The following is a 144,179-nucleotide window of genomic DNA, read 5'->3' on the forward strand; positions in this document are numbered from 1 at the left end:
ATTGCTACTCGCCCAACCATAGGCCAGATGCAGGTAGCTACAATTGTTTGCCTCTACTGCTGCCATGGAGAGGCTCCTCTGGCCAGACTGATTCCCCTCCGGCAACTTGAGTCCCAGCCAAACACCTCCACATTAGGTGACAAATCTGAGAAACCATCGAAGATTGAGGTATCATTAGAGGAGGTTTTGGAAGTAATTCATAAACTAAACTGTAATAAGTCACCAGGACCAGATGGGATTCACCCAAGAGTTCTGAAGGAACTCAAATGTGAAATTGCAAAGCTACTAACAGTCATCGTTTACATATCATTTAAATCAGCTTCTGTACCAAATGATTGATGGATAACTAATGTGATGACATATTTTAAAAAGAGGACTTTAGAGGTGATCCCAGCAATTACAGGTCAGTAAGCCTTATTTCAGTACCAGGCAAACTGGTTGAAGATCTGAAGAAATGCCAGCAATCTCACCTTCTACCATCTAGTGTCTGACCTCCCATTCCTAGGCCAGCTAATGGAGGAATACTGCCCCAGCACCAGGCCCTGGCCTGAGCCATGACTGAGAGAGAGCCAGGATGTGCAGCTTTCAGGCAGCACTGGAGAAAGTTTTTTTTAATGAGCTTCTCAATTAAAGCTGTTTTAGGTCAGGGCTACACTAGAAACTTTTGCTGGGGTAGCAACGTTGGCCAGGGGGTGATTTTTTGCAACAATTCTAGCCAGGTAAAAGCCCTAGTGTAGACACAGTTATACCGGCATAAACGCGCTTTTGCTGGTGTTGCTTATTTCACTTGCTGCTCGTATGAGCTGCGTCTACACGAGGAGCCTTTGCCAGTAGGGCTACACTGCCTCTGATGGAGTCCTGAAACTTGGGTCAGGCGTGGGACCTAAACCCTAGTTTTGTAACTTGACCAGACACTGAGTTGGCAGCAGGGTCCTTTACCATCCAACAGGGGCTACATGCTCCCCACATTCCCCCAGTCCCAGGGCGGGGCGGGGGGGAGGCCTGACCCCTGCACTCTAGAGCCAGCCCCAGCTCAGAGACCCCAGAGATTCCCCTGCCTCGCCCCACTCGCTGGGGACTTCCTGAGCCCAGCCTCTGACGTGGCCAGGCAGCCTCACACGGTGACGTCCCCAGGCATGGGGCCAGCCCACGCCCACAGGCAGAGATGGCCAGACCCAGTGGGAGTGAGTGGCCTTGTGACCTGGCCTATGGGGTCACAATGCCACTCAAATTCGCAGCAACGATCAAAAGTTGTGGTTTCTGCAACCAAACGGCAGCCAGATCTATGAACGACTCCAGGAACGTACAGCACTGGAACAGGCTCCTAGAGTTCATGAGCCTTGGCAAGCCCTGCATGGCTTTTAATTTGTTTTATAATAATGAGCTTTCCCTGTTTTCTTGGGCACCGCATGCTCAGGGAGGGGAAAAGCAGGGGATTGTTTGTCAGTCTCACGCTCCCTGATGAGCTGCAGCTGCTCAGGTGAGGCAGAATCCTGCTGGGATCCCACAGTGATGGCTATAAACCTCCCTGCCCAGCGCTCCTCCGGCACTTCTCAGAGACTCTCTGGACACCTCCCGCTGCCCAGGGCAGCCCCTCTCTGCTGCACAGGAGACGGGTGAGTGCAGGGCTTTGGAGCCCAGAAATGGCCCTCGTTAGCAGCACATTGCCCCTCATAATAGCCCAGAGGAAACTCAGAGCTGAGACGGGGTGAGGTGTGATCCTGCAGGTTGTGCCAGGCCAGTGAAGCTTACAGAGGGGCAGGCTGAGGGTCTGGGGAGAGAGCTCTGAGAGTCACTTGTCTGGAAGATTGCTCTGCAGGAAAGACACTTAGCCCGGGTGACCCTTTTAACTTCATCCCCCTTTCCCTGCCCAGAAGGGGCAGGGTTGTTCAGTGGGGCTTGCCTGGGAAACATGAATTCAGTGTGAATTTCCCTCTCCCACATGGAGATGTTGCCCTGGATTTAAGGGATGTATATACCCCTGAATGTGATCAAACGAATTGCAACCCGATTGTGTTCACTCATCCATGATGAATTATTTAAATATAATACCATATAGCAGGGGTTCCCAACCTTGGGCCGAGGCTTGTTCAGGATAAACCCATGGCAGGCCATGAGCCATTTTGTTTACCTGAGCATCTGCAGGTCCGGTCGCTCACAGCTACCCCTTGCCACGGTTCACCGTTCCTGGCCAACGGGAGCTACAGGAAGCAAGGTCACAAGTACTGGCAGTTTTTCCTAGTCAGTTTTTTAAAAAAAGTAAATAACTAAAAATTAAAAAAGTAAATAAGCATCCTTAAGTCTGGATGCCCCTAATAATAAAAGCAATAACTACGACCTGCATGTTTATAAAAGTTAGTTATGAAAAGTTTAAATAATAAAGCGTACTTGGGAGCAGTCCTTGGGACCTCTCCTGGGAGAGATGTTTTCCTGACATCTTTACTCCCCAGCAGGGAGGCATTTGGCCAACGTTGACCTGTCATTCATTACTCAATACCATCTCAAAATAGACCTAAATATTTGGGATGTTCTAAACCTATTGCTTATGTCTGTGTGCGCTTACATCTAATAAACTGCAGTGTGAGCCAAGAGCATGCTGACAGGCATTACCCCTGGATCAGGCAGAATCCCTGAGTTCCTGCTGATTTTATTCTTTACTCTGCCTGAAATGAAATAGTTAAGTTGCTCCTGTTGGAGTTTGTGACAAGCCCGGGTAACAGAGCGCCAGTTGTTTTCCCAGCTCTCCTCTTTGTGGGAGAGACCCCGGTATATTCTGGGCAGGGTTGGTGGTTTGATATGTGACCATGCTGTTCCGTGTGAGGGTTTGATTCTGCTCTCACCAAGCTTCTCCCGCCTAGGTCCGACTGGAACCAACACAGCCGCTTGGACCTGGCTGAAGGTAGAATTTAGCTGGGAGGCTAGTGTCAGTGTATCATTCAATCCCTCTGCATGGGATTGAAATTGTGGTGACGATGTCTTCAGGCAGCTTCTGCCCTCAGACACGGCGGACCCTTGAAACGTGGGATTAGTTCAATGCATGGGCAAGGGCTTCTGTGCTTCACTTTCTAGCTGCTGGGAATTTGCTCTCCCACAAGGTGTGTGAATGGTCCACATCCCCTGTGTGTGAGACAGTGGGGCTGTCTCTGGGTTTCATCTGCTGTTACTTATTTATAGTACAGCAGTAATCAGAAGCTGCAATTAGAAGCTCTCTGCCCAGTTCTCTCTCTGTCCTTCCATCAAAGGACAATGGAGGTCTCATCACAAATAGTTTCTAGCCAGACTTTGAAATGCACAGATCTAAATGTACCACGTACAAATCACACCTCACTTGGGATGGAGTGAGCCCTCTGGTTCAGCCAGCCTAGGCATTGGCAAAGAGCTGTTTGTCTGCCTAAGTGTTGAGATACCTGTCAGTTAAATGAGAGATCCCAAGAGAAATACCCACTGCAGGGAGTGTCCTACAGGTTTCAGAGTAGCAGCTGTGTTAGTCTGTATTCGCAAAAAGAAAAGGAGTACTTGTGGCACCTTAGAGACTAACCAATTTATTTGAGCATAAGCTTTCGTGGGCTACAGCTGACTTCATCGGATGCAACATCTGATGAAGTGAGCTGTAGCCCACGAAAGCTTATGCTCAAATAAATTGGTTAGTCTCTAAGGTGCCACAAGTACTCCTTTTCTTCCTACAGGTTTGTAACATTCCTCTGACAGCAGATTGGTCTCATTCAATTCCAGGTTAGGGGGCAGTGATTTACGAATAAGCATGTCCATAGTGCTCATTGGAACCTAGCTCAGGCACTTGTGATCCCGCCTTGCCACCCTCCGTGAGGTAGACAGTATCATGATCCCCGTTTTACTCGCAGGGGAACTGATGGTGCAAGAGGGAATCTGAAGAGCACCTGGTTTTCCTGAGACCTAAGCCACACGCCCTGGTCCAGGTGTGTGCTTTGGGTAGCAGACATGCCATGGAGCTGGTTGTTTGCATTGTTGCCCTGGGAGTGTCCCTGCCCCCATGCCCTGTGGGTGAGAATCCCAATGGAATAGAAATGGGTTCTTCCAAAACGTGACAGGAGGCTGCCATTCCAGGACTAGTACTCTGCCTCTCACTCCAGTGACAGGCAGGCTCCGGGTTGGGGAATCACTGCTGCTTCATTGAGGCCTTGTCTACATGAGACAGTTGAACTAGTTTTTAAACCAATTTAGGTAAACTGGTGCAAACTCCTCTGACGATGCTCTTATTTCACTTTCAGAAGGGCTTACTGCAGTTTAACTAAGACTGATTCCCGATCAGCTTTACCTAAATCAAAATAAAGGAAGTCACACCCAGGTTTGCACCAGTTGAATAACCTAACCCCCCTGGTAGACAGCCCTATGTCTTCCCTTGACATAGCTATCGCCTCTTGCAGTGGTGGACTAACTACACAGGCAGGAGAAGCACTGTACAGGAGGACAAGCCCACAGACCTGCACTATTTTAACTAAAATGGTTTAGTTGAACAGATGCAAATCCTTGTGTGGACACTTTTATTATGTCTTAAATCTCTCCCCACTCTTCTTAAACTACATAGCAATAAGCCACACTTAGTCTGAAATCAAAATGTCCACAAAGTCTTTTGCACCAATTTAACTGAATAAGTTTAAAATTGCACCCTACGTTAAACCAGTGCAACCCCGTGTTTACATGAACCCCAAGCTCTACTTTGCACCCAGTGACCTCAGGAAACCCAGGCCAGGAGCTGCTGGAAGTTCTCCTAGCTTGTGCAAAGCCACTAATACGTTGCACTTGGATAATGGGCAGAACTCTGCTCATGGCTTACTCATTATAGGCTGAGCTGTGAATGTTGGTGCCGTTAGTCTTGATGGTGTGGAGTAAAGTTACCAAAAGGTTCTTTAGAGCAGGACGGGCTACACCTCGAGGTGCAATTCCCAACTTGGGCAGACGTGCCCACACTAGATCTGACCCAACTCGCTCACTACATATAGAAGCGTAGCTGCTGCAGTGCAAAACGTGGGACAAGCCAGCCTCCCAAAAGCACAGCTAGGGGTTCTGATGGGCTTAAACTTGGCCTCCACACCACCAAGGCTACCCTGCTGAGTTTAGCATGCTGGATCTATTAGAAATGGGAGTGACGTCAACAGCTGTAGTGTTGACAAACCCACAGACATTAGATGGAGGAGCGAGAACGTCATTGGAGGGGAAGCAGGCAAGCTTCAGGGATGAGTCATCCAAACCCATTACCCACGTGAATGGTAATGCTCACAGCACTTTCCCTCCCCTCCTCTAGAATCATAGAATATCAGGGTTGGAAGGGACCCCAGAAGGTCATCTAGTCCAACCCCCTGCTCGAAGCAGGACCAATTCCCAGTTAAATCATCCCACGCAGGGCTTTGTCAAGCCTGACCTTAAAAACCTCTAAGGAAGGAGATTCTGCCACCTCCCTAGGTAACGCATTCCAGTGTTTCACCACCCTCATAGTGAAAAAGTTTTTCCTAATATCCAATCTAAACCTCCCCCACTGCAACTTGAGACCATTACTCCTCGTTCTGCCCCAATACCTGCAGCCCCTGGAGGCAGTGTACAATCAGTGAAAATGGCTTGAACCAGGTTTCTCTTTCAGCGGCCTGCAATGGGCCAGATCTCCAGGTGGTGTAAATGGTTATAACTGTAATGGCTATCTGCCCATTTCTGACAGCTCAGTACTGAGCTTGATGAGTCTATTTTCAGGCAGAATTTTCATGGACAGTTCATAGTGCATCTAATGAGAGGAATGTAGAGAAAAAGAAACTGTGGTTTGAACTGCTACAGAGCCCTCACTTACCGCTTATTGTCTCTGTAATGAGGGTGGAATGGCTGCAGTGCAGGAGCCAAGAATAGGCTATTTGTCCTTCACTCTTTTTGTGCCATTAGCACAGGACACGTGAAGAACTAATGCTGAGAAAACACCACCTTGTCATGGTCCCATCAGATGGTTAATGATGATCTGAATGGTTAGTTATAGGGGCAGAAAGCAGCTGTGCCGTGGATCTGAATGCACCCAACCAGCCCCACCACGGAAGCTTCCAACTGGACCACACCCCACCCCTCCACCTTCATCCTCCTCGGCATCCCGGGGCTGGAGGCAGCGCACGTCTGGATCTCCAACCCCTTCTGCTCCGTCTACCTTCTGTCCCTCCTGGGGAATGGCCTCCTCCTGGCTGTTATCAAGACTGAGCCGAGTCTCCACGAGCCCATGTACCTTTTCCTTTCCATGCTGGCACTTGCCGACCTAGTCATCTCCACCACCACGCTGCCCAAAGCCCTCTGCATCTTCTGGTTCAGCGAGTGGGCCATTCACACCAGCTCGTGCCTGGCCCAGATTTTTTTGATTCACTCACTTGCTACCATGGAGTCCGGGTTTATGTTGGCCATGGCCTTTGATCGCTACATCGCTATCTGTGATCCACTGCGACACTCGGCCATCCTGACCAATCAGACCATAGCCAAGATAGGGGTAGGCGTTGTGATGAGGGGGGCCGTGTTACTGGGCCCACACCCATTCCTGCTGAAATGGCTCCCATACTGCAGGACCCACGTGATTTCTCACACCTATTGTGAGTTCATGGCACTCGTGAAACTGGCCTGTGCAGACACGACGGTCATGAGAGCCTATGGTCTGCTTGTGGCGTTTCTAACAGGGGGGTTAGATTTTATCCTCGTTGTCCTGTCCTACATCTTGATCCTCCAGGCCGTCTTCAACCTCCCCTCCAAGGATGCACGGCACAAATCCTTGAGCACCTGCGGCTCCCACATCTGCATCATGCTGGTGTTTTACATCCCTGCCTTCTTCTCCTTCCTCTCCCAGCGCTTTGGCCACATGGCTCCCCATGTTCACATCCTAATCGCAAACATGTACATCCTCTTCCCTCCCATGATGAACCCCATCATCTACGGGGTGAGAACCCCACGCATCCGGCAGAGGGTGCTCCACGTCTTGGGCATCAAGCCATCCTGAAACCCACGGCATGGGTCAGCAGCTGGGGAGCAAGGTCTGTGCAGGTGACGTGAGGGCCAGCAAGGCCAGGGATCCAGACAAGTCACTCACCCCTTACTGTGAAAACCCACCACAGCCTTGCTGACCAGCAGGGCTAATAAACATACTTGTCTGGGTCTGTAGCACAACACGGCTTCAACTTTTCATTGCACAGCAGTGGCTACATTATGGCCTGACACCATTACTGCTTGCCTACATGCTATGCCAAGCTGGTGCTCCCGTCCACCTACCCACCCCAGCCTGGGAGGCAAGGCAGTTTCCCTTCCCCTGGGTCAGAGCTGGGCTGTCCTGGGTGCTTGGTGTCAGGACGACCTCATCTCCCTGACCATCCATTGCTCGCTACAGTCGAGGAGATTCCTAAGCACCAACCTCCCGCAGATACAAGGAGCAGGCCCCAGAGAGCACTGAGCCCTTAGCCACCGTTCTGGTGTGGTGGCATGGCTCCGGAGTGACCAGGGGACACAACCTGGGCACCCTGGCTGCCTGTTATGGGGAATGGGTGGGGTTAGTGGGTTGTCATGCCAACAGGAGAGCCCCCTGCACCTGAGAGCCTTTACTAAGCTCCACCCAAGGCTGCCTCCCCATTACAGATAATGTGTATAGGAGCTGTCATAAATATAAAGGGAAGGGTAAACCCCTTTAAGATCCCCCCTGGCCAGAGGAAAAATCCTCTCACCTGTAAAGGGTTAAGAAGCCAAAGGTAACCTCGCTGGCACCTGACCAAAATGGCCAATGAGGAGACAAGATACTTTCAAAAGCTGGGAGGAGGGAGAGAAACAAAGGGTCTGGGGCTCTCTGTATGCTGCTTTTGCCAGGGACAGAACAGGAATAGAGTCTTAGAACTTTTAGTAAGTAATCTAGCTAGGTATGTGTTAGATTATGATTTCTTTAAATGGCTGAGAAAAGAACTGTGCTGAATAGAATGACTATCCCTGTCTGTGTGTCTTTTTTATAACTTAAGGTTTTGCCTAGAGGGATTCTCTATGTTTTGAATCTAATTACCCTGTAAGGTATCTACCATCCTGATTTTACAGAGGTGATTCCTTTACTTCTATTAAAAGTCCTCTTGTAAGAAAACTGAATGCTTTTTCATTGTTCTCAGATCCAAGGGTTTGGGTCTGTGGTCACCTATACAAATTGGTGAGGATTTTTACCAAACCTTTCCCAGGAAGTGGGGTGCAACGGTTGGGAGGATTATGGGGGCAAAGACATGTCCAAACTACGTTTCCCAGTAAACCCAGTTAAAGTTTGGTGGTTGCAGTGGAAATTCCAAAGGCAAAGGGTAAAATAATGTGTACCTTGGGGAATTTTTAACCTAAGCTGGTAAAAGTAAGTAAAACATAAAGTAAAACTTCAGTCCCCAGAACAATCATGAAGGAGGTCCTCAAGGAATCAATCCTGAAGCACTTACATGAGAGGAAAGTGATCAGGAACAGTCAGCATGGATTCACCAAGGGAAGGTCATGCCTGACTAATCTAATCGCCTTCTATGATGAGATTACTGGTTCTGTGGATGAAGGGAAAGCAGTGAATATATTGTTTCTTGACTTCAGCAAAGCTTTTGACATGGTCTCCCACAGTATTCTTGTCAGCAAGTTAAAGAAGTATGGGCTGGATGAATGCACTTTAAGGTAGGTAGAAAGTTGGCTAGATTGTCGGGCTTAATGGGTAGTGATCAATGGCTACATTCTGGATGGCAGCCGGTATCAAGTGGAGTGCCCCAAGGGTCGGTCCTGGGGCCGGTTTTGTTCAATATCTTCATAAATGATCTGGAGGATGGTGTGGTTTGCACTCTCAGCAAATTTGCGGATGATACTAAACTGGGAGGAGTGGTAGATATGGTGGCAGGTAGGGATAGGATACAGAGGGACCTAGACAAATTGGAGGATTGGGCCAAAAGAAATCTGATGAGGTTCAACAAGGATAAGTGCAGGGTCCTGCACTTAGGACGGAAGAACCCAATGCACCGCTACAGACTAGGGACCGAATGGCTAGGCAGCAGTTCTGCGGAAAAGGACCTAGAGGTGACAGTGGACGAGAAGCTGGATATGAGTCAGCAGTGTGCCCTTGTTGTCAAGAAGGCCAATGGCATTTTGGGATGTATAAGTAGGGGCATAGCCAGCAGATCGAGGGACGTGATCGTTCCCCTCTGTTCGTCATTGGTGAGGCCTCATCTGGAGTACTGTGTCCAGTTTTGGGCCCCACACTACAAGAAGGATGTGGAAAAATTGGAGTGAGTCCAGCGAAGGGCAACAAAAATGATTAGGGGACTGGAACACATGACTTATGAGGAGAGGCTGAGGGAACTGGGATTGTTTAGTCTGCAGAAGAGAAGAATGAGGGGGGATTTGATAGCTGCTTTCAACTACCTGAAAGGGGGTTCCAAAGAGGATGGCTCTAGACTGTTCTCAATGGTAGCAGATGACAGAACGAGGAGTAATGGTCTCAAGTTACAGTGGGGGAGGTTTAGATTGGATATTAGGAAAAACTTTTTCACTAAGAGGGTGGTGAAACACTGGAATGCGTTGCCTAGGGAGGTGGTGGAATCTCCTACCTTGGAAGTTTTTAAGGTCAGGCTTGACAAAGCCCTGGCTAGGATGATTTGACTGGGAATTGGTCCTGCTTCGAGCAGGGGGTTGGACTAGATGACCTTCAGGGGTCCCTTCCAACCCTGATATTCTATGATTCTATGATACCTGAGAGGTGGTTCCAAAGAGGATGGTTCTAGACTATTCTCAGTGGTAGAAGATGACAGAACAAGGAGTAATGGTTTCAAGTTGCAGTGGGGGAGGTTTAGGTTGGATATTAGGAAAAACTTTTTCACTAGGAGAGTGGTGAAACACTTGAATGCGTTACCTAGGGAGGTGGTAGAATCTCTTTCCTTAGAAGTTTTTAAGGTCAGGCTTGAGAAAGCCCTGGCTGGGATGATTTAATTGGGGATGGGTCCTGCTTTGAGAAGGGGGTTGGACTAGATGACCTCCTGAGGTCCCTTCCAACCCTGATATTCTATGTAAGCTTAGGAGGTTTTCATGCAGGTCCCCACATCTGTACCCTAGAGTTCAGAGTGGGGGAGGAAACTTGACAGGGGGTATTGCTGATTCAGACCTTAGCCAAGGCCAGATGAAGCCACTCAGGGAAGGACTCTGTCCCCTGCCCCATGCAAGAATAGGTTAAAGCATAGGCCTCCTTCTGCAAGAGCCGTTACACACGCTGGGGTCCAAACTCAGTTTAAAGCCATAGCTCACTCAGGTCCAGGCTCCTATAGTCTGGCTCCCACCTGCCAGGGCAGCATCACACAGCTGGCAGGTACAGGGGAGGGGAAGGAAGAAGCCAAGTCTCTCATGATGGGCTTAATCTCGAGGGTTTAGTGCCGGCTGCCTTCTTTTGGGACGGCCTTGGGAGCAAAGGGAACAAAACCCCACTCACCACTGCCCAGCAGCCCCAGGAGTGCAGAACAGGGCAGGGGGAAGGGGGAAAGGTGGGGGCGGGGCTGGCATGGAGGCCCGGGGAAGAGGGGGAGCAGTGTTGCAGCCTCCCCTGACGAGCAGACCCAGACAGGGGTGCTGCCTGTGCCTCCCACACCCCGTCACATTCACAGTCAGGTCTCCTGTCCCCACAGCCTGCCCTAGGGGCATCCTGGGGCTGGTGATAGCCTCCCTCTCTCTGCCGGAGCTCTGGTGGGCTGGGGTCGCCGCCTCGGAGCTCACGCTGGGCTGAACCGTGCTCCTGCCACACACCCGCACACCAGAAGCTCAGCTGCAGATGGTTTGACTCCTATTAGTACTCGTCAGAGCCCCTTGGGCATGATTGGCAGTTGCTGCTCACCATTGGAAATCCCCTTCCCCACCAGGGCCCCGGCAGTCACCCCAGGCCTCTTCGTAGGGCTTGTTAGTGCCCCCAACCCTCCCCAGTGCCCTGTGTGTGCTGGGCAGAACCTGCAGCCTCCACATGCCCAGCAATGCAACCACAAAGGGCCCTTGAGCTGGGACAATCTCTAGGAAAGATGCAGACTCTGGTTCAAATAGCTATTGAGCAGAGCGGGCCTTGTTCCCTGCCCCACTGGGCTCAGGAGAGGGGGAAGGTTACTGTGAAAAGCCACTAGCTTTTCCAGGCGCGTCTGCATTTGTGTCTTCCCCACAGGAACCCGCAGATTCTCCAACGTCTTCTGTCACTTCACATTATGCAGCATCTTCCATGCAAACTGCCCCTTGTCTCTCTGATATCCTGGGACCAGCACAACTACACCTGCACTGCAAACAACCCTGAACTAGCTGACAGTTAACACAAGGCAGCAGGAGTGAGGCGTGGCTGGGAACAGACAGTGGGGGGGGGGGACTGCCCAGACACTGGACCTAGCCTGGAGGGGTAGAATCAGATCCTAAAGGCTCAGGAGGCAAGGAATGCGAGCCCTGCAGGCAAAGGCTGAAAGAACTGGGTATGTTTAGTTTGGAAAAGAGAAGATTAAGAGGGGACATAATAGTGGTCTTTGAATACTTGAAAGGCTTCCATAAAAACGATGGAGAAAGATTGTTCTTTCTTGCCACAGAAGACAAACTACAGCATAGCAGATTTAGATGAAATCTCAGGAAAAACTCCCTAATTGTCAGACCAGTAAGACAATAGAACAGCTGTCTCAGGAGGTTTGTGGAAGCTCCTTTGTGGAGGTTTTCCAGCGAAGGCTGGACAGTATTCTGTGTGGGATGGTTTAGACATAACACATTCTCCATCTTGGCAGGGGTTAAACTAGCTGACCCTTGCTGTCCCTTCTTCCCCTGTGGGTCTATGATTTCTATGTGCTCCTCAGCACCATCAGCTTTCCCCCAGCCCTTAGTTTAAAAAATCCTCTATATGCCAGCAGGTTATGGCTGCCTCTGCTGCTTAGCCAAAGGTCTTAGCCTAAGAACAGGGCCTCAGACTGTCACAGTAAGAGAAGGCCCTTACACCAGCAGACAGTGATTTTGATTCTTTCTTTTATACCTCTATAATTATCCAAGTGATAAGAATACACCTAAATTCCTAGAGTATAGGCCTTTACAGACAGGCCTGAATATCTATATCCTAACAAGTAGTATCCCTTTGAATCATTTCAGAGCCCTGTAGCAGAGCTCAATGTGGTCTATGTTTCAGAAGCCACCAGAAACCAGCCAGTTTCTACCTGAGCCCAGTTTCTACCTGAGCCTTGAACTTTGGGGTATATTTAGAAGATACACCTGTTTGGGACCTAGCAAACCATTGCTAAAAGCTGATATAAATCATTGAGAGTGATGGGTGATAGAGATCCACAGAGCCATCCAGCACCCATCCAGCACCCAGGCTGAGGGTATCATGGCAGCTGAGGGAAGAGGTTTCCATTTCACATTTGTCCTTAGAGCTCCACTGAGGTGATCTGACCAGATGCTTTCCTTGGGCAGGAAGTGGAGGTGGAGTCCATGGTGACATCTCTATGATCACATACTAGTGTGAGTGATGGCAGGTCATGAATGGGTCAGAGGCCATGGTGATGAATGTTTTATATTCCTAGATTAAATTAGACAGGCACACACTGCTCACATTCCTTTCTGCTGGAAGATACGGAGAACCCTCTCCTGGATCTGTTTAGTTTGCACCCCATACACAATGGGGTTTAACATGGGGGGCACCAGCAAGTAGAGATTGGACACCAGGATGTGGACATGGTGGGGGACATTGTGGCCAAAGCGGTGGGTGAGGAACATGAAGAGGGCAGGGATGTAAAATGACAGGATAACACACAAGTGAGATGCACAGGTTCTGAAGGCCTTGAGATGGGCATCCGTGGATTGGAGTCTGAGTACAGCCTGGAGGATCATAGCATAGGACATGGAGATGATAAGCACATCAACCCCCACCACCATAAAAGCCACGAACAGGCTGTAAATGACACTGACTGTAGCATCCCCACACGCCAGTTTCACCACATCCATGTGCTCTCAGTATGAGTGGGAGATGAGGCAGCGCTGGCAGAAGGGCAGCCTGTGGACAAGGAGGGAGAAGGGGCTCACCAGAAGGATCCCACGTGTGAGCACCAGGCTTCCCGCTGTCACTACGGCTGGGACGGACAAGATACTGGAGTGCCAGAGGAGGCAGCAGATGGCCACATAGTGATCCAAGGCCTTGGCCATGAGCACGTCCGGCTCCACCGATGAGAAGGTGTGGACAAAGAACATCTGGGTGAGGCAATCTCCCTGGAACCCAGCCAGAAGATGCTCAGCATTCTGGGTAGGGTGGATGTGGACAGGACCAGGTCGGTGACGGCCAGCATGTCCAAGAAGAGGTACATGGGCTCATGCAGGCTTGGCTCAGTCTTTATAATGCAGAGAACAATGACATTTCCCAGCACAGCAATGACATAGATGATGCAGAAAGGGAAGGCGATCCTGACTTCAGTATGGGGCAAACTGGTTGAAACTACAGTAAAGAACAAAATTGTCAGACACAGAGATGAACATAATTTGCTGGGAAAGAGTCAATATGATTTTGCTAAAAGGAAATCATGCCTCACCAATCTATAGGAATTCTTTGCAGGGTCAACAAGCATGTGGACAAAGGGGATACAGTATAGTGTATTTAGATTTTCATAAAACCTTTGACAAGGTCCCTCAGCAAAGGCTCTTAAGCAAAGTAAGCTACCGCTTGATAAAATGGAAGGTCCTCTCATGGACTGGTAACTGGTTAAAAGATAGGAAACAAAGGGTGGGAATAAAGTGTCAGTTTTCAGAATGGAGAGAGGTATATAGTGGTGTTCCCCAGGGGTCTGTACTGAGCCTAGTCCTATTCCATATATTCATAAATGAGCTGGAGAAAGGGTAAACAGTGAGTTGGCAAAATTTGCAGATGAAATGAACTTGTTCAAAATAGTTAAGTCCCAGGAAGACTGCAAAGAGCTACAAAGGTACCTCTGAAAACTGGGTGACTGGGCAACCAAATGGCAGGTGGAATTCAGTGCTGTTGAATACAAATGGGTTCTAAATTGGCTGTTACCATTAAGAAAGAGATCTTGGACTCACTGTGGATAGTTCTCTGAAAACTTCCACTCAATGGCAGTCAAAAAAGGGAACAGAATATTGGGAATAACTAAGAAAAGGGTTGATAATAGGACAGAAAACATTTGAAGAAAGATATATTGAAATTGGACAAGGTTCAGAAAAGGGCAACAAAAACAATTAGGGATATGGAACAGCTTTCATATGAGGAGAGATTAATAAGACTGGGACTTTTCAGCCTGGAAAAGAGACAAATAAGGGGGGACATGATAGAGGTGTATAAAAGCATGACTGATGTGGAGAAAATGAATAAGGATGTGTTATTTATTCCTTCTCATAACACAAGAACCTATGGATTATCAAATGCAATGAATAGGCAGCAGGTTAAAACAAACAAAAGGAAGTACTTCTTCACACAATGCACAAACAGAGGAACTCTTTGCCAGAAGATGTTGTGAAAGCCAAGACTATAATAGGGTTAAAAAAAAAACCTAAATGGAGGATAGGTCCATCAATGGCTGGGCAGGGATGGTGTCCCTAGCCTCTGTTTGCCAGAAACTGGGAATGGGTGACAGGGAATGGATCAGTTGATTCCCTGTTCTGCTCATTCCCTCTGGGGCACCTGGAATTGGCCACTGTCAGAAGGCAGGATACTGGGCTAGATGGACCTTTGGTCTAACCCTGTATTGTTGTTCTTATGTTCTTATGATCTTTTGTGGCAATAAGCTATGTGAAAATATGTTTCCTGGATTCATAGACCCCCAAATCAGAAAATACCATTGTAATTATCTAGTCTGACACAGGCCAGAGAATTTTCCAAAAAAAATTTTGGCTCAGATCTTTTAGAAAAACATCCAGTCTTGAATTAAAAATGGTCAGAAATGGACAATCCACCACAACCGTTAGTAAATTGTTCCAGTGGTTAATGATCCTCACTCTTAAATATGTATACTTTATTTCCAGCCTGAATTTGTCTATCTTAAACTTCCAGCCATCACCTTTTTCTGCTAGACCGAAGAGCCCATTATTAAATATTTGCTCCCCCTTCAGGTACTTACAGACTGTGATCTAGTCCCCCTTAGCCATCTCTTTGTTAACCTTAATAGATTGAGCTCCTTGAGTCTATCACTATAAGTCAGGTTTTCTAATCATTTTATCATTCTTGCGACTTTTCTCTGAATCCTCTCAAATTTATCAACCTCCTTCCTGAATTGTGGACTCCAGGACTGGACACAGGATTCCAGCAGTGGTCACAGCAGTGCCAAATACAGAGGTAAAATAACCTCTCTATGCCCGGCCAAGATCAACAAATCTTTTTCAAAGTCACTTTTTCCCAGGATAGAATCCCCCATCCTATAAGCATGGCCTGTATTCTTTGTCCCTAAATAGATGCATTTACATTTAGCTACATTTAAAACACATATTGTTTGCTTGCACCCAGTTTATAAAGCAATGAGATCCCTCTGTACAGTGACCTGTCCTCTTCATTATTTGTGTTATCTGAAACCATTACTAATAATGATTTTATGTTTTCTTCCAGGTTATTCATAAAAATATTATATAGCATAGGGCCAAGAACTGATTCATCTGGGACCCCACTGGAAATACACCCCTTGATGATGATTCCCCCTTTAAATTTATATTTTGAGACCTGTTAGTTAGGTTTTTAATCCATTTAATGTGTACCATGCTAATTTTTTTGTTCTATTTTTAAGCAAAATATGAGGCAGTACCAAGTCAAATGCCTTATAGAAGTTTAAAAATATTACATCAACACCATTATCTTTATCCACCAAATTTGAAATCTCATCCTTATAATTACCTCGGTTATTCCTGTGACAGGTTGCCACCTGATGTACTGGGTTTCCATTGAGCTCACCCATTCTACCAGCCTGGGCTCCCCCACCCTGTCCTGCTGTACCAGACCCTCAATCCTCCTGTAGTACACACACACACAGGTAGGGACACACCCAGCTGAAAAGGAACACAAACACTGAGATCAGCTCTGTGTGGGAAGACTCAGCTCAGGGATTGCCCAGCACTCGTTTGCATGCCTCCTCTGGAGTGTAAATCCAAAATTGTATTGTCTTGTGCTGCACAGAAGACTATATAGCATAAAATAATGAAATTAGCTCCCTCCCTCAATGTGGAGGAAGATATGCACAGCTTTTTGCCCACCCCCAGTTATGAATTACACAAACTGGTTGAAGAATAAGCAAACAAAAAAAACCCCAAGTTTATTAGCTACAAAAACGTACATTTTAAGTGATTATAAGTAATATCAAACAGATATTAATTAAAGCAGATTACTGAGCAAATAAAGCAAACACTCAAACTAGACTTAATACAGTAAACACATTGGCTACAAATAGTAATTTCTCTCCCTAAATGTTGTTTTAGGCAGGATGCAGAATTTCTTGAGGACAAACTGCTCTTGTTTGCAGCTGAAAATTCCAGGTATATCCTTCATCGGACAGACACCATTCCCAGCCCGAGTTCAGTACTTTCCTTCCTTTCCCTTTCTTTCTTACATGTTTTCAGTTGCTGTTCTGGGTGGGGATTCAGTGAAGAATGAGCCAAGATTAACTCACTCCCCAGCCTTAAATAGGTTTTGCATATGGTGGGAATTCTTTTTTTTTCCCATTTTGACCCCAGCCCCTTCTTAGTACAGAAACACTAAACGTCCAAGATGGTGTCCAGAACCAGGTGACATGATCATCTCACCCTGCTGTGTCAAAACAGCATCCCAGGAAACTTCTCAGGCAGGAGGGAGTTTAGCATCTTGAAAGACGTATTGTCCTTCCTAATGGTTGATTGACTGACCAACCATACTGATTGCATTTTGTCTGGTGGGTGTTCTCCAGGTTCAAAGACTTTTGTAACTAATAAGAACATTAGAATATAAGAACAACCATAGTGGGTCAGACAAAAGGTCCATCTAGCCCCAAATCCTATCTTTTGACTGTGACCAATGCCAGGTGCCCCAGAGGGAATTAACAGGATAATGAATAAAACACAATGACTCCAAGATCTCTTTCTTGAGAGGTAACAGCCAGTTTAGACCCCATCATTTTATATGTATAGTTGGGATTAGGTTTTCCATTGGGCATTATTTTGCATTTATCAACGTTGAATTTCATCGTCCATGTTTTTGCCTGGGATTTAACCATCTTGATCAATTGTCTATCCTCTGAAATTTTGCTACTTCACTGTTTTCCCTTTTTTCCAGATTATTTTTGAATATATTGAATAGGACTGGGCTCAGTACAGACCCTTGGGGGACATCACTATTTACCTTTCTCCATTCTGAAAACTAACTCTTTATTCCTTCCCTTTGTTTCCTATCTTTTAGCCAGTTAGCAATCCATGAGAGGACCTTCCCTCGTATCCCATGACAGCTAACTCTGATTAAGAGCCTTTGTTGAGGGATCTTGTTGAAGGCTTTCTGAAAATCTAAGTACACTATATCCACTGTATCCCCCTTTTCCACATGCTTCTTGACCCTGCAAAGAATTCTAGTTGATTGGTGAGACATAATTTCACTTTACAAAAAACACGTTGACTCCTCCCCAACAAATTATGTTCATCAATGAGTCTGAAAATTTTGTTCTTTACTAATAGTGTGCCCAGTACTGAAGTCAGGCTTACTGGCCTGTAATTGTCGGGATCACCTCTGGATCCCTTAAAAAAATTGGCATCCCAGTAGCTCTCCTCCAGTTGTTTGGAACTGAAGCTGATCTAAATGACCGGTTATAGACTAGAGTCTGTAGTTCTGCAATTTCACATTTGAGTTCCTTCAGAACTGCAGGGTGAATCCCATCTAGTCCTGGTGACTTGTTACTGTTTAGTTTAGTTAACACACATAGTCCATATTCCTTCCTTCAGATACAGAGATGATACATGCATACAAATAGGATAATCATATTCAGTGAATCATAATGATTCCAATGATATCTCACATGATCCATGTTGCATAAAATACATCTTAGTTATGCCATATTTATATCATATGTATAATTCTATGAATAATGTGGGGCTAGGATCACAATCTAATTGACCATTTTTAAATATTGGCCCATCAACAGCTTTCTTTCAGTGTCCCGGAACTTCCCCCATGTTCCAGGAAAATCCACTCCAAAGTGGCCAGACATAAAGAGAGTCACCAAATCAGATAAAAAGGCAAAAATTGAGATTCTAAACACTTTTACCACAGATGTCACTCAAAAACTGCTGAGTCTAGAACCTGTCGACTGTGTTTGTGTGAAACTGGATGGAGAAAAAGGATGGACAACTCCAGCTGTGGTAAAGAAAAATATTTCAGAGCCCAAATCATCTCTGATAGAGACTGACAATGAAGAGTCCAACACAAACCGTCAACATCTACTGTTTGTTCCTCAGAAGGAGCAATGGATGGAGCAAAGATGGCAGATGGAGAACAAGAAGAAGAAGATGCAAATGACCAGAGACAGTTGGTGCAACAGCCAGAAAACCAAGCTGTTACACATTGAAGTTATGTAATTAGAAAAACAGAAGGATCCAGGGGCACTTAACAGGCTGATACATACTGAACTTTAATCATAGTGGAGAAACAATTCCATAGTTGGTACCCACTTTCTAGATGATGTCACGATATCCTGTTGCACTCCATGGGGCTGTGACCCCAGTTATTAGGAAGAGACAGGCAATAGTAGTAGGGATTCCCATTATTAGAAATATGGATAGTTGGGTTTATGATAACCAGAAGAACCACCTGGTGAATTGCCTGCTGGGTTCGAAGGTAGAGGATCTCACAAAACATCTACATAGCCTTATAGGTAGTTCTGGGGAGGAGCCAGTGGTTGTGGTACAGGTAGGTACCAATGACATAAGGAAAGGTAAGCGAGAGGTCCTTGAGTCCTGGAGACCGAATTTAGGCTGCTAGGTAAGAGATAAAATTTCAGAAACTCCATTGTAGCATTCTCTGAAATGCTTCCTATTCCACGTTGAGGACCAATAAAACAGGCAGAGCTGCAAGGTCTCAATCTGTGGATGAGACAATGTGTAAGTAGGAGGGGTTTAGGTTTATTAGAACTGGGGAAACTTCTGGGGAAGGAGTGGCCCATACAGGAGGGATGAGCTCACAAGCAAATACAATTAAAAAGGCTCTGGAGGATTTTTTAAACTAAAGGCTGGGGAAAAGCCAACAGGTGTGGAGGAGCCATACATTGTGAAGTCCTCAAGGTCATGCAGGAGCCATGCTGCGGAGAGGGCCTATCAAAAGTTGTGGTTTCTGCAACCAACTCACAGCCAGCAATGTTCTTGCAGCTGGATCTATGAATGACTCCAGAAACATACAGCACTTGAACAGGCTTCTAGACTTCATGACCCTCGGCAAACCCTGCATGCCTTTTAATTTGTTTTAAAATAATGAGTTTCCCAATTGTCTCCACTTGTCCCTGGTGCATGGGCTTGCCCAGCCCCCTTGGGGCACCGTATGACCAGGGAGGGGGAAAACCGGGACTCTTTGTCAATCTCATGCTCTTTGTGAAGCTGCGGCTCCTCAGGTGAGGCAGAAACTCGGCTGGGATTCCACAGTGATGGCTATAAACCTCCCTGCCCAGCGTTCCTCCAGCATGGCACAGAGACTCTCCGGACACCTCCCGCTGCCCGGGGCAGCCCCTCTCTGCTGCGCAGGAGCTGGGTGAGTGCAGGGCTTTGGAGCTCAGAAATGTCCCACATTTGCAGCACCTGTCCCACATAATAGCCCCGAGGAATCACAGAACTAAGATTGGTAATGGGGGATCCCACAGGTTGTACCTGGCCAGGGAAGCTCAGATAGGGGCAGGCTGAGGGACTGGGGAGAGAGCTGTGAGAGCCACTTCTCTGGAAGATTACTCTGCAGGAAAGGCGCTTAGCCTGGGTGACCCTCTTAGCTTTATCCCCCTTTAACTGCCCAGAAGAGGCAGGGTTATTCAGTGGGGCTTGGCTGGGAAATGTGAATTCAGTGTGAATTTCCCTCTCCCATACAGTGGTGTCACCCAGTATTTAAGGCGTGTATATATCCCAGAATGTGATCGAGCTAATTGCAACCCTATTATGTGCATTCCAACAAAATAAATTAATAAAATAGAACACAATTTAGTTAAGGGTTAATTTGGAGACAGCCTTTCAGAATCAAGGTCATAAATACTAGCAGTTTTGCTAATAAATATAAGAAAGTAAATAACTAAAAAAAAAAGTAAATAAACAGCCTTAAGTCTAGACCAGGTGTTCTCAAAATTCATTGCACTGTGATCCCCTCCTGACAAACAAAAATTGCTTCGCAACCCCCAGAGGAGGGACTGAAGCCTGAGCCCACCGAAACCCCACTGTCCTGGTTACAGGGGAGCAAAGCCTGAACCCCACCACTCCGGGCAGTGAGGCCAAAGCTGAGAGCTTAATGGCTTCAGCCCCAGGCAGGGGGCCTGCGGCCTGAGCCCTCCCACACAGGGCTGACGTCCTTGGGCTTTGGATTCAGCCCTTGGCAGTGGGGCCCAGGCTTCAGCCCCAGGAACCAGCAAGTCTAAGTCAGCCCTGGCGACCCCATTGAGAACCACTGATCTAGACTCCTCTAATAATAAAAGTTTATTAAAAGTTTATAAACTAACAATGAAATAGGGGTCATTAAGACCATTTAGCCATGCTTTTTTAATTTTTTTTTTGTAAACTTTCTGAAAACCCGGGGCTTTTTAAGTGCAAGACAAAATAATTGTCCATTTTGTTTTTTCGTGTCACTATTTTCAATTTTGCTGTTTTGATGGGGTTTTTTAGCATTTGGAAACAAGGGGGAATATTTCAGCCTACAGTGGATTGTCTTTTCCCCCGGGTTGTTCGCATTGGGATGTCATTCCACAAGTGAGTGCACTTGGGCTTGCTACAATTAATTAGCAGCCTGTCAGATCCTACCCAGTGACAACCACTGCATGAGCAGTCTTTATTTTTTGTATTAACAAATATGCTTTTCCAACAAGTTCATGTGAATACATAAGAATGATGATGATGTTGGCTTTAAAGTGGTCGGGATTCTGTAATCGCCAGTGTACATCTATTGCAGTCCAAACTATCATGCCTGGCCAGTTCTTGTTCAGGAATGAACGCACAGCAACCTGCCTACGAGTACTAGTGGCAGCTTTTAACAGCTGCTGCATCCATTGGTTGGTAAGGACTCGAGGTTGCCAGTTATCATATGGTGTCCCATCTACCCACCGTTGTTCTGGAAGGCACAAGTCTTTTCCAGTCATTGCCTTGAATGGGATAACTCCATGGGGGACCACAGAACCTCTTATGGCCATAAGAATAAATGGCAGTTGCTGATCGTAGTCATTACCCTGCTGGTTCTCTACCCTTTCTTAGAGCAGTTTTAAGAGTGAGGTTAAATTTTTCTATTTGGCCTGAACTTTGAGAGTGCCCTGCTATGTGCAGTCCCTGCTTAATTTCTAATGCTTGACAAATTCCTTTGGTGATGTCCCTGATAAACTGCGGACTGCAATCTGAATTAATTTGGGGGCGGGGAGAGGGGATTCCCCACCTAGTTATAACCTGCTAAATCAGCACCCAGCCTGTTATTTGGACTCTATTATTTCGGGTGGGAATTCTTTTAATCCACTTTGTAAATGGATCAACAATTACTAAACAATACTGATTACCCCTGGCCGTTCTTGGCAAAGGGCCAATGTAATCAATCTGTAAATGGGCCCAAGGTCCTTCAATCCTCTGGTGTCTTAGAGGTCCTTTGACAACTGGAATCAAGATTATTGGCTGCACAGGGAAGACAGTTATTTACAAACTGTTCCACATACCTGCTCATATTTGGCCACCTGCCAGCAGTTTGCAATCTAGCCATGGGTTTTTTTTATTATTATTTTATTTTCAAATGCCTTCCGTTGCCCCTTGTTTTGCTTCCTGATCAGCCTGGTTATTTTATTGGTCTGCCTCAGTTTTTATTGTATGAGCATTCCCCCTTTTAAGATGTAAACAGAAAAGGAGTACTTTTAAGACATGTTATTGTATTCTGTGCCTTTGCTAAAGACCACATGTACACTAACTTGTCAGCATGCTCTGTGGGTTTCCCATCATCTGCAGATTTCATGCTTTTTTTTTAACTTGGGAACCCAGTGCAGTGGGGCACGGGGGACCCAATCCGAATCAGTAAAATGGCCACCCTCTGAACGGTGGGGATATGTTGAAGGCCTACGGCAGTGGCCACAATCACAGCTGCCTGGGCAGAGTGCGGCAGGTATTTAAATAGTCCTTTAAATTCCTCATTAGGAGGACATTTTACAGCACCATATCCTGTGTTTGGTTTCACTTTTGGGGGGAAAACAGGAGCCATCTACAAACCATATGACATTCACCTTGTCCTGTATTTCATTTAACGCAGCTCCTGCCTCTGAGGGTGAGGAGTCTAGGGGTACCGACCCTAGTAAGGGACACTCATGCTCCTCTCCCTCTGTCACGAGACCGTAGGGTATTGGGGATATCACTGGAGGTGGATTTTTTATATTTACATTTTTATTCAACAAGACTAGGGTCCACTTTGCTAGTCTGGGGTGGACACATGACCCTTGTTAATAGTTTTAGTGAGCACATACTTTACTGGGGAGTGAGCAGTTTTTAATATCACTGGGGACAATCCTACCAGATATTCTTAATGCTGCAAAGCCCAAACTAATGGCTAAAACTGTTGTTTTTACATGGAGTAACCCCCCTTTCTGTTTTATTTAAAATTTTGGCTGCATAAGCCACAAGATGGAGCCCTGTTCCATGGTTCTATCTCAGCGCAGCTCCCAGTCCCTTTTCTGTAGTTGCCAGCTGTGACACAAACAGTTGTCCCACCTGAGGATATGCCAGAGCTGGGGACTGAACGAAGGCCTGCTTTCACTGGATCGTGGCTTCCTGATGTGGGGGGCACCAGTTCCATACCACCCCCTTGTTTAACAAACTATGCAGTGCCTTTTTTTGAAAATCCCTTAATAAAATCTTGAGACAAATTAACCATTCCTAGAAAGGATTTCAGAGCTGTCACATATGCAGCAGCTGGTATTTTAAGAATCAGTTCCACTCTCCGCTGATCAGGGGAATGTCTCTCCTGTCCCAAAGTCACTCCAAGAGAATTCATTTGTTGGGAATACAACAGGCCTTTCAGTTTCACCTTTATTTTTTGTAACACCCTGTCTAGAACTTCCATATGTTGCCAAGAAGGCCAATGGCATTTTGGGATGTATAAGTAGGGGCATAGCCAGCAGATCGAGGGACGTGATCGTTCCCCTCTATTCGACATTGGTGAGGCCTCATCTGGAGTACTGTGTCCACTTTTGGGACCCACACTACAAGAAGGATGTGGATAAATTGGAGAGAGTCCAGCGAAGGGCAACAAAAATGATTAGGGGTCTGGAACACATGACTTATGAGGAGAGGCTGAGGGAGCTGGGATTGTTTAGTCTGCAGAAGAGAAGAATGAGGGGGGATTTGATAGCTGCTTTCAACTACCTAAAGGGGGTTCCAAAGAGGATGGCTCTAGACTGTTCTCAATGGTAGCAGATGACAGAATGAGGAGTAATGGTCTCAAGTTGCAGTGGGGGAGGTTTAGATTGGATATTAGGAAAAACTTTTTCACTAAGAGGGTGGTGAAGCACTGGATTGCGTTACCTAGGGAAGTGGTAGAATCTCCTTCCTTAGAGGTTTTTAAGGTCAGGCTTGACAAAGCCCTGGCTGGGATGATTTAACTGGGAATTGGTCCTGCTTCGAGCAGGGGGTTGGACTAGATGACCTTCTGGGGTCCCTTCCAACCCTGATATTCTATGATTCTATGATTCATATTTTTTTTGGTCTGGTTGAAAATCAGGATGTCACCCACATAAGAAATCACACTTTCCCTTTTAGGCATTCCATTCTACACCTTAACGGCACAGGCATGGGAAATAGTAGGTCTGTTCGTCCATCCTATGGGAATACTGGGAAAATATAGCTTTTTTTTTAAAAAAGGTGACAGCAAATCTGTAATAGCTGTTCCAATGTAAAGGGATAGCAAAGAAAGAACTGGCCAAATCCAAAACTGAAAACCACTGGGTCCTCCTCCCTGTTAATTGTAACCCAATTAAGAGGATGCAAATCAACTACCAGCTTCCAAATCTTGCCATTACTTTTTAGGAATGGCCAGAGATCAGCACTCTTGGGACTTGACTGTTTCACTAAAACCCCTTGGCTTAAAAGCCCATTAATTGTTTCCTTTCAGGTGGGCTTCTGCCTTTCCTGGATACCTGTACTGCTTTTGAGGTGGGGGATCAGGGCCTGTAACTAGGATTTTTGCTTTAATTTTACCACATTTTATTTTATTTTTGTTCCACATCTCCCAGAGTTTCTCTGCAATTGACAGAATGTCTGGAGCCCATTGCGGCCACTCCAACTCTTTAAATGTTTTAAGGACTGCTAACTGGTAGCTTTGTGAAATCTTTACTGGTTCCCAGAATGTTCCAAGCAGTGTTTCCCACAGAACCCTGTTAGCAAAATCAACTAACACTTTTAATTCTTTTAAAATGTTAATGGTTTTTTTTTTCCCAATAGATTCATTAAATCAAATTGCTCTTTGTTTTTTTTTAATTTGATACAAAATATTTTTGTAAAAGGAAACAACACTTTGAACCTTATTAAATTCCTGTAATGTCTTAATTTCAGCTAGAGGTCCAAACAGTTATTTATTCTGAGTATTAATCAGGGATATAACAGAAAAATGGCTCCTTCAGTGACTCCATAAAGTAAAAATATTGGAACCACCCGTACATTATTTAATTGGAGCATAAACCAATGCTTGGCTTACATTGGTTAAAACCAATGTAAAAAAGCAATTGGTCATTAATAGAGCCCACACCCTAAAAAAAGTAAATGTCAATCACACATTAGCAAATATTTGAGCAATGAAACCCCATGGTAAAAAGTTTGTTCAACCATGGTATAGGAGCTGAAATATTTAATAAATCTTCATAATGTTCCCAGACTCCATATGAATAAAAAGGGACAGTTTAGGAGCAAGTTCCTAATAGAATAAATAAAATGCTCATTGCAAACAGTGGGGCAACACCTAAAGGAGTGAGCAGTGCCCCTGAAGGCATCCTTAGGTCAGCTAAATTCCATACAGAATGGGGTGGCACAGGTTTTAAAAAAATAAAAAGCAATCCCAAAAAATTGATCACCTCTGCCTCGAGCAGGCAGTTTGTTTCCTCCAGAGCAATGGTTCCTTGGCCTGGCATGCATGCAAATGCAAACACAAATTATCAATATGGTACAAGTATAATTTTGAATGGCATAAATGAAATACTACCATTAAAAATTAAAAGTATTGTATTAAAAAATTCCACCCAAATTAAAAAAATTGCAATCCTGGTAAAAAATATAATAAATTTTACTTATAATCATAAGTTTAAGAAAAACCACTACATTTGTTTTATTAATGTCTAAAGCAAATATAAATAGGTTTCTCCTATTATAGCTCTAGGCTTTAATATGCATCAAACAGTAATAGAACCCAGAAATCATATATTATGGTCCATAAAATAGGCCCCAAAATAAAAAAAAACAGTAAAATTGAAAGCCTGCTTTAAAAAAAAAATCTGTAATTAAATATAAATTTACCAAAAACTTTTTGCAACCACAAAATATATGTTTAAAAGTAGTTTAAAATGTCATTTTGCTATTAATCCATTTGCAAATAAATCTGTAGCTGCTTATGTGGGTAATAATTATTTATGCCTTAAAAGTTAGTGTCCTGTGCTCATCATTAATTATGTGTTTAATATAACCAACAATCTCACCAAAATAAGTGCTTTTGTACAATTGAAGCCATTAAAAATGTAATTTTTAATATCAAGTGCCTAATAAAAATTCAGCCAATTAAAAGTAAAATACACCTTATACTCCAATGTAATGCCTGTACCTATTCAAATACATTTAATTGCTATTAAAATGTTATTTGAGCATTCCCATTTAAAACATTATTTGCAAGTTGCTAGGCAGGAGAAGTGTAAAGTCATGGTTACCGTCCATCACACTTCTAATAAAATTAAACAGTAATTAAAAGGGTTAGCAAAGATTTGGAACACAATGGGTGGATGACATTGTTGGAATGGCATTGGGAATGTTCAATTTGACTTTACCTACAATCGTGGTGATTCTAATGCTTCAAGTGGCACTGGTTGTGATCTTAGCCCTGAAACGCTGAATAAAAAAAATATTAATCAAACCATGGGCACTTTCCAAACGTAAGTTCATGATGTCTGGACTTTAACAAGGCAAAATCCGGGGCAAAACTGAAAAGTGCCAGCGAGAAAATTCCTGCTCAGTCTCGGTTGAGAGCCTTGAGCCTAATGATGGACATTCAAAAGAAGCTCACTGAAGTCATGTATATGAAAAGGCATTAATATTTAAAATATATGGTCTTTAAAAAGGGGAATGTTGCCTTGGATTTAAAAGGTGTATATGCCCCAGAATGTGATCAAGCTAATTGGAACCATATTATGTGCACTCAGCCACAATGAATTAATAAAATAGAACACCACATAGTTAAGGGTTAAATTGGGGACAGGCTTTCAGGAGCAAGGTCAAAAGTGCTGACAGGTTTTCTAATCAGTATGAAAAAGAGTAAATAAATAAAAATTGAAAAAAAATTAAATGAATATCATTAAGTCTAGATGCCATTAATAATAAAAGTTTAATAAAAATTTTAAAAAGTAATAACTTACTAGGGGTCATTATGGCCTATATGTTTTATAAAAGTTAGTTATAAAACGTTTAAATAATGAAGGGTACTTGGGAATAGTCCTCAGGAGCCATCCTGGGAGAGAGGTTTTCCTGACATCTTTACACCCTGGCAGGGAGGTGTTTGGCCAGCACTGGCATGTCGCTGGTTACTCAATACAGTCTCAGAATATTGGTGAATATCTGGGATGTTCTAAACCTGTTGCTTATGTCTGTGTGTGCTTACATGTAATAAACTGCAGTGTTAGCCAAGAGCATGCTGACTTGCATTACTCCTTGATCAAACAGTTCCTATTGATTTATTCTTCACGCTGTCTGAAGTGAAATAGTTAAGTTCACCCCATTGGGGGTTTTGACAACCCAGGGTAACAGAGCTCCTGTAGGTTTCCCAGCACCCACCTTTGTGGCAGAGACCCCTGTATATTCTAGGCATGGTTGGTGGTTTGATAATATGTGACCATGCTGTTCCTTGTGAGGGTCTGATTCTGCTCGCACAAAGCTTCTCCCGCCTAGGTCCCATTGGATCCAACAGCAACCACTTGCACCTGGCTGAAGGTAGAATTTGGCTGGGAGGTTATTGTCAGTGTGTCATTCAATCCCTCTGCATGGGATTGAAATCGTGATGACGATGTCTTCAGGCAGCTGCACGCTGTAGCACTGTACAGGAAGACAAGCCGACAGACTTGCACCATTGTAATTAAACTGGTTTAATTAAAGATATGTAAATCCTTGTGTGGACACTTTTATTGTAGCTTAAAACTCTCCCTAATCTTGTTAAACTAAACTGCAATTAAACCGTCCACAAAGTCTTTTGTATCCATTTAACTGAATGAGTTTAAAATTGCACCCAACATTTAACCAGTGCAACCGCATGTTTGCATGAGCTTCAAGCTCTACTTTGCACCCAGTTACCCTATAAAATCCAGGCCAGGAGCTAGTGGAAACTTTTCCTAGCATGCACAAAGCAACTAGTACATTGCACTTGGAAAATCGGTAAAAACTCTGCTCATGGCTCATTCATTATAGGCTAAACTGTGAATGCTGGCAGGGTTACTCCTGATGGTGTGGAGTAAAGTTACCAAAAGCGTTCCTTAAAAAAAAGACAGGCTATGTCTGGAGATATAAATCCCAGCTCCTGCAGATGTACCCACACTAGCTCTGACCCAGCTCGGGCAAACTGGTTGAAACTATAATAAAGAACAATATTGTCAGACATATAGATGAACATAATTTGTTGAGGAAGACTTAACATGGTTTTAGTAAAGGGAAATCATGCCTCACCAACCTACTAGAATTCTTTAAGGGGGTCAACAAGCATATGGACCAAGGGGATCCAGTGGATATAGTGCACTTAGATTTTCAGAAAGCCTTTGACGAGGTCCCTCACCAAAGTCTCTTATGCAAAGTAAGCTGCCACGGGATAAGAGGGAATGTGTTCTCCTGGATTGGTAACTGGTTAAAAGATAGGAAACAAAGGGTAGGTATAAATGGTCAGTTTTCAGAATGGAGAGAGGTAAATACTGATGTCCCCCGGAGGTCTGTTCTATTCAACATATTCATAAATGATTGGGAAAAAAGGGTAAACAATGAGGTGGCAAAATCTACAGATGATACAAAATTACTAAAGATAGCTAAGACCCAGGAAGACTGCAAAGAGCTACAAAAGGATCTCTCAAAACTGGGTGACTAGGCAACAAAATGGCAGATGAAATTTAATGTTGATAAATGCAAAGTAAAGGACACTGGAAAACATAATCCCAACTATACATATACAATTATGGGGTTTAAATTAGCTGTTACCACTCAAGAAAGAGATCTTGGAGTCATTGTAGATAGCTCTCTGAAAACATCCACTCAATGTGCACCAGCAGTCAAAAAAGCAAATAGAATGCTGGGAATAATTAAGAAAGGGTTAGATAATAGGAGAGAAAATATCATATTGCATCTATATAAATCCATGGTATGCCTTTATCTTGAATACTGTGTGAAGATATGGTTGCCTTGTCTCAAAAAAGATATATTGGAATTGGAAAAGGTTCAGAAAAGGAAAACAAAAATTATTAGGGGTATGGAACGGCTTCCTTATGAGGGGAGATGAATAACACTGGGACTTTTCAGCTTGGAAAAGATACAGCTAAGGGGAAATATGGATAAGGAAGTGTTGTTTACTCCTTCTCATAACACAAGAACTATGGTCACCAAACTAAATTAATAGGCAGCAGGTTTAAAACAAATAAAAAGAAGTATTTCTTCACACAGCACACAGTCAACTTGTGGAACTCCTTGCCAGAGGATGTTGTGAAGGCCAAGACCATAACAGGGTTCAAAAAAGAACTAGATATATTCATGGAGGATAGGTCCATCAATGGCTATTAATCAGGATGGGCAGGAATGGTGTCCCTAGCCTCTGTTTGCCAGAAGCTCAGAATGAACGACAGGGGATGGGTCACTTGATGAATCCCTGTTCTGTTCATTCCCTCTGGGGCACCTGGCATTGGCCACTGTCGGAAGAGAGGATACTGGGCTGGATGGACCTTTGGTCTGACTCAGTCTGGCCATTCTTATGTTCTTATCTTCTCATTACAAATAGAAGTGTAGCTGCCTCAGTGCAAGCAGCCTCCCAAAAACACAGCTAGGGGATCCGATGGGCTTGAACTTGGCACCCGCACCATTAAGGCTATCCTGCTGTGTTTAGCATGCTGGCTCTCTCAGAGCTGGGAGCGATGTCTCTAGATGCTGTGTTGACAAACCCGCAGACACTAGATGGAGGAGTGAGAATGTTACTGGAGGGGAAGCAGGCAAGGCGTGCCCTCCATTCTCATCATGAAATCATTTGGTCCCAATCCTTTGGGCACTTTGTGTGTAAAGCTCCCATCAATGTCCATGGGACTCCTGGGCTCAGAGGTGTTAGGATATAGATATTCAGGCCTGTCTGTAAAGGCCTATACTCTAAGAATTTAGGTGTATTCTTATCACTTAGCTAGTTATAGAGGTATAAAAGAGAATCAAAATCACTGTCTGACTGTATAAGGCCTTTTCTCACTGTGACAGTTTGAGGCCCTGTTCTTACGCTAAGGCCTTTGGCTAAACAGCAGAGGCAGCCATAACCTGGGAAGCAAATGCTAGTCACATTGAAAGAAGGTGCTATTGGGCTGTTAGGAATACAATCCTGTCCTGATAATGCCTATCGCCTCCAGAGAAAGGGAAGTGCCTAGAAAATGTCAAAGGAAACTTAGTTTGATAGCATCCTGTCTGGCAAGAACTCACTTATCAATAGCTGGGCTGTGAAATCCTCATTTCTGTTTCAGAGTAACAGCTGTGTTAGTCTGTATTCGCAAAAAGAAAAGGAGGACTTGTGGCACCTTAGAGACTAACAAATTTATTTGAGCATAAGCTTTCGTGAGCTATAGCTCACTTCATTGGATGCATTTCTGTGTTGTTCTATCATTGTAGTCCCCACTTCCACTTCCCCTACCATTGTAGTCCCCTATTGTTTGTCTGTATAATCTCTGTCTGGTTCTGTGATTGTTCCTGTCTGCTGTATAATTAATTTTGATGGGTGTAAACTAATTAAGGTGGTGGGATATAATTTGTTACGTAATCATGTTATAATATGTTAGCATTGGTTAGTTAAATTTCAGGAAAATGATTGGTTAAGGTATAGCTAAGCAGAAGTCAAGTTTTACTATATAGTCTGCAGTCAATCAGGAAGTGGGGGGGAAATGGGAACAGGGAATGGGGGTGGGGAAATTGGAATCATGTTTTGCTAAGTGGGGGAAATGGGAACAGGGACACAGGTAAGGCTCTGTGGTGTCAGAGCTGGGAAGGGGAACACTAAGGAAGGAAACTGGAATCATGCTTGCTGGAAGTTCACCCCAATAAACATCGAATTGTTTGCACCTTTGGACTTCGGGTATTGTTGCTCTCTGTTCATGCGAGAAGGACCAGGGAAGTAAGCGGGTGAAGGAATAAGCCCCCTAATAAGAGGGCTCCCAAGTCAGACCACTGGTATGAACCTCCTGCATCCTTCCTCCAAAAGGCAGGGCTGTGAGAATGTCCACATCTCTCCCAGGAAGATGCAGGGCTCAGCCCTGAGTCTTCCAGCACCCCAGCAGGGCAGCTTTGCTCTAACTGTGAATGCTGCAAAAACAGACGTTAGACACAACAGAATCAGTCGAGCTGAAGGTTTTGCTCTTCTCATGTGAATTTATTGCTCAAATGAGCAATGGATAAACTGCAGAGAATCCAGTTGAGGGAAACAAAAAATGATGAGGGGACTTCAACACATGACTTATGAGGAGTGGCTGAGCTGAGGGAACTGGGCTTATTTAGTAGTCTGCAGAAAAAAAGAGTGAGGTGGGATTTGACAGCAGCCTTCAACGACCTGAAGGGGGGTTCCAAAGAGGAGGGAGCTCGGCTGTTCTCAGTGATAGCAGATGACAGAACAAGCAGCAATGGTCTCAAGATGCAGTGGGGAAGGTCTAGGTTGGATATTAGGAAACACTATTTCACTAGTTTCAGAGTAGCAGCCATGTTAGTCTGTATCTGTAAAAAGAACAGGAGTACTTGTGGCACCTTAGATACTAACACATTTATTAAAGCATAAGATTTCATGTGCTACAGCCCACTTCATCGGATGCATAGAATGGAACATATAGTAAAAAGATAGATATATACATACAGAGAAGGTGGAAGTTGCCATACAAACTGTGAGAGGCTAATTAGTTAAGATGAGCTATAGAATCATAGAATCATAGAATATCAGGGTTTGAAGGGACCCCTGAAGGTCATCTAGTCCAACCCCCTGCTCGAAGCAGGACCAATTCCCAGTTAAATCATCCCAGCCAGGGCTTTGTCAAGCCTGACCTTAAAAACCTCTAAGGAAGGAGATTCTACCACCTCCCTAGGTAACGCATTCCAGTGTTTCACCACCCTCTTAGTGAAAAAGTTTTTCCTAATATCCAATCTAAACCTCCCCCACTGCAACTTGAAACCATTACTCCTCGTTCTGTCATCTGCTACCATTGAGAACAGTCTAGAGCCATCCTCTTTGGAACCCCCTTTCAGGTAGTTGAAAGCAGCTATCTTGTAGTGTGGGGCCCAAAACTGGACACAGTACTCCAGATGAGGCCTCACCAATGTCGAATAGAGGGGAACGATCACATCCCTCGATTTGCTCGCTATGCCCCTACTTATACATCCCAAAATGCCATTGGCCTTCTTGGCAACAAGGGCACACTGCTGACTCATCTCCAGCTTCTCGTCCACTTTCACCCCTAGGTCCTTTTCCGCAGAACTATTATCAGCAGGAGGAAAAAAACTTTTGTTGTGATAATCAAGATGGCCCATTTAGACAGTTGACAAGAAGGCATGAGGATACTTAACATGGGCAAAAAGAAAAGGAGTACTTGTGGCACCTTAGAGACTAACCAATTTATCTGAGCATGAGCTTTCGTAAGCTGCTCACGAAAGCTCATGCTCAAATAAATTGGTTAGTCTCTAAGGTGCCACAAGTACTGCTTTTCTTTTTGCGAATACAGACTAACACGCCTGTTACTCTGAAACCTGTTAACATGGGGAAATAGATTTAATATGTGTAATGACCCAGCCACTCCCAGTCTCTATTCAAACCCAGGTTAATAGTATCTAGTTTGCATATTAATTCAAGCTCAGCAGTTTCTCATTGGAGTCTGTTTTTGAGGCTTTTCTGTTGCAAAATTGCCACCCTTAAATCTCACACCTTCTTGTCAACTGTCTAAATGGGCCATCTTGATTATCACTACAAAAGTTATTTTCTCCTGCTGATAATAGCTCATCTTAATTTATTAGCCTCTTATGGCAACTTCCACCTTCTCTGTATATATATATATATAATCTTCTTACTGTATGTTCCATTCTATGCATCCGATGAAGTGAGCTGCAGCCGATGAAAGCTTGTGCTCTAATAAATGTGTTAGACTCTAAGGTGCCACAAGTCCTCCTGTACTATTTCACTAGGAGGGTGGTGAAGCACAGGAATTGGTTACCTAGGGAGGTTTTAAAATCTCCGTCCTTCGAGGTTTATAAGGTCAGGATTGACAAAGCCCTGGTTGGGATGATGTAGTGGGGGATTGGTCCTGCTTTGAGCACGGGGTTGGACTAGATGACCTCCTGAGGTCCTTTCCAACCCTGATATTCTATTATTCTAATTCATGCTGGCTTGACAGCCCTGTAGAAAGCTTCATGGGACCAATCTACAATCCCTGACACCATTCCAATAGGCCTTATCTCTAACCAATAGAAGCTGCCTCTAAGGATAGTCAGGGCTGCTTAGCATCCTCGCACACTCCACCCCATCCTCTCGCCTGAGATTCCCTCAAAGGGACTAATTAGCCACTGTTATCCGTCAAGAATCAGGGCTGAGACATCCAAATCCAATTACCCCCATGAACAGTAATCCTCACATCACTTTCCCTCCACTCCCCTGCTGCAGGTATTCAGGAGGCAGTGCACAATCAGTGACAATGGTTCAAATCAGGTCTCTCTTTCAGCTGGCTGCAATGGGACAGATCTCCAGGTGGTGTAAATGGGTATAACTGTAATGGCTCTCTGCCCATTTCTGACAGCTCAGGACTGAGCTTGATATGTCTATTTTCAGACAGAATTTTCATGGACAGTTCATAGTGCATCTAATGAGAGGAGTGTAGAGAAAAAAAACATTGATTTGAACTGCTACAGAGCCCTCACTTACCGCTTATTGTCTCTGTAATGAGAGTGGAATGGCTGCAGTGCAGGAGCCAAGAATAGGCTATTTGTCCCTCACTCTTTTTGTGCCATTAGCACAGGACTCGTGAAGAACTAATGCTGAGAAAAAACCACCTTGTCATGGTCCCATCAGACGGTTACTGATTGTTTTAATGGTTAGTTACAGGGGCAGGAAGTAGCCGTGCCGTGGAATTGAACATACCCAACCGGCCGCACCATGGCAGCTTCCAACTGGACCACGCCCCACCACTCCACCTTCATCCTCCTCGGCATCCCGGGGCTGGAGGCGGCGCATGTCTGGATCGCCATCCCTTTCTGCTCCGTCTACCTTCTGTCCCTCCTGGGGAATGGCCTCCTCCTGGCTGTTATCAAGACCGAGCCGAGCCTCCACGAGCCCATGTACCTTTTCCTTTCCATGCTGGCGCTCGCCGACCTGGTCATCTCCACCACCACCCTGCCCAAAACCCTCTGCATCTTCTGGTTCAGTGACCGGGCCATTCACATCAACGCTTGCCTGGCCCAGATTTTTTTGATTCACTCCGTAACTACCATGGAGTCCGGGTTTATGTTGGCCATGGCCTTTGATCGCTACGTCGCTATCTGTAACCCGCTGCGACACTCAGTCATCCTCACCAATCAGGTCGTAGCCAAGATAGGGCTGGTCATTGTGATGAGGGGGGCCATGTTACTGGGCCCACACCCATTCCTGCTGAAGCAGCTCCCGTACTGCAGGACCAATGTCATTTCTCACACCTATTGTGAGTTCATGACACTCGTGAAACTGGCCTGTGAGGACACGACAGTCATGAGTTCCTACAGTCTGGCAGTAGCGTTTCTCGCTGGGGGGTTAGATTTTATCCTCATTGTCCTGTCCTACATCCTGATCCTCCGGGCTGTCTTCAGACTCCCCTCCAAGGAGGCGCGACACAAGTCGTTGAGCACCTGTAGCTCCCACGTCTGCGTCATGCTGGTGTTTTACACCCCTGCGATCTTCACCTACCTCTCCCACCGCTTCGGCCACATGGTTCCCCACATTCACATCCTCATCGCCAACATTTACCTGCTCTTTCCTCCCATGATGAACCCCATCATCTATGGGGTGAGAACCCCCGGGATCCGGCAGAGGGCGCTCCTCATCTTGGGCGTCAAACCGGCCTGAAGGCTCACGGGATGGGTCAGTGTCTGGGGAGCAAGGTCCATGCAGGTGACATGAGGTCCAGTAAGGCCGGGGATCCAGATGGCCCAGTCCCCCCCCCATATGGAAACCCACCTTAGCCTTGCTGAGCAGCGGGGCTAATAAACACGCTTGTCTGGGTCTGCAGTACAACACAGTTTTCATTTTTTACTGCTCTAGAACATCTTACTCATTAGTCATTTCCACCTGACCCAGCAAGATCAGAGCCTCATTGTGCAAGGTGCTGTACGACATACAGCTAGAAACTGTCCCCACCCCCTGAGATTCAATCTTGACAGACAAGATGGACTAATTGTGGGCAAGGCGGGGTTGTGGTCACCCCACATCACGGGTGAGGGATGTGTCCCTGGCAGCCCAAGTACTTGCCCAAGATGACACCGGGAGTCTAAGACAAAGCCAGCAATTGCTTCAGTGCACCAGCCAACCTCTCTGATTGGGGGTGAGGGGTAAATGTCTCCTGGGAAAAGATTAACCCCTTTTATGAGGGTCTTGCACCTGGTCTGGTCACTGTCAGACAGAGGAGATTGTACTAGACTGGACTCCGGCCTGAGCCAGTGAACCCAGATCTGGGCCCTGGTCCAGAGCCTTGACCACAAGGCCAGGCACCTGATCTACCACATGGCAAATTCATGCTCATCTGGCTGCATCTCCCCGCACCCACCATGCACACTCTCACTGCCAGGCAGTTGCCACTCTCCCCCGCACCATGTGCCCTCTCACACCTAGCCGACTGCCACTCTCCCCCGCCACACATGCTCTCACACCCAGCTGGCTGCCCCTCTCCCCTCTCCTAATCTTTCACAGGTTCCCATTCCAGAAGGAACCTCTCTGACTACCCCTTCTGACCCTCTGCCTGGGGATAGTAGGAGAGGCCTGCGAAGGGGTAGGAGGGGTTCTCTCTACAGCAAAGAGCTTTGGGAAGGCAACTATGACTGGGACTTGGCAGAGACCTAATGACTGGAAGTTGTAAAGGAATGTGGGGAGGGGGGTGTCTCTATGGACTGGGGGCAGAGGACAATAGGGCTGGCAACAAGAGGATTTCCTGAAGGACACTGAGTGGCTCAACAGTGTAGTACAGTTTAGCATTGCATTACAGGATCTACTACTAGTGAGGGGACCATGCCCGTCTCCTCTCCTCTCCACCATCCTCTCCTAAGGAGGTTTGCTGTGTGTTCACCTCTCAGCCCCACCTCCCTGCTAGGAGCCAGGTGCCTGCTGGTGCCTCTGGCCCAGCTCCTCAGTCTGCATCTGGCACTGTTAATGTGTCTGGCATTTAATTGCTGACAAAGTATGTTATGACGCTGCGCTCCATATGTGTTATGAAAATATACTTATGAATATGAATATGACATAACTGGAATATGCTTCAAGTAATGTGTCATTAGAAAGGTTGTCATTTGCTGGATATGATTATTCTATTTGCATGCATGTATCCTTTTTGTAGAGGAAGTTAGGGATATTATCTTGTGTATTTGTATTTTATGTTCAAGACTTTGGGTCACTCCCTCTGCTTACACTTCAGGGTCTTCAATGGGGAAGCCAGACATGGCATAATTGCCCATTAGCAGACAATAAAGCTTAACCTTCCTGTGGATGTGTGGTCCAGCACATAAAGAATGGAGACTGGGGTCTTCAGGGACATGTCACCTGATACTGGAATCTATCTTAAACCTTGTACTTTTCCATGAGAAGCTGGGGAGGGGGTCAAAGTGAGACAAAGAACTTCTGCCATTTGCCAAATCTATATAAGGACAATGCAGGACAATGGAGGTGGCCAGTCATGAAGAAATTCCCTGTTTACCACCTAAGATGTCTCCTGGAATTAACAAAGACTGAACCAGGAGGAAGGATTGGGCCCAGACTAGGAAGGAGTCTAGTCTGTGAAAGAAGCTTAATGGAACATCTTTGAGGGTGAGCTATTAAATATAACCAGTTTCTTACTGTATTAAGCTTAGCCTTGCATATTGTCTTTATTTTTTCTTAATGACTTACTTTGTTCTGTCTGTTATTACTTAAATCCACTTAAATCCTCATTTTATACTTAATAAAATCATGTTTGTTTATTAATAAACCCAGTGTAATTGTTACCTGTGGGGGCAAACAATTTGTGCATGTATCTCTAGGCAGATTTTTCTGGGGTTTAGACCCCCTTGGGTCTGGGTTTCTGAGTGCTGGAGGTAGGTACCTTGCTGAGCTGTTTTCAGTTTAGGTCTGCAGCTTTGGGGGTGTGGCCCAGGCCCTGGGTCTGCATTGTAGCACGCTAGTGTGTTTGGCTCAACAAGACAGGGTTCTGGAGGCCCAGGCTGGCAGGGAAAATGGGCTCAGGGGTAATTTCAGCACATTAGGTGACAGTCCTAAGGGGGTGTCTGTGACCGAACCCGTCACACGTGTGTCTGCCTCTCTCAGCCCCAAACCCCTCACAGAGGCTGGCCATGTGTTGGTGTCTCTAAACACTCTTCCCCACACAGGGGCCAGCCATGTGTCTGCATCTCATGGCCTCATTCCCCTGACAGGATCCAGGCATGTGTCTGCATCTTTTTGCCCCATTCCCCTCACAGAGGGGCCAGGTGTGTGTCTGTTTTTTGGCTGTGTTCCCCTCCCAGGGGCCAGACATGCGTCTGTGTCTTTCAGCCCTGTTCCCCTCACAGGGAATGGACATGTGATGCATCTCTCTGCCCCATTCCTCTCTTAGCAGCTGTCTGTGTGTCTGTGTCTTTCTGTCCCTTCCATGCACAGAGGCCAGGCATGTCTACATCTCTTTGCCCCATTCCCTTCACAGGGGCTGGCATGTGTCTTGACTGTGTCTTTTGTCCCCTTTTCCCTCACACAAGTCGGGGGGGGGGGTGTCCGCCTCTCTCAGCCCCATTCCCCTGACAGGGTCTAGATGTGTCTGAGTCTGTCTAGACTGTTCCCCTCATGGGTTGAGGCATGTGTCTGCATCTGTCTAGTGCATTCCCCTCACAGCATCAAGGTGTGTGCAGTTCCCCTCACATGGGCCAGGCCTATGCCCAAGTCTCAAAGGAGCCCTGTGTGTGTCTGCATCTCTCAGCCCAATGGGCCAGTGTGTGTCTGTGTTTCTTGGGCCCATTTCTCCACCAAGTAGGGATGTGTGCCACTTACAATCCATTATTTGCAATAGTGTTGCCATCTATTTCAGGAATAGTGTGTGAATTAAACTGGGATCTGTTCAGGGTTTTGTTCTGGATGGTTTCCAGTCTACGTATGGTGCTATGCAGCTGTATAACTGATACCAAACATTAATATCTGTAGTGTGTAGGATTAGAGTAGTAGCCCTTTGAATGGTTTGTGTGTTCTGTAACAGAGCTCAAAGTGTTCTACATTTCAGAAGCCACCAGAAACCAGCCAGTTTCTACCTGAGCCTTGAACTTCAGGGTATATTTACTAGACACAGTATTTTGGGACCCACCTGTGGCCAGGTAATTTATTCACGTTATTTTTGCTGTACAACAAACCATAGCTAAAAGCTGATATAAACCATTGAGAGTGATGGGTGACAGAGATCCCCACCAATGAGCCAGCCAGCACCCAAGCAGGGGGTATCATGGGAGCTGAGAGAAGAGGTGCCTTCCTTGGTCAGGAAGGGAAAGGAAGAGGTGCCTTCCTGGGTCAGGAAGGGAAGGTGGAGCCCCCATGGAGTCCGTGGTGACACTTCTATGATCACATACCTCTATGAGTGAATGGGTCAGAGTCCAATGTGATGAATGTTTTATATTCCTAGATTAAATTAGACAGGCACACACTGCTCACATTCCTTTCTGCTGGAAGTTACGGAGCACCCTCTCCCGGATCTGTTAGTTTGCACCCCATACACAATAGGGTTTAACATGGGGGGCACCAGCAAGTAGAGATTGGACACCAGGATGTGGACATGGTGGGGGACATTGTGGCCAAAGCGGTGGGTGAGGAACGTGAAGAGGCCAGGGATGTAAAACGCAAGGATGACACAGAAGTGAGATGCACAGGTTCTGAAGCCCTTGAGACGGGCATCAGTGGATGGGAGTATGAGCACAGCTAGAAGGATCATAGCATAGGACAGGAAGATGATAAACAAGTCAATCCCCACCACCATAAAAGCCACAAATAGTCCATAAATGACACTGACTGTAGCGTCCCCACACACTAGCTTCACCACGGCCATTGTTTGCAGTATGAGTGGGAGATGAGGCAGCGCTGGCGAAAGGGCTGCCTGCGGACAAGGAGGGAGAAGGGGCTCACCAGAAGGACCCCGCGTGCCAGCACCAGGCTCCCCCTTGTCACTATGGCTCGGACAGACAGGATGCTGGAGTGCCGGAGGGGGCAGCAGATGGCCACATAGAGATCCAAGGCCATGGCCATGAATACGCCCGACTCCACTGATGAGAAGGTGTGGACGAAGAACATCTGAATGAGACAGGCATGGAACCCAATCTCCCTGGAGTCCAGCCAGAAGATGCTCAGCATTTTGGGCAGGGTGGACGTGGACAGGACCAAGTCGGTGATGGCCAGCATGGCCAAGAAGAGGTACATGGGCTTATGCAGGCTTGGCTCAGTCTTTATAATGCAGAGAACAATGACATTTCCCAGCACGGCAATGACATACATGATGCAGAAAGGGAAGGCGATCCAGAACTGGGCCTCCAGCAGTCCAGCGATGCTGACCAGGAGGAAGACGTCAGGGTGGGAGCGGGTGCTGGTGTTCAGGCACGACATGATGTGCTGTTCTTCTCCTACCTAGGCTGGGAGAGCTTTTACCCTCTAAACAGGCAGCAAAGAACCCATGAGGGCTGATTCAATTCTTGGGAAACAACGTGCAAGTGAGCTACTGAATATTGGATCAATTTCCTCTGTTCCAAATACCAGCTCCAGTCCCAGGATAGCAACTTACACAGAATCACTGGAGTCAGAGGTTGTGGCAGCACTGTCTATCTCCTCAGGAGGCTGAGGTTTTTTGGTTTATTTGTTTCTCACCTTTGACATTTGATTCCCTTTCCTCTTCTGGCTTTCTGTGAGAACAATGAAGCGTTATGGGAAGTAGTACACTCTGAATCTTTTTCCTTTGTCCTTTGTTAATCAGTGCAGCATTCTGTCTCTCCCTTTTGATCCATCCCAGAAAACTAGGGAAAGGAAAGGACAAATAGGCAAATGCATAAACCTGTGTGAAAAAAAACAACTAGGATGGGTATTGGGTTACTAACGAATGTATGAGCTAGATTAGCCAAACCTCGTTGGAGACACAGGTGCAGCCTTTTAGCAACAGGCAGCCCCAGCAGAAGAAAACAAGATTAAAACCCCGGAAGCCTCAGGAGAAGGGGACTAGTCAGAGAAGTTCAGATTCAGAGCTGGTTAGTGAGTCTCTCATCAGAGTGGGCTGTAACTTTTGTGCCACTGTTTTTGAAACAATGGTGGCTGTCTTTTCTTTACAAGCTGACTTATTTTTGTACTGCTGAAATGGCTAGAAACCCCACCTGAGACTGGGACCACATTGTGCTAGGGCACTGTCCAGTTTCTGACCTGAAAAGCTTGCTGTTTAAATAGCAAAAAGACAGATACGAGATGGGAGCAGAAAGAGGCACAGAGAGAGGACTTGCCAAAGTTCTCAGGTCAGTGAAAGAGCCAGGAATAGAGCTTTGGTTTCCAGTCCCATACACTAGCCCCTAGATCGTGCTGCATCTCAGTGCAGCTGCTTGTTCATTTTGAAAGAAATGGAAAAGGCCTTCAGGTGCTGGCTCTTAGACACTATGGCTAGATGATGGTGTTATCAGTGTGCTCTCTCTCTCTCTCTCTCTTTTGCGGTGCGTGTGCGGGGTTCCAATAGGAATTAGCTCAGGGAATTTCTATGGCCTGTCTTATACAGGAGGTCAGATAGATGTTCACAGTTGTCCTTTCTCGCCTTGTTATCTATGAAGAGGTAGCATTCCCCACCTGTCCATGTACTTTAGACAGTGCACACTTGTTTCCTCTGTTATATTTTCATAAAACTTGTATGTTTAAAGAACAGGAGAACTTGTGGCACCTTAGAGACTAACCAATGTAATAGAGCATAAGCTTTGGTGGGCTACAGCCCACTTCATCGGATGCATAGAATGGAACATACAGTAAGAAGATATATATACACACACAGAGAAGGTGGAAGTTGCCACACAAACGGTAAGAAGCTAATTAATTAAGATGAGCTATTATCAGCAGGAGAAAAAAAAAAACTTTTGTAGTGATAATCAAGATGGTCCATTTAGACAGTTGACAAGAAGGTGTGAGGATACTTAACGTGGGGAAATAGATTCAATATGTGTAATGACCCAGCCACTCCCAGTCTCTATTCAAACCCAAGTTAATGGTATCTAGTTTGCATATTAATTCAAGCTCAGCAATTTCTCTGTGGAGTCTGTTTTTGAAGCTTTTCTGTTGCAGAATTGCCACCCTTAAGTCTTTTACTGAGTGGCCAGAGAGGTTGAAGTGTTCTCCTACTGGTTTTTGAATGTTATGATTCCTGATGTCAGATTTGGGTCCATTTATTCTTTTGCGTAGAGACTGTCCAGTTTGGCCAATGTACATGGCAGAGGGGCATTGCTGGCACATGATGGCATATATCACATTAGTAGATGTGCAGGTGAACGAGCCCCTTATGGCGTGGCTAATGTGATTTGGTCCTATGATGGTGTCACTTGAATAAATATGTGGACAGAGTTGGCATCGGACTTTGTTGCAAGGATAAGTTCCTGCGTTAGTGTTTTTGTTGTGTGATGTGTGATTGCTGGAGTGTATTTGCTTCAGGTTGTGGGGCTGTCTGTAAGCAAGGACTGGCCTGTCTCCCCTGTGAGAGTGAGGGATCATTTCTGAGGATAGGTTGTAGATCTTTGATGATGCGTTGGAGAGGTTTTAGTTGGGGGCTGAAGGTGACAGCTAGTGGCATTCTGTTATTTTCTTTGTTGGGCCTGTCCTGTGGTAGGTAACTTCTGGGTACTCTTCTGGCTCTGTCAATCTGTTTTTTCACTTCAGCAGGTGGTTATTGTAGTTTTAAGAATGCTTGATAGAGATCTTGTAGGTGTTTGTCTCTGATTGAGGGATTGGAGCAAATGCAGTTGTATCTTAGAGCTTGGATGAACACAGTGGATCATGTGGTGTATCCTGGATGGAAGATGGAGGCATGTAGGTAAGCATAACAGTCAGTAGGTTTCCAGTATAGGGTGGTGTTTATGTGACCATTGCTTATTAGCACAGTAGTGTCCAGGAAATGGACTGCTTGTGTGGACTGGACCAGGCTGAGGTTGATGTTGGAATGGAAATTGTTGAAATCATGGTGGAATTCCTCAAGAGCTTCTTTTTCATGGATCCAGATGATGAAGATGTCATCAAAGTAGCGCAAGTAGAGTAGAGGCATTAGGGGACAAGAGCTGAGGAAGCGTTGTTCTAAGTCAGCCATAAAAACGTTGGCATACTGTGGGGCCATATGAGTACCCATAGCAGTGCCGCTGACTTGAAGGTATACATTGTCCCCAAACGTGAAATAGTTGTGGGTGAGGACAAAGTCACAAAGGTCAACCACCAGGTTTGCCGTGACATTATCGGGGATACTGTTCCTGACGGCTTGTAGTCCATCTTTGTGTGGAATGTTGGTGTAGGGGGCTTCTACATCCATAGTCGCCAGGATGGTGTTTTCAGGAAGATCACCGATGGATTGTTGTTTCCTTAGGAAGTCGGTGATGTCTCGAAGATAGCTGGGAGTGCTGGTAGCGTAGGGCCTGAGAAGGGAGTCTACATAGCCAGACAATCTTGCTGTCAGGGTGCAAATGCCTGAGATGATGGGGCATCCAGGATTTTCAAGTTTATGGATCTTGGGTAGAAAATAGAATAGTCCTGTTCCATTGTATGCATCCAATAAGTTTTCAATAACTCAGTTGATTGAGCTTCCACCATTTTGTTCCCCAAGAAGTCAATTTCACAGCCTACAGGTCTCACTGTCAGGAAACTCTTCCTGACATTTAGCTTAAATTTTCCTTGTCTTAATTCCATCACAGTGCTCCTAGTCCTCGTTACTTAAATACATCTCCATTCCCTGCATGGAAATGGACCAAAACCAGAAAAATAAGAATACTCTATTTTCATTGCAAGGGGATGCTGTAAAGGCCAAAGCTATAACAAGGTTCAAAAAAAGAACTAGATAAGTTCCTGGATGATAGGTCCATCAATGGCTATTAGCAAGATGTTCAGGAACTCGATCCCACACACTGGGTGTCCCCATATATCTGACTGACAGAAGCTGAGACTGGACAACACAGAATGGATCACTTGATGATTACCTGTTCTGTTCATTCCCTCTGAAGCACCTTCCATTGGCCACTATCCGCAGACAGGATACTAGACTAGACAGACCCTTGGTCTGACCCAGCCTGGCTATTCTTTTGTTCTTTTGTCCGTGTTATTTTTGACTTAATGGGACAACAACAAGCCTGTGATCTATGAAGGTATTTATATAGCTCCTATCACTGTAATGTCTTTACATCTCCTGGTCATTAATTAATATCTCAACAAAGCACCCCTGAGAGAGAGAGAAATGTTTTTTTCCCCATTTTACAGATGGAGAACTGAGGTACAGAGAGATGTAGTGATATGCCCATGGTCCACGGCCTTCAGCGAAAGACCAGGGAAGAGCTACAAGAATGATTCCAAGGCTGGAAAGCACACTTTACTGTCAGAGCCATCAGATTCTCAATCTGTGTAGATTCAACTGACTCCCCTCGATGGAAAGCAGATCCATTATGTGAGGGGGGGGTCTTTCATCTAGCAGACAAAGACATACAAGATCCAATGACTGGAAGCTGAACCAAGACAATTGGGAAATAGGGTGCATTTTTTTAACAATGAGGGTAATTGACCATTTTAACAACTTACTAAGGGATGCAGTGTATTCCCTATCACTTCAAACCCTTAAATCAAGGTTGAACTAGAGCATTTCTTTTAGAAAGAGACACCCACGCACCAGGTACCGGCTGGGAGGCAGGAATCACTGGACGGAATTCTAGGGACTGTGTTATACTGGACTAGATGATCAGACTGGTCCCTTCTGGCCTTAAAATGTGTAACCCAGAATTCTGAAAGTGATTCATTTCATGGTGATCAACTTTAGACTCCTTGGTTGGATCTAATTTTCAGAAAATGCGGAGGATCCATCTTCTGAGAGTAGAGCCCTTTGAGGTGCATCAGTAACTATAGTAACAAAGTAATAAATAATAATAATAATTCATAATGAACAACAACAACAACTACCTCGCTCTGAGATGGCACTTTTCACCAGCAGATCTCCTAGCAGTTTAGGAACGGGTCAAGATCGTCATCGACAATGAGAATGCATTACAAGTTTCAGCTAAATGTATAGGAGAGGTATCAAATTGACAGACAGTTCAGAGTTAAGGGTCCAAACCTGCAGTCCAATATGCAGACAGCCCCCTTAATATGGATCGCCAATTAATTGACTACAGCTCTAGTTCATTATGAAAAATATTCAAGAGACCACATAACCAAAGATAGCCCATTTTATTGTCTAAGAAAAAGTAGTTCAATACGAAAGGTAGACATACATACCCCTCTTTTTGGGAAGCAATTCCAATCTCGCAGCATGTCCATCTTATACAGTAGGTGTGCTTCAAAATACACCCCAAAACCATTTATATTTATAGCACAATTGGTTACATATTAGAAAGCACTTTATATGTCACCAAAGATCCAACCCACCGCTTTATTAATTTGTTGTTCTGTACCTTACCTTGTTTCTGTTTTGGATGCTATATTCCAAACAATTTGCCCTTGAAGGTAACTGTACTAAGATGTAGATAGGCTTGGAGACACTAGATTTTTATAAGTAAATGTTGATAAATATCTATTTTACCATACACACACTGTCACATACACCCATTTGCAAAGGGGGTCCCCTGTTCTTTGAAAACATTTCTCATCACCACCCTGACAAACTCACCATACCAAACATAAGTCTTACAGAATATTTATCCATACAAATAATATGTAAAGTATCTGCAGAAAGCTCATAACTTGTCAAGATTCATTATGGTCATTCGCAAAAAGAAAAGGAGTACTTGTGGCACCTTAGAGACTAACCAATTTATTTGAGCATGAGCTTTCGTGAGCTACAGCTCACTTCATCAGATGCATACCATGGAAACTGCAGCAGACTTTATATATACACAGAGAATATGAAACAATACCTCCTCCCACCCCACTGTCCTGCTGGTAATAGCTTATCTAAAGTAATCATCAGGTTAGGCCATTTCCAGCACAAATCCAGGTTTTCTCACCCTCCACCCCCCCACACAAATTCACTCTCCTGCTGGTGATAGCCCATCCAAAGTGACAACTCTTTACACAATGCGCATGATAATGAAGTTAGGCCATTTCCTGCAGTTTCCATGGTATGCATCTGATGAAGTGAGCTGTAGCTCACGAAAGCTCATGCTCAAATAAATTGATTAGTCTCTAAGGTGCCACAAGTACTCCTTTTCTTTTTGCGAATACAGACTAACACGGCTGTTACTCTGAAACCTGTCATTATGGTCATTGTGAGTGTATGTACAGCTAATATTTAAGGAATAATGTATTTATATTGACAATGTGCTTTATGGGCTTGGAGTAGAAATAAGTCAGAGGAGATGCAGTAATGTGTCTCAGTGATGGTCCATTCAGTCAAGGGAGAGCTGTCACCTCGCCCTGTCTGACTGGTGATGCAATGCAAGATTCATTTCTTTAGCTTTGTACAAACACTACAATTTTCAATCTAAAACCATCAGAGGCAATGACAATTAATCAAAATCACTTAAAGGTGAAAAAAATAATTTAGAGTCAGACTGGGGTTCACCCTGCCTGTGACTAGAAACAAAAGGCTGTTTTCAGTCTATCACAGAGAAGGAAAAGCACTCTGTATCCATCCACTGAGAAAATGCTTTGGAGAGTGGGAGTCTTTTCATGAACATTTGGATCCTGGTTCTTGTGAAACCAGCCAGTTCTGCAACAGACTGAACTTGGGAGGCAGGCGGGGGGGAGGGGGGGGAAGGGGAGAATCTGCTTTGTTAAATAGGAAAGGTAATCAATGATAAGTGTAGACCCAAGTTTTCATTTTATGATTTTCTTTTGCAATGTAACAATTTGTTTCCATCATTCTATCCTATTTCTGGTTTTAAATCTTTATTCTTTCTTAAATAAAACAATTTTTGTTTTTATTACAAAAGTTCACAAGTGCCATGTGTCAAGGTTCCTTCCTCACTCTGAACTCTAGGGTACAGATGTGGGGACCTGCATTAAAATCTCCTAAGCTTACTTTTACCAGCTTAGGTTAAAACTTCCCCAAGGTACAAACTATTTTACCCTTTGCCCTTGGACTTCCACTGCCACCACCAAACTTTATCTGGGTTCCTGAAAAGATGTAGTTTGGACACGTCTTTCCCCCCAAAATCCTCCCACCCCTTGCACCCCACTTCCTGGGGAAGGTTTGGTAAAAATCCTCAACAATTTGCATAGGTGACCACAGACCCAAACCCTTGGATCTGAGAACAATGAAAAAACATTCAGTTTCCTTACAAGAAGACTTTTAATAGAAGTAAAAAAGAATCACCTCTGTAAAATCAGGATGGCAGATACCTTACAGGGTAATTAGATTCAAAACATAGAGAATCCCTCCAGGCAAAACCTTAAGTTACAAAAGAGACACACAGACAGGAATAGTCATTCTATTCAGTACAGTTCTTTTCTCAGCCATTTAAAGAAATCATAATCTAACACATACCTAGCTAGATTACTTACTAAAAGTTCTAAGACTCCATTCCTATTCTGTTCCCGGCAAAAGCAGCCTACAGACAGACAGAGACCCTTTGTTTCTATCCCTCCTCCCAGCTTTTGAAAATATCTGGTCTCCTCATTGGTCATTTTGGTCAGGTGCCAGCGAGGTTCCCTTTAGCTTCTTAACCCTTTACAGGTGAGAGGATTTTTCCTCTGGCCAGGAAGGATTTTAAAGGCATTTACCCTTCCCTTTATATTTATGACAGTAACACAGGAGTGGTAGTTTAAGGTAAAACTGATTAACAGGGCAACACTGCTTTTCAGGGGCAGGGAATCTGGGATGTCTGTGAATAGCCAGTATCAGGGGATGTTTATCACAGAGGACTGATTCAGAGGGATTTGGTGACTCCGGTGCTCCTATTATTAACTTACGATGCAAAGTCAGGGCTGGCTCAGAGGAGAATTCTTGAGTGTCAGGGAGCTTATTATTAGCCCCCATAAGAGAGGTTCCCTCTCACTGAGGCAGGAGCTAATAAATTGACTCACCATCCTGAATGTCCTGAGAACTGTCACTCACAGGCAGAAATTGATGAAAAATATTTCCATTAATGATAATCAAAACACAAATTGTTAACATCAAAGGTCAAAATATACAAAGTAGAGTCTTAAATCAAACGCTTACATGGTCTCAAGTAGCCTGGCTGTAAATTTTAAAGTTATACTGCTTTACTTTCTTGAATCTCAGTGTCTGCTGTCATTGTTTTTTTATTGTCTGACCCACCCTCCAGTTTCCTGCAACTGTGAAAATTTAAATCAATAAGCCTTTCAAAAAATGCAAAATAGTTAAGGAAATATAAATTGATGAAAAAAAATAAAATGCTTAAAAACAGAGAGATTATACTTCAAAATGATAAAAAAAAATAAAAACTGAATTCTGCCAACCCTCCCAACCTCTCACAGTCTCCTGTTTTCGAATGCCAAAACTGACGTCAGCTGTGCAAAGTGTAGTGGGGCCCTCGACTTGGGTGGACACAATTGTGGGAAGAATGTTCAGATCTGTGAGCTGCCAGGTGAGTGATCACCTCCGCAGGGTGATCTTTTCCCATACATGCTCCTGTCAGCCGGCTGAGCCCCCCCATCTCTCCCTGGTGTAATGGCTGAAGAGACTCAGTGATCTGTCCTCTTCATTTTTTGCTGTTCCCCCAATTGTTGTGTTATCTGAAAATACAACTAATAATGATTTTATGTTTTCTTCCAGGTTACTGCAGAACTGGAATTAATTTGCAAACTGGACACCATTAAGTTAGGCTTCAATAAGGACTGGGAGTGGATGGGTCATTACACAAACTAAAAACTATTTCCCCATGGTAATCCCGCTCCCCAGTGTTACTCACACCTTCTTGTCAACTGTTTGAGATGGGCCATCCTGATTATCACTACAAAAGTTTTTTTTTCTCCTGCTGATAATAGCCCACCTTAATTGATTAGTCTTGTTAGAGTTGGTATGGCAACACCCATCTTTTCATGTTCTCTGTATATCTATATCTATCTATATATCTATCTATCTTCCTACTGTATTTTCCACTCCATGCATCTGATGAAGTGGGGTTTAGCCCACAAAAGCTCATGCCCAAATAAATTTGTTAGTCTCTAAGGTGCCACAAGTCCTCCTTGTTCTTTTTGCTGATTCAGACTAACACAGTTACCACTCTGAAACCTGTCAATATTCAAGTTGTGTAATTAGAAAAGTGCACTCTAATTGTGTAATTAGAAAAGTGCACCATCCACTTTTCACCACAGGCCTGGTCCTCTGTCCCTCCTCTTCGCCCTGAGGTCCCCCCACGCCAAGCCAGAAGCTAAAGCTGGGCCAGGTAACCTGAGTATTTTCAAGGTTAATTACAGGGGCAGGAAGCAGCTGTGCTGTGGATCTGAATGTACCCAACTGGACCACGACCCACCCCTCAACCTTTATCCTCCTCGGCATCTCAGGGCTGGAGGCAGCGCATGTCCGGATCTCCATCCCATTCTGCTCTGTCTACCTTCTGACCCTCCTGGGGAACAGCCTCCTCCTGGCTGTTATCAAGACCGAGCCCAGCCTCCATTAGCCCATGTACTTTTTCCTTTCCATGCTGGCGCTCGCTGACCTGGTCATCTCCACCACCGCCCTACCCAAAACCCTCTGCATTTTCTGGTTCTGCAACTGGGCTATTCACATCAACATTTGCCTAGCCCAGATTTTTTTGATTCACTCACTACCATAGAGTCCGGGTTCATGCTGGCCATGGCCTTTGATAGCTACATCGCTATCTGTTATCGGCTGTGACACTCGCACATCCTGACCAATTGGTCCATAGCCATCACAATACAATTTCCCCAATACCCATCACATGTGCAACACGTGACCCTGTGAAAATATCCCTCTCACTTTCCTTGTTCCGCTAACGTCACCTGCAATTTCTGTTTGTCAGACCTCAGTCTCATACACATTACTGGATCAACAGACTTTTGCCAAAGTATCTCGGGAACCATTCATCCCATAAGTCACCATCAACATCTTCATGGCAAATCTGGAAGTAATGTAGCCTCTTTGCAAACCGAGCACTGCCTGGATCAATCTCTGGGAAGGTGTTTACGGTGGTCTAGCTGTATATTCACACAGTGGCAGTCTTGCTGTGCTACAGAAGCTTTTGTAGTCCATGTGATTGCTGGCCATGTAGTGACATTTCTCGGTAGGCCCAATTCACAATTTGCTGCTCTTTCACTCTAGTAATGTGTCCGCAGGAAGAAAGTTGCCAAAACTGACCCAGCACTGATGGGGAGGGATGCTGGGTCAGCTTTCAAAATCCTCACTCCTGATCTTGTACTGCCCCTTGATACAGAGCAGCTGCTGGAGACCAGGAGCATTGAAAAGGGGAGCCCAGAACTCCTCAGCATTCCTCAGCCCTCCCATATTGCACATGATTGTTACAGCAAACACACCCCGGCCTTGCAAAAGGGGTGGCTAAAACAATTCCTCTATTTTAGACAGCACAAGAGATACCCACTGTGATGAGTTCTCCCCCCTTGGGTGCCACGTGGAACTGGGGTACAGTTTAGATCTCTGTCTCACCAATCCAGGGTCCCTCTTGCACTGTGAGGTTGTGGCAAGCTGAAAATCCCTCCAAGGTTGCACTCACACCAACATCCACAGGCAGGGACCACACCCAGCTGCGTTCATGAATCTCTGACCAACCACTCATGAACCCACCATCGGGAAGCTACAGCCAAAATACCCCCAGGTCTCCAGCCTAGGACACCAGAGCTGTACCGTTCTGTCCTGGTCAAAAGCCTGACCAGTGTGAATTTATTATCCAGTCCACCCCTCCCTTGATGTGAAAAGGGTGATGCACAAGCTTCCATTAAATGAGCTGAGGTTTTACTCATACTTCAAGCAAATCACACTGTTTTAATTAAAAAATAAAACACATATTTATTGACTACAGAAAGATAAATTTTAAGTGACTATAAGTAATAACAAACCGATCAAATATGGTTACCTAAAAAATAAAGGAAATCACAGTCTAAATCTCATATACTAAATAAGATTTGAACCAAACAGTGTCTCACCCTGTTGGATAGTACTGACAGTTGTCAGGGTTCCCTCCCCACTCTGAACTCTGGGATACAGATTAGGGGACTCGCATGAAAGACCCCCGAAGCTTATATGCTACCAGCTTATGTTAAAAACTTCCTGTCACAGAGTCCCCGGGCGGTGCTCGGGAACTGCTCCCTATGAAGCCAGTCAGGACTCTGGGGAAGTCTCCTCTCTGGGAGCAGCCTGTCTTCAGGACACACAGCTCACCTGGCTTCCACCTTCCTGGGTCTGACCTCGGAGCATTCAGCCTCCTCTGCCCCTCCGTGCGCTTCCCACAGCGAGTCCGCACAGGCGGGGTCCTGGGGAAGCCAGAGGGTCCTGCCCCCCAACTCCACAGTCAGATGTGACTCTCTGCCAGCCAGTAAAACAGAAGGTTTATTAGATGACAGGAACATGGTCTAAAACAGAGCTTGTAGGTGCAGAGAACAGGACCCCTCAGCTGGCTCCATTTTGTGGGGCAGTGAGCCAGACAACCCTGTTTGCCCTTCACTCCTTGTCCCCAGCCAGCCCCAAACTGAAACTCTCTCCAGCCCCTCCTCCTCTGGGCTTTGTCCCTTTCCCGGGCCAGGAGGTCACCTGATTCCTTTCTCCCACCCTTTAGCTCTTACCTTGCAGGGGTGAAGGGCCCAGGCCATCAGTTGCCAGGAAACAGGGTGTCGGCCATTCTCTGTGTCCAGACCCCTGCACACACCTGCCCTCTAGGGCTCTGCAATGGTCATAGACCCTTATCCCACCCCCTAGATACTTAAGAACTGCATAAGGGAAACTGAGGTACCCCCAGAATATTCAGAGGAAACATTAAGAACAGTTCCGCTTCGTCACACTTCCCCAAGGTACAAATTACTTCCCTTGTCCTTGGACAGTATTGCTGCCACCACCAAGTGATTTACACAAAGTTTCAGGAAAAGGACCACTTGGAGTTCCTATTTCCCCAAAATCCTCCTCCCCCACTCTCCTTCACCTCCTTTCCTGGGGAGGCTTGAGAATAACATACAAACCAATTGCCTTTAATAAAAGTACAGACCAGACCCTTTATGCTTAGGACACTAAAATCAATCAGGTCCCTCTATTATAAAGAAAAAAGTAAAAGAAGCACCTCTGAAAATCAGGATGGAAAGTAATTTTACAGGGTAATAAAAAAGATTTAAAACACAGAGGATTCTCCTCTAGGCTCAACTTCAAAGTTACAAGAACAGGAATAAATCTCCCTCTTAGAACAGGGAAAATTCACAAGCTAAAACAAAAGATAATCTAACTCATTTCCTTGGTATTACTTACAATTTCTGTAGTTTTAGATGTATCATTTCAGTAGGAGCTGGGTTACACGCTTGGTCTCTCTCTTTGTCCCGAGAGAGAACAAAACAAAGAGCACAAACAAAACCTCCCTCCCCCCCACCCCCCGTATCCCAGATTTGAAAGTATCTTCTTTCCCCATTGGTCCTTCTGGCCAGATGCCAACTAGGTTAATTGAACTGATTAACCGTTTACAGGTAAAGGAGGGATTTTATGTTACCCTTAGCTGTATGTTTATGACAACAGTCCATTAAGCTTCCATACACAGGCTAGAAATCCCATTAGCCTGGGACCAGCAGTTCCCACAGTTCAGTCTTTGTTCTGCAGGTGTTTCCAGGTGTTCTTGTTTGGGGAGTGATGTCGCTGCCCCCTTTTATAGCTTTTTCATATGATGGGAATCCATAGCTCCAAGCCAAGTTCCCAGCCCAGTGATTGGAAAAATACAGGTACCAAAATGGAGCTCAGTGTCATGTGCTTTAGTCAAATGTCCTTGCAAACTTCTCTGAGTCATAGCAGCCATTATCCATAAGCTGACTGAAGCATTCTCAGAAAGGCTTCCCAGGTGGAGGATGAGCTTCTCCTAAGGTCTACTGTTTTCCTTAATAGTCCATTACCTTGAATTGACCCTTCATAATCGGCTGTCTAGACTGAAAGCATCTTGCCTTGTGGGGGTCACCCAGGAGCAACCACATTTGGAATACAGATACATCGTGAATATTCATAACTCCTGATACAAACGATACAGGCTCACGAATAGGATAATCCTATTCAGCAGATCAGAATATTTTGAAAAGATGCATCATAATTAATAACCACATCATAATCATACCACTGTGATGAATATGGGGAGCAGAGTGTCACACCCAGATCTAGGGAAACACAATTTGACACCTGCATGCCATTCCCTGCCTCAGTGTCCTCACCACCCTGGAGCATTCTTTGCGGTTTGGTCAGAGCCCTGGGACCACCACCCGCAGCTTCTGCCCTCTCCTCCAGCTGCAGTCTGTCTCTCCACTGCAGCCAGAGCCCCGCAACCATAGATTCCCCTCTACTGCTCTTTTGCCTCTCTCCTCCCTCAGCTTCTTCTGACTCATCCAGTCTCTGTGTTTATAGAGGGACGGACCAAGCCCTCCTCTCTCTGTTCCCCCGTCTGGGGAGGTTCCATTCCTTCCACGCCCTCCCCTCTGCAGAGACACTGGAGAAAACTGGCTTTTATCTAGAATATAATTACTCTTTTCTTCTGTCTGGGTGAGACCTTGTTGGGGCTGATGGTCTTTTATGACCAACCTATTGATAGAAAAACTCCCCTCCCAGAACTGAGCTAGAACACAGCAAGACTGACAGGGTCTCTCTCTCTCTCCACAGAGTTAGTGACAGAATGAGAATACACATTAAAATTATAAGCCTCACCAGTGTCCCTTAAGTGACTTGCCACAAGATGCCAGAACATGTTAGTATTAGAGCTGACAGAGTTTAATATTTGTTTAACTTTCTGTTGCTTATATATGAATTAGATACAGTGCTCCTGTCTGCTAATTGCTAAGTTATCTGCCAAAACATCTAAAGCTTTCAAGAGCTAAGGTAGCCTCTGGAATCACGGTTAAAGTTGCCACTCCCACCAAAATCTGAAATGGCTTCCTTATAGATCCTGGGGGGGAGGGAGGTGGAAATGATCCAGAGAGTGACAGTGGGAGGGCAGGAGAGGATCAATCACCAGGGGTAGTGCCTTAGGTTGAAGAAGCAGAGGAAGGGGTGAGACTTGACAGAAGTGGTGGAGCAAGGGACAGGGCTTTGGAATCCAGTGACCAACAATTACAAATGTGACAACCTATGAGTTAATGAGTTGTACACAGACCAATTCCCCAGTTTGTCAGGCTGACACAGCACAGTAGGGTCGGGGAAGGATTTAATGTCTATGTGAGTGTCCAGTAGATGATTCAGGAAAGAGGGCTCAGCACCATGTCCCCAGACAGCTCTGCATGAAGGCTGGTTTTAGAGCCAGACCACCAGGAGAAAACTTTAGGTCCTTTATGAGGAAAGAGCCAGAGCAGCCTGTTCCTGATCTGTTTGGTTTTCAAACCATAGATAATGGGGTTTAGCATGGGGGATACAAGGATGTGCATGTTGGCACTGAGAACGTGGAAATGCAGGGGCACATTCTGGGCAAACCGGTGTGTGAGGATGAAGAAAAGACCTGGGATGTAAAAGGCTAATGTGGCAAACACGTGGGAGCTACAGGTCCAAAACGTCTTCAACCAGGCGTCCTTTGTGGGGAGGCTGAAGATGGCTCTGAGAATCTGTGTGTAGGACAGGGCAATCAAAAACACATCCACACCAGTGATGAGGAATATCAGAGAGAAGCCATAGTAATTATTGACACGGATGTCAGCACAGGCCAACTTCACCATGGATATATGCTCACAGTAGGTATGGGGGATGATGTTGGTTCTGTGATATGGGCACCGCCTGGCCAGGAAGGGATTGGGCAGTACGAGTATGCTGCTGCGTAGTACCACGGCCAGGCCTAGCTTGGCCACCGCCGCATTTGTCAGGATGGTGGAATGTCTCAGGGGATGGCAGATGGCCACGTAGCGATCCAAAGCCATGGCCACTAAGATCCCAGACTCCATCGCTGAGAAGCAGTGAATGAAGTACAGCTGGGTGAGGCAGGCACTGAAATCGATCTCCCTGGAATTGAACCAGAAGATGCTCAGCATTTTGGGCACGGTGGATGTAGACAGGGCCAGGTCGGTGACAGCCAGCATGCAAAGGAAATAGTACATGGGCCCATGGAGGCTCGGCTCTATCTTCACGATCAAAAGGATGGTGAAGTTCCCCAAGATGGCTAAGGCATAGATCGCACAGAAGGGGATGGAGATCCAGACATGGGCCGCCTCCAGGCCAGGAATGCCCAGCAGGATGAAGGTGGAGGGGTTGGTGAAGTCAGTTGCGTTGGAATCAGACATGGAGTAGAGGAGAAGATGTCCAACTCTAAGGCAGAACGGTGTCTCCTGCATGCACCATACATTCCCGTGACTTCCTCTATGTGCCCAGGGTATAGGGTGATGGTTGCAGTAGAAATGCCTGGTTGGAGAGACAATGTTAATATGAGAGACTATATGCACTAGTGGAGGATGTTCTCATGGGTGAAGCAGATTGGTCACTCATCATACACTGAAAAATGACATTTCCATAATTCAGATAAATGAATTGTGAACCCCTGACCCTACTCATGCCAATTCCATATTCAGTGGTGCTCCATATATCAATAATTCCTATTTGTCTTGGTGTGGGAAACCTTAATAGACACCAGCAGGAAGCATGAGGGTGGATACTGGTTATACCTCATTGTTCCTTAATGCAACAAAACCCAGACTAGAGAGTTCATGCTGTAGGGAGTTCTCCATTCACCTGGTAGCTCAAAAACTGAAGTGGAAAAAATCAAAGCTTTGCCAAGACATGTGCTCATGGCAAACATCCCAATAGAACATACCTCAGGGAGAAAACCTGTCATCTCAATGGAAACACCTGCTCTTTTGAAGCAGTGGCCAAAACAAAGAGAATGCCTTAGGAATTGGATGGAAAATAACCTACTCTGGATATGTGCTCAGTTTTGGTTGCCCAGTCTCTATAAAGGGTATAGCAGAGAGAAAGGGGGTTTCTGAGGGCTTGTCTACATTACGCACTGGATTGACAGGCAGCGATCGATCCAGTGGGGGTCGGTTTATTGCATCTAGACACGATAAATCGACTGCTGAGTGCTCTCCCGTCGACTCCGATACTCGACCAGGGCGAGAGGCGCAGGTGCAGTCGACGGGAGAGCGTCAGCCATCGACTTAGCACAGTGAAGACACCGCAGTAAGTTAAACTAAGTACGTCGACTTCAGCTACGTTATTCACATAGATGAAGTTGCGTAAGTTAAATCATCCCCCCCCCCCCAGTGTAGACCAGGCCTGAGACAGGCTATGAGAACGGGGGAGGTTGCCATATGCGGAGAGACTGAAAAGACTGTCACTCTTTAGAGAAAAGAGAAAGAAGGGGGTATATGAAAGAGGAGAGGAAAATAAACAGTGAAACTGATTGTGTTGAAATGGACAAACAGAGAACAGCTCCCAACCGGTAATATGTACAGATAGTGCTTCAAAAGGCTCCTTCCTCAAAGCTGAGGCAAATTATCAGCAAAACTGTTTGGGAGGAAAATTTCAGACAGAAAAATGGGAATGAAACTCGGGAGTTCCTTAAGAAGACTTTCTTACATATCTAAAAAGCAATGATAAATCAAGCATGTGGACAACTTTCACTAAAAATCCGATCCAGTGCCAAAGTGAAGGCATCAACTGCAGGGAGGAGGCAAGCAATGTACAACAAATGGTGGTGGGGGGGAAAGGAATACATATAGAAAGCAATACAAATTGCACTTTATGAAAATGATAAGGGATGTTAAAGACATCAGGGAAAATCCATGTTTGGCCCGGCTACGGACGACAAAAAAAGAAAATATCCCATCCAGGGCTTTGTCAAACCAGGCCTTAAATACCTCTAGGGAAGGAGATTCCACCACCACACTAGGGAACCCATTCCAGTGTTTCACCACCCTCCTAGTGAAATAGAGTTTCCTAATATCCAACCTAAACCTCCCCCACTGCAACTTGAGACCATTACTCCTTGTTATGTCATCTGCTACCATTGAGAACAGCTGAGCTCCATCACCTTTGGAACCCCGCTTCATGTACTTGAAGGCTGCTGTCAAATCCCCCTTCACTCTCCTCTTCTGCAAACTAAATAACCCCAGTTCCCTCAGCCTCTCCTCGTAACGCATGTTCTCCAGACCCCTAATTATCTAGATTGCCCTCAACTGGACTCTCTCCAGTTTGTCCACTTCCCTTCTGTGGTGGATGGTGAAGCACTGAAATGTGTTCCCAAGGGAGGTGGTGGAAACTCCGTCCTTAGAGGTTCTTAAGGCCAGGCTTGACAAAGCCCTGGCTGGGATGATACAGTTGGTGTTCGTCCCGCTTTGTGCAGGGGGTTGGACTAGATGACCTCTTGAGGTCTCTTCCAACCCTAATATTCTATGATTCTAATTAATGGGTGTGCAGAGCAGAAAGGGCCACAGACTTATTCTCAGTCCCATCCTGCCCATTCTCAATTCCATCACGATCATGTTGCACTCCGTTTGGCGAGCAGCAAGAGATGGCTACCTGTGAATCCTGAGATGGAAGTGTCTTCTCTGGGAATTCCCTTCAGCTAGCCGTGTCCCACACCTCTCTCACCCCAGCATTTGCAGCAGCATCCCATGCCGAGAGCCAACAAAAGGGTATGCACCGTTTATAATATAGCTCTGTGCAATCCCAGGGGGGTTCACTCAGCCTCTCGCGAATAGTCTGAATGTAAACAGGCTGGGGAGCAGCTTGTCTGCACTCTTTATACAGCTTCGGGAGTAAACACTAATTAAATGAACTTCCCAAGGGGAGATAAGAACTCCTGGGCTCTCCACTGAGCCCGAGAGGAATTGGCTACTCTGTGCACTTGTGTATTTTTAAAAATTATGGATGGTTAGTAAAAAAGTTAGGGATAATACCTAGGTCTCCATAGGATTTCAAACACTGAAAATACCCAGGACAGATGGGCAGATAGGAGACAGATAGATCAGGAGAAAGATGACTGAGGGGAGACACAAACACTTTCTGCAGACACACTGCACTTTCTGCAATCACTACGGTATCAGAGACGAGTAATTCTCATCAGTAACTATCATCAGACTGGTTTCAGAGTAACAGCCGTGTTAGTCTGTATTCGCAAAAAGAAAAGGAGTACTTGTGGCACCTTAGAGACTAACCAATTTATTTGAGCATGAGCTTTCGTGAGCTACAGCTCACTTCATCAGATGCATACCGTGGTATGCATTTCCACGGTATGCATCTGATGAAGTGAGCTGTAGCTCACGAAAGCTCATGCTCAAAGAAATTGGTTAGTCTCTAAGGTGCCATAAGTCCTCCTTTTCTTTTTATCATCAGACTGACAGGTTTCAGAGTCGCAGCCGTGTTAGTCTGTATTTGCAGAAAGAAAAGGAGGACTTGTGGCACCTTAGAGACTAACCAATTTATTTGAGCATAAGCTTTCGTGAGCTACAGCTCACTTCATTGAATGCATTCAATGAGCTTTAGCTCACGAAAGCTTATGCTCAAATAAATGTGTTAGTCTCTAAGGTGCTACAAGTACTCCTGTTCTTTTATGATCATACTGTGCAGCACCTTTAATCGAAGGATCTTGAAAACACCTAGCAAAGGACAGTCACTCTGAACATATCTCCATCATATCGAGAGATAAACTGAGTCACTGGTTGATCTGACTTGGCCAAGGTCACACAGAGAATACCAGACAGAACCCAGGAGTCTTGACTTCCTTGCCATAACAACTGTCTCTCCATCAGTAACTGAGCGCATGACAAGAAGGGAACAGACTCGTGGTCTAGCAGGGGCTGTTCGTTGGATGGCTACGATTGATGGCCCAGGGATGCAACCTGTATCTGGGGTACTGTTAACCCCTCTGGCCTACCAGTCTGGGCCCCTCTTGCACGGTGAGGCTGTGAACAGATGCACTTGCACTTACACACCCATACACAGGCAGGGACACACCCAGCTGCGGTTACACGAATACTTTCACGAGCCACTCACGAACCAACAATAGAGAGGGTCCAGCAGTTCCCCCAGCTGCCCAGCCTAGGACCCCAGAGCTGTACTGTCTCGCCCTTGTCAGAAGCCTGACCAGTGTAAGTTTATTACCCAGTCTGCCCCTCCCTCATTGTGGAGAGGACAATGCACCAGCCCCGGTCCCTGAGCAGATTTCCCTTTGCCTTACTCCGCATACCACATTTCTTCCATATCCCTAAGCATATTTGTTCCCCTTTTATGAAACTTTTCCCAATTTGATATACCTTTTTTTAAAATGGGGCAACCCGTATCTGCATATAATTTTCAGTATGTGGTCGTACCATGGATATTAATGGAGACAATATGATATTTTCAGTCTTTTTATCTATTCCTTTCAGAATGATTCCCACCATTCTGTTTGCTTTTTTGACGGCTGCTGCACATTGAATGGATGTTTTCAGAGAACTAACCACAATGACTCCCAGATCTCTTTCTTGAGTGGTAACAGCTCATTCAGACCCCATCATTGTATATGTATATTTGGGATTATGTTCTCTATGTGCGTTACTTTGCAGAGAAGGTCACACGGCCCCTCTTAGTTTCCTGCAGGAGTGTTTATCACTGAGTAATGCAGTGTCCGTGTGCCCAAGGCCCTCTTTAGGTTCTCACCACACAACTCTCAACTATTGCAAACCTAGTAGTGTTACCCACAGGTGTTCTTGCAGGGTTCTGTTGTACCTTTTAACCCTTTGTAAATCAGCTGAGTCATCTCAAAATTCAGCAAGTGTGCCCTTTCTGGGTCTCTAGAAAACCTCTCTTTGTATGTGTGCAGCATTGTTAACCATTGTGCTTTTCCAACTGCTGATAATGACACGGTTATTCATCAATGCCATGAGGAGTTGTGCCTCAGTTTCCCTTCCACACAGCAGCCTAGGTATATTATGGCTTCCCTGCTATGACAAGATTTGAGCTTGGTTACAGGTGTTCGCTGAGAAACAGTATCCCCAACAGGGCTTCATGTTTATGACTCCTATCATGTCCAGAAGCTTTTCGAAGACTCATGCATGTTACACCTTTTCATAGGATTTACCATCACTAACAAATTCTTTGTTATAAGGTTCACCATTAGCAACAAACTTTGCATCATGAGATTGAACAATAAAACCAAATACTTTGTCACAGATTGTTGTTTCCAAGTATTTTTATTATACCACGCCTTCTGCTTGGACAGTTTGGTTTCTTCAATAGATATTGTATCTTTCAACTCCTCTCTAAACCTAAATATGTGTTTAGTTACTGGTTTCCTTTCCCCTCAGTGTCCTCTTCAATAGGAATCTCAGTCTATGGTCAAGTCTGGGGTCTTGGTGAGGTAAGCTTGTAAGGGGACATTGCATGTTGGCCTTCCGTGTGATTCCCAATCCAAGCACTGGGACCTTTCCCACCCCTTTCCTAGCAGGTCGTGATCTGTACTGTCTGGAATAAGAGGTGTGTCTTCTCCCAGCACCTATTTCATAGCTTCTTTCTGTATCTTCCCACCCAGGAAATTTCCTCCTCCCCTCTGTCAGGTTGGTCATTATCATTTTCACAGACAACCATTTATTCTGTAGGATCTATATCCTGTCTTAAAGAAACAGAGTTAGTTCACAAGAACGTCAAAAACAAAGTCCTGAAAAGTCGAGACCTGGATTGAGGTCCTCTCTGTTACCCCTCTCTCTATCCACAAGAGGTCAGTGGTCATAGAATCATAGAATCATAGAATATCAGGGTTGGAAGGGACCTCAGGAGGTCATATAGTCCAACCCCCTGCTCAAAGCAGGACCGATCCCCAATTAAATCATCCCAGCCAGAGCTTTGTCAAGCCTGACCTTAAAAACTTTTAAGGAAGGTGATTCCACCACCTCCCTAGGTAACACATTCCAGTGTTTCACCACCCTCCTAGTGAAAAAGTTCTGCCTAATATCCAATCTAAATCTCCCCCACTGCAACTTGAGACCATTACTCCTTGTTCTGTCCTCTTCTACCACTGTGAATAGTCTAGAACCATCCTCTTTGGAACCCCCTTTCAGGTAGTTGAAAGCAGCTATCAAATCCCACCTCATTCTTCTCTTCTGTAGACTAAACAATCCCAGTTCCCTCAGCCTCTCCTCAGAAGTCATGTGTTCCAGTCCCCTAATCATTTTTGTTGCCCTCCGCTGGACTCTTTCCAATTTTTCCACATCCTTCTTGTAATATGGGTCCCAAAACTGGACACAGTACTCCAGATGAGGCCTCAGCAATGTCGAATAGAGGGCAATGATCTGCCGGCAATGCCCATACTTATACGTCCCAAAATGCCATTGGCCTTCTTAGCAACAAGGGCACGCTGTTGACTCATATCCAGCTTCTCGTCCACTGTAACCCTTAGGTCCTTTTCTGCAGAACTCCTGCCTAGCCATTCTGTCCCTAGTCTGTAGTGGTGCATTGGATTCTTCCGTCCTAAGTGCAGAACTCTGCACTTGTCCTTGTTGAACCTGATCAGATTTCTTTTGGTCCAATCCTCCAATTTGTCTAGGTTCCTCTGTATGCTATCCCTACCCTCCAGTGTATCTACCACTCCTCCCAGTTTAGTGTCATCTGTAAACTTGCTGAGGGTGCAATCCACACCATCCTCCAGGTCATTTATGAAAATATTGAACAAAACCGGCCACAGGACCCACCCATGGGGCACTCCACTTGATACTGGCTGCCAACTAGACATGGAGCCATTGATCACTACCCGTTGAGCCCGACAATCTAGCCAACTTTCTACCCACCTTATAGTCCATTCATTCAGTCCATACTTCTTTAACTTGCTGGCAAGAATACTGTGGGAGATTGTGTCAAAAGCTTTACTAAAGTCAAGGAATAACATGTTCACTGCTTTCCCTTCATCCACAGAACCAGTTATCTCGTCATAGAAGGCAATTAGATTAGTCAGCATGACTTGCCCTTGGTGAATCCATGCTGACTGTTCCTGATCACTTTCCTCTCCTCTAAGTGCTTCAGAATTGATTCCTTGAGGACCTGCTCCATGATTTTTCCGGGGACTGAGGTGAGGCTGACTGGCCTGTAGTTCCCCAGATCCTCCTTCTTCCCTTTTTTAAAGATTGGCACTACATTAGCCTTTTTCCAGTCATCCGGGACTTCCCCGGCTCGCCATGAGTTTTCAAAGATAATGGAGAATGGCGCCGCAAACACATCCGCCAACTCCTGTAGCACTCTTGGATGCAGCGCATCTGGCCCCATGGACTTGTGCTCGTCCAGCTTTTCTAAATAGTCCCGAACCACTTCTTTCTCCACAGAGGGCTGGTCACCTCCTCCCCATGCCTTGCTGCCTAGTGCAGTAGTCTGGGAGCTGACCTTGTTCCTGAAGACAGAGGAAAAAAAGGATTGAGTACATTAGCTTTTTCCACATCCTCTGTCTTTTTCCACATCTAGATTGCCTCTCTCATTCAATAAGGGGCCCACACTTTCCTTGACTTTCTTCTTGTTGCCAACATACCTGAAGAAACCCTTCTTGTTACTCTTAACATCTCTTGCTAGTTGCAGCTCCAGGTGTGATTTGGCCTTCCTGATTTGACTCCTGCATGCCCGAGCAAGATTTTTATACTCCTCCCTGGTCATTTGTCCAATCTTCCACTTCTTGTAAGCTTCTTTTTTGTGTTTAAGATCAGCAAGGATTTCACTGTTAAGCCAAGCTGGTCGCCTGCCATATTTACTATTCTTTGTACACATCGGGATGGTTTGTCCCTGTAACCTCAATAAGGATTCTTTAAAATACAGCCAGCTCTCCTGGACTCCTTTCCCCCTCATCTTATTCTCCCAGGTGATCTTGCCCATCAGTTCCCTGAGGGAGTCAAAGTCTGCTTTTCTGAAGTCCAGGGTCCATATTCTGCTTCTTTCCTTTCCTCCTTGTGTCAGGATCCTGAACTCGACCATCTCATGGTCACTGCCTCCCAGGTTCCCATCCACTTTTGCTTCCCCTACTAATTCTTCCCGCTTTGTGAGCAGCAGGTCAAGAAGAGCTCTGCCCCTAGTTGGTTTCTCCATCACTTGCACCAGGAAATTGTCCCCTACAGTTTCCAAAAACTTCCTGGATTGTCTGTGCACCGCTGTATTGCTCTCCCAGCAGATATCAGGGTGATTGAAGTCTCCCATGAGAACCAGGGCGTGCGATCTAGTAGCTTCTGCAAGTTGTCGGAAGAAAGCCTCGTCCACTTCATCCCCCTCGTCCGGGGGTTCCTGCCCTTAGGATGGAAGAATCCCATGCACTGCTACAGTCTGGGGACCAACTGGCTAAGCAGAATTTCTGCAGAAAAGGACCAGGGGATTACAGAGGACAACAACCTGGATAGGAGTTAGCAGTGTGCCCTCGTTTCCAAGAATGCCAGTGGCATATTGGGCTGCATTAGTAGAACCATTGCCCGCAGATCTAGGGACGTGATTATTCCCCTCTATTCAGCACTGGTGAGGCCACATCTGGAGTATTCTGTCCGATTTTGGACCCCTCATGACAGAAGGAATGTGGACAAATTTGAGAGAGTCCATCAGAGGGAAATAAAAATGATTAAGGGGTTGGGGCACATGATTTACTAGGAAAGCTGAGGGAACTGGGCCTATTTAGTCTACAGAAGAGAAGAGTGAGGGGGGATTTGACAGCAGCCTTCAACTACCTGAAGATGGAGCTAGGCTATTCTCAGAGATGGCAGATGAAAGAACAAGAATCAATGGTCTCAAGTAGCCGTGCAAGAGGTCTCGGTTCGATAGTAAGAAATGCTATTTCACTAGGAGGGTGGTGAAGCACTGGAATGGGTTATCTAGGGAGGTGGTGGAATCTCCATCCCTAGAGGCTTTTAAGGCCTGGCTTGATAAAGCCTTCTCTGGGACGATTTAGTTGGTCTTGATTCTGCTCTGAGCAGGGGTTGGGGCTAGATGACCTCCTGAGGTGTCTTCCAACACTAATATTCTATGATTCTATGGAGCATTGGTATTACCTACTATGGCCATTCTGACATTCTTATCTAGACCCCAGATCTATCTCCCTCCCAACCTCGTCCTCCGCTACACACACACACTTTAACTCACTAGACCCCACTTACCTCCCAGAACTGAGGTAGAACCCAAGAAGCCTGTCAGGGTCTCTCTCTCCACAGAGATAGTGACAGAATGAGAATACACATTAAAATTACAAACCTCAACAGTGTCCCTTAAATGAGTTGACACAAAATGCCAGAAAATGTTTGTATTAGAGCTGACTGGGTTTAATATTTTTTTTAATTTTCTTTCTTTTATATACAAATTAGATACAGTGCTCCTGTCTGCTAATTGCTAAGTTATCTGCCAAAACATCTAAAGCTTTCAAGAGCTTAGGTAGCCCCTGGAATCATGGTTAAAGTTGACTCCCCCACCAAAATCTGAAATGGCTCCCTTACAGATCCGGGGGGGGAGGGAGGTGGAGATGATCCAGCGAGTGACAGCGGGAGGGCAAAAGAAGACCAATCACCAGGGGTGGGGCCTTAGGTTGAAGAAGCAGAGGAAGGGGTGAGACTTGACAGAAGTGATAGAGCTTTGAAATCCAGTGACCAGCAATTAGAAATGTGACAACCTATGAGTTAATGAGTTGTACACAGACCAATTCCCCAGTTTGTCAGGCTGACACAGCACAGTAGGATCGGGGAAGGATTTAATGTCTATGTGAGGGTCCAGTAGGTGATTCAGGAAAGAGGGCTCAGCACCATGTCCCCAGACAGCTCTGCATGGAGGCTGGTTTTAGAGCCAGACCACCAGGAGAAAATTTTAGGTCCTTTATGAGGAAAGAGCCAGAGCAGCCTGTTCCTGATCTGTTTGGTCTTCAAACCATAGATGATGGGGTTTAGCATGGGGGGCACCAGGAGGTACATGTTGGCCATGAGAACGTGGAAACGCAGGGGCACATTCTGGGCAAACCGGTGTGTGAGGATGAAGAAAAGAGCTGGGATGTAAAAGGCTAAGGTGGCAAACAGGTGGGAGCTGCAGGTCCAAAAAGTCTTCATCCAGGCGTCCTTTGTGGGGAGGCTGAAGATGGCTCTGAGAATCTGTGTGTAGGACAGGGCAATCAAAAACACATCCACACCAGTGATGAGGAATATCAGAGAGAAGCCATAGTAATTATTGACACGGATGTCAGCACAGGCCAACTTCACCATGGATATATGCTCACAGTAGGTATGGGGTATGATGTTGGTTCTGTGATATGGGCACCGCCTGGCCAGGAAGGGATTGGGCAGTACGAGTATGCTGCTGCGTAGTACCACGGCCAGGCCTAGCTTGGCCACCGCCGCGTTTGTCAGGATGGTGGAATGTCTCAGGGGATGGCAGATGGCCACATAGCGATCCAAAGCCATGGTTACGAGGATCCCAGACTCCATCGCTGAGAAGCAGTGAATGAAGTACAGCTGAGTGAGGCAGGCTCTGAAATCTATCTCCCTGGAATTGAACCAGAAGATGCTCAGCATTTTGGGCACGGTGGATGTAGACAGGGCCAGGTCGGTGACAGCCAGCATGCAAAGGAAATAGTACATGGGCCCATGGAGGCTCGGCTCTATCTTCACAATCAATAGGATGGTGAAGTTCCCCAAGATGGCTAAGGTATAGATCGCACAGAAGGGGACTGAGATCCAGACATGGGCCGCCTCGAGGCCAGGAATGCCCAGCAGGATGAAGGTAGAGGGGTTGGTGAAATCAGTTGTGTTGGAATCAGACATGGAGTAGAGGAGAAGGTGTCCAACTCCAAGGCAGAACGGTGTCTCCTGCATGCACCATAGATTCCCCTGACTTCCTGAATGTGCCCAGGGCCTAGGGTGATGGTCTCAGTACAAATGCCTGGATGGAGAGACAATGTTAATATGAGACGCTACATGCACTAGTGGAAGCCATTCTCATGGGCTTCCGCCAAGTGCAATTAGGTGCTCTTCACAAACTGAAAAATGACATTTCCATAATTCAGATAAATGAATTATGACCCCCTAACCCTACTAATGCCAATTCCATATTCGGTGGTGCTCCGTATGTCAATAATTCCTATTTGTCTTGGTGTGGGAAATCTTAATAGACACCAGCAGGAAGCATGAGGGTGTTTATTGCTCATTGTTCCTTAATGCAATGAAACCCAGACTAGAGAGTTCATGCTGTAGCGAGTTCCCCATTCAACCAGTAGCTCAAAATATGAGATTTGAAAAAATCAAAACTTTTCCAAGACATGTGCTGGGGAAAACATCCCCACTAGAACATACCTTGGGGAAAAGACCTGGGAGCTCAATGGAAACACCTGCTCTTTCGAAGCAGTGACCAAAACAATGACAATGCCTAAGGAATGGGATGGAAAATAACCTGCTCTGGATATGTGCTCTGTATTGGTTGACCAGTCTCTATAAAGGATATAGCAGAGAGAAAGGGGGTTTCTGAGGGCTTTTCTATATTACCCACTGGATCGACGGGCAGTGATCGATCCAGCAGAGGGTCGATTGATCTCATTTAGGTGCGATAAATTGACCACCAAGTCCTCTCTCATCAACTCCGGTACTCAACCAGGGTGAGAGGCGCAGGAGCAGTCGACGGGAGAGCATCAGCCATCAACTTGCTGCTGTGAAGACACTACAGTCAGTAGAACTAAGTATGTCAGCTTCAGCTATGCTATTCACATTATCCCCCCCGCAGTGTAGACCAGGCCTGAGACAGGCTAGGAGAATGGGGAAGGCTGCCATATGCAGAGAGACTGAAAAGACTGTCACTCTTTAGAGAAAAGAGAAAGAAGGGGGTATATGAAAGAGGAGAGGAAAATAAACAGTGAAACTGATGGTGTTGAAATGGACAAACAGAGAACAGCTCCCAACCGGTAATATGTAGAGATAGTGCTTCAAAAGGCTCCTTCCTCAAAGCTGAGGCAAATTATCAGCAAAACTGATTGGGAGGAAAAGTTCAGACAGAAAAATGGGAATGAAATTCGGGAGTTCCTTAAGAAGACTTTCTTACATAGCTACCAAGCAATGATAAATCAAGAATGTGGACAACTTTCACTAAAAATCTGATCCAGTTGCAAAGTGAAGGCATGAACTTCAGGGAGGAGGCAAGCAATGTACAACAAATGGATGTGGGGGGGAAGAATACAGATAGCAAGAAATACAAATTGCACTTTATTAAAATGATAAGGGACATTAAAGACATCAGGGAAAAATCCATGTTTGGCCAGGCTACGGATCACAAAAAAGGAGGTGATTAAGTATTTTAAGAACAAAGTAATATTGGAAAAAAATAGGCCAAATTTTAGAGAGACAAAGGAAATTTGATAATCTTGCAGAAAAAAAGATTTGTATTTTTTGTTTGGCATTTCCAGGCCATTAGCAATCAATGAGGACGTTAAACAGCATCTACAGTAGAATGCTAGAGTTATGACCACCAGAGTTACAAAGTGACCGATTAACCACACATCTCATTTGGTACCAGAATTATGCAGTCAGGCAGCAACAGAGCCCCCCCCCCCCAAAAAAAAAAAAAAAAAAAAAAGGTAAATCATGGACTCATAGAGGTTTAGGGTTGGAAGAGACCTCAGCAGATCATCTACCCCAACCTCCTGTTCAGAGCATGACAAATCCCAGGCAGGGCTTTGTCAAGCCTGAACTTAAAAACCTCTAAGGATGGAGATTCCATCACGTCCCTAGGGAACCCATTCCAGTGCTTCACCACCCTCCTAGTGAAATAGTGTTTCCTAATATTCAACCTAGAACTCCCCCAGTTCAAACTGCAACTTGAGGCCATTGCTCCTTGTTCTGTCATCTGCTACCACTGAGAACAGCCAAGTTCCATCCTCTTTGGTACCCCCCTTCAGGTAGCTGAAGGCTGCGATCAAATCCCCCCTCACACTTCTCTTCTGCAGAGTAAATAAGCCCAGTTCCCCCAGCCTCTCTTTGTAAGTAATGTGCTCCAGCCCCCTAAAAATTGTAATTGCCCTCCGCTGGATACTCTCCAGTTTGTCCACATCCTTTCTGCATTGGGGTGCCCAAAATTAGATGCAATACTCCAGCTGTGATCTCACCAGTGCTGAGTAGAAGGGAATAATCACTTCCCTCAATCTGGTGGCAATGCTCCTTCTAAGACAGCCCAATATGCCATTGGCCTTCTTAGCAACAAGGACACACTGCTGACTCTTATCCAGCTTCTCGTCCACTGCAATCCCCAGGTCCTTTTCGAAAAGTACAGTATTGTGTTAAATAAAGGACAATAAATAAATGTAAATTATGAAAAGATACAGGGAAACTTTAAAAAAATGGAAAAGTTTATCAAACAATGAAAAAACTGGTATGGGATTAGTTCCAAAAAAAGTTTAGGAATATAACTAATGCTACTCAGCAACATGGTTTATGGAAAACTCATCTTGTCAAATGAGCCTGATTTCATCCTGTAATGAGAGCACATGTTTGGATGACCAAGGGATCCGCGCAGATATAGAAAACTTTGATTTCTCTGAGGCATTTGATTAAGTAGGGGAAAACATTCTGAGAAAAGAACATTCTACAATATCGGTAGAGTACATGTTATATGGACCAAAAACATGGCCATCTCACAGATCTCAGCAAGTAGTTGTCAATGGGCCGTTGTCAGGGAAAGTGGCTATTTCTAGTGGGGTTCTGCAGGGATTAGTTCTTGGACCAATGTTAGTCAATATATTCATCAATGATCTGGAGAGAAATATAAAATAACTGCAGATAAAATTTGTACATGACCCAACGATTGGCAGATTGGTTCCAATGAGGAGGCCAGGGCAGGCATACAGACTGATCTGGAGTATTTGGTGAGTTGGGCCCATGCAAATAAACTGTTTTAATACAGTCAAATGCAAAGTGATCGTCTTAGAACAGAGAATGCAGGCACAGCCCCCTGACTAGGACTCTGTATTATGGAATGCAGGGACCCTGAAAAGTATTTAGGGATCAGTGTGGAGAACCAACTCCTCGTGAGCTCGCTGAGTGATGCTGTGGCCAAAAGGGCTGATGTGATCCTTGGATGCATAAACAGGGGAGTGGTGAGCTGGAGCAAGGGAAGGATTTTTTCCTCTGCACATGGCATTGGTGAAACCGACTGCATCCAGTGCCGGGCTCCACATTTCAAAAAGAATCTTGAATAATTGTAGTGGGTCCAGAAAAGAGCCACAAAATGAGTGGAGGCTGGAGAAAATAGCGGACTTAAAGAGCTTCATCTGCTTATCTTAAATAGTAATACCAGGTGTCATAAATATAAAGGGAAGAGTAAACACCTTTAAAATCCCTCCTGGTCAGAGGAAAAATCCTCTCACCTGTAAAGGGGTAAGAAGCTAAAGGTAACCTCGCTGGCACCTGACCAAAATCACCAATGAGGAGACAAGATACTTTCAAAAGCTGGGAGGAGGGAGAAAAACAAAAGGTCTGTGTCTGTCTGTAGGCTGCTTTTGCCGGGGACAGAAGAAGAATGGAGTCTTAGAACTTTTAGTAAGTAATCTAGCTAGGTATGTGTTAGATTATGATTTCTTTAAATGGCTGAGAAAAAAACTGTGCTGAATAGAATGACTATTTCTGTCTGTGTGTCTTTTTTTGTAACTTAAGGTTTTGCCTAGAGGGATTCTCTATGTTTTGAATCTAATTCCCTTGTAAGGTATCTACCATCCTGATTTTACAGAGGTGATTCCTTTACTTCTATTTACTTCTATTTCTATTAAAAGTGTTCTTGTAAGAAAACTGAAGGCTTTTTCATTGTTCTCAGATCCAAGGGTTTGGGTCTGTGGTCACCTATGCAAATTGGTGAGGATTTTTACCAAACCTTTCCCAGGAAGTTTCCCAGCAAGGGTTGGGAGGATTTGGGGGAGAGAGACATGTCCAAACTATGTTTCCCAGTAAACCCAGTTAGAGTTTGGTGGTGGCAGTGGATATTCCAAGGACAAAGGATAAAATTAATTTGTATCTTGGGGAAGTTTTAACCTAAGCTGGTAAAAGTAATCTTAGGAGGTTTTCATGCAGGTCCCCACCTCTGTACCCTAGAGTTCAGAGTGGGGAAGGAACCTTGACACCAGGCTCTTTAATCTGGAGGAGAGAGGCAAAGCAAGACTCAATGGTTGGAATCAGAATCTAAATGAATTCCAGTTGGAAAGAACTACCAAATAGCACTGATGAAGATTAACCTAACAGTGAAGGGAAGTCATGGATTCAGCATAGCAGATTTAGACTAAGTCTCAGGAAAAACTTCCTATCTGCAAGAACTGTAGGACGATGGAACTGAGTGTCTGGTGTGGTTGTGGAAACTCCTTCAAAGAAATGTCTCAAAAGGCGGGTGAACAGTTTTCTCTCTTTCTCTCTTGGATGGTTCAGATGCAACAAATCCTGCATCTTCGCAGGGCTTAGGCTACCTGACTCCTGCAGTGCCTTCTCACCCTGTGGCTCTATGATTCTATGATGTGAAATCTTAATGTACAACAGGCCTTAGTCAAACAGACCGAAGTCATGGAGCTCAATACATGGGTAAGTGGGTGCAATGTTATGGCTTGTGCTATACAGGAGGTCAGACTGGGTGATCTAACCGTCTCTTTAGCTCTTAAACCCTATGAATCTATCGATAAAGAAAGTAGTTCAGGCATTTATATTTAAGGTGTCTCATAACATGCGAGCAAGGGAACGTTCAATTACATTGAAAGTTTGAACATATAACACTGAGAAAAGAAAATTGTTTCCAAAATCCATATTTGGCCTGTGGAACTCCTTGCCACAGACATTATTGGAGCAAAGAGTTGAGCTGAACGGGTTTCACAAATGGATTGGCCATTGTAGGTGGCCCTGGTGGCACCACCATTAGTTAAGGTTGTCTGACACCTTCCATTAGGAGGACTTATTTTCAGTGGCTTATAAATTTTCCAAACTTGAACTGTTTGGATTGAAATTCCCCATGCTGGTGTCTGCACCCGACTGAATTGTTTTTTGAAAGTTTCAGGCATAACAGTTCAGTCAATTTCTTGAACAAAGCTAAGAGAGAAGATGACTTGGTCACATAGAAAAATTCTTCACAATCTTGCAAGGAGGAGCCCTAACACCTCTGTGCTTTCCAGCAGATAAAAATCAGGTATTAGTCCCGTCCCGTCCCGTCCCCCCGCAACAGCCAGAGCCCTGAAATGCAAGATTTCACATCATAGAATCATAGAGCCGCAGGGTGAGAAGGCGCTGCAGGAGTCAGGTAGCCTAAGCCCTGTGAAGATGCAGGATTTGTTGCATCTGAACCATCCAAGAAGGAAAGAGAGAAAACTGTTCACCCTCCTTTTGACACCTTTCTTTGAAGGAGTTTCCATAATGCAAGAGAAGGGGGTGACAGTGTCTCTACATTAACTGAGATCTTTATTCAGTTCTTAATTCAAAAGGAGTTTTGCCTCAGTGGGGCCTGGGCAAAGTACGGGAAACTGCCTCAGAGTTTGGCCTTTTATTGTCCATCTACTAACCCCTTTCATCTCGAATGATCCACTGTGCCACTGAAATGCAGCCATCTCGGGGCTGGAGTACATTTTCCGAAGAGGGGGCATAGCAAAGAGGCACATTTTGGAACATGGTACTGGAGCATACTCATCATTTGTGGCAAGGGGAATATATGGCAAGGCCACACCTGGAGTATTGGTTCCAGTTTTCATCCCCCCACTACAGAAGGGATGTGGACAAATTGAAGAGAGTCCAGCTGAGAGGAACGAAAATGATTAGGAGTCTGGGGCACATGGCTTACGAGGAGAGGCTGAGGGAACTGGGATTGTTTAGTCTAAAGAAGAGAAGACTGAGGGGGGATTTGATAGCAGCCTTCAACTACCTGAAGGGGGGTTCCAAAGAGGATGGAGCTTGGCTGGTCTCAGTGGTGGCAGATGACAGAACAAGGAGTAATGGTCTCAAGTTGCAGTGGGGGAGGTCTAGGTTGGATATTAGGAAAAACTATTTCACTAGGATCGGGGTGAAGCACTGGAATGGGTTACCTAGGGAGGTGGTGGAATCTCCATTATTAGAGGTTTTTAACGCCTGGCTTGACAAAGCCATGGCTGGGATGACTTAGTTGGGGATTGGTCCTGCTTTGAGCAGGGGGTTGGACGAGATGACCTCTTGAGGTCTCTCCCAACCCTAATATGCTATGATTCCATTTAATGGGTGTGCAGAGTGGAAAGGGCCACAGACTTACCCTCGGTCCCATCCTGCCCCTTCTCGATTCCATCATGCCCATGTTGGGAGCAGCAAGAGATGGGTACCTGTGATTCCTGAGATGGAAGTGTCTTCTCTGGGAATTCCCTTCAGCTAGCCGTGTCTCACACCTCTCTCACCCCAGCATTTGCAGCAGCATCTCACACCAAGAGCCAACACAGGGGTATGCACCGTTTGTAATATAGCTTTCTGCAATCCCAGTGGGGTTCACTCAGCCCATACCCAATAGTCTGAATGTAAACTGGCTGGGGAGAAGCTTGTCTGCACTCTTTATAAAGCTTCGTGAGTAAACACTAATTACATGACCTTCCCAAAGGGAGATGAGAACTCCTGGGCTCTCCACTGAGCCCGAGAGGAATTGGCTGCTCTGTGCATTTGTGTATTACTAAAAATTATGGATGGTTAGTAAAGAAACTAGGGATAATACCTAGGCCTTGATAGGGTCTCATACACTGAAAATACCCAGGACAGATAGGCAGATAGGAGACTGATAGATCTGGAGATAGATGACTGAGGGGAGACACAAACACTTTCTGCAGACACACGGGGCAATCACTACCGTATCAGAAATGAGTAATTCTCATCAGTAACTATCGTCATACTGTGCAGAACCTTTAATCGAAGGATCTTGAAAACACCTAGCAAAGGAAAGTCACTCTGAACATATCCCCATCATATTGACAGATAAACTGAGTCACTGGTTGATCTGACTTGGCCCAGGTCACACAGAGAATACCAGACAGAACCCAGGAGTCTTGACTTCCTTGCCATAACAACTGTCTCTCCATCAGTAACTGAGCGCATGACAAGAAGGGAACAGACTCGTGGTCTAACAGGGGCTGTTTATTCGATGGCTACGATTGACGGCCCAGAGATGCAACCTGTATCTGGGGTACTGCTAAACCCTCTGGCCTACCAGTCTGGGCCCCTCTCGCACGGTGAGGCTGTGAGCAGATGCACTTGCACTTACACACACATACACAGGCAGGGACACACCCAGCTGCGGTTACACGAATACTTTCACGAGCCACTCACGAACCAACAATAGAGAGGGTCCAGCAGTTCCCCCAGCTCCCCAGCCAAGGACCCCAGAGCTGTACTGTCTGGCCCTTGTCAGAAGCCTGACCAGTGTAAGTTTATTACCCAGCCTCCCCCTCCCTCATTGTGGAGAGGACAATGCACCAGCTCCTGTCCCTGAGCAGATTTCCCTTTGCCTTACTCCGCATACCACATTTCTTCCATATCCCTAAGCATATTTGTTCCCCTTTTAGGAAACTTTTCCCAATTTGATATATCTTTTTTTAAAATGCGGCAACCCGTATCTGCATATAATTTTCAGTATGTGGTTGTACCATGGATCTTAATGGAGACAATATGATATTTTCAGTCTTTTTATCTATTCCTTTCAGAATGATTCCCAACATTCTGTTTGCTTTTTTGACTGCTGCTGCACATTGAATGGATGTTTTCAGAGAACTAACCACAATGACTCCCAGATCTCTTTCTTGAGTGGTAACAGCTCATTCAGACCCCATCATTGTATATGTATATTTGGGATTATGTTCTCTATGTGCGTTACCTTGCAGAGAAGGTCACATGGCCCCTCTTAGTTTCCTGCAGGAGTGTTTGTCACTGAGTAATGCAGTGGCCGTGTGCCCAAGGACCTCTTTAGGTTTTCACCACACAACTCTCAACTATTGCAAACACTGTCATGTTACCACAGGTGTTCTTGCGGAGTTCTGTTGTACCTTTTAACCCTTTGTAAATCAGCTGAGTCATCTCAAAATTCAGCAAGTGTGCCCTTTCTGGGTCTCTAGAAAACCTCTCTTTGTATGTGTGCAGCATTGTTAACCATTGTGCTTTTCCAACTGCTGATAATGACACGGTTATTCATCAATGCCATGAGGAGTTGTGCCTCAGTTTCCCTTCCACACAGCAGCCTAGGTATATTATGGCTTCCCTGCTATGACAAGATTTGAGCTTGGTTACAGGTGTTCGCTGAGAAACAGTATCCCCAACAGGGCTTCTTGTTTATGACTCCTATCATGTCCAGAAGCTTTTCGAAGACTCATGCATGTTACACCTTTTCATAGGATTTACCATCACTAACAAATTCTTTGTTATAAGGTTCACCATTAGCAACAAACTTTGCATCATGAGATTGAACAATAAAACCAAATACTTTGTCACAGATTGTTGTTTCCAAGTATTTTTATTATACCACGCCTTCTGCTTGGACAGTTTGGTTTCTTCAATAGATATTGTATCTTTCAACTCCTCTCTAAACCTAAATATGTGTTTAGTTACTGGTTTCCTTTCCCCTCAGTGTCCTCTTCAATAGGAATCTCAGTCTATGGTCAAGTCTGGGGTCTTGGTGAGGTAAGCTTGTAAGGGGACATTGCATGTTGGCCTTCCGTGTGATTCCCACTCCAAGCACTGGGACCTTTCCCACCCCTTTCCTAGCAGGTCGTGATCTGTACTGTCTGGAATAAGAGGTGTGTCTTCTCCCAGCACCTATTTCATAGCTTCTTTCTGTATCTTCCCACCCAGGAAATTTCCTCCTCCCCTCTGTCAGGTTGGTCATTATCATTTTCACAGACAACCATTTATTCTGTAGGATCTATATCCTGTCTTAAAGAAACAGAGTTAGTTCACAAGAACGTCAAAAACAAAGTCCTGAAAAGTCGAGACCTGGATTGAGGTCCTCTCTGTTACCCCTCTCTCTATCCACAAGAGGTCAGTGGTCATAGAATCATAGAATCATAGAATATCAGGGCTGGAAGGGACCTCAGGAGGTCATCTAGTCCAACCCCCTGATCAAAGCAGGACCGATCCCCAATTAAATCATCCCAGCCAGGGCTTTGACAAGCCTGACCTTAAAAAATTTTAAGGAAGGTGATTCCACCACCTCCCTAGGTAACGCATTCCAGTGTTTCACCACCCTCCTAGTGAAAAAGTTCTGCCTAATATCCAATCTAAATCTCCCCCACTGCAACTTGAGACCATTACTCCTTGTTCTGTCCTCTTCTACCACTGTGAATAGTCTAGAACCATCCTCTTTGGAACCACCTTTCAGGTAGTTGAAAGCAGTTATCAAATCCCCCCTCATTCTTCTCTTCTGTAGACTAAACAATCCCAGTTCCCTCAGCCTCTCCTCAGAAGTCATGTGTTCCAGTCCCCTAATCATTTTTGTTGCCCTCCGCTGGACTCTTTCCAATTTTTCCACATCCTTCTTGTAATATGGGTCCCAAAACTGGACACAGTACTCCAGAGGAGGCCTCAGCAATGTCGAATAGAGGGGAATGATCACGTCCCTCGATCTGCTGGCAATGCCCATACTTATACGTCCCAAAATGCCATCGGCCTTCTTAGCAACAAGGGCACGCTGTTGACTCATATCCAGCTTCTCGTCCACTGTAACCCTTAGTTCCTTTTCTGCAGAACTCCTGCCTAGCCATTCTGTCCCTAGTCTGTAGTGGTGCATTGGATTCTTCCGTCCTAAGCGCAGAACTCTGCACTTGTCCTTGTTGAACCTGATCAGATTTCTTTTGGTCCAATCCTCCAATTTGTCTAGGTCCCTCTGTATCCTATCCCTACCCTCCAGTGTATCTACCACTCCTCCCAGTTTCGTGTCGTCTGCAAACTTGCTGAGGGTGCAATCCACACCATCCTCCAGGTCATTTATGAAGATATTGAACAAAACCGGCCACAGGACCCACCCATGGGGCACTCCACTTGATACTGGCTGCCAACTAGACATGGAGCCATTGATCACTACCCGTTGAGCCCGACAATCTAGCCAACTTTCTACCCACCTTATAGTCCATTCATTCAGTCCATACTTCTTTAACTTGCTGGCAAGAATACTGTGGGAGATTGTGTCAAAAGTTTCACTAAAGTCAAGGAATAACATGTTCACTGCTTTCCCTTCATCCACAGAACCAGTTATCTCATCATAGAAGGCAATTAGATTAGTCAGCATGACTTGCCCTTGGTGAATCCATGCTGACTGTTCCTGATCACTTTCCTCTCCTCTAAGTGCTTCAGAATTGATTCCTTGAGGACCTGCTCCATGATTTTTCCGGGGACTGAGGTGAGGCTGACTGGCCTGTAGTTCCCCAGATCCTCCTTCTTCCCTTTTTTAAAGATGGGCGCTACATTAGCCTTTTTCCAGTCATCCGGGACTTCCCCGGCTCGCCATGAGTTTTCAAAGATAATGGAGAATGGCACCGCAAACACATCCACCAACTCCTGTAGCACTCTTGGATGCAGCGCATCTGGCCCCATGGACTTGTGCTCGTCCAGCTTTTCTAAATAGTTCCGAACCACTTCTTTCTCCACAGAGGGCTGGTCACCTCCTCCCCATGCCTTGCTGCCTAGTGCAGTAGTCTGGGAGTTGACCTTGTTCCTGAAGACAGAGGCAAAAAAAGTATTGAGTACATTAGCTTTTTCCACAACCTCTGTCTTTTTCCACATCTAGATTGCCTCCCTCATTCCGTAAGGGGCCCACACTTTCCTTGACTTTCTTCTTGTTGCCAACATACCTGAAGAAACCCTTCTTGTTACTCTTAACATCTCTTGCTAGTTGCAGCTCCAGGTGTGATTTGGCCTTCCTGATTTGACTCCTGCATGCCCGAGCAAGATTTTTATACTCCTCCCTGGTCATTTGTCCAATCTTCCACTTCTTGTAAGCTTCTTTTTTGTGTTTAAGATCAGCAAGGATTTCACTGTTAAGCCAAGCTGGTCGCCTGCCATATTTACTATTCTTTGTACACATCGGGATGGTTTGTCCCTGTAACCTCAATAAGGATTCTTTAAAATACAGCCAGCTCTCCTGGACTCCTTTCCCCCTCATCTTATTCTCCCAGGGGATCTTGCCCATCAGTTCCCTGAGGGAGTCAAAGTCTGCTTTTCTGAAGTCCAGGGTCCGTATTCTGCTGCTTTCCTTTCCTCCTTGTGTCAGGATCCTGAACTCAACCATCTCATGGTCACTGCCTCCCAGGTTCCCATCCACTTTTGCTTCCCCTACTAATTCTTCCCGCTTTGTGAGCAGCAGGTCAAGAAGAGCTCTGCCCCAGTTGGTTTCTCCATCACTTGCACCAGGAAATTGTCCCCTACAGTTTCCAAAAACTTCCTGGATTGTCTGTGCACCGCTGTATTGCTCTCCCAGCAGATATCAGGGTGATTGAAGTCTCCCATGAGAACCAGGGCGTGCGATCTAGTAGCTTCTGCAAGTTGTCGGAAGAAAGCCTCGTCCACTTCATCCCCCTCGTCCGGGGGTTCCTGCCCTTAGGATGGAAGAATCCCATGCACTGCTACAGTCTGGGGACCAACTGGCTAAGCAGAATTTCTGCAGAAAAGGACCAGGGGATTACAGATGACAACAAGCTGGATAGGAGTTAGCAGTGTGCCCTCGTTTCCAAGAATGCCAGTGGCATATTGGGCTGCATTAGTAGAACATTGCCCGCAGATCTAGGGACGTGATTATTCCCCTCTATTCAGCACTGGTGAGGCCACATCTGGAGTATTCTGTCCGATTTTGGACCCCTCATGATAGAAGGAATGTGGACAAATTTGAGAGAGTCCATCAGAGGGAAATAAAAATGATTAAGGGGTTGGGGCACATGATTTACGAGGAAAGCTGAGGGAACTGGGCCTATTTAGTCTACAGAACAGAAGAGTGAGGGGGGATTTGACAGCAGCCTTCAACTACCTGAAGATGGAGCTAGGCTGTTCTCAGAGATGGCAGATGAAAGAACAAGAATCAATGGTCTCAAGTAGCCGTGCAAGAGGTCTCGGTTCGATAGTAAGAAATGCTATTTCACTAGGAGGGTGGTGAAGCACTGGAATGGGTTTTCTAGGGAGGTGGTGGAATCTCCATCCTTAGAGGCTTTTAAGGCCTGGCTTGATAAAGCCCTCTCTGGGACGATTTAGTTGGTCTTGATTCTGCTTTGAGCAGGGGTTGGGACTAGATGACCTCCTGAGGTGTCTTCCAACACTAATATTCTATGATTCTATGGAGCATTGGTATTACCTACTATGGCCATTCTGACATTCTTATCTAGATCCCAGATCTATCTCCCTCCCAACCTCGTCCTCCGCTACACACACACTTTAACTCACTAGACCCCACTTACCTCCCAGAACTGAGGTAGAACCCAAGAAGCCTGTCAGGGTCTCTCTCTCCACAGAGATAGTGACAGAATGAGAATACACATTAAAATTACAAACCTCAGCAGTGTCCCTTCAATGAGTTGACACAAAATGCTAGAAAATGTTTGTATTAGAGCTGACTGGGTTTAATAATTTTTTTTTAATTTTCTTTCTTTTATATACAAATTAGATGCAGTGCTCCTGTCTGCTAATTGCTAAGTTATCTGCCAAAACATCTAAATCTTTCAAGAGCTTAGGTAGCCCCTGGAATCATGGTTAAAGTTGACTCCCCCACCAAAATCTGAAATGGCTCCCTTACAGATCCGGGGGGGGAGGGAGGTGGAGATGATCCAGCGAGTGACAGCGGGAGGGCAAGAGAAGACCAATCACCAGGGGTGGGGCCTTAGGTTGAAGAAGCAGAGGAAGGGGTGAGACTTAACAGAAGTGATAGAGCTTTGGAATCCAGTGACCAGCAATTAGAAATGTGACAACCTATGAGTTAATGAGTTGTACACAGACCAATTCCCCAGTTTGTCAGGCTGACACAGCACAGTAGGATCGGGGAAGGATTTAATGTCTATGTGAGGGTCCAGTAGGTGATTCAGGAAAGAGGGCTCAGCACCATGTCCCCAGACAGCTCTGCATGGAGGCTGGTTTTAGAGCCAGACCACCAGGAGAAAACTTTAGGTCCTTTATGAGGAAAGAGCCAGAGCAGCCTGTTCCTGATCTGTTTGGTCTTCAAACCATAGATAATGGGGTTTAGCATGGGGGGCACCAGGAGGTACATGTTGGCACTGAGAACGTGGAAATGCAGGGGCACATCCTGGGCAAACCGGTGTGTGAGGATGAAGAAAAGACCTGGGATGTGAAAGGCTAAGGTGGCAAACAGGTGGGAGCTGCAGGTCCAGAACGTCTTCAACCAGGCGTCCTTTGTGGGGAGGCTGAAGATGGCCCTGAGAATCTGTGTGTAGGACAGGGCAATCAAAAACACATCCACACCAGTGATGAGGAATATCAGAGAGAAGCCATAGTAATTATTGACACGGATGTCAGCACAGGCCAACTTCACCATGGATATATGCTCACAGTAGGTATGGGGGATGATGTTGGTTCTGTGATATGGGCACCGCCTGGCCAGGAAGGGATTGGGCAGTACGAGTATGCTGCTGCGTAGTACCACGGCCAGGCCTAGCTTGGCCACCGCCGCGTTTGTCAGGATGGTGGAATGTCTCAGGGGGTGGCAGATGGCCACATAGCGATCCAAAGCCATGGCTACGAGGATCCCAGACTCCATCGCTGAGAAGCAGTGAATGAAGTACAGCTGGGTGAGGCAGGCACTGAAATCGATCTCTCTGGAATTGAACCAGAAGATGCTCAGCATTTTGGGCACGGTGGATGTAGACAGGGCCAGGTCGGTGACAGCCAGCATGCAAAGGAAATAGTACATGGGCCCATGGAGGCTCGGCTCTATCTTCACAATCAATAGGATGGTGAAGTTCCCCAAGATGGCTAAGGCATAGATCGCACAGAAGGGGATGGAGATCCAGACATGGGCAGCCTCGAGGCCAGGAATGCCCAGCAGGATGAAGGTGAAGTCGGTTGTGTTGGAATCGGACATGGAGTAGAGGAGAAGGTGTCCAATTCTAAGGCAGAACGGTGTCTCCTGAATGCACCATAGATTCCCCTGACTTCCTGAATGTGCCCAGGGCCTAGGGTGATGGTCTCAGTACAAATGCCTGGATGGAGAGACAATGTTAATATGAGACGCTACATGCACTAGTGGAAGCCATTCTCATGGGCTTCCGCCAAGTACAATTGGGTGCTCTTCACAAACTGAAAAATGACATTTCCATAATTCAGATAAATGAATTATGACCCCCTAACCCTACTAATGCCAATTCCATATTCGGTGGTGCTCCATATGTCAATAATTCCTATTTGTCTTGGTGTGGGAAACCTTAATAGACACCAGCAGGAAGCATGAGGGTGTTTATTGCTCATTGTTCCTTAATGCAATGAAACCCAGACTAGAGAGTTCATGCTGTAGGGAGTTCCCCATTCAACCAGTAGCTCAAAATATGAGATTTGAAAAAATCAAAACTTTTCCAAGACATGTGCTGGGGAAAACATCCCCACTAGAACATACCTTGGGGAATCATAGAATCATAGAATCATAGAATATCAGGGTTGGAAGGGACCCCTGAAGGTCATCTAGTCCAACCCCCAAAAGACCTGGGAGCTCAATGGAAACACCTGCTCTTTCGAAGCAGTGACCAAAACAATGACAATGCCTAAGGAATGGGATGGAAAATAACCTGCTCTGGATATGTGCTCTGTATTGGTTGACCAGTCTCTATAAAGGATATAGCAGAGAGAAAGGGGGTTTCTGAGGGCTTTTCTATATTACCCACTGGATCGACGGGCAGTGATCGATCCAGCAGAGGGTCGATTGATCTCATTTAGGTGCGATAAATTGACCACCAAGTCCTCTCTCATCAACTCCGGTACTCAACCAGGGTGAGAGGCGCAGGAGCAGTCGACGGGAGAGCATCAGCCATCAACTTACTGCTGTGAAGACACTACAGTAAGTAGAACTAAGTATGTCAGCTTCAGCTATGCTATTCACATTATCCCCCCCGCAGTGTAGACCAGGCCTGAGACAGGCTAGGAGAATGGGGAAGGCTGCCATATGCAGAGAGACTGAAAAGACTGTCACTCTTTAGAGAAAAGAGAAAGAAGGGGGTATATGAAAGAGGAGAGGAAAATAAACAGTGAAACTGATGGTGTTGAAATGGACAAACAGAGAACAGCTCCCAACTGCTAATATGTAGAGATAGTGCTTCAAAAGGCTCCTTCCTCAAAGCTGAGGCAAATTATCAGCAAAACTGATTGGGAGGAAAAGTTCAGACAGAAAAATGGGAATGAAATTCGGGAGTTCCTTAAGAAGACTTTCTTACATAGCTACCAAGCAATGATAAATCAAGAATGTGGACAACTTTCACTAAAAATCTGATCCAGTTACAAAGTGAAGGCATGAACTGCAGGGAGTAGGCAAGCAATGTACAACAAATGGATGTGGGGGGGAAGAATACAGATAGCAAGAAATACAAATTGCACTTTATTAAAATGATAAGGGACATTAAAGACATCAGGGAAAAATCCATGTTTGGCCAGGCTACGGATCACAAAAAAGGAGGTGATTAAGTATTTTAAGAACAAAGTAATATTGGAAAAAAATAGGCCAAATTTTAGAGAGACAAAGGAAATTTGATAATCTTGCAGAAAAAAAGATTTGTATTTTTTGTTTGGCATTTCCAGGCCATTAGCAATCAATGAGGACGTTAAACAGCATCTACAGTAGAATGCTAGAGTTATGACCACCAGAGTTACAAAGTGACCGATTAACCACACATCTCATTTGGTACCAGAATTATGCAGTCAGGCAGCAACAGAGCCCCTCCCCCCCCCAAAAAGAAAAAAGAAAAAAAGGTAAATCATAGAATCATAGAGGGTTAGGGTTGGAAGAGACCTCAGCAGATCATCTAGCCCAACCCCCTGCTCAAAGCATGACAAATCCCAGGCAGGGCTTTGTCAAGCCTGAACTTAAAAACCTCTAAGGATGGAGATTCCATCACGTCCCTAGGGAACCCATTCCAGTGCTTCACCACCCTCCTAGTGAAATAGTTTTTCCTAATATTCAACCTAGACCTCCCCCAGTTCAAACTGCAACTTGAGGCCATTGCTCCTTGTTCTGTCATCTGCTACCACTGAGAACAGCCAAGTTCCATCCTCTTTGGTACCCCCCTTCAGGTAGCTGAAGGCTGTGATCAAATCCCCCCTCACACTTCTCTTCTGCAGAGTAAATAAGCCCAGTTCCATTTGTGTTAAATAAAGGACAATAAATAAATGTAAATTATGAAAAGATACAGGGAAACTTTAAAAAAATGGAAAAGTTTATCAAACAATGAAAAAACTGGTATGGGATTAGTTCCAAAAAAAGTTTAGGAATATAACTAATGCTACTCAGCAACATGGTTTATGGAAAACTCATCTTGTCAAATGAGCCTGATTTCATCCTGTAATGAGAGCACATGTTTGCATGACCAAGGGATCCGCGCAGATATAGAAAACTTTGATTTCTCTGAGGCATTTGATTAAGTAGGGGAAAACATTCTGAGAAAACAACATTCTACAATATCAGTAGACTACATGTTATATGGACCAAAAACATGGCCATCTCACAGATCTCAGCAAGCAGTTGTCAATGGGCCGTTGTCAGGGAAAGTGGCTATTTCTAGTGGGGTTCTGCAGGGATTAGTTCTTGGACCAATGTTAGTCAATATATTCATCAATGATCTGGAGAGAAATATAAAATAACTGCAAATAAAATTTATACATGACCCAACGATTGGCAGATTGGTTCCAATGAGGAGGCCAGGGCAGGCATACAGACTGATCTGGAGTATTTGGTGAGTTGGGCCCATGCAAATAGTGTTTTAATACAGTGCAAAGTGATCCTCTTAGAACAGAGAATGCAGACACAACCCCCTGACTAGGACTCTGTATTATGGAATGCAGGGACCCTGAAAAGTATTTAGGGATCAGTGTGGAGAACCAACTCCTCGTGAGCTCCCTGAGTGATGCTGTGGCCAAAAGGGTTGATGTGATCCTTGGATGCATAAACAGGGGAGTGGTGAGCTGGAGCAGGGGAAGGATTTTTTCCTCTGCACATGGCATTGGTGAAACCGACTGCATCCAGTGCCAGGCTCCACATTTCAAAAAGAATCTTGAATAATTGTAGTGGGTCCAGAAAAGAGCCACAAAATGAGTGGAGGCTGGAGAAAATAGCAGACTTAAAGAGCTTCATCTGCTTATCTTAAATAGTAATACCAGGTGTCATAAATATAAAGGGAAGAGTAAACCCCTTTAAAATCCCTCCTGGCCAGAGGAAAAATCCTCTTACCTGTAAAGGGGTAAGAAGCTAAAGGTAACCTCGCTGGCACCTGACCAAAATCACCAATGAGGAGACAAGATACTTTCAAAAGCTGGGAGGAGGGAGAAAAACAAAAGGTCTGTGTCTGTCTGTAGGCTGCTTTTGCCGGGGACAGAAGAAGAATGGAGTCTTAGAACTTTTAGTAAGTAATCTAGCTAGGTATGTGTTAGATTATGATTTCTTTAAATGGCTGAGAAAAAAACTGTGCTGAATAGAATGACTATTTCTGTCTGTGTGTCTTTTTTTGTAACTTAAGGTTTTGCCTAGAGGGATTCTCTATGTTTTGAATCTAATTCCCTTGTAAGGTATCTACCATCCTGATTTTACAGAGGTGATTCCTTTACTTCTATTTACTTCTATTTCTATTAAAAGTGTTCTTGTAAGAAAACTGAAGGCTTTTTCATTGTTCTCAGATCCAAGGGTTTGGGTCTGTGGTCACCTATGCAAATTGGTGAGGATTTTTACCAAACCTTTCCCAGGAAGTTTCCCAGCAAGGGTTGGGAGGATTTGGGGGAGAGAGACATGTCCAAACTATGTTTCCCAGTAAACCCAGTTAGAGTTTGGTGGTGGCAGTGGATATTCCAAGGACAAAGGATAAAATTAATTTGTATCTTGGGGAAGTTTTAACCTAAGCTGGTAAAAGTAATCTTAGGAGGTTTTCATGCAGGTCCCCACCTCTGTACCCTAGAGTTCAGAGTGGGGAAGGAACCTTGACACCAGGCTCTTTAATCTGGAGGAGAGAGGCAAAGCAAGACTCAATGGTTGGAATCAGAATCTAAATGAATTCCAGTTGGAAAGAACTACCAAATAGCACTGATGAAGATTAACCTAACAGTGAAGGGAAGTCATGGATTCAGCATAGCAGATTTAGACTAAGTCTCAGGAAAAACTTCCTATCTGCAAGAACTGTAGGACGATGGAACTGAGTGTCTGGTGTGGTTGTGGAAACTCCTTCAAAGAAATGTCTCAAAAGGCGGGTGAACAGTTTTCTCTCTTTCTCTCTTGGATGGTTCAGATGCAACAAATCCTGCATCTTCGCAGGGCTTAGGCTACCTGACTCCTGCAGTGCCTTCTCACCCTGTGGCTCTATGATTCTATGATGTGAAATCTTAATGTACAACAGGCCTTAGTCAAACAGACCGAAGTCATGGAGCTCAATACATGGGTAAGTGGGTGCAATGTTATGGCTTGTGCTATACAGGAGGTCAGACTGGGTGATCTAACCGTCTCTTTAGCTCTTAAACCCTATGAATCTATCGATAAAGAAAGTAGTTCAGGCATTTATATTTAAGGTGTCTCATAACATGCGAGCAAGGGAACGTTCAATTACATTGAAAGTTTGAACATATAACACTGAGAAAAGAAAATTGTTTCCAAAATCCATATTTGGCCTGTGGAACTCCTTGCCACAGACATTATTGGAGCAAAGAGTTGAGCTGAACGGGTTTCACAAATGGATTGGCCATTGTAGGTGGCCCTGGTGGCACCACCATTAGTTAAGGTTGTCTGACACCTTCCATTAGGAGGACTTATTTTCAGTGGCTTATAAATTTTCCAAACTTGAACTGTTTGGATTGAAATTCCCCATGCTGGTGTCTGCACCCGACTGAATTGTTTTTTGAAAGTTTCAGGCATAACAGTTCAGTCAATTTCTTGAACAAAGCTAAGAGAGAAGATGACTTGGTCACATAGAAAAATTCTTCACAATCTTGCAAGGAGGAGCCCTAACACCTCTGTGCTTTCCAGCAGATAAAAATCAGGTATTAGTCCCGTCCCGTCCCGTCCCCCCGCAACAGCCAGAGCCCTGAAATGCAAGATTTCACATCATAGAATCATAGAGCCGCAGGGTGAGAAGGCGCTGCAGGAGTCAGGTAGCCTAAGCCCTGTGAAGATGCAGGATTTGTTGCATCTGAACCATCCAAGAAGGAAAGAGAGAAAACTGTTCACCCTCCTTTTGACACCTTTCTTTGAAGGAGTTTCCATAATGCAAGAGAAGGGGGTGACAGTGTCTCTACATTAACTGAGATCTTTATTCAGTTCTTAATTCAAAAGGAGTTTTGCCTCAGTGGGGCCTGGGCAAAGTACGGGAAACTGCCTCAGAGTTTGGCCTTTTATTGTCCATCTACTAACCCCTTTCATCTCGAATGATCCACTGTGCCACTGAAATGCAGCCATCTCGGGGCTGGAGTACATTTTCCGAAGAGGGGGCATAGCAAAGAGGCACATTTTGGAACATGGTACTGGAGCATACTCATCATTTGTGGCAAGGGGAATATATGGCAAGGCCACACCTGGAGTATTGGTTCCAGTTTTCATCCCCCCACTACAGAAGGGATGTGGACAAATTGAAGAGAGTCCAGCTGAGAGGAACGAAAATGATTAGGAGTCTGGGGCACATGGCTTACGAGGAGAGGCTGAGGGAACTGGGATTGTTTAGTCTAAAGAAGAGAAGACTGAGGGGGGATTTGATAGCAGCCTTCAACTACCTGAAGGGGGGTTCCAAAGAGGATGGAGCTTGGCTGGTCTCAGTGGTGGCAGATGACGGAACAAGGAGCAATGGTCTCAAGTTGCAGTGGGGGAGGTCTAGGTTGGATATTAGGAAAAACTATTTCACTAGGATCGGGGTGAAGCACTGGAATGGGTTACCTAGGGAGGTGGTGGAATCTCCATTATTAGAGGTTTTTAACGCCTGGCTTGACAAAGCCATGGCTGGGATGACTTAGTTGGGGATTGGTCCTGCTTTGAGCAGGGGGTTGGACGAGATGACCTCTTGAGGTCTCTCCCAACCCTAATATGCTATGATTCCATTTAATGGGTGTGCAGAGTGGAAAGGGCCACAGACTTACCCTCGGTCCCATCCTGCCCCTTCTCGATTCCATCATGCCCATGTTGGGAGCAGCAAGAGATGGGTACCTGTGATTCCTGAGATGGAAGTGTCTTCTCTGGGAATTCCCTTCAGCTAGCCGTGTCTCACACCTCTCTCACCCCAGCATTTGCAGCAGCATCTCACACCAAGAGCCAACACAGGGGTATGCACCGTTTGTAATATAGCTTTCTGCAATCCCAGTGGGGTTCACTCAGCCCATACCCAATAGTCTGAATGTAAACTGGCTGGGGAGAAGCTTGTCTGCACTCTTTATAAAGCTTCGTGAGTAAACACTAATTACATGACCTTCCCAAAGGGAGATGAGAACTCCTGGGCTCTCCACTGAGCCCGAGAGGAATTGGCTGCTCTGTGCATTTGTGTATTACTAAAAATTATGGATGGTTAGTAAAGAAACTAGGGATAATACCTAGGCCTTGATAGGGTCTCATACACTGAAAATACCCAGGACAGATAGGCAGATAGGAGACTGATAGATCTGGAGATAGATGACTGAGGGGAGACACAAACACTTTCTGCAGACACACGGGGCAATCACTACCGTATCAGAAATGAGTAATTCTCATCAGTAACTATCGTCATACTGTGCAGAACCTTTAATCGAAGGATCTTGAAAACACCTAGCAAAGGAAAGTCACTCTGAACATATCCCCATCATATTGACAGATAAACTGAGTCACTGGTTGATCTGACTTGGCCCAGGTCACACAGAGAATACCAGACAGAACCCAGGAGTCTTGACTTTCTTGCCATAACAACTGTCTCTCCATCAGTAACTGAGCGCATGACAAGAAGGGAACAGACTCGTGGTCTAACAGGGGCTGTTTATTCGATGGCTACGATTGACGGCCCAGGGATGCAACCTGTATCTGGGGTACTGCTAAACCCTCTGGCCTACCAGTCTGGGCCCCTCTCACATGGTGAGGCTGTGAACAGATGCACTTGCATTTACACACCCATACACAGGCAGGGACACACCCAGCTGCGGTTACACGAATACTTTCACGAGCCACTCACGAACCAACAATAGAGAGGGTCCAGCAGTTCCCCCAGCTCCCCAGCCAAGGACCCCAGAGCTGTACTGTCTGGCCCTTGTCAGAAGCCTGACCAGTGTAAGTTTATTACCCAGCCTGCCCCTCCCTCATTGTGGAGAGGACAATGCACCAGCCCCGGTTCCTGAGCAGATTTCCCTTTGCCTTACTCCGCATACCACATTTCTTCCATATCCCTAAGCATATTTGTTCCCCTTTTATGAAACTTTTCCCAATTTGATATATACTTTTTTTTAAAATGGGGCAACCCGTATCTGCGTATAATTTTCACTATGTGGTCGTACCATGGATATTAATGGAGACAATATGATATTTTCAGTCTTTTTATCTATTCCTTTCAGAATGATTCCCACCATTCTGTTTGCTTTTTTGACGGCTGCTGCACATTGAATGGATGTTTTCAGAGAACTAACCACAATGACTCCCAGATCTCTTTCTTGAGTGGTAACAGCTCATTCAGACCCCATCATTGTATATGTATATTTGGGATTATGTTCTCTATGTGCGTTACTTTGCAGAGAAGGTCACACCACCCCTCTTAGTTTCCTGCAGGAGTGTTTGTCACTGAGTAATGCAGCGGCAGTGTGCCCAAGGCCCTCTTTAGGTTCTCACCACACAACTCTCAACTATTGCAAACATTGTAGTGTTACCCACAGGTGTTCTTGCAGAGTTCTGTTTTACCTTTTAACCCTTTGTAAATCAGCCAAGTCGTCTCAAAATTCAGCAAGTGTGCCCCTTCTGGGTCTCTAGAAAACCTCTCTTTGTATGTGTGCAGCATTGTTAACCATTGTACTTTTTCAACCAGTGATAACTCAGTACGGTTATTCATCAACACGATGAGGAGTTGCACCTCAGTTTCCCCTTCCACACAGCAGCCTTAAATATGAGTCAAGAGTGTAACACTGTTGCAAAATAAGCGAACATCATTCTGGGATGTATTAGCAGAAGTGTTGTAAGCAAGACATGAGAAATAATTTTTCCACTCTACTCCGAGCTGATTAGGCCACAACTGGAGTAATGCGTTCAGTTCTGGGTGTCACATTTCTGGAAAGATGTGGACAAACTGCAGAAAGTCCAGAGAAGAGCAACAAAATTGAGTAAAGGTCTAGAAAAGATGATCTATAAGGGAAGTTTGAAAGAACTGGGTTTGTTTAGTCTGGAAAAGAGAAGACTGGATGGGGACATGATAACAGCTTTCAAGTACCTAAAAGGTTGTTACGGGGAAGAGGAAGAAAAATTATTCTTCTTAACCTCTGAGGCTAGGACAAGAAGCAATGGGCTTAAATTGCAGCAGGGGAGGTTTAGTTTGGACATTAGGAAAAAATTCCTAACAGTCAGGGTGGTTAAGCACTGGAATAAATTGCCTAGGGAGGTTGTGAAATCTCCAGCATTGGAGATTTTTAAGAGCAGGTTAGACAAACACCTGCCAGGGATGTTCCATATGGTGCTTGGTGCTGCCATGAGGCAGGGGACTGGACTTGAAATCCTCTTGAGGTCCCTTCCAGTCCTACGATTCTATGATATTCCACGGCCAGTTAGTACTGCTATAATCATCCAGTCTGACCTCCCTAACAGGCCAGACAACTTCCCCAACATATTTTTGGGGCAGATCTTTTAGAAAAACATCCAGTCGTGAATTAAAAAAATATCAGTGATGGAGAATCCATCACAACCGTTAGCTAATTGTTCCAGTGGTTAATTACCCTCATTGTTAACTATGTACACTTTATTTCCAACTTGAATTTGTCTAGCTTAATCTTCTAGCCATTACCTTTTTCTGTTAGACTGAAGAGCCCATTATTAAATATTTGTTCCCCATGTAGATACTTATAAACTATAATCAATTCCCCCCTTAACCTTCTCTTTGCTAAGATACATTGTTTGTGCTCCTTGAGACTTTAATCATTCTCATGGCTTTTCTCTGAACCCTTTCCAAATTAGCAACCTCCTTCCTGAATTGTGGAACTGGACACAGGATTCCAGCAGTGTTCACAGCAGTGCCAAACACAGAGGTAAAGTAACTTCTCTATGCCTGCTCAGGATTCCCCTGTTTATGCATTCAAGGACTGCATTTGTCCTTTTGGCCACAGTGTTGTGCTGGGAGTTTGTGTTCAGCTGATTATTCCCCATGACACCCAATGTACATTTGGTTATATGAAAACACATCATGTTTCCTTGTGCCTACTTTACCAAGCAATGAGATTGATCTGTACCGGTGATCTGGCCTCTTCATTATTTGCTGCTCCCCCATTTGTTGTGTTATCTGAAAACATCACTAATAATGATGTTATGTTTTCTTCCAAGTTACGGATAAAAATGTTAAATCGCATAGGGCCAAGGGCTGATTCCTCTGGGACTCCACTGGACGCACCTGCCTTGATGATCATTCCCCCCTTACAGTTATGTTTTGAGGCCTATTCGTTAGCCAGTTTTGAATCCATTTAATGTGTGCCGTGATAATTATACATCATTCTATTTTTGAAGCAAATTATGGTGCAGTACCAAGTCAAGCACCTTACAGAAGTTTAAGAATATTACACCAACCCTGTTATTTTTTATCCATCACATTTGATATCTCAGTCTAAAAAAGATGAGATTATTTTAACAGGATCTATTTTCCATAAACCCATGTTGATCAGCATTAATTACATCACCCTCCTTTAATTATTTATTGATCGAGTCGCATATGAGCTGCTCCATTATCTTGCCCACATCTGACAGCAGACTGGCAGGCCTGTAATTTAACCAGCTCATCCCACTCACAATTTTTAAATATTGGCCCAAGAGCAGCTTTACTCCAGGCTTCCATAACTTCCCCAGTGTTCCCAGAGAATCAACATTAATATTCCAGCAAACTCCTCAGCTCTTTTTAAACTATACAGCAACACTGACAGCATCTCCTGGGTACGGTCCTGCACAATTCTTGATGGGAAGATAACTCAGAACTACTGTTCTGACTTTGGAAAAGAATCTATCTCCAAAGTGGTCAGACGTAGAGAGAGTTGACAAATCAGGTAAAAAGGCAAAAAAAGAGATTAGAAACACCTTTACAACAGATATCACCAAAGAACTGCTGAGTCTAGAACCTGGTGACTGTGTTTGTCACCAGGAGGAAAAGGAAGGATAAGTCCAGCTGTTGTAAAAAAAAATACTTCACAGCCCAGATCATCTCTGATCGAGACTGATGGTGAAGAGATCAACATAAACCATTGACATCTACAGTTTGTTCCTCAGAAGGAGAAATCAACGGAGCAACTCTGCAGAGGGAGACCTAGGAGAAAAAGACTCAAAGATTCCAAACTACCAGAGATAGTCACTGCAACTAATGGACAACCAAATTACCAAGTTGTTACACATTCAAGTCGCGTAACTCGAAAAACAATAAGGTCCAGAGACACTTAACAGACTGATAAGTGTAATTCCCAGTTTGGGAAAACTTACCCACACTAGATCTGACCTAGCTCACTCACAATAAATATGAGCTTAGCTTCTGTGCCATGATCAGTGGGGCAGGCCAGCCTCCTACACACCTAGCTAGCGGTGCCAATTGGCTTGAACTTAGCCCCTCACACCACCCCAGCTACCATGCTGTGGTTAGCATGCTGTCTGTAACTGAGCTGGAAGCAACTGTGAGATTATTGAGCAGCCTATCCTGGATCTATTTGGTCCTCACCCTGTAGATGATGGGGTTTAGCATGGGGGCACCAGGAGGTACACACTGGCAATAAGAATGTGGAAATGCATGGGCCCATTCTAGCCAAACCCGTATGTGAGGAGGAAGAAAAGACCAGGAATGTAAAAGGTTAAGATGGTACACAGGTGGGAGCTGCAGGTCCCCAAAGTCTTGACCCAAGCTTCTTTTGTTGGAAGACTGAAGATGGCCCTGAGAATCTGAGTATAGGACATGGCAATAAAAAAAAAAAATCCAGACCGATCAAACAGAATGCCAGAGAGAGGCTGTAATTACTGACGTGGATATCGGCACAGGCCAGCTTCACCACAGCTATGTGCTCGCAGTATGAGTGGGGAATGATGCTGGTTCTGCAATATGGCCACTGCCTCGCCAGGAGGAGAGAGGGCAGTACAGGCATGCCTATACGCAGCACCACGGCCAGTCCAATCTTGGCCATCATGTAGTTTGTCATTGTGAAAATGTCTCAGGGGATCGCAGATGGCTACATAGCGAGCAAAAGCCATGGCCACGAAGATCCCAGACTCCATCGTTGAGAAGGAGTGAATGAAGTACATCTGGGTGAGGCAGGCACTGAAATTGATCTACCTGGAATTGAACCAGAAGATGCTCAGCGTTTTGGGTAGGATGGATGTAGACAGGACCAGGTCGGTGACAGCCAGTGTTAGGGGGCTTATTCCTTCACCCACTTACTTGCCTGGTCCTTCTCGCATGAACAGAGAGCAACAATACTCGAAGTCCAAAGGTGCAAACAATTCAATGTTTATTGGGGTGAACTTCCAGCAAGCATGATTCCAGTTTCCTTCCTTAGTGTCCCCCTTCCCAGCTCTGACACCACAGAGCCTTACCTGTGTCCCTGTTCCCGTTCCCCCCCTTAGCAAAACATGATTCCAATTCCCCACTCCCATTCCCCTCTCCCCACTTCCTGATTGACTGAAGACTATATAGTAAAACTTGAGTTCTGCTTAGTTTTGCCTTAACCAATCATTTTACTGAAATTTAACTAACCAATCCTAACATCTTGTAACATGATTATGTAACCAATTATATCCCACCACCTTAATTAGTTTACACCCAGCAAAATTAATCATACAGCAGACAGAAACAATTAAAGAACCAGACAGAGACCATGCAAATAAACAATAGCAATGTGGGAACTGTAATGACAAAACAATACAGAAGTGAGGATTATCAAACTAAGTTTCCTTTTACATCTTCTAGGCACTTCCCTTTCTCTGGAGGTGATAGGCATTATTAGGACAGGATTGTATCCTAACAGCCCAATAGCACCTTCTTTCAATGTGACTAGTTTGGAATGTGAGGAGGTGACCGGTCGCTTCCCAGGTTATGGCTGCCTCTGCTGCTTAGCCAAAGGTCTTAGCCTAAGAACAGGGCCTCAGACTGTCACAGGGAGAGAAGGCCCTTACACCGGCAGACAGTGATTTTGATTCTTTCTTTTATACTTCTAGAACTAGCTAAGTGATAAGAATACACCTAAATTCTTAGAGTCTAGGCCTTTACAGACAGGCCTGAATATCTATATCCTAACAGTCAGCATGCCAAGGAAATAACACATGGGCCCATGGATGCTCGGCTCTATCTCACAATGAAGAGGATAGTGAAGTTTCCCAGGACAGCTATGGCATACATGGCACAGAAGGGAATGGAGATCCAGACGTGGGCCTTCTCCAGGACAGGGATGCCCAGCAGGATGAAGATAGAGGGGTTGGTGAAGTCAGTTGTGTTGGAATCTGACACAGAGTAGTGGAAAGGGTGTCCAACTCTGAAGCAGAACGGTGTTTCCTGCAGGTACCGTACGTTCCCCTCACTTCCTGTTTGTGCCCAGGGTCTAGGGTGACAGTCACAGTAGAAATGCCTGGATGGAGAGACACTGTTAATATGAGACACTACATGCACTAGCGGAGGCTGTTTCAGGGGTGAAGCAGATTGTTCACTCTTCACTCATTGAAAAATGACATTTTCATTATTCACAGAAATTAATTATGCCCCCCTGACCCTACTCATGCCAATTCCATGTTTTGGTAGTGCTCCATGCATCAATAATTCCTATTTGTCTTGGAGTGGGAAACCTTAATAGACACAAGCAGGAAACACGAGGGCTGATCCTGCTTATTGCTCTTTGTTTCTTAATGCAGTGAAACCCAGACTAGAGAGTTCATGCTGTAGGGAGTTCCCCATTCACCTGGTAGCTGAAAATCTGTGAATGGAAAAAATCAAAGCTTTGCCAAGACATGTGCCGGGGGAAACATCCCAAGTAAAAAAATAACTCGGGGAAAAGAGCTGGGCATAATTTATGGCAGCTCAATGGAAACACTGCTCTTTTGAAGCAGTGACCAAACCAAAGACAATGTTCGGCTTCCTAAGGAAAGGGGTGGAGAATTACCCGCTCTGGATACGCACACAGTTTTCGTCGTCCGGTCTCTGTAAAGGATCTAGCAGAAAGAAAAGGTGTTTCTGAGACAGGCTATGAGAATGGGGGAGGTTGCCATATGCAGACAGACTGAAAAGTCTGGGACTGTTGAGTTTAGAGAAGAGAGATAAAAGGGGGCATACGATAGAGGAGAGAAAAAATAAACAGCGGAACTGATGACATTCAAATGGACAAACAGAGAACAGCTCCCAACCAGTAATATCGATAGACACTTAGTGCTTCAAAGGAGCTAATTCCCCAAAGCTAGAGCAAATTATCAGCAAAACTGATGGGAGGGAAAAATTGGGACAGAAAAATGAAGTGAGAACCTCTGCCGTCGGCGTAAGTAATGTCTACACTGAAGCAGTATTACAGCACCGCTGTAGCATTTAATTTGTGGACAAGCCCTCAAGCATATTATCATGAAAAGCATCCAGTCTGGATCTGCAGACGGGAGGAGTTGGAGAATCCACCAATTCCCTTCGCAGCTGTCCCAAAGGATAATCACTGTCAGTGCTATTTGGTAGTTATTTCCAACTGGAATTCATTTAGATTCTGCTTCCAACCATTGAATCTTGCTTTGCCTCTCTCCTCCAGATTAAAGAGCCTGGTATTACTATTTAAGATAAACAGATGAAGCTCTTTAAGTCTGCTATTTTCTCCAGCCTCCATTCATTTTGTGGCTCTTTTCTGGACCCACTACAATTATTCAAGATTCTTTTTGAAATGTGGAGCCCTGCACTGGATGCAGTCGGTTTCACCAATGCCATGTGCAGAAGAAAAAATCCTTCCCTTGCTCCAGCTCACCACTCCCCTGTTTATGCATCCAAGGATCACATCAGCCCTTTTGGCCACAACATCACTCAGGGAGCTCACGAGGAGTTGGTTCTCCACACTGATCCCTAAATACTTTTCAGGGTCCCTGCATTCCATAATACAGAGTCCTAGTCAGGGGGTTGTGCCTGCATTCTCTGTTCTAAGAGGATCACTTTGCACTGTATTAAAACAGTTTATTTGCATGGGCCCAAGTCACCAAATACTCCAGATCAGTCTGTATGCCTGCCCTGGCCTCCTCATTGGAACCAATCTGCCAATCATTAGGTCGTGCACAAATTTTATCTGCAGTTATTTTATATTTCTTTCCAGATCATTGATGAATATATTGACTAACATTGGTCCAAGAACTAATCCCTGCAGCACCCCTAGAAACAGCCCCATTCTCTGACAATGGCCCATTGACAACAGCTTTCTGAGATCTGTGAGTTGGCCAGATTTTAGTCCATATAACATGTGCTCTTCTGATACTGTAGAATGTTCATTCTTTTCTGATTTTTTTCCCATAGTAAATCAAATAGCTCAGAGAAATCAAAGTCTATTATATCTGCATGGTTCCTTTGGTCATCCAAATGTGTAGTAAAAATACAACAAGGAGTCCAGTGGCACCATAAAGACTAACAGATTTATTTGGGCATAAGCTTTTGTGGGTAAAAAAAACACTTCTTCAGATGCATGGAGTATTTTCAATGGCAGGTACCGCTAGATGAATCCGCCAAGAAAAGGTCAGCCTTCACCACCCATGTCGGGCTGTATGAATTTAATATACTCCCTTTCGGACTGCGGAATTCACCTGCCACCTTCCAAAGACTTGTAGATGGTCTCCTAGCGGGATTAGGAGAATATGCAGTCGCCTACCTTGACGATGTGGCCATATTTTCAGATTCCTGGGCAGAACACCTGGAATATCTACAAAAAGTCTTCGAGCACATAAGGGAGGCAGGACTAACTGTTAAGGCTAAGAAGTGTCAAATAGGCCTAAACAGAGTGACTTACCTTGGACACCAGGTGGGTCAAGGAACTATCAACCCCCTACAGGCCAAGGTGGATGCTATCCAAAAGTGGCCTGTCCCAAAGTCAAAGAAACAGGTCCAATCCTTCTTAGGCTTGGACAATTATTACAGGTGATTTTTACCGCAATACAGCCAAATAGCCGCTCCACTGACAGACCTAACCAAAAAGAAACAGTCAAATGCCGTTCAGTGGACAGGAGAGTGTAAGAAAGCCTTTAACTGGCTTAAAGCAACACACATATCTGACCCTGTACTAAGGGTCCCAGACTTTAACAAACCATTCCTAGTAACCACAGATGCGTCCAAGCGTGGTGTGGGAGCAATTTTAATGCAGGAAGGACTCGATCAAGAATTCCACCCTGTAGTGTTTCTCAGCAAGAAGCTGTCTGAGAGGGAAAGCCACAGGTCAATCAGTGATAAAGGATGTTACGCCATTGTCTACGGTCTGGAAAAGCTACGCCCATATGTTTGGGGATGGCGTTTCCACCTGCAAACCGACCATGTTGCGCTACGGTGGCTTCATACCGCCTCGGGAAATGACAAAAATACTTTTTCGGTGGAGTTTAGCTCTCCAAGATTTTGATTTCGACATCCAACACATCTCAGGAGCTTGTAACAAAGTGGCTGATGCACTCTCCTGTGAAAGTTTCCCAGAATCAACTGGTTAAAATCGTCCTTGAGATGTGGAAAATATTGTTAGTCTTTATGTACTTGGTAGTATATTTAGAGGTGCATGTGTCTTATTAACTCTGTTTTCTCCTAGAGTTCCAGGAAGAAATCCCAACCAGCATTTCACCCTATCTGTGATTTGGGCTGGGGGGTGTCATAAATATAAAGGGAAGGGTAACCACTTTTCTGTGTACAGAACTATAAAATCCCTCCTGGCCAGAGGCAAAACCCTTTCACCTGTAAAGGCTTCAGAAGCTAATATAACCTCACTGGCACCTGAACAAAATGACCAATGAGGAGACAAGATACTTTCAAAAAGCTGGAGGGGTGGGGAGAGAAACAAAGGCTCTCTCTGTCTGGATGATGCTTTTGCGGGGAATAGAACAGGAATGGAGTCTTAGAACTTAGTAAGTAATCTAGCTAGATCTACATTAGATACTGATTCCTTTAAATGGCTGAGAAAATAAGCTGTGCTGAATGGAATGTATATTCCTGTTTTTGTGGGTTTTTTGTAACTTAAAGTTTTGCCTAGAGGGATTCTCTATGTTTTAAATCTAATTACTCTGTAAGGTATTTACCATCCTGATTTTACAGAGATGATTCTTTTGACCTTTTCTTCTATTAAAATTCTTCTTTTTTTGAATGCTTTTTCATTGTTCTTAAGATCCAAGGGCTTGGGTCTGTGGTCACCTATGCAAATTGGTGAGGATTTTTATCAAACCTTCCCCAGGAAAGGGGGTGTAAGATTTGGGAGGATTTTGGGGGGAAAGACGTTTCCAAACAGACTCTTTTGTAGTAATACTGGTTAGACGTTTGGTGGTGGCAGCGGAAGTCCAAGGGGTAAAAGGTAAAATAGTTTGTACCTTGGGGAAGTTTTAACCTAAGCTGGTAAAAGCAAACTTAAGAAGTTTTCATGCAGGTCCCCACATCTGTACCCTAGTTTTCAGAGTGGGGAAGGAACCTTGACAAGCCCCAAGACATTCATTGATATCTGCAAAGAGTCCCTCACTTGAAACGGTTACTGTCAAAAGGCCCTACAGGGGAAAAAAACAATGTATTTGAACTTAAATCAATTGAAAAGGGCTTTGTGACTATCTGTGTATATATCTGAATATATCTTTTCAGAGTTAAAAACAGGGAGCATCCCTCCTCTTGCAGTCCAGCAGCAATTCAAGAGAGTTTCTGTTGAAAGAGACAGTCTCCAAGCGACCTGAGGCTTTTATACCATCCTGACTCTTTGTTTCAAAATAGTTAGCAGGTTGATTGGATCCCCCTCCCGAGCATTCCCTTTTGTGATTGGGGTGGGGGGTAATAGGTTGTCTGCACAATTGGGCTGCTTTTCTTTTTCTTTTTTTAAGTTCAAATACATAGTTTTTTCACCTGTTGGGCCTTCTTACAGTAACCATTTCAAGTGAGGGACCCTTTGCAGATATCAATGAATGTCTTGGGGCTTGTTTTTGTTTTTTTTAAAAAAACATGTTTCTTTCATGCTTAAAGTTTGGTGGGGTGGGGGTGCTTTCTAGAAAAAGTGCCCCATAGCCTTCAACCAACTCCTGGGTCATATTTAAACTGTCCAATAGAGTTCTGCCAGCTCCAGGGGTTATATTTAAACTGTCCAATAGCATCTGTGAACTCCTGAGGTTTTATTTAATTTCATATTAATTAGAACTCACCATCCTCACCCACCCACCTGCCTTACTCTGGGTGCACCCCCATAAAATTTAACCCTATGGGAACAAGGGTGATTAATCACAGTCACCCTTGGCTATTCAGTGAGGGGGGGTTAAACCCATTCAGTTCAACAGAATAAGTCAGCTCTATTGTACTCAACCACATGTCTGAACCATCCCTGTTTGTTTTATTGTAAACACATTTTTAGGATATTTTTTTTCCCTTCCCACAACATACATTTCAGCTTTTTGCTGTTAATGGGTCTCTCTTACACAAGACACAAGAGCTAGGTTCTCACAGACAATTTATTTATTTTGTATTTAAAAGACATACATCTCCTTGAAAACAAACCAAGATGCTCCATTAAAAAAGAAAAAAAAAAAACTTTAAGCTCCCTTAGGGGCCAGAGACCTTCTAACAGAAGCACAGATAGTCACAAAGCCCTTTTCAATTGATTTTTTAAAAAAATTTACAGCTACCAAGTTTTATATCGCCTGGTTGGCCCCTCACCATTCTTTCACTTTCACTAGCCTTTTTCTGAAGCAGGGTTCTGTAACTTTTTTTGCGGACCAGATGGTCAATATAACGCTCTAAGCAGGCATCTTCCGGTTTGGTCATTTTCTTTAAAACATGGTCAGGGTCTCCACTGAATTGCACAGCATTTATCAAGGTCGCCCCTTGCGCTAAATGTTCTTGGGTGAGGCACAGACATCGCAAGCATAACCTATGGCAATCACAGTGTTTAATAAGCTTTCCAAACCCAGCTCAGCACACAGGCCCTAGAGCTTGCAGTCTATATCCACTGAAGTCCAAGTCACACAGTCATGGTGCCGCTGGCCTGGCACATCTATGACACAGCCCTCACAATCTTCAAAAAGCTTTTCCCTAAGACAGTGATTAAGAAAAGCATAAACAGCAACGCGTACAATAGTCCGCATAACATTTTTACGCTCACGACATGGCACTGGCTCAGTCAGTTCCATGCTAAGCCTCCTCCTAAACTCCTCATAGCCGTCATCCTCAGAGTCCTCTTCAACATTTTATATCGGCGTTGAGCAAAACCAAGGTAGGCCCGGTTCATCTTCGCTGCTTGATGCAATGCTGTCCAGGGTCTCCGGGTCCTCTGGAAAGGCATCATCGAGCTGTCCAGAGATTGTTTCAGAAAAGAAACAGTGTAAGCACCCCACTGCTTAGTTTTTGATTTACACAATCCCTGGTTTCTAGCCCCATTACACCCACAACCCTTGACCGTCACTTCTTAAACGTTCATTTACCTAAGCATTGTCTTTTCCATTCACCTTGTCTGCTAGTGACTCCCCTGAGCTGCATTCGCCTTCCTCCTCCAGGGGGATGAACAGCAAGAGGCCATCACGCTCATCGGGGAGCCTCACAAGCAGCTGGGTTTCTGGTTCGTGTTCCGGCATATCCATCAATGGCTGGGCCAAAGGGCTCCCCTCCGTCGCTCCCTCCTCCTGCTCGGAACTCTTGCTGATGTAACGCTTTCTCCACGGTTTGTCAAAGACACTTGGGGCTAAAACAAATTCCAAAGTTCTCACAGGGGTGGTGAAGGAGTCCATGTTTCCACGATTTCTAAAACACACTCTCTTGGTAAAAGATGGCCTCTTCTGCCTGGTGCTGGGACTTATGGGCTGATGGTGCTGTGCTCTGATTGGCAGAGGGGTCATATGCCCCTCTTCTGGGCGGTTCACCCCATCCCAGAACCTGTACTCTTTTGGTCAAATCTGCTCTCGGGGTGGTCCTATGCAGCCAAAACACCTCCTGATTGGTAGAGGGTGGTGGGAGGAGTTGTTAGAGGGGTCACACGACTCACTTCCAGACAGGACAACCCACCCTGGAATTCGCCCTGATTGGTCATATCTCCTCTCGCAGCGGTCCTACAGGGGCAAAACCCCTCCTGATTGGTAGAGGGAAGTGGGAGGAGTTGTTAGAGGGGTCACATGACACACCTTGCTTCCGGTCATGTGGCAGCCTTGACCCTGGAAATAATATCCCCATGGGGTGGGACTTCCGGTGACAGGATGGCAGAGTTTAAGGGGTTAAGTGATGGGGTTTAAGGGGTCAAGGGTTGGCATTTTATTGACAGTAGGGTCCTTATACTACTAACCGTCCTGAACAAATGTCTCCCCTCACATAGCGCTGTCCACATCGGCCCTTTTGTCAATCAGGAGGGTGTTTTTTTTTTTTTTCCACATCGCTGATTGACAAAAGTTTTACTGACAAAACTTATAGTGTAGACAAAGTCTGAGTGGCATGATAGTAAAGACGTCCAGTGCCTTGAGCTTTGCACTGTTTAAGAAGATTGCTATTTTCTACTGGTCTTTTTTCTCACCAAAACCAGCTGCTTGAAAAGATATATCTCAAAACTCTGTCTCAATCTCTTCCTGGTGTCTACTGCATGATGTGGGAGATTCATCTCCTTGGGGGCTTTCAGTTGCTCCATCTCCAGGATGTCTCCTTTGTTCCTTCGCCACAGCAAGATTTTCTCTGTCCTCTCCTCTGGTCTCCCCTCTGGTACTCGGGTTGTCTTGGGAATTGGCAAGGTTCCTTCCCAACTCTGAAGTCTAGGGTACAGATGTGGGGACCTGCATGAAAACCCCCTAAGCTTATTTTTACCAGCTTAGGTTAAAACTTCCCCAAGGTACAAATTATTTTACCTTTTGCCCTTGTACTTTATTGCTGCCACCACCAAGCGTCTAACAAATATATAGCAGGGAAAGAGCCCACTTGGAAACGTCTTTCCCCCCAAAATCCTCCCAAGCCCTACACCCCCTTTCCTGGGGAAGGCTTGATAACAGTCCAAACTTTTGGATCTTAAGAACAATGAAAAAGCAATCAGGGTCTTAAATGAAGATTTCAATAGAAGAAAAAGTAAAAGAATCACCTCTGTAAAATCAGGATGGTCAATATCTTACAGGGTAATCAGATTCAAAACATAGAGAATCCCTCTAGGCAAAACCTTAAGTTACAAAAAGACACAAAAGCAGGAATATCCATTCCATTCAGCACAGCTTATTTTCTCAGCCATTTAAAGGAATCAGAATCTAATGCAGATCTAGCTTGATTACTTACTAAGTTCTAAGACTCCATTCCTGTTCTGTCCCCAGCAAAATACAACACACAGACAGAGAGAGCCTTTGTTTCTCCCCACTCCAGCTTTTGAAAGTATCTTGTCTCATCATTGGTCATTTTGGTCAGGTACCAGCAAGGTTATCCTAGCTTCTTAACCCTTTACAGGTGAAAGGGCTTTTTCTCTGGCCAGGAGGGATTTTTAAGGTGTTTACCCTTCCCTTTATATTTATGACAGGAATTCATAAGAAGGAGGCACAATCTGCAGTCTAAGAAGGGAAGCATGATAAGAACTGAAGTGGAGGTACAAAAGCTCATAGAGAGATATGTGCTCCTAGCTGTTTGTTTGGTGCAGCCGCCACTCAATGGTCCATTCTCACAAGCCCCGATCTAGTTCTCCCAAACATGAGCTCTGCTCTTATAGGCACAGGACATACTTCTAACAGCCACAGCAGGGCTGGGCATTCTAGCTCTCTTACACCCACCCAACAGCCTATGTAACCACCCATTCTTAGTGCTGTTACTCCTCCATCTCCCTGCCTACCTCCTTTGTGGTTTGTTACACACAAATGGACACGAGACACCTGCTCAGCTCGGACAGCAGAATTTGTTCAGTCTCATTCCAGAGCTTTAAAACTAAGGTACTCCACATTGGAGAAATACCCCTGATTAGCCAGACGAGCAGGCAGAGAATTCAGCTATATGGGAACTGGAGCACCCTCCAGCTAGTGCTGTCCTGGAAAGTCTGACTCAGCTTGGAACATTAGATTTCAATTCCACCTGTGAGAGACTGGGAGGAAATGAACCAAGAGTGAGAGAAGAACTCCAGTGCAGACACTAATCCAGTCTCTACCCCATCCATAGTGCCCCCCTTGTTCTGTGCCAGCTTTGGGAGGAGGGGGAGGCCTCTGTCCCCAGGACAGGACCCTGGCTGCACTCTATCCACAGGAGCACTCTGCTGGTGTTGCTTTCACTAAGTCTCTTCCTCCAAAATGACCCCAGTGACTGTGATGCATTGGTAGGTTTCTGAGTGGAGCGCAAGTGGAGTCCTGGAGTTCACACCTCACAGGAGTGGGGACCTCACAAACTCCAGCTAGTTCTGAAAACATGAGATGCACCTTCAGAGGATGGCAAAGGCTCAGGATCCTTCTTCCAGCCTTCCCTCTGCATCCCACCCAATGCAAAGCCCCTGCCAGAGTGGGAGTCCCTTTCCCTCTTGGTGTGATGGAGAGACCATGGTTATGGCAGGGAAATCAGGACTCCTGGGTTCTTTCTGTCATACTGCTACTCAGTCTCTGTCAGACCTTGCCTATTCATGTCTCCTTTTGTCTCAGTTTACCTATCTGTATGATGGTGATATGTTCATAGGGACTTTCCTTTGATAGGGTATTTGAAGATCCTTCAGTGAAAGTTGTGGCACAGTATAATGACAGTTACTGATGAAAATAACTTATCTGTGACCCTTTAGTGATAGCCACATTGGCCTGCAGAGAGTATTCCTATTTTCCCCCAATCATCTGTCTCCAGATGTGTCTGTCTACTATCTACCCAGCCATCCTGGGCACTTGCAGGGTATCAGATCTTATGGAGATTTAGGCATTATTGCTAGTTGTCATAAATATAAAAGGAAGGGTAACCACCTTTCTCTATACAGAACTATAAAATCCCTCCTGGACAGAGGCAAAACCCTTTCACCTGTAAAGGGTTAAGAAGCTAGGATAACCTCGCTGGCACCTGATCAAAATGACCAATGAGGAGACAAGACACTTTCAAAGCTGGAGGGGGGGGGGCACAAAGGTTCTGTCTGTCTGTGTGATGCTTTTGCGGGGAACAGAACAGGAATGGAGTCTTAGAACTTGTAGGTAAGTAATCTAGCTAGAAATGCATTAGATTTCCTTTTGTTTAAATGGCTGAGAAAATAAGCTGTGCTGAATGGAATGTATATTCCTGTTTTTGTGTGTTTTTGTAACTTAAGGTTTTGCCTAGACTGATTCTCTATGTTTTGAATCTGATTACTCTCTAAGGTATTTACCATCCTGATTTTACAGAGGTGATTCTTTTCCTTTTTCTTTAATTAAAATTCTTCCTTTAAGATCCTGATTGCTTTTTCATTGTTCTTAAGATCCAAGGGTTTGGGTCTGTATTCACCTATGCAAATTGGTGAGGATTTTTATCAAGCCTTCCCCAGAAAAGGGGCTGTAGGGCTTGGTGGCATATTCTGGGGGGAAGACATCTCCAAGTGGGCTCTTTCCCTGTTCTTTGTTTAACACGCTTGGTGATGGCAGCATAGGGTTCAAGGACAAGGCAAAGTTTGTATCTTGAGGAAGTTTTTAACCTAAGATAGTAAGAATAAGCTTAGGGGGGGTCTTTCATGCAGTTCCCCACATGTTTACACTACAGTTCAGAGTGGGGAAGAAACCTTGACACTAGTTTTCTTCCTAATCAAGTAAGCCACCAGTCTTAAGAAAGTCCCAGAGAACTACTAAGAGGTTACTAGCTGTTAAACTTAGAGAGTTGGGGTAAGGGGATAGCCCAGTGGTTTGAGCACTGGCCTGTTAAACCCAAGGTTATGAGTTCAATCCTTCAAGGGGCCATTTAGGGATCTAGAGCAAAAATTGGAGAGTGGCCCTGCTTTGAGGAGGGGGTGGGACTAGATGACCTCCTGAGGTCCTTTCCAACCCTGATATTCTATGATTATTATGTTATTGGTTCTACAAACTGTTTTAATGAATATTGTCATGTATAGTGTAAAGAAGTGGACATGGGATGTTAAATATGTTAAAGCTTGTTTTATTAGTTGTTTATAGATTCTTTCACATAATATAACGCTGGTGAGTGGTGTTAATATGGGATGCAGATGTGCTGGTGTGAACATTCTGGCTGGCTGTCACCGACCTGGTCACATCCATGTCTACCATGCCCGAAATGCTGAGCATCTTCTGGTTCAATTCCAGGGAGATCAGTTTCAGTGCCTGCCTCACCCAGATGTACATCCTGCTCTGCTTCTCAGTGATGGAGTCTGGGATCCTCGTGGCCATGGCTTTGGATCGCTACGTGGCCATCTGCCATCCCCTGAGACATTCCACTACCCTGACAAACCCCATCGTGGCCAAGATCAGCCTGGCCGTGGCACTGTGTGGCGGTATGCTCGTATTGCCCTACCCCTTCCTGGCGACGAGGTGGCCATATTGCAGAACCAACATCATCCCACATACATACTGTGAGCACATGGCAGTGGTGAAGGTGGCCTGCGGTGACGTCCGTGTCAGTAGTTACTACGGCCTCTCTGTGGCATTCTTGGTGACTGGTCTGGATGGGTTTTTTTTTGCCCTGTCCTACATCGAGATCCTCAGGGCCATCTTCAGCCTCCCCACAAACGACGCCCGGCTCAAGACTTTTGAGACCTGTGGCTCACACCTCTGTGTCATTCTAGTCTCTTACATACCACATCTCTTCTCCTTAATCACGCACCGATTTGGCCACAATGTGCCCCTACATTTCCACGTTCTTATTGCCAACGTGTACATTCTGCTGCCCCCCATGCTAAACCCCATCATCTATGGTGTGAGGACCAAACAGATCCAGGACAGCCTGCTCTGTCTCTTCACTCATGAGGGGACCTAAAGCTTTCTCCTGTTGCTTTGGCCCTCAGACCAAGCTCTTTGCAGAACTGGATGGTGACATGGTGCTGGGCCCTCTTCACTGAATCACTGAATAAACTGGCAATAAGACTGTTAGGATATAGATATTCAAGCCTGTCTGTAAAGACCTAGACTCTAAGAATTTAGGTGCATTCTTATCACTTAGCTAGTTCTAGAGGTATAAAAGAAAGAATCAAAGTCACTGTCTGCCGATGTAAGGGCCTTCTCTCCCTGTGACAGTCTGAGGCCCTGTTCTTAGACTAAGGCCTTTGGCTAAGCAGCAGAGGCAGCCATAAGCTGGAAAGTGACCAGCCACCTCCTCACATCCCAAACTAGTCACATTGAAAGAAGGTGCTATTGGGCTGTTAGGATACAATCCTGTCCTGATAGTGCCTATCCCCTCCAGAGAAAGGGAAGAGCCAAGAAGATGTAAAAGGAAACTTAGTTTGATAGCATCTTGTCTGGCAAGAACTCACTTATCCATAGCTGGGATGTGAAATCCTCTTTTCTGTGTTGTTCTATCACTGTAGTCCCCATTTCCCTATTGTTTGTCTGCATAATCTCTGTCTGGTTCTGTGATTGTTTCTGTCTGCTGTATAATTAATTTTGCTGGGTGTAAACTAATTAAGGTGGTGGGACATAATTGGTTACATAACCATGTTACAATATGTTAGGATTGGTTTGTTAAATTTCATGAAAATGATAGGTTAAGTTATAGCTAAGCAGAACTCAAGTTTTACTATATAGTCTGCAGTCAATCAGGAAGTAAGTGAGGGGGTGGGGGAGGAAATGGGAACAGGGAATGGGGGTGGGGAAATTGGAATCATGTTTGGCTAAGGGCAGGAATGGGAACAGGGACACATTGTAAGGCTCTGTGGTGTCAGAGCTGAGAAGGGGGACACCCAAGGAAGGAAACTGGAATCATGCTTGCTGGAAGTTCACCCCAATAAACATCGAATTGTTTGCACCTTTGGACTTCGGGTATTGTTGCTCTCTGTTCATGCGAGAAGGACCAGGGAAGTAAGTGTGTGAAGGAATAAGCCCCCTAACAAAGACATTAAACACTTCCCAGACCTTATTGTGCATGACAACCTGGGGAATCAGTTCATGTACAACTCAATGGGATGCCACCTTTCTAATTGCTGGTAACTGGGTCCACAAAACCCTGCCCCTCGCCCGACCTCTTCTGCCAAGACTCCACCCCTGCTCTGCCTCTTCCCCCCCAAGGCCCAACCTTTGTCACTTGCTCCTCTATTCTACCTCCCTCTGTTACTCACTGGATCATTTCCACCTCCCTCCCCCACTCCCAGATTTTGGTGAAGGGTAGAGAACTTTAACTGTGATTCCAGGGGCTACTTCAGCTCTTGAAAATCTAGATTTTTTTGCAGATAATTTAACAATTAGCTGACAGGAGCTACTGTGTCTAATTCCTGTTTAAAAGAAATACAATTAAATAAATATTACACTCACTCAGATCTAATATTAACATGTTCTGACATCTTGTTTCAGGTGACTTAAGGGACCCTGGGTAGGTTTAAAATTTAATGCATATTTTTACTTAGTTACTAACTTTTCGGAAAGAGAGACCCTCAGCTCTGGAAGAGGAGTGGGGTTTAGTGGGTTATGGCCAGGGGTAGTGGGCAGATACATCTTGTTGCCCGCTTTTTAGATTATGTATTAATAATATTGATTATTTAAGAATCCCCAGATATCACTTTGAGGGTTGACAGGTTCTTGCTGCAAGATCAGGGAGAAATTTATTTAAACTATTTTTTAGTTGGGAACCCCGATGTGCACAGTTGCAATGCTCACACTATTGGAACTCTTTATATTTACAAATGTAGTTTATTCATATATTTAGCGTAGTCAGAAACACCCCAACTCAGTAAAGTAGATGAAGATACTACAGAATGTACATCTGCCCATCCATATATTCTCACTTTTTCCTGTAGAATAACTTGTAACGTTGGCCATCATCTTCCATATCACCATCACCTTCCCCATTATCACCAGTGGCCATCATTCTGGCACCTCCCAAGGACTACATCTCTCTCCTACCAGCCCTAGGCTGGAATGTCACTTTTATAATATGTTACATTGACGCCATTATATTTCATGCATATTCAATAGGGTTTTTTTTCTCCTTTTCCTTATTTGCATTTCCTCATCTTACTAATGTTGGATCGTCTTTTTCCTATCGGTTAGTGTATTCGTTATTTTAACCTATTATCATATACATCCATATTTTACCATGGCCCTTTTGTAGTTAGGAATTACATTTGTTACTTTTGTCCTAACTGGTTATTTGGGTTCTTTCCAAGTTCCAAATTGTGGTGTACCTCTTAACTTTAAAAGGGTATGAACTTAGGAAAGCCCCTGTGCCAACCTACTTCAAAGTATCCTCTATGTTAAAGGTTGCAGCCACATTTGGACTTTATGCTTTAGCTCATCACCATCTATCTAGTTGAAGGGTCCCAAACATATGGTACCTCCTCCAACTCCTAACTTCTCCACCAGTTGGAGTCTGGCTTCTGCATCTGGGTGCCATTTAGGGTTGCCAGGTACTCATTTTTCAACTGGAAAGTCCAATCTAAAAGGGATCTGGGAGTCTCTCTGCAGTGTTGGGGAAGGTGACGGGTCATTAACCCACTGCAGCCCCTGCCGCGTTTTGCCTGCAGGCAGGCTCCTTGTCAGACAGAAATAGCTTCCATCCCACTCTGGAGCAGAAGGAGCCCAGCTGGGCAGAGGCACAATTTAGGGAATTTGGGGGTCTCTAGCCCACCTTCAGTTTTGCACCGGATGTCTGGTCATAGTGCACGCCAGACCGGAGATGGAGCTGTCGCCTGCAACACAGCTTAAGTGTGATATGTGATGAGTTCTCTGTGGCCTCCACCCTTGGGGCAGGGAATTTGTTTATAAACTGAGGATGAGTGATTAAGATAACAAAAGGCTTGCCATGTAGGTTGAACCTGAAAGCATTGCAACGTACTCCTGTTAAAAGAAGGGTAGGAATAAATGGTGAGAATGACTCTGAAGAGCTACAAAGGGATCTCACAAAACAGGGGACTGGGCAACACAATGGCAGATGAAATTCAGTGGACTGTTGGGGACGAGGACTTATCTGGTTGCTATTCACTCATCCAACATGATGCATCCGAATACGGCACCAAGATGTTACAGGGTTTCCCTTCACCCTCTCCCCTGGTTCTTGTTATGCAGACAGAAAGCAGAAGACCAGAAGTCCAAAGTGCAACGTCCAAGGAACAGTAGGGGGCAAATAAACATGGGGAAATAGTTTTACTTTGTGTCATGAGCCATCCACTCCCAGTCTTTATTCAAGCCTTCATTATTTGTATCCAGTTTGCAAATTAATTCCAATTCAGCAGTCTCTCGTTGGAGTCTGTTTTTGAAGTTTTTTTGTTGAAGAATTGCCAACTGATTCCAAAGAAAGACTTCTGAATTGGAACTAATTTGCAAACTGGATACAATTAACTAAGGCTTGAATAAAGATTGGGAGTGGATGGCTCATTACACAAAGTAAAATTATTTTCCCATGTTTATTCCCTCCCCCCCACCTACTGTTCCTTGCAGGTTCTTGTCAACTGCTGGAAATGGCCCACCTTCATTATCACGACAAAAAGGTTTTTTCCCTCCCACTCTCCTGCTGGTAATAGCTCACCTTCCCTGATCTCTCTCCTTACAGTTTCAGAGTAGCAGCCGTGTTAGTCTATATTCGCAAAAAGAAAAGAAGTACTTGTGGAACCTTAGAGAATAACCAATTTATTTGAGCATAAGCTTTCGTGAGCTACAGCTCACTTCATCAGATGCATTCAGTGGAAAATACAGTGAGGAGATTTATATACACACAGAACATGAAAAAATGGGTCCTCACTGTATTTTCCACTGGATGCATCTGATGAAGTGAGCTGTAGCTCATGGAAGCTTATGCTCAAATTAATTTGTTAGTCGCTAAGGTACAAAAGTCCTCCTTTTCTTTAAGCCAGGAAAGTTCCCCACAGGAGCAGGACTGTTCCCCTGCTTACATTTGTCAGGAATTCTTAAAGGGACTTGCCTTTTTTATTTCTTCTAAAGTGAAACTTTTGCCTTTTGAATGTTTGCTCTTTTGCTCTATTCAGGGCTCTTGAAATTTCTGCAAAACTGTAATAACCGGCTCTGTCTGCCTGACTGAGACTATAGCTACACCCAGTCCTTGCAGTGGCTCAGCTGTACCATTGTAGATGAGCTGATGTAAGGTCTGCCATGTAACCACTCTATGCCGACGGGATAGAGCTGTCCTGCATGAATAATTAAACCGCCACCGATGAGCGCCTCCTGCTGACATAGCGTTGTCCACGCCAGCATTTTTGTTCGTCAGGAGTGTGTTTTTTCACAGCCGTGGCCGACAAAACTTTACCAACAAAAGTGCTAGTGTAGACACTGCCTCAAGTCCTGTAATGTTTAAGAAATTGCAATTTTCTCCTGGTCTTTCTCAGCAAACCTAGCTGCTTGCGTTGATTTATCTCAAAAATCTCTTCCTGGAGTCTGCTGCATTACCCGAGAGTTTCAACTCCTTGGGGACTTTCAGCTGTTCGATCTCTAGAATGGCACCTTTGTTCCTTCACTACAGCCCTCTTTTCTCTGCCCACTCTTCTGGTCTCCCCTCTGATATCAGGGGTTTTCTTGGGAAATCATCAGAAAGAGGCACAGACTGCAGTCGAGGAAAGGAGGTGTGATTAGAACTAAAGCAGAGTTACGAGAGCTATCGGAGAGCCACGCGCTCCCAGCTGGGTGTCTGGTGCAGCAGCCATTCAATGGCCCGTTCTCGCTAGGCCCAATCTAGTTCCCCCGAATACGTGCTCTGGTCTTAGAGGCCCGGGACACGCTTCTAACAGGCAGGGCAGGGCCATGCGTTTTAGATATCTCAAGCCCTCCCAGCAACCGATGTAATCACCCGTTCTAAGGGTGTTGCTCCCCTAGCTCCCCTCTTGTCCCCTTTCTCGTTTGATACACACAGTAACTGTGTCTTCTCTTAATGTGATTTATAAGCTCCTTGGTCAACTGGCTGTAGCTCCTGTGTTTATGAAGGATCCAGAACAAATGGCTCTGAACTAGAGCGGGGCCTCTGGAGGCTTCCACAGTACAAATAATGATAATAAATAATCAACACAATAATCCAGCCAAATCCCTTTGCCTTTAGCTGCAGACAAAGGTCAAACCAAATTTGCCAGTGTTAGTAACTTGAATAGAGGTGGACAGGGCAGCCCCGTTCACCTCGGACAGGAGAATTCTTTCAGTCTCATTCCAGGGCTTAAAAGGGAAGACTTCATGCACATGACGAAGTGGGTTCCAGCCCACGAAAGCTTATGCCCAAATTAATTTGTTAGTCTTTAAGTGCCACAGGACTCCTCGTTGTTTTAGTAGGATGATAGTTACTGATGAGAATTACTGATCTCTGATCCCTTAGCAACATCCCTGTCTGTCTGCTGAAAGGGTTTGTACCTCCCCTCAGTGATCTTTCTCCAGATCTGTCTGTCTACTATCTACCCAGCTATCCTGGGCATTTACATGGTATCAGGCCGTAAGGACACCTAGGCATCATCCCTATTTTTTTACTAATAAACTATCATTTTTAAATATTCACAAATTCACAGAGCAGCCAATTCCTCTCTGACTCAGCACAGAGCCCAAGAGTTCCCATCTCCCTTTGGGCAGGTCCCTTAATTACTGTTTACTCCTAATGCTGGATAAAGAACACAGAAGTGCAGACAGGCCTGCCTCCAGCCTGTTTACATTCAGATGCTGCTTCTCCCCTAGAGGCTGAGTGAACCCACCTGGGATTGTACAGAGCTATATTAAAAACGGTGCACAGCCCTGTGTCAGCTCTCGGTGTGGGATGCTGCTGATGATATTGGGGTGAGAGAGGTTTGGGACATGGCTACCTGAAGGGGATTCCCTGGGAAGACGCTTCTGTCTCAGAAATCACAGGTACCCGTCTCTTGCTGAGGAGCTCACCTCTCAACAAACACAGTGCAACATGGGAATGATGGGCTAGAGAATATGTTGGTGGTCCTTTCCACCCTACATAGCCATGAAGCATCCCAGGACCTATTCTACTGGTGATAAGTTTGCTCTAGTATCATGGACCAAAATGTAACACTTTTCTGTGCACCCCCACCCGCTGCTGATGAACGTAAGAAGAATGGCCATACTTGGTCAGACCAAAAGTCCATCCAGGCCAGTATCCTGTCTGCTGACAGTGGCCAGTGCCGGGTGCCCCAGAGGGAGTGAATCTAATCTAATCAAGTGATCTCTCTCCTGCCATCCATCTCCACCCTCTGAAAAACAGAGGCTAGGGACAGCATTCCTTACCCAACCTGGCTAATAGCCATTAATGGACTTAACCTCCATGAATTTACCTAGTTCTCTTTTAAACCCTGTTATAGTCCGAGCCTTCACAACCTCCTCAGGCAAGGAGTTCCACAGGTTGACTGCGCTGAGTGAAGAAGAACTTCCTTTTATTTGTTTTAAACCTGCTGCCCATTCATTTCATTTGGTGGCCCCTAGTTCTTATATTATGGGAACAAGTAAATAACTTTTCCTTATTCACTTTCTCCACACCACTCATTATTTTATATACCTCTATCATATCCCCCCTCAGTCTCCTCTTTTCCAAGCTGAAAAGTCCTAGCCTCTTTCATCTCTCCTCATATGGGACCTGTTCCAAACCCCTAATAATTTTAGTTTCTCTTTTCTGAACCTTTTCTAATTCCAGTATACCTTTTTTGAGATGAGGAGACGGCATCTATACACAGTATTCAAGATGCGGGCGTACCATGGGTTTACATAAGGGCAATAAGATCTTCTCCATCATATTCTCTATCCCTTTTTTAATGATTCCTAACATCCTGTTTGCTTTCTTGACTGCTGCTGTCCACTGTGTGGATATCTTCATAGAACTATCCACAATGACCCCAAGATCTCTTTCCTGATTAGTTGTAGCTAAACTAGCCCCCATCATATTGTATGTATGGTTGGGGTTATTTTTCCCAATGTGCATTACTTTACATTTATCCACATTAAATTTCATTTGCCATTTTGTTGTCCTATCACTTTTTGAAGTTCTTCACGGTCTGCTTTGGTCTTAACTATCTTGCGCAGTTTAGTATCATCTGCAAACTTTGCCACCTCACTGTTTACCCCTTTCTCCAGATCATTTCTGAATAAGTTGAATAGGATTGGTCCTAGGACTAACCCTTAGGGAACACCACTAGTTACCCTTCTCCATTCTGAAAATTTACCATTTATTCCTACCCTTTGTTCCCTGTCTTTTAACGAGTTCTCAATCCATGAAACAATCTTCCCTCTTATCCCATGACAACTTAATTTAAGTAAGAGCCTTTGGTCAGGGTCCTCATCAAAGGCTTTCTGGAAATCTAAGTACACTGTGTCCACTGGATCCCCCTTGTCCACACGTTTGTTGACCCCTTCAAAGAACTCAAAGAGATTAGTAAGGCACGATTTCCCTTTACAGAAGCCACATTGACTTTTACCCAACAATTTATGTTCTTCTCTGTGTCTGACAATTTTATTCTTTACTATTGTTTTAACTAATTTGCCCAGTACAGAAGTTAGATTTACTGGTCTGTAATTGCCTGGATCACCTCTAGAGCCCTTTTTAAATATTGGCGTTACATTAGCTATCTTCCAGTCACTGGGTACAGAAGCTGATTGAAAGGACAGGTTACAAACCATAGTTAATAGTTCTGCAATTTCACATTTGAGTTCTTTCAGAACTCTTGGGTGATGCCATCTGGTCCCGGTGACTTGTCACTGTTACGTTTCTCAATTAATTCCAAAACCTCCTCTAATGACACTTCAATCTGTTACAATTCCTCAGATTTGTCACCTGCAAAGGACGGCTCAGGTTTGGGAATCTCCCTAATATCCTCAGCCATGAAGACAAAAGCAAAGAATTCATTTAGTTTCTCCACAATGACTTTATTGTCTTTAAGTGCTCCTTTTGTATCTCGATTGTCCAGGGGCCCCACTGGTTGGTCAGCAGGCTTCTTGCTTCTGATGTACTTAAAAACATATTGTTATTACCTTTTAAGTTTTGGGCTAGCTGTTCTTCAATCTCCTTTTTGGCTTTTCTCATTACATTTTTACACTTAATTTGGCAGTGTTTATGGTCCTTTCTATTTACCTCACTAGGATTTGACTTCCACTTTTTAATAGATGCCTTTTTATCTCTCACTGCTTCTTTTACATGGTTGTTACAAAGAATCATTTTATTTCTGTCACTCTTTTCTGCAACCTCTCCAGTTTTTCAAGATCCTTTTTGAAATGTCTGGATAATTTTCCTCAGCTTTGGGGAATTAACTCTTTTGTAGCATTAAATGTCAATAGATATTACTGGTTGGGAACTGTTCTCTGTTTGTCCATGTGAATGTAATCAGTTCCGTCCTTTATTTTTCTCTCCTCTATCATATGCCACCTTCTTTGTCTCTTCCCCAAAATCAACTGTTACAGACTTTTCAGTATCTCTGCATATGACAACATCCCTCATTCTCATAGCGTGTCTTGGAAACCCCCTTTAAAATGCTACATCCTTTAGAGAGATTGGGTGACCAAAACTGAGTGCATAACCAGAACCGGTTATTCTCCATCCAATTCCTTAGTTATCTGAATATTGTCTTTGTTTTGGCCAGTGCTGCGAATGGACAGGTGTTTCCATGGAGCTCCTATCAATGACACTCAGGTCCTTTCCCTGAGTTCTGTTCTAGTTTGAATGTTTCCCATGGCACACATCTTGGCAAAGGTTTCATTTTTTTCACTCTCAGATTTTGAGCAACTGGGTGATGGGGAACTCCCAACACTGTGGACTTCAGAGCTGCCTTTCATTTAATTAAGGAACAATGATGGATAACCAGTATCCATACTTGACAGGTTTCAGAGTAACAGCCGTGTTAGTCTGTATTCGCAAAAAGAAAAGGAGTACTTGTGGCACCTTAGAGACTAACCAATTTATTTGAGCATAAGCTTTCGTGAGCTACAGCTCACTTCATCGGATGCATACTGTGGAAAGTGTAGAAGATCTTGTTATATACACACAAAGCATGAAAAAATACCTCCCCCCACCCCACTCTCCTGCTGGTAATAGCTTATCTAAAGTGATCACTCTCCTTACAATGTGTATGATAATCAAGTTGGGCCATTTCCAGCAGAAATCCAGGGTTTAACAAGAACAGGGTTTAACAAGAATGTCTGTATCCATACTTGTGTTTCCTGCTGGTGCCTCTTAAGGTTTCCCACACCATGACGTATAGGAATTATTGAAATGTGGAGCACCATGAAATATGGAATTGACATTAGTAAGGTCAGTTGTTCATAATTCATTTATCTGAATAATGAAAATGTCATGTATCAGTGTGTGAAGAGCGACCGATCTGCTTCCCCCATGAGAACAGCCCCCAGTAGTGCATGTAGTGTCTAATATTAACATTGCCTTTCTGTCTAGGCTTTTGTACTCCGACCCTCACCATACACCCTGGAAACATAGAGGAAGTCAGGGGGAACATATGTTACATGAAGGAGACACCATTCTGCCTTACATGTGGACACATTCTTCCCTACTCCATGTCCGATTCCAACACAACCGACTTCACCAACCCCTCCACCTTCATCCTGCTGGGCATTCCTGGCCTGGAGGCAGCCCACATCTGGATCTCCATCCCCTTCTGTGTGATCTATGCCTTAGCCATCTTGGGGAACTTCACCATTCTGTTCATTGTGAAGATAGAGCCAAGCCTTCATGAGCCCATGTACTATTTCCTCTGTATGCTGGCTGTCACCGACCTGGGCCTGTCCACATTCATCCTGCCCAAAATGCTGAGCATCTTCTGGTTGAATTCCAGGGAGATCGATTTCAGTGCTTGCCTCACCCAGATGTACTTCATTCACTGCTTCTCAGTGATGGAGTCTGGGATCTTCGTGGCCATGGCTTTGGATCGCTACGTGGCCATCTGCCATCCTCTGAGACATTCCACCATCCTGACAAACTCCGTGGTGTCCAAGATTGGCCTGGCCGTGGTGCTGCGTGGCAGCGTACTTGTACTGCCTTTTCCCTTCCTGGCGAGGCGGTGGCCATATTGTAGAACCACAATCATCTCCCACTCGTACTGTGAGCACATGGCAGTGGTGAAGCTGGCCTGTGCCGATATCCGCGTCAGTAGTTACTACAGCCTCTCTGTGGCATTCTGTTTGATCAGTCTGGATTTTTTTTTATCACTGTGTCCTATATCCAGATCCTCAGGGCCATCTTCAGCCTCCCCAGAAGGGATGCCCGGCTCAAGAATCTTGGGACCTGCAGCTCCCACCTCTGTGTCATTTTGGCTTTTTACATCCCCGCTCTCTTCTCCCTCCTCACACACCGGTTTGGCCAGAATGTGCCCCTGCATTTCCACATTCTTATTGCCAACGCCTACCTGCTCATGCCCCCAATGCTACACCCCATCATCTATGGGGTGAGGACCAAACAGATGTGGGACAGGCTGCTCCGATTATTTATTCATAAAGGGACCTAAAGTTTTCTCCATTACAGATTTTGGTCGGGGTTGCAACTTTAAGGGTGATTCCTGGGGCCATTAGTCTCTTGAAAAATTTAATTTTTCGCATGTAATTTAGCTATTCGTTTAATGCTCCTATCAGCTAATTTCTATCTAAAAGACGTAAAATTAAACAAATATTTGACCCACTCAGCTCTAATACTAACATATCATGACATCCTGTGGCCGGTCACTTGAGGGACACTGGTTAGGTTTAAAATTTTAATGTATATTCTTACTTTGTTACTAAGTCTACGGATAGAGAGAGAGACCCCGTCAGGGCTCCTGGGTTCTACCTTAGCTTGGAAACAGAGTGTGATCTAACGGGTTACAGTGGGGGACGGATAGAGTACCTATGTTCTGACAGTGGCCCATTCCAGGTGCTTCCATGCAAATTAAAAGAACATCACAATCATCAAATGATTTATGCCCTCTCTTCCACTCCCAGCTTCTGGAAAACAGAGGCTAGGGACACCATCCCTGCCCATACTGGCTAATAGCTATTGATTGACCTCTCCTCCTGGAACTGATCTAATTCTTTTTGGAGCCATGTTATAGTTTTAGCCTTGATGATATCCTCTGGCAAACAGTTCCACAGGTTGACTATGAAGAAATACTTTCTTTTCTTTGTTTTAAATCTGCTGCCTATTAACGTTATTGGGTGACACTCAGTTCCTGTGTTATATAAAGGAGTAAATAAGATTTCCTTATTCAATTTTTCCACACCAGTCATTATTTTTATAGACCTTTCTCATGCCCTCCCCCACCATGGTCCTCTCTTTTCCAAACTGAAAAGTCCCGGTCTTATTAATCTCGCCTCATATGGCAGCCATTCCATACCCCTAATCATTGTCAGGGGGCCACGTGTTGTGTATGTGATGGGTAGTGGGGAAATCATTCTTTAATTTTCCTTTGCTTTATACCTCGGCTTGCTTTTCTCCTGTGGCACAGACCAGAATACAGTCTTTTCCAGGACTTGGATGTATGGCTTATATAAAAATACAAAATTGGACTTCAGAGAGCTGTAGTTCCATAGACATATTGCTGTGACACTCTGTACCCCAAAGCAGCACCCTTGCATCCCCGTATTCACCATTGTTATATTATTAAAACAAATCTTGTACAAAATTTATCATGTGAGGTGCTAATGGAAAAATTATGGTGTGAATGGACTATTCAACTTGATGGGCCCTCAGTCAGCATAATGGGCCATGGAAGAAGCTTATCTCCACCTGATGGACTTTTCTGTGGATGGGCTAATAGATTTTAAATGATCTTTCTGCAGTTAATAAATCTTCTTTATAGTTTTTACCTAGAACAGTGTTGCCACAGTGTATGGAGTCTGGGGGACAATTAAGGAAATATTGTGAATAATAATATAGTAAAATATCACAATGAGTTGTACGAGATATACCATGTGAGGTATCTGCAAAAATGTTATAATTTGCCAGATATGATAATCTCATGCATGCATTTGTATTACCTTTGTCTTATGAGTTATAGATGCATATTTCTGTATTTCAAACTTTTGCCATGCTTCTGGGTGACACCCCAAGTCAGTTTGGCATCAGCACTGCCTAGCCAGCTTGATGGCTCATTGAGGACCACTGCCATACAACTGACCTCTTGAGAGAAGGCAGATACACCTTATGGCTCAGCAAGACACACAGGGACATGCCTATGGACAGAACTCTAAGGCTTTCAAGCCATGTTCTGGGCAGCTTGTGTTTGAAACAAGGGAAGCACAGGCCACATGGCAAAAGACTTTGAAAGGCATTTGCAGTTTCTCCATTTTCCCTCAATCCTGCTTCTTACCTCTGGAGGAACTTTGCTACAAACTGAAGCTCTGAAAGGACTGAATGACCCAGCCAAGCTGTGGACGTGCTCCAGAGGGACTTTCAAGCCAGCAAACTCACCAATGCTGCTGGGAACCTGATATATAGACTCTGAAGTCTTTGTATGTCTGTGACAGTTTTACCATTTAACACCTCTCTTCTTGTTCTTTATTTTTTCTTTATAATAAACCTTTAGTTTTAAACATTAAGGATTGTCTGGCAGCGTGGTATTTTGGATAAGATCCAAATATACTGACCTGGTGACAGGGCTGACTCTTTGGGGTCAGAAGAACATTTTGAATATATGAGCAGAGTTTTTTTTAAGAAGCTTCTCACTCTATTGGACCGAGGTGCTGATTGGGAAACAGAGAACTTGAATGCAACCCGAGGACTGTGTGATTTCTTTTCTTATTTCTTGATAACCAGTGTGGGGGATCAGAAGCACTGTTTGTGACTGTTTGGGGACTTTAATTTCAGTGTTACCCGCCAGTCTTGGGAGTATCTGCTCTCCCTTTTGCAGCCAGTCCTGACCTCGGCATTTCCATTGAGGGCTGCCCCAGGCACACCAGGTCACAAGTGTGTTGTTTGAAATGTAAAGGGAAATCTGCTCAGGAACAGGGGCTGGTGCATTGTCCTTTCCACACTGAGGGTGGGGGCACACTGGGTAAGAAACTTACACTGGTCAGGCTTTGGACCAGGCTTGGAAGACACAGAAATCAGCTATGAAATAGCTGCTGGGAGAAGACACACCTCTTATTCCAGAGAGCACAGATCACAGCTCTCTAGGTCCCAGTGCTGGGACTGGGGATCACAAGGAAAGCATGAAATGGGAGTTGGTGGATTTTTTGCTTGAGCATAATCCTGGGGTTGGGAAGCAGCTCCAGAGAGGGCTATTCAGTATGCAAAGTCCCCTTACAGCCTCACCTCACCAGACCCTGGAAAACCACAACAGCAAAAATGACCTTAGGCTGAGATCCCACACTGAAGGGAACACTGAGGGGAAATGAACAACAGTAATTAAACATGTGTTAAGAGTCGGGGAGGATTTGAAAGACACAATGTGTTTTGAACAAATGAAACTGTCCAAGCAAAAAATGTGTTATAATAAAAATACTTGAAAATGCCTACCTGTGACAAAAGATTTGGTGGGCGTGTTAAAAGATAAAGAATTTGGTACAGGTGGTAATTCCGATGAAAAGATGTAATATGCATGATATTAGGAAAAAGCTTTTGGACAAGCTAGGAGTAGTAAACAAGCAGCCCTATGGGGATAATGCTTCTCACTAACACCTGTAAACAAGGTCAAGTCTTGTCACAGCAGGGGAATCTAATAAACCTGGTCTACTGTGTGGAAGAGGAAACTGAGGCAGACCTCTGTGATTAACACTCCTGCAGTAAACTAAGGGGGGAGGGGTGAAGTGCAAAGCAACACCCATACTTACCACAGTGATATGATTATGATATGTATTATAATGTATATCATGTAAGATATCAATGGAAACGTTATGATTTCCTGAATATGGTTACCCTATTTGTATGCATGTATTATTTTTGAACCTATAGTTATGAATACTGTCTCTGTACCAGTATTTCAAATGTGTTTGCTCCTCAGTAACACCCACAGGATAAAAAGAACAGGAGTACTTGTGGCACCTTAGAGACTGTCATAAATATAAAGAGAAGGCTAAACCCCTTTAAAATCCCTCCTGGCCAGAGGCAAAACCCTTTCACCTGTAAAGGGTTAAGAAGCTAGGATAACCTCGCTGGCACCTGACCAAAATGACCAATGAGGAGACAAGATACTTTCAAAGCTGGGGGGGGGATAAACAAAGGCTCTGTGTGTGTGTGTGTGTTTGTGTGTGTGTGTGTGAGAGAGAGAGAGAGAGAGAGAGATGCATTTGCCAGGAACAGAAAGGAGTGGAGTCTTAGAACTTAATAAGTAATCTAGCTAGAGATGCGTTAGATTCTGATTCCTTTAAATGGCTGAGAAAATAAGGTGTGCTGAATGAAACGGAGATTCCTGGTTTTGTGTCTTTTTGTAACTTAAGGTTTTGCCTAGAGGGATTCTCTATGTTTTGAATCTAATTACCCTGTAAGGTATTGACCATCCTGATTCTACAGAGGTGATTCTTTTTACTTTTTCTTCTATTAAAATTCTTCTTTTAAGAACCTGATTACTTTTTCATTGTTCTTAAGATCCAAGGGTTTGGGTCTGTGTTCACCTATGCAAATTGGTGAGGATTTTTATTCCTTCCCCAGGAAAGGAGGTGTATGGTTTGGGGAGGATTTTGGGGAGAAAGACGTTTCCAAGTGTGCTCTTTCCTGGTTATATATTTGTTAGACGCTTGGTGGTGGCAGGGATAGAGTACAAGGGCAAAAGGTAAAATAGTTTGTACCTTGGGGAAGTTTTAACCTAAGCTGGTAGAAATAAGCTTAGGGGGTTTTCATGCAGGTCCCCAAATCTGTACCCTAGAGTTCAGAGTGGGGAAGGAACCTTGACAGAGACTAACAAATTTATTAAAGCATAAGCTTTCGTGGGCTACAGCCCACTTCATCGGATGCATAGAATGGAACATATAGTAAGAGGATAGATAAATACATACAAATAAGTTGGAAGTTGCCATACAAACTGTTTTCAGAGTAACAGCCGTGTTAGTCTGTATTCACAAAAAGAAAAGGAGTACTTGTGGCACCTTAGAGACTAACCAATGTATTTGAGCATAAGCTTTCGTGAGCTACAGCTCACTTCATCAGATGCCTACTGTGGAAACTGCAGAAGACGTTATATACACAGAGACCATGAAACAATACCTCCTCCCACCCCACTCTCCTGCTGATAATAGCTTATCTAAAGTGATCACTCTCCTTACAATGTGTATGATATTCAAAGTGGGCCATTTCCAGCACAAATCCAGGTTTTCTCACCCCCCCCCACCCCCATACACACACAAACTCACTCTCCTGCTGGTAATAGCTCATCCAAACTGACCACTCTCCTTACAATGTGTATGATAATCACAATTGTGCCCCCATATCTATACAGGAGACACCATCACAGGGCCTAATCACATCAGCCACACTATCAGAGGCTCGTTCACCTGCACATCTACCAATGTGATATATGCCATCATGTGCCAGCAATGCCCCTCTGCCATGTACATTGGTCAAACTGGACAGTCTCTACGTAAAAGAATAAATGGACACAAATCAGATGTCAAGAATTATAACATTCATAAACCAGTCGGAGAACACTTCAATCTCTCTGGTCACGCAATTACAGACATGAAGCTCGCTATCTTACAACAAAAAAACTTCAAATCCAGACTCCAGCAAGAAACTGCTGAATTGGAATTCATTTGCAAATTGGATACTATTAATTTAGGGTTAAATAGAGACTGGGAGTGGCTAAGTCATTATGCAAGGTAGCCTATTTCCCCTTGTTTTTTCCTACCCCCTTGCCCCCCCCTCAGACGTTCTGGTTAAACTTGGATTTGTGCTGGAAATGGCCCACCTTGATTAGCATACACATGGTAGGGAGAGTGGTCACTTTGGATGAGCTATTACCAGCAGGAGAGTGAGTTTGTGTGTGCGGTTTTTGGAAGGGGGGGTGAGAAAACCTGGATTTGTGCTGGAAATGGCCCACCTTGATTATCATACACATTGTAAAGGGAGTGGTCACTTTGGATGGGCTATTACCAGCAGGAGAGTGAGTTTGGGGGGGGGGGGTGGAGGGTGAGAAAACCTGGATTTGTGCTGAAATGACTCAACTTGATTATCATACACATTGTAAGGAGAGTGATCACTTTAGATAAGCTATTACCAGCAGGAGAGTGGGAAGGGGGGAAGAGAAAACCTTTTGTAGTGGTAAACACCCATTTTTTCATGCTTTGTGTGTATAAAAAGATCTTCTGTACTTTCCACACCTACAAGATCTCTGTCAAGCTTTCTTACAACTACAATACCCACCTGCAGAAGTAAAGAAACAGATTGATAGAGCCAGAAGAGTTCCCAGAAGTTACCTACTACAGGACAGGCCTAACAAAGAAAATAACAGAACGCCACTAGCCGTCACCTTCAGCCCCCAACTAAAACCCCTCCAACGCATTATTAAGGATCTACAACCTGTCCTAAAGGATGACCCAACACTCTCACAAATCTTGGGAGACAGGCCAGTCCTTGCCTACAGAGAGCCCCGCAACCTGAAGCAAATACTCACCAACAACCACATACCACACAACAGAACCACTAACCCAGGAACTTATCCTTGCAACAAAGCCCGTTGCCAATTGTGCCCACATATCTATTCAGGGGACACCATCACAGGGCCTAATAACATCAGCCACACTATCAGAGGCTCGTTCACCTGCACATCCACCAATGTGATTTATGCCATCATGTGCCAGCAATGCCCCTCTGCCATGTACATTGGTCAAACTGGACAGTCTCTACGTAAAAGAATAAATGGACACAAATCAGATGTCAAGAATTATAACATTCATAAACCAGTCGGAGAACACTTCAATCTCTCTGGTCACGCAATCACAGACATGAAGGTCGCTATCTTACAACAAAAAAACTTCAAATCCAGACTCCAGCGAGAAACTGCTGAATTGGAATTCATTTGCAAATTGGATACTATTAATTTAGGGTTAAATAGAGACTGGGAGTGGCTAATTCATTATGCAAGGTAGCCTATTTCCTCTTGTTTTTTCCTACCCTCCCCCTCCCCCCAGATGTTCTGGTTTAACTTGGATTTAAACTTGGAGAGTGGTCAGTTTGGATGATCTATTACCAGCAGGAGAGTGAGTTTGTGTGTGTATGGGGGTGGGTTTTTGGAGGGGGGTGAGGGAGTGAGAGAACCTGGATTTGTGCAGGAAATGGCCTAACTTGATTATCATGCACATTGTGTAAAGAGTTGTCACTTTGGATGGGCTATCACCAGCAGGAGAGTGAATTTGTGTGGCGGGGTAGAGGGTGAGAAAACCTGGATTTGTGCTGGAAATGGCCTAACCTGATGATCACTTTAGATAAGCTATTACCAGCAGGACAGAGGGGTGGGAGGAGGTATTGTTTCATGGTCTCTGTGTATATAATGTCTTCTGCAGTTTCCACAGTATGCATCCGATGAAGTGAGCTGTAGCTCACGAAAGCTGATGCTCAAATAAATTGGTTAGTCTCTAAGGTGCCACAAGTACTCCTTTTCTTTTTGCGAATACAGACTAACACGGCTGTTACTCTGAAACCAATTTATTTGAGCATAAGCTTTCGTGAGCTACAGCTCACTTCATCGGATGCATAAAGTGGAAAATACAGTGAGGATGTTTTTATACACACAGACCATGAAAAAAAGGGTATTTATCACTACAAAATGTTTTCTCTCTCCCCACCCCACTCTCCTGCTGGTAATAGCTTATCTAAAGTGATCACTCTCCTTACAATGTGTATGATAATCAAGTTGAGCCATTTCCAGCACAAATCCAGGGTTTAACAAGAACGTCTGAGGAACAGTGTGGCGGGGGGGGGGGGGGGGAGGCGGAAGGAATGAACAAGGGGAAATAGGTTACTTTTTGTAATGACTCAACCAGTCCCAGGCTCTATTCAAACCTAAGTTAATTGTATCCAGTTTGCAAATACAAACTGTGAGAGGCTAATGAGCTAAGATGAGCAGGAGAAAAAAACTTCTGTAGTGATAATCAAGATGGCCCATTTAGACAGTTGATAAGAAGGTGTGAGGATACTTAACATGGGGAAATAGATTCAATATGTATAATGACCCAGCCACTCCCAGTATCTAGTCAAACCCAAGTTAATGGTATCTAGTTTGCATATTAATTCAAGCTCAGCAGTTTCTCGTTGGAGTCTGTTTTTGAAGCTTTTCTATTGCAAAATTGCCACCCTTAAGTCTTTTACTGAGTGTTCAGAGAGGTTGAAGTGTTCTCCTACTGGTCTTTGAATGTTATGATTCCTGATGTCAGATTTGGGTCCATTGATTTTTTGCGTAGAGACTGTCCAGTTTGACCAATGTACATAGCAGAGGGGCATTGCTGGCACATGATGGCACATATCGCATTGGTGGATGTTCAGGTGAACGAGCCCCTCATGGCCTGGCTAATGTGATTAGGTCCTATGATGGTGTCACTTTAATAAATATGTGGACAGAGTTGGCATCTGGCTTTGTTGCAGGGATAGGTTCCTGGGTTAGTGGTTCTGTTGTGTGGTGTGTGGTTGCTGGTGAGTATTTGCTTCAAGCTGGCCTGTCTCCCAAGATCTGTGAGAGTGAGGGATCATTTTTCAGGATAGGTTGTAAATCTTTGATGATGCACTGGAGAGGTTTTAGTTGGGGGCTGAAAGTTACGGCTAGTGGCGTTCTGTTATTTTCTTTGTTGGGCCTGTTCTGTAGTAGGTAACTTCTGGGTACTCTTCTGGCTCTGTCAATCTGTTTTTTTTTTTCCACTTCAGCAGGTGGGTATTGTAGTTTTAAGAATGCTTTGTCTTTAGCTAGAGAGGAAGATCCAACCATGCTCGCCAGCTACATAGGGTTAGTAACTTGAATACTGGTGGACACAGCACCCCTGCTGGGCTCAGACAGGAGAATTCATTCAGTCTCATTCCAGTGCTTAAAAACACAGGTACACTGCACCAGAGAAATACCCACAATGAACCAGAGGAGCAGGCAGTGAGTTCAGCTGTGGGAATTCAATTCCACCTGGGAGAGACTGGGAGGAAATGAACCGAGAGGGAGAGAACAAATCCAATGCAAACACTAATCCAGTCTCTATCCTGCCTATAGCATCCCCCCCCCACCCCACACTTGTTCCATGTCAGCTTTGGGGTGGGAAGTGGAGGGCTGGGTCCTCAGGAAAGGCTGCTGGCTGCCATCTATCCACAGGAACATCCTGTTGGTGTTGCTTTTGCTGAGTCTCTTCCCCCAAAGTGCTCTCCATGACTGTGATCCATTGGCAGGTTTCTAAGTGGAAGCAGTAGTGGAGTCCCAGGAGCTGGGAGCTTGCAAACCCCTGCTAGTTCTGAGAACCTCGGAGTCACCTTGAGAGGATGGCAAAGGCTCAGGCTCCCTCTTCCAGCCTTTCCTCTGCATCCTACCCAATGAACAGTCCCTGCCAGAGCGGGAGTCCATTTCCCCCTTGGTGTGATGGAGAGACCAAAGTTACGAGAAGGAAGTCGGGACTTCTGGGTTATGTCTATCAACCTGCCACTCATTCTCTGTGTCTCCCTGTGCCTCAGTTTACCTGTCTGTATAATGGGGATATGTTCATAGTGGCTTTCGTTTGCAAGCTGTTTTTAAGATCCTTCAATTAAAGGTGCTACACAGGATGATGATAGTTACTGAGGAGAATTACTGATCTCTGATCTCTTAGCGACTTCCCTGTGTGCCTGCAGAAAGTGTTTGTGTCTCCCCTCAGTCATCTGTCTCCAGATTTGTCTGTGTACTTTCTACCCAGCCATCCTGGGCTTTTACAAACCCCATAGAGATCTAGGCATTGTAGCTAGTTTTCTTACTAATCAACTATAATTGTTAAATATACACAAATACACAGAACAGCCAATTCCTCTCTGACTCAGCACAGAGTCCAAGAGTTCTCATCTCCCTTTGGGAAGGTCCCTTAATTACTGTTTACTCATAAAACTAGATGAAGAGAAAAGAGGTGGAGGCAGGCTTGTGTCCAGCCTGTTCACATCCAGATGCTGCTTCTCCCCTAGAGGCAGAGTGATCCCCCCTGGGATTGCACAGAGCTATATTATAAACCATGCACATCCCAGTGTTGGCTCTCTGCGTGGGATGCCGCGGCAGATGCTGGGCTGAGAGACGTGTGGGACACGACTACCTGAGGGGGATTCCTGGGAAGGACACTTTCATCTCAGGATTCACAGGTACCATCTCTTGCTGAAGAGTCACCTGCTCAACAAACCCAGTGTAACATGGGTGTAGTGGGATAGAGAGTAAGGCTGTGGTTCTTTGAGCTCTGCACAATCATTAAACATCCCAGGGCCCTTGCCATATGGGATGAGTTCCCCGGCTGACGGCCTCCAGCCCAAAAGTGGCTGCATTTCAGTGGCAGAGGGGATCCTTCAGGAGGAAAGGTGTTAGTAGATGGACAATAGAAGACCAAATTCAGAGGATGTGGTCCGTACTTTGCTCAGGCCCTACTGAGGCAAAACTCTCTTGGAGTTAAAACTAAGACCTGAGGAGCCAGCTATGTTAATGCACAGACACTGTTGCATCCTCCTCTTCCATTTCAGGGCTCTGGCTGCGACCAGGTGGGTGGAGGAGGGGGAATGCTGAGGGTTGTAGCCTGACTTTTATCTGCTGGAAAGCATAGAGGTGGAAGAGCTCCCCACTGGAACAATTGTAAGCATTTTTTAACATGGGCGAGACATCTTGACTCTGAGCTTCATTCGAGAAGTCGGCTGAACTGGTATGGCTGAAACTTTCAAAAAACCATTCAGCCGGAAGCTGACAACCAGGGTGGGAAATTTCAGTCCAAACTGTTAAAGTTTGGCAAACTTATCGGCAACTGAAAATAAGGTCTCCCCATTGGAGGTGTCAGACAGCCTTAATTAAAAGTGCTGACACGATCACCACCTACAATGGCTAATCCGTTCGTGAATCCCACTTAGCTATGCTCTCTGCTCCAGTAACGTCAGCAGCAAGGAGTTCCACAGGCTAACTATGGATTATGTAAACTATTTTCTTTTATCAGTGTTATATGTTCAGACTTTCAAGGTAATTGAATGTTCCTGTGTTTGTGTGTTGTGAGACAGAGTAAATATAAAAGCCTGTTCAACTTCCTTTATTGATAAATTCCTGGGGTTGAATGTCAGAAGGCAGCCTAAGATCATCCATTCTGACCTCCTGTATCACACAGGTGATTAAATTTCACCCAGTTACCCCGGTGTTGGACCAATACCTTGTGTTTGACTCAAACCTGGTTTATACTAGGATTTTAGATCATAGAATCATAGAGCCACAGGGTGAGAAGGGACCACAAGGGTTATCCAGTCTAACCCCCTGCCGAGATACAGAATGTCTAAACCATCCCAGACAGATGACTATCCAGCCTCTATTGGAAAACTTGCATTGCAGGAGCTTCTATGACCTCTCACAGCATCTGTTCCATTGTCCTACCGTTCTTCCAGTTAGGAAGTTTTTTCCAGAGATATCATCTAAATCTGCTAGCCTGCAGTATGAACACACTGACTCTTGTCCCATTGTCCCGCCAGCTGTGGTAAGAAAGAATAACTTTTCTCCATCTTTTTTATGGCACCCTACTCCAACTCACCACTCCCCTGTTTATGTATCCGAGGATTGCATCACCCTTTCTGGCCACAAGAGCACATTGGGAGCTCACAATGAGTTGGTTTTCCATGGAGACCCCTAAATCCTTTTGCAGGTTCATAATATAGTGCCCTAGTCTATGGGTCGTGCCTGCCTTCCCTGTTCTGAAGGTCACTTTGCATTTGACAGCACTAAAACCTTTCGTTTGCATGGGCCCAGCTCACCAAATGCTCCAGATCAATCGGTATGCCTGCCCCGGCCTCCTCATTGTAACCACGCTGCCAATCCTTGGGTCGTCCGCAAATTTTATCTGCAGTAATTTTCCATTTGCTTCCAGATCATTGATGTAAATATCAAACACCACTACAAAAAACTCCATTGACTGACAATAGCCCAATGACAACGGCTTTCTGACCTCCATCAGTTAGCCAGTTTTTAGTCCATTTAACGTGAGCTTTACTGATATTCTATACGGTTCATTTTTTATCTGACTGTTTTCCTCAGTAAATCAAATGTCTCAGAGAGATTGAACGTGCACTCTCATTAAAGGACAAAATTGGGTTTATTTGACTAGAACAGTTTTCCATAAACTGTTTTGTTGACTGGCATTAATTATATTCTTAGACTTTTGTTTGAACTAATCCCCTACCAGTTTGTGGATGATACCAAGCTGGGAGGGGTTGCAAGTGCTTTGGAGGATAGGATGAAGATTCAAAATGATCTGGACAAACTGGAGAAAGGGTCTGAAATTAATAGAATGAAAATCAAAAAGGACTAATGCAAAGTACTCTACTTAGGAAGGAAGAATCAGTTGCACACATGCAAAATGGGAAATGACTGCCTAGGAAGGAGGACTGCAGAAAGGGATCTAGGGGTCATAGCGGACAACAAGCTAAGTATGAGTTAACAGTGTAATGCTGTTGCAAAAAAATCAAACATCATTCTGGGATGTATTAGCAGGAGTGTTGTAAGCAAGACACGAGAAGTAATTTTTCCGCTCGATTCCGTGCTGACTAGGCCTCAGCTAGAGTATTGTGTCCAGTTTTGTGCGCCACATTTCTGGAAAAGTGTGGACAAATTGGAGAAAGTCCAGAGAAGAGTAACAAAAATGATTAAAGGTCTAGAAAACATGACTTATAAAGGAAGATTGAAAGAACTGGGTTTGTTTAGTCTGGAAAAGAGAAGACTGAGAGGGGACATGATAACAGTTTTCAAGTACATAAACTTTTGTTACAAGGAGGAGGGAGAAAAATTGTTTTTCTTAAGCTCTGATGATAGGACAAGAAGCAATGGGCTTAAATTGCAGCAAGGGAGATTTAGGTTGGACATTAGGAAAAACTCCTTAGCTGTCAGTGTGGTTAAGCACTGAAATTAATTGCCTAGGGAGGTTGTGGAATCTCCATCATTAGATATTTTTAATAGCAGGCTAGAACAACACCAGAAAGAGATGAATCGGTCAGTTAGAAATTCTGGTGTTCATAACTCTAAGGTTCTCCTGTAGATGCTGTTTAACATCCTTCTTGCCTGCTAATGGACTGGAAAGTGTTTCATCACCTCAGGTGATATGAGTTCATTATACAGTTTCTTTCCAAATGCAGAACAAAACTATTTCTTGAACCATTTCTTCCTTTTCTGCAACATTAACAACTTTCCTTTCTCCCACTAGTAAGTGGCATAAATCTTCTCTAGGATTTCTTTTGTTCTTAAAATACTTAATGGTCTCCTTTTGGGGATCCGTAGCTTTGCCAAGCATGGGTTTTTCCCTGATATCTTTAACGTCTCATCAGTTTTTATAACTTCTGATTTGTATTGCTTGCTATCTATTTTTCCTTTTCCCCATTCGTTATATACTGCTTCTCCCGCGCAACCTCCCAATTGCTGCCTTCACTTTGCCACTGACGTGGCTTTTTATCCAAACTTGCCCACTTTCTTGACTCTGGAATTGTGACTTTTTAGCTATCTAGTAAACTATCCTCAAAGAAATCCTAAGTTTCATTCCCATTTTTCTGTCCACATTTTTCCTCTAAGTCAGATTTGCTGATAATTTGTCTCAGCTCTGGGGATTAGACCTTTTGAAGCATTAAGTATCGAAAGATATTACTGCTTGGGAACTGTTCTCGGTACATTTGAAGGAATGAATTGAATGAATCACTTCCATTCTTTCTTTGTCTCTTCCCAAAACTAAACAGTCCAAAACTTTTCAGCCTGTCCACATATGCCAGCCTACCCCATTCTCACAGTCTGTCTCAGAAACCCTGTTTCTATTGGCTACATCCTTTAATAGAGACTGGGTGACCAAAACTGAATTCATGTCCAGAGCAAGTTATTCTCCATCCCATTACTGAGGCATCTGAACATTGTCTTTGTTTTGGCCATGTCATAAATATAAAGAGAAGGGTAAACCCCTTTAAAATCCCTCCTGGCCAGAGGAAAAATCCTCTCACCTGTAAAGGGTTAAGAAGCTAAAGGTAACCTCGCTGGCACCTGACCAAAATGACCAATGAGGAGACAAGATACTTTCAAAAGCTGGGAGGAGGGAGAAAAACAAAAGGTCTGTGTCTGTCTGTAGGCTGCTTTTGCCGGGGACAGAATAAGAATGGAGTCTTAGAACTTTTAGTAAGTAATCTAGCTAGGTATTTGTTAGATTATGATTTCTTTAAATGACTGAGAAAATAGCTGTGCTGAATAGAATGAATATTCCTATCCGTGTGTCTTTTTTGTAACTTAAGGTTTTGCCTAGAGGGATTCTCTATGTTTTGAATCTAATTACCCTGTAAGGTATTGACCATCCTGATTTTACAGAGGTGATTCCTTTTTACTTCTATTAAAAGTCTTCTTGTAAGAAAACTGAATGCTTTTTCATTGATCTAAGATCCAAGGGTTTGGGTCTGTGGTCACCTACGCAAATTGGTGAGGATTTTTTACCAAACCTTCCCCAGAAAGTGGGGTGCAAGGGTTGGGAGGATTTTGGGGGGAAAGACGTTTCCAAACTGACTCTTCCCTAGTAATACCGGTTAGACTTTTGGTGGTGGCAGCGAAAGTCCAAGGGCAAAAGGTAAAATAGTTTGTACCTTGGGGAAGTTTTAACCTAAGCTGGTAAAAGTAAGCTTAGGAGGTTTTCATGCAGGTCCCCACATCTGTACCCTAGAGTTCAGAGTGGGGAAGGAACCTTGACAGGCCACTCCTGCAGATGAGCCAGGGTTTCCATGGAGCTCCTATCAATGACACACAGGTCTTCTGCCTGAGGTCTGTTCGAGTTGGGATGTCTCTCTCAACATGTCTTGACAAAGGTTTGGTTTTTTTCCACTCTCAGATTTTCAGTTTCTGGGTGAATGGGGAAGTCCCTACAGCATGGACTCTCTAGCCTGAGTTTGATTGCATTAAGGAACAATGAGAGATAACCAGTATCCACATTCTTGTTTCCTGATGGTGCCTGTCATAAATATAAAGGGAAGGGTAAACCCCTTTAAAATTCCCCCTGGACAGAGGAAAAATCCTCTCACCTGTAAAGGGTTAAGAAGCTAGGATAACCTCGCTGGCACCTGACCAAAATGACCAATGAGGAGACAAGATACTTTCAAAAGCTGGGGATAGGGTAAAAAAAAGGGTCTGTCTGTGTGATGCTTTTCCCGGGGACAGAACAGGAATGGAGTCTTAGAACTTTTAGTAAGTAATCTAGCTAGGTATGTGTTAGATTACGATTTCTTTAAATGGTGGAGAAATTAAGCTGTGCTGAATAGAATGGATATTCCTGTCCATGTGTCTTTTTTGTAAATTAAGGTTTTGCCTAGAGGGATTCTCTGTTTTGAATCTAATTACCCTGTAAGGTATTTACCATCCTGATTTTACAGAAGTGATTCTTTTTTTGTTACTTCTTTTTTACTGTTCATATTAACATTGTCTCTCCTTCCAGGCATTTGTACTGCAACCTTCACCCTAGACCCTGGGCACATACAGGAAGTCAGGGGGATATACGGTACATGCAGGAGACACCGTTCTGCCTCAGAGTTGGACACCTTCTCCCCTACTCCATGTCAGATTCCAACACAACCGACTTCACCAACCCCTCCACCTTCATCCTGATGGGCATTCCTGGCCTGGAGGCTGCTCATGTCTGGATCTCCATCCCCTTCTGCACCATATATGTATTAGCTGTCTTGGGGAACTTCACCATACTGTTAGTAGTGAAGACGGAGCCAAGCCTCCATGGGCCCATGTACTATTTCCTCTGTATGCTGGCTGTCACCGACCTGGTCCTGTCCACATCCATCCTGCCCAAAATACTGAGCATCTTCTGGTTTAATTCCAGAGAGATAGATTTCCATGTCTGCCTCACCCAGATGTACGTCATTCACTGCTTCTCAGCGATGGAATCTGGGATCTTCGTGGCCATGGCTTTTGATCGCTACGTGGCCATCTGTGATCCCCTGAGACATTCCACCATCCTGAAAAACACTGTGGTGGCCAAGATCGGCTTGGCCGTGGTGTTGCGTGGAAGCATTCTCTCACTGCCCTGTCCAATCCTGGCGAGGCAGTGGCCATATTGCAGAACGAACATCATCCCCCACTCGTACTGTGAGCACATAGCTGTGGTGAAGCTGGCCTGCACCGACACCAGCGTCAGTAGTTACTACAGCCTCTCTTTTGCATTCTTGATGACTGGTCTGGATGTGTCTTTTATTGCCATGTCCTATATGCAGATCCTTAGGGCCATCTTCAGCCTCCCCACAAAGGACGCCCAGCTTAAGACTTTTGGGACCTGCAGCTCTCACCTCTGTGCCATCTTAACCTTTTACATCCCAGATCTCTTCTCCTCCCTCACACATCGCTTTGGCCGCAATGTGCCTCGGCATTTCTTCATTCTCAGTGCCAACGTGTACCTCGTGGTGCCCCCATTGCTACATCCCCTCATCTACGGTGTGAGGACCAAAGAGATCCGTGACAAGCTGCTCCAGCTCTTCACTCATAAAGGACTGTAAATGTTTCTCCTGGTGCTCTGGTGCTCAGAACGAGCCCCGTGCAGAGCTGACTGGTGACTTGGTTCTGGGCCATTGTCAAGGTTCCTCCCCTACTCTGAACTCTAGGGTACAGATGTGGGGACCTGCATGAAAACCTCCTAAGCTTACTTTTGCCAGCATAGGTTAAAACTTCCCCAAGGTACAAATTAATTTCACCCTTTGCCCTTGGAATTTCCACTTCCACAACCAAACTTTAACTGGGTTTACTGGGAAATGTAGTTTGGACACATCTTTCCCCCCAAAATCCTCCCAACCCTTGCACCCCACTTCCTGGGGAAGGTTTGGTAAAAATCCTCAACAATTTGCATAGGTGACCAGACCCAAACCCTTGGATCTGAGAACAATGAAAAAGCATTCAGTTTTCTTACAAGAAGACTTTTAATAGAAGTAAAGGAATCACCTCTGTAAAATCAGGATGGTAGATACCTTACAGGGTAATTAGATTCAAAACATAGAGAATCCCTCTAGGCAAAACCTTAAGTTACAAAAAAGAAAGACACACAGACAGGGATAGTCATTCTATTCAGCACAGTTCTTTTCTCACCCATTTAAAGAAATCATAATCTAACACATACCTAGCTAGATTACTTACTAAAAGTTCTAAGACTCCATTCCTGTTCTGTACCCGGCAAAAGCAGCAAAGAGACAGCCCCAGACCCTTTGTTTCTCTCCCTCCTCCCAGCTTTTGAAAGTATCTTGTCTCCTCATTGGTCATTTTGGTCAGGTGCCAGCAAGGTTACCTTTAGCTTCTTAATCCTTTACAGGTGAGAGGATTTTTCCTCTGGCCAGGAGGGATTTTAAAGGGGTTTACCCTTCTCTTTATATTTATGACATGCCCCCCAAATCTCAGCTAGGGTGAAACGCTGGCTGGGATTTCTTCCTGGAGGTCTAGGAAAAACAGAGTTAATAAGACACGTGCACCTCTAAATATACTACCAAGTACATAAAGACTAAGAATATTTTCCACATATCAAGGATGATTTTAACCAGTTGATTCTAGGAAACTTTCATAGGAGAGTGCATCAGCCACTTTGTTAGATGCTCCTGGGATGTGTTGGATGTTGAAATCAAAATCTTGGAGAGCTAAACTCCACCAAATAAGTTTTTTGTTATTTCCCATGGCGGTATGAAGCCACTGTAGCGCAGCATGGTTGGTTTGCAGGTGGAAACGCCATCCCCAAACATATGGGCGTAGCCTTTCCAGGGCGTAGACAATGGTGTCACATTCTTTCTCACTGACTCACCAGTTGCTATCCATCTCAGACAGTTTTTTGCTGAGAAACACGACAGGGTGGAATTCTTGATCCGGTCCTTTCTGCATTAAAACTGCTCCCACACCACGCTCGGATGCATCTGTGGTTACTAGGAACGGTTTGTCAAAGTCTGGGGCCCTTAGTACAGGGTCAGACATGAGTGTCACTTTAAGGTGGTTAAAGGCCTTCTGACACTTTTCAGTCTACTGAATGGCATTTGGCTGTTTCTGTTTGGTTAGGTCTCTCAGTGGGGCAGCGATTTGGCTGTATTGCGGTACAAAACGTCTGTAATAACCGGCCAAGCCTAAGAAGGATTGAACCTGTTTCTTTGACTTTGGGACAGGCCACTTTTGGATAGCATCCACTTTGGCCTGTAGGGAGCTGATAGTTCCTTGATACACCTGGTGACCAAGGTGAGTCACTCTGTTTAGGCCTATTTGACACTTCTTAGCCTTAACAGTTAGACCTGCCTCCCTTATGCGCTCAAAGACTTTTTGTAGATGTTCCTGGTGTTCTGCCCAGGAATCCGAAAATATGGCCACATCGTTAAGGTAGGCTACTGCATATTCTCCTAATCCCGCTTGGAGACCATCTACAAGTCTTTGGAAGGTGGCGGGTGCATTTCGCAGTCCGAAAGGGAGTACATTAAATTCATACAGCCCGAGATGTGTGGTGAAGGCTGACCTTTCCTTGGCGGATTCATCTAGCGGTATTTGCCAGTACGCCTTGGTTAAGTCCAAGGTAGAGATGAACTGGGCCTGTCCCAGTTTCTCTAATAGTTCATCTGTGCGGGGCATTGGATAGTTGTCTGGGCGAGTTACAGCATTTAACTTATGGTAGTCCACGCAAAAACTTATCTCCCCATCTGGTTTGGGAACTAGAATCACTGGAGATGCCCATGCACTTCCAGAGGGGCGGATTACACCCATCTGTAACATATCCTGGATCTCCCTTTCTATAGCAGTTTTAGCTTGAGGAGACACCCGGTAAGGTTGGACTTTTATTCGGTGAGCATTACCTGTGTCCATGGAGTGGTATGCCGGTTCAGTCAGTCCTGGGGTGGCTGAGAATGTTGGCATGTAGCTAGTGCACAGCTCCTTGATCTGCTTCGCTGCATACGCCCAAGGGTCATGGAGAGGTTCACCTCTTCCACACAACCAGCACAATTCCCTTCATAGTAGACACCTTCGGGCCACTCAGTGTTGTCTCCTCCCTGGGCTGTAAACTGACAAACCTTTAATTCTCTGGAATAAAAGGGCTTTAGAGAATTAATATGGTACACCTTAGGCTTTCGGTTGGAGGTGGGGAATGCTATGAGATAATTAACAGCTCCCAGGCTCTCCTGGACCGTGAATGGCCCTTCCCACGATGCTTCCATTTTATGGGCCTGGAGCACTTTTAAGACCATGACCTGGTCCCCTACTTTGAAGGAAGGCTCTCTGGCATGTTTATCATACCAGGCTTTTTGTTCTTTTTGAGCATCCTGTAAGTTTTCTTTTGCAAGGGCTAAAGAGGTTTGGAGGGTGTTTTGTAGGTTGGTTACAAAGTCCAGAATGTTAGTTCCTGGAGAAGGTGTAAATCCCTCCCATTGCTGCTTCACCACCTGTAATGGCCCCTTAACCTCACGGCCATATACAAGTTCAAATGGGGAAAACCCTAAACTGGGATGTGGTACAGCTCTGTAGGAAAAGAGCAACTGCTGCAACACTAGGTCCCAGTCAACGGAGTGCTCATTTACGAATCTGCGTATCATGGACCCCAAAGTTCCATTAAATTTCTCCACCATGCTATTTGTTTGATGGTGGTAAGGAGTGGCAACCAAGTGATTTACCCCATGAGCTTCCCAGAGGTTTTCCATAGTTCCTGCCAGGAAATTAGTCCCCGCATCTGTGAGGATGTCGGAGGGCCAACCTATCCTGGCAAAAATGTCTGCTAGTGCCTGGCACACACTTTTAGCCTTGGTGTTGCTTAGAGATACTGCTTCCCGCCATTGGGTGGCAAAATCCATGAAAGTCAGTATGTACTGCTTTCCTCTGGGTGTCTTTTTTGGAAAAGGACCCAGAATATCCACAGCTACTTGCTGAAATGGAACTTCAGTGATGGGGAGTGTCTGGAGAGGGGCTTTGACCTGGTCTTGGGGTTTTCCCACTCTTTGGCATACTTCACAAGACTGGAAATAGGTAGAAACATCCTTGCCCATTCCCTCCCAGTGGAATGACCCCCCCCAAACGGTCTTTGGTCCTGTTCACCCCAGCATGGCCACTAGGGTGATTGTGGGCAAAGTTCAAGAGCTTGGCCTGTTGTTTAGTTGGAACTACCAACTGTCTCTGAGGATGCCAGTCTTCCTGGTGTCCACCAGAAAGAGTTTCCTTGTATAAAAGTCCTCTTTCTACAACAAACCTGGATCAATTAGAAGAGCTGAGAGGCGGTGGGTTGCTCCGTGCCGCCGTGCAAGCTCTCTGGAGGCTTTCATCTGCTTCCTGTTCAGTCTGGAACTGTTCCCTTGATGCTGGAGACATCAGTTCCTCATTGGATTGTGGATCTATGCTTGTTCCCTCGGGAAGCGATGTAGTGGATGGGGCTGTTTCCGTTGACTGTGAACCGCTCTCCGCTGGGACACTATGTTGGGGTTCAGGCTCTGGCTGGGCTTCTTGTGTACGGTTCTGGGCTGCTGCTGGTTCAGTGGTGCCCTCTGGTGTTGAGGTTGCAAGTACTGGATTCAGTGCTGGCAATGGGTCTGGTGCTGGTTGTTCCCCTAGTTCCGGTTCTGGGACTGGTTCCATCTGGGTCTCTGGGACTGGATCCACTACTGCTGTTGCAGACATTGGCCTGGGGTCCAGATCCATCACTTCTGACCAGGTCCTGATAGAAGTTTCCGGGACAGAGCTAGGCCTCATGGCTTGTTTTGCCTGGCTGCGGGTGACCATTCCCACCCTCTTGGCCCGCTTCACATGATTGGCCAAGTCTTCCCCCAACAGCATGGGGATGGGATAAATATCATAGACTGCAAAAGTCCATGTTCCTAACCAGCCCTGGTACTGGACAGGCAACTTGGCTGTAGGCAAATTGAAAGAGTTGGACTTGAAGGTTTGAATCGTCACTTGGATCTCTGGATTGATTAAATTGGGGTCCACTAAGGAAGCATGGATAGATGACACTTGTGCTCCGGTGTCCCTCCACGCAGTAACCTTCTTCCCGCCCACACTCACAGTTTCCCTCCGCTCCAAGGGTATCTGGGAGGTATCTGGGCCTGCGGACCTCTGGTGTGAGTCTGGTGCAGTGAACTGTAATCTGTTGGGGTTCTTGGGGCAGTTGGTCTTTACATGCCCCAGCTTTAAGACATTTAAGACATTGTAGAGCTGACGGGTCACTGGGGCGAGGCGGGTTGCTGGAGAACAGTGTGGTGGGATGATAAGGTGTCTAGTGGGTTCTTTGAGAGGTAGGTGGGGCCTTGGGCGGCTCCCAGTAATAGGGTGTGGTCTGGGGTTGTCCCTTCTGGTCTCCGCTCCAACTGCGACCAGTTTTCTTCTTCTCTGCCACCTCCACTCATCCGGCTCCAATCTCTCCTGCCTCGATTACAGTTTTGGGTTTCCCATCTAGGATGTATCTTTCTATTTCCTCAGGAACACCCTCTAAGAATTGTTCCATTTGCATTAGGAAGGGCAAATTTACTGGAGATTCAACACTTGCTCCTGATATCCAGTCATCCCAATGTTTCACAATGTGGTCGGCATGTCGGGTAAATGACACGTCTGGTTTCCACCTTAGGGCTCTGAACCTCCAACGAGAATGCTCGGATGTTATCCCCATTCTGACTCTTGCCTTGGATTATAACAGTTCATACTTGTTCATGTGTTCTTTAGGCATTTCAGCTGCCACCTCAGCTAAGGATCCACTGAGCTGCGGCCTCAGCTATACCGCGTATTGGTCGGTAGAGATGCTGTACCCAAGACAGGTCCTTTTGAAGTTTTCTAAGAAGGCCTCCATATCATCGCCTGCCTTGTAGGTGGGGAACTTTCTGGGATGGGAAGTGGTCCATGGAGAAGGATTGCTAGGGTTTGTTGGTATGTTCTGCTGAGCCTTTACCTTCTCCATCTCCAGCTTCCTCTCTTTTTCCTTCTCCTCCAGTTCTTTGGCCCTTGCCTCCATTTCCCTCCTGTGGGCAGCCTCCTGTACCTCTTTCTCCAGCCGCATATGTCCTATCTGTCTTTCATGTTCCTTTTGTTTTTCCTCAGCCTGAAATCTGGCTAATTCCAGCTTTTGTTGAGCCATGGATTCTGTCATCCTAACCTCTCTGTTTTTAACTAACTTTACACCCGAGGTTTAGAAATAAACAAACAAAACTTGGCTGTAAAATTTTGCTGTGCTAGAATAGGATACCTATTCTCTGATAGTGATTGTCAGCCTACAGAAAAAGACAATTCCCTTTGTCTCTGCTCTGGCCCCAAATCAAAGCAAAAAACCTCCAACTACTTGGAAACCTGTTTACCAGCAGCCCAGAGGAAAAAAAAAATTCCTTTCAAACCAGTGCTTCTTGTAAAAAAAAAAAATCAAAATCCTAAAAAAAAACCCCAAAACCCTGCCACTTTTGTCTCCAGGCAAATGGGTAGAACACCCCCCCCCCCCCATTTACTTTTAGAGGAAAAAAAAACCTTTGGTTTGCGAAGACTGTGCATTTCCCTGCAGGAGTTAATTACTCTGCCTCCAGGCAAACAAAACCTGCAATTCACAAAGATAATCCCCTTTTGTCTCTGCTCTGGCCCCAAAGCAGAGGAAAAACTAGCTGCTTTCAGTTGCACCTCGTTTCCAGCAGCCCCAAAGGAAAAAAAATATTTCCTTTTTAAAATCTGTTTTTCTGGTTCAAAAAATCTCAAATTGATCTCAAAAGGATTTCAGGTTAATCCCACCATGCTGCCACCATGTCAAGTTCCTCCCCCACTCTGAACTCTAGGGTACAGATGTGGGGACCTGCATGAAAACCTCCTAAGCTTACTTTTACCAGCTTAGGTTAAAACTTCCCCAAGGTACAAATTAATTTTACCCTTTGCCCTTGGAATTTCCACTGCCACCACCAAAGTTTAACTGGGTTTACTGGGAAACGTAGTTTGGACATGTCTTTCCCCCTAAAATCCTCCCAACCCTTGCACCCCACTTCCTGGGGAAGGTTTGGTAAAAATCCTCAACAATTTGCATAGGTGACCAGAGACCCAAACCCTTGGATCTGAGAACAATGAAAAAGCATTCAGTTTTCTTACAAGAAGACTTTTAATAGAAGTAAAGGAATCACCTCTGTAAAATCAGGATGGTAGATACCTTACAGGGTAATTAGATTCAAAACATAGAGAATCCCTCTAGGCAAAACCTTAAGTTACAAAAAAGAAAGACACACAGACAGGGATAGTCATTCTATTCAGCACAGTTCTTTTCTCACCCATTTAAAGAAATCATAATCTAGCACATACCCAGCTAGATTACTTACTAAAAGTTCTAAGACTCCATTCCTGTTCTGTTCCCGGCAAAAGCAGCAAACAGACAGCCCCAGACCCTTTGTTTCTCTCCCTCCTCCCAACTTTTGAAAGTATCTTGTCTCCTCATTGGCCATTTTGGTAAGGTGCCAACGAGGTTACCTTTAGCTTCTTAACCCTTTACAGGTGAGAGGATTTTTCCTCTGGCCAGGAGGGATTTTAAAGGCATTTACCCTTCCCTTTATATTTATGACAGCCCTCTTCACTGAATTACTGACTGGACAGTGACAGAGACATTAAACCTTTTCCTGGCCTTACTGTGCTGTGTCAGTTTGACAATCTGGGGAATCAGTCTCACTCGTTTGCCACTTTTCTAATTGCTGGTAAATGGACCCTATAACTCTGCTCAAAACCCTACCTCTTCTGCCAAGACTCCACCCCTGCTTTCCCTCTTCCCCCTAAGGCACCGCCCCTGTCATTTCCACCTCCCTGCTGGAATGTAGCTATTTCAGATTTTTTTAGGGTGGCAACGTGATTCCAGGGTTGCCTTAAGCTCTTGAAAATTCTAGTTTACTGGCAGATAAATTAGCAAATAGCTGACAAGAGCACTGTATCTAAGTCCTATATGAAAGAAAGAAAATGAAATTAGTATTTGACCCACTCATATCTAAAACCAATGTGTTCTTACATCTTATAGAAAGTCACATAAGAGACACTGGTTAGGTTTAAAATTTATATATTTATTTATATATTATATATATACTTTGTTACTAACTCTGTAAAGACAGAGACCCTGTCAGGACTCCTGGATTCTATCTCAGCTGTGGGAGAGGAGTGGGGTCTAGTGGGTTACCATGGGGGCAGATTAATGTGGGTTCTATATAAAAACATCAGAAGGGCCATATTTGGTAAGATCAATGGTCCATCTAGCCCAGTATCCTGTCTTCGGACAGTGACCAATTCCAGGTGCTTCAGAGGGAATGAAGAGAACAGGCAATTACCAAGTTATTAGCATCACCCACTCCCAGCTTCTGGCAAACAGAGACTAGGGACACCATGCCTGCCTATCATGGCTAATAGCCATTGATTGACCTATCCTCTATGAACGTACCTAGTTTTTATGGGAACTCTGTTACCATTTTGGCTTTCACAACCTCCCCGGGCAAAGAGTTCAACAGGTTGACTGTGAAGAAATGTTTCCTTTTGTTCGTTTTAAATCTGCTTCCTTTTAATATCTTTGGGTGACCCCTAGTTCTCATGTTATGTAAAGGAGTAAATAACATTTCCTTATTCAATTTTTCCACACGTGTCATAGACAGGTTTCAGAGTAAAAGCCGTGTTAGTCTGTATTCGCAAAAAGAAAAGGAGTACATGTGGCACCTTAGAGACTAACCAATTTATTTGAGCATGAGCTTTCGTGAGCTACAGCTCACTTCATTGGATGCATACCTCTCTCAGATCCCCTTTTAGTCTCTTTTCCAAGCTGAAAAATCCCAGTTTGTTTTAATCTCTCCTCATGCGCAAGGTATTCACGGCCTTAATCATTTATGTTGCCCAAGATAGCAACAAAATCACTTTCATAATGCTTTACTGGTGACACAGAATCCAAAAGGCAGTTCCCTTAAAGCAACCTAGAACCCAGAAAGCCAAGTCAAGTATCATGATGATTATGAAATTCTTGTTCATCATAAACAAGTTCTACCAATTCCAAAGGATCAGACACATCCTCTCCCAGGTCAAGGAATGTTTCAGATATTACCCAAATACACACTTACAGCCAATTCTTATTAACTAAACTAAAATTTATTAAAAAGGGAAAGAGAGAGAGTATTGGTTAAAAGATCATTATACATACAGACATGAATAGAATTCTTATGTCAGTTTCATAGTAGAGATGGTGGGCGTTGTAGCCACATAGAGTTCTTTCAGAATTAGTCTATATAGTCAAAATATTCAATATCAGGGTAGTTAAGTGTGTAACTGGAGACCACAGTCTTGTGACTCAAGCTTCCCCTGATAAAGCTTAAGCAGATCTGAAGTTAAAAGGATCAGGACCCAAGAGCCCTTTACACAGTTCCTGGGCAGCACAGCAGTCCTTGGGTGAACAATAAGCTTTTGAAGTCACCTTCTCTTTCCTAAACATCACCGGTAATTAACTATCTGGATTAATGTAAGGTAATTATCCATTAAGCAGTTCATAGACAGTTTACCACAAACTTTAAAGAGACAATGTGTGGATGAGATGATGGTGTTGGGAAGAGGGTTTTTTTAGGAACTGAGGAAACATTTGGGAAAGAAGGTGTTGGGGGTAGAATTTAGAGAGAAGGACGGATCGACTCCGGAGGCTGGATGGTTCAGTCTAGGTACCACTGTTTATTGCATCAGAGGTGTTACAAGCTTGCAAGTGACCATAATATAATTCAATTTAGTATCCCTGTGGCAGGAAAAACACTACAGGAGACGAACATTTTAACATTTAACTTCGCAAGAGGGAATTACACTAAAATGGGGAAGTTGGTCAAATAGAAGTTAAAAGGTACAGTGCCAAAAGTGAAATCCCTGCAAGCTGCCTGGAAATTCTTTAAAGACACCATAATAGAGTGTAACCTCTTTGTACGAGAGGGGCCTTTGAACTTTAGTGGGAATGATCCAGTTGGGAAGACCCTGTGTGCTGTAATCTAGCTTTAGAAACTACAACTCCCATGATGCCTGGGGGAAGAGCGAAAGACTCCCTCTTCCAGGGAGTGCAGAAGGGAGCGGGCGGTGGGCTCTGGTGTGGGAGAGCACTGTCTACACCAGGAGCTGCTGCTTTGAGCCTGCTGGGGCTTTGATGGAGCAGGGAGCCTCAGGTGGCTTCCCTGGGGCCAGGGCAGAGACTGTTGCTGTGCCGGGAGCTGAGGGAGGTGGGGGCTGCAGTGAAGGTCTGTGAATAACCCCCACGCTTATTTGGGAGAGTTCTTGCAAGTGAAGCCCCTCCATCCTCCTGTTCACTGACCCAGTGTGAGGTTGTTCAGGATAGGGGACGCCTGTCTGGTGACTTTTTACACAACTTTGGGGACCTGGGCCTGAGGCTCCTTTGTGTGCTCTGTGTTGTGAGTCAGTGTGCGTTCACCTCAGAGCAGACCCGCTCAGACAAACCACCGGGAACCAGGCTTTATTCTGTAAAGAACTTAGAACAGGATCCCAGTCCAGCAGCCTCCTCTCTGCTCCCCTGCTCCATGCTCCCAGCTCAGTCAGGGCTGAGACCCCCTGCTCAGGGGTGGCAGGTTTGTAGAAATTTTGGTGGTGCCCAGAACCTGCCCCTCCCGAAACTCCACCCCACACCTGCCCAAGGCTCTGGGAGGGACTGTGGGTGTGGGAGGAGGTCTGGGGTTCAGGACCTGGGCTGGGGCAGGGGATTGGCTGCAGGAGGGTTGCAGGGTGCAGGCTCTGGGAGGGCATTTGGGGATGGGAGGGGGCAGAGGGAGCAGGTGCAGGTTCTGGGAGGGAGTTTAGGGATGGGGGTGTGTGGAGGAAGGGGGTGCAGGGGTGAGGGCTGTGGGGTGAGGCTGGGGATGAGGGGTTCACAGTGCAGGAGGAGACTCAGGTCTGGGACTTGGGGTTGGGGTACTGGGGGCGCAGGCTCTGGGGTGGGGCAGGGCCAGGGATGAGGAGCTTGGGGTGCAGACAGGGTGCCCCAGGGCTCGGGTCAGAGAGGACTCCCCCACTCTGCTCCCCACTGGCAGCAGCGAGCTCCGGGTGAGGGACCCCTCCTCTCCCCCCCCAGCACACTCACTCTGCACATGCTCCTAGGGCCCCTCTCAAGACCAGAAAGCCCCCTCGCCTCCCCTGTGGTGTCCCTTATACTGGGTACCGGGGGGGGGCTCCCATCAAGTGTGGCCTCCCCTGCTTTTGCCCCTCACCGTAGCCTCACTGGAGGTGGGGTATGGGGCTTCCCCTTGCCCAGCATGGGGAAGGAGTGGTGGCTGCGGGAGGAGGGGGGGCAGATAACAGGTCAAACACTCACCGAAGCCCCAGCAGCTGCTCCGGTGAGTGAGGTCCACTGTAGCTGATCAGGTCTCCTGCCGAAAGCCCCCTCGGCATCTCCTCCTGGTGGGTGCCGGGGCAGGGGAGGGCTGAACTCAACTCCAAGAACAGTAACCCAAAAGCTACCCCCTAATTTTGAGTCTTTCTTTTTCTCAAGAAGGACCTCGAACAGCAACTAAAAAACTGCCAACAGGGGACTTCTTCTTTAAAAGATGCTCTAAAGAGAAAAGGAAAAGGAAAATCCTTAAAATGAACATTTCGATTAATTCTGTAAATTCCAAAAGTTGTAACTCTTTTTTCTTGGATTCATAGACGCATAGGGTGAGAAGAGTCTGCAAGGGTCAGCTAGTCTAACCCCCTGCCAAGATGCAGGATTCTTCTTTGTGTAATTAATAAAAAAACAGCATATATTTTATGGCAATTGTTAAAGCGGGAGTTGTCAGCTGTAACTTTATGTGAAACCCTGGACTGCACTTAACTGTTTAATATTGTCACAGTAAAACAAGGGTTTTATTAACCCCTTCAACCCACTGCGCACCTACTTTCCCCTCACGAACACAGCTGAACAAATGGGTAGGGTGGTAAGGACCTTAGCTGAGAGAAGAAAGTATCTGATGTCAGGAGACCCAGCTGTTGACCAATAGGGATGTCTTGTGAGTAAGGAAGACAGAACTTGCGTGGGAGATGGACCTCATCTGTGATATTGACTCCCAGGGGAGGTCAAAATGGCCACAGGCCTCACTATGCTGAAAACTTAAAGAAAACGGCTCTTTAAATTAGCTCTCAATAACCCCCTTCTCTCTCTCACCTCCCCTCAATGCCCCAAAAAAGCCAATACGTTAATCTAGGTAGTTCTTCTTCATCTTTGGAAGGAAGAGAGAGAGGAAGAGAGAAAACATGTAACTTATTTTAAATAGGTGGCATTCTGAATCTTCTGTGATGGAGGATTTCTAAGCAGATAGACAGAGGAGATTTAGATTTGTGCAGGACTGGGGTTAATTGCTCTACCTCAGATGGTTGCAGCACAGTCCTTGGCATGCAGCAGAGGAGCCCTCTTGCTTGACCTAGAGGGTTTTTTGTCATAGGCTGGATGTTCCCAAACTATTATCAAGGAACCACAGGAAGTCTGAAAAATATGGCCCAGCAGTCCACAGAGAGCTGGCTGCTCACATCACTGGCTTTCCTCTTACTTTCCAGCTACTAAATTGTAATTGGTAGGAAGATAAAAATACACAACATACTTTCCCAATATTGCATTTCCATGCCACTCATTGTTTTAGTTATCTTAGTGGTATGTTATTATCATGAAGAAAACAGAAAGTGCCCCAGCAATCAGCTGATGGGAACAGGACAAGGTGGCATTTGCTCAGCAGTAATTCATCCAATAGACCCCTAACGTCACATAAGCATTGAATCATAACTAATCCACTATACGTCTCAGCCATTCCAGCCATTCTGTTCTGATTGCAACATGGCTATAGCCATTACTGGCCAAGGTGGATTTACAATCCTGAGACGTGATAAAGCAAACTAAGTCCACATTTCCAAGATCCCAGTGTGGATCAGAGGGTAGAATTTGCCCAACACGTCACAAATGCAAGCCAGTGAAGACAGACTGAAAGGTCCATGTGTTCAATCACATCCACAAACCACTGACCCATACAGAACATGCAGGCACCTCTGTCATAAAGAGGAGAGCTAGGAAACCTGCAGGGTCTGCCTGAGGGACAGGGACATTTAAGCTGAGCTAATGTTCCCCCAACAAGTCCCAGTGGATTCAGACATAGGATGCATCCCTTTCTAAATATCCAGAAGAAGACAAAAAATCAGCCCCTCATTGAATAACTCAGGTCCTTGTTATTTAAAAGTTGAATCAAGCTCTGAGATAAGGCTTCCCAAACATTTTGCTGGCATGGAACCCATTTCAATGAACTGTTTCTTCCTGAGACCCCAGACAGCACGGACGATGCTGTTTGGAAGAGCAAAATGGCATCTTCCACATAGTGTGACTTTGTGTGTACATTGTCTGTGAGGTCACACTGTGCTAAGGATGCCATTTTGTAGAGCAAAAAGGCGTTCTTCAGGCATCCTGATCTTTCATGCACAAAACCAAAGGGTAGGCTGGACATTAAGAAAAACTTCCTAACTGTCGGGGTGGTTAGGCACTGGAATAAATTGCCTAGGGAGGTTGTGGAATCATCATCATTGGAGATTTTTAAGAGCAGGTTAGACAAACGCCTGTTACGGATGTTCTAGCTGGTACAGGTCCTGCCATGAGTGCAGGGGACTGGACTTGAAGATCTCTTGAGGTCCCTTCCAGTTCTATGATTCTTGATCCTATACCTGCAAGGTGATGCTGTGCAGATCAAAATGGTGTCCTCCATACACTAGGGATTGCCACAGCCCTATCTGCTCATAGCGTAAGCCACAGTTTGTAAACCACTGCCCTGAGAGCATCTTGGGCTGGGACCCTTTGGATTAACCTTCTAATAAAGGCACGTTCAAGATCACTGACCTATCTTTGAGTGACCTGGCCCCAGCATATCTAAAAGGACCTAAATCCCAAGGATGAAGATCTGACCCCCATGTTCCTCAGTCTCAGTGGAACTTTCTACCACGAGTGAAAAGCTCATTTAGACCTTTCCCAGGGGCCAAGCCCAGGCTGTGGAACAAAAGGACCTCTCCCATGAGAACTAAGGACCACTCCCAACCCTCCCCACCTTCCGCTCCAAGTGCAAAGCACACTTCTTCAACCAGCCGTCTCTGGTATAAGCACGGGCTGTGTGGGCATCGGAAACTCCCAAACCCTATCAAAACAAACACTCCAGACAGCGTCTTCCCCCTGAAGAGCTCTGTGTAAGCTTGGAAACTTGTCGCTTTATCAACATATATTGGTCCAATAAAAAGTATCCCATCATCCACCTTGTCTCCCTAGACGTTAGTCATGTCACTTAACACACATCTGGAAGGTACTCAGCTAGTGTAGAGGTGAAGGTGGGAAAAGCACATGAATCGACTAGAACACAATTCCAGACATGTGGCTCTCAGAGCTCAGCCCTCGGACCCTGAGCCTGCCCCTCTCTGAGCCCTCCTGGCCAAGGGACAACCTGCCCAGCAGGCAGCCCTTCACATGCCCCAGCTCTGTGCTTCCTCTACTATTGCATAGGACAGGTGCTGAAAACGAGGGACATTTCTGGGCTCCGAAGCCCTGCACTGACCCAGCTCCTGC

General features: G+C 45.0%; 7 protein-coding genes and 3 pseudogenes across 7 annotated transcripts; 5 read left to right on the forward strand and 5 right to left on the reverse strand.

Moving 5' to 3' along the window:
• Positions 1–6,025: 6,025 nt before the first annotated feature.
• LOC144259295 (olfactory receptor 52D1-like) lies at positions 6,026–6,988 on the forward strand. Its single transcript, XM_077807501.1, has one exon. The coding sequence runs from the start codon at positions 6,026–6,028 to the stop codon at positions 6,986–6,988; it is 963 nt and encodes a 320-aa protein (XP_077663627.1).
• Positions 6,989–12,573: 5,585 nt separating this feature from the next.
• LOC144259305 (olfactory receptor 52R1-like) lies at positions 12,574–15,911 on the reverse strand (annotated as a pseudogene).
• Positions 15,912–33,757: 17,846 nt separating this feature from the next.
• On the forward strand, positions 33,758–34,699 carry LOC144277733 (olfactory receptor 52K2-like). Its single transcript, XM_077838701.1, has one exon. It carries the CDS (start codon positions 33,758–33,760, stop codon positions 34,697–34,699), a length of 942 nt encoding a protein of 313 aa, XP_077694827.1.
• Positions 34,700–38,499: 3,800 nt separating this feature from the next.
• On the reverse strand, positions 38,500–39,445 carry LOC144277743 (olfactory receptor 52R1-like; annotated as a pseudogene).
• A 7,753-nt stretch (positions 39,446–47,198) lies between these two features.
• LOC144259317 (olfactory receptor 52P1-like) lies at positions 47,199–103,437 on the forward strand (annotated as a pseudogene).
• On the reverse strand, positions 53,381–54,409 carry LOC144277404 (olfactory receptor 52E4-like). The gene has a single exon (XM_077838167.1). The coding sequence runs from the start codon at positions 54,407–54,409 to the stop codon at positions 53,381–53,383; it is 1,029 nt and encodes a 342-aa protein (XP_077694293.1).
• On the reverse strand, positions 63,827–64,855 carry LOC144277418 (olfactory receptor 52E4-like). The gene has a single exon (XM_077838170.1). It carries the CDS (start codon positions 64,853–64,855, stop codon positions 63,827–63,829), a length of 1,029 nt encoding a protein of 342 aa, XP_077694296.1.
• LOC144277564 (olfactory receptor 52E4-like) lies at positions 78,090–79,106 on the reverse strand. Its single transcript, XM_077838450.1, has one exon. It carries the CDS (start codon positions 79,104–79,106, stop codon positions 78,090–78,092), a length of 1,017 nt encoding a protein of 338 aa, XP_077694576.1.
• A 9,602-nt stretch (positions 103,438–113,039) lies between the features above and the next one.
• Positions 113,040–114,037, forward strand: LOC144277748 (olfactory receptor 52E8-like). The gene is given in 2 exon segments (XM_077838725.1): positions 113,040–113,730; positions 113,733–114,037. Coding segments are annotated over 2 exon segments (996 nt in total).
• A 15,131-nt stretch (positions 114,038–129,168) lies between these two features.
• LOC144277754 (olfactory receptor 52M1-like) lies at positions 129,169–130,167 on the forward strand. Its single transcript, XM_077838738.1, has one exon. The coding sequence runs from the start codon at positions 129,169–129,171 to the stop codon at positions 130,165–130,167; it is 999 nt and encodes a 332-aa protein (XP_077694864.1).
• Positions 130,168–144,179: the final 14,012 nt, after the last annotated feature.

Source organism: Eretmochelys imbricata, chromosome 1 (genome assembly GCF_965152235.1).
Source record: "Eretmochelys imbricata isolate rEreImb1 chromosome 1, rEreImb1.hap1, whole genome shotgun sequence".
Lineage (NCBI taxonomy): Eukaryota > Metazoa > Chordata > Testudines > Cheloniidae > Eretmochelys > Eretmochelys imbricata.

Coding starts and splice junctions, on each gene's coding strand:
- LOC144259295 (XM_077807501.1), top strand. CDS start 6,026: ATGCACCCAACCAGCCCCACCACGGAAGCTTCCAACTGGACCACACCC.
- LOC144277733 (XM_077838701.1), top strand. CDS start 33,758: ATGGCAGCTTCCAACTGGACCACGCCCCACCACTCCACCTTCATCCTC.
- LOC144277404 (XM_077838167.1), bottom strand. CDS start 54,409: ATGTCTGATTCCAACGCAACTGACTTCACCAACCCCTCCACCTTCATC.
- LOC144277418 (XM_077838170.1), bottom strand. CDS start 64,855: ATGTCTGATTCCAACACAACTGATTTCACCAACCCCTCTACCTTCATC.
- LOC144277564 (XM_077838450.1), bottom strand. CDS start 79,106: ATGTCCGATTCCAACACAACCGACTTCACCTTCATCCTGCTGGGCATT.
- LOC144277754 (XM_077838738.1), top strand. CDS start 129,169: ATGCAGGAGACACCGTTCTGCCTCAGAGTTGGACACCTTCTCCCCTAC.